The 144,179-nt window shown below is 37.8% G+C and overlaps 6 protein-coding genes across 10 annotated transcripts; 5 read left to right on the top strand and 1 right to left on the bottom strand.

The window, feature by feature from the left end:
* Positions 1–6,305: 6,305 nt before the first annotated feature.
* On the top strand, positions 6,306–7,267 carry LOC110378663 (uncharacterized). 2 transcript variants are annotated; one of them, XM_049837632.2, is made up of 3 exons: positions 6,306–6,578; positions 6,685–6,782; positions 6,979–7,267. In XM_049837632.2, the coding sequence occupies exons 1-3, from the start codon at positions 6,557–6,559 to the stop codon at positions 7,144–7,146; spliced, it is 288 nt and encodes a 95-aa protein (XP_049693589.2). In that variant the 5' UTR covers positions 6,306–6,556; the 3' UTR covers positions 7,147–7,267. The 2 variants fall into 2 exon arrangements, with proteins under 2 accessions (XP_049693589.2, XP_021193699.2); XM_021338024.3 differs by having other exon boundaries at positions 6,324–6,600.
* A 1,425-nt stretch (positions 7,268–8,692) lies between these two features.
* Positions 8,693–18,124, top strand: LOC110378653 (adenosine 3'-phospho 5'-phosphosulfate transporter 1). The gene is made up of 8 exons (XM_021338002.3): positions 8,693–8,903; positions 9,844–9,954; positions 10,834–10,937; positions 11,864–12,276; positions 12,350–12,500; positions 12,928–13,130; positions 13,293–13,418; positions 14,515–18,124. Exons 1-8 carry the CDS (start codon positions 8,881–8,883, stop codon positions 14,659–14,661), a joined length of 1,278 nt encoding a protein of 425 aa, XP_021193677.3. The 5' UTR covers positions 8,693–8,880; the 3' UTR covers positions 14,662–18,124.
* Positions 18,125–18,275: 151 nt separating this feature from the next.
* On the top strand, positions 18,276–23,207 carry LOC110378654 (uncharacterized). The gene is made up of 8 exons (XM_021338003.3): positions 18,276–18,682; positions 20,025–20,199; positions 20,394–20,504; positions 20,973–21,031; positions 21,232–21,466; positions 21,794–21,820; positions 22,163–22,408; positions 22,859–23,207. The coding sequence occupies exons 5-8, from the start codon at positions 21,413–21,415 to the stop codon at positions 23,000–23,002; spliced, it is 471 nt and encodes a 156-aa protein (XP_021193678.1). The 5' UTR covers positions 18,276–18,682; positions 20,025–20,199; positions 20,394–20,504; positions 20,973–21,031; positions 21,232–21,412; the 3' UTR covers positions 23,003–23,207.
* Positions 23,208–25,613: 2,406 nt separating this feature from the next.
* LOC110378670 (uncharacterized) lies at positions 25,614–50,763 on the top strand. Of its 3 annotated transcripts, none has more exons than XM_049837690.2 (3): positions 25,614–25,900; positions 45,917–45,998; positions 47,845–50,763. In XM_049837690.2, the coding sequence occupies exons 1-3, from the start codon at positions 25,843–25,845 to the stop codon at positions 49,910–49,912; spliced, it is 2,208 nt and encodes a 735-aa protein (XP_049693647.2). In that variant the 5' UTR covers positions 25,614–25,842; the 3' UTR covers positions 49,913–50,763. The 3 variants fall into 3 exon arrangements, with proteins under 3 accessions (XP_049693647.2, XP_049693648.2, XP_021193707.3); XM_049837691.2 differs by lacking the exon at positions 25,614–25,900 and adding an exon at positions 38,359–38,915; XM_021338032.3 differs by lacking the exon at positions 25,614–25,900 and adding an exon at positions 38,360–38,866.
* On the bottom strand, positions 50,642–61,205 carry LOC110378664 (transketolase-like protein 2). The gene is made up of 13 exons (XM_064040968.1): positions 60,986–61,205; positions 58,059–58,176; positions 57,337–57,554; positions 56,886–57,036; positions 55,931–56,158; positions 55,186–55,373; positions 54,284–54,355; positions 53,996–54,119; positions 53,395–53,543; positions 53,003–53,120; positions 52,573–52,684; positions 52,136–52,255; positions 50,642–51,793 (listed from the first exon to the last, which is right to left on the bottom strand). The coding sequence occupies exons 1-13, from the start codon at positions 61,081–61,083 to the stop codon at positions 51,621–51,623; spliced, it is 1,869 nt and encodes a 622-aa protein (XP_063897038.1). The 5' UTR covers positions 61,084–61,205; the 3' UTR covers positions 50,642–51,620.
* Positions 61,206–84,929: 23,724 nt separating this feature from the next.
* On the top strand, positions 84,930–126,501 carry LOC110378674 (homeobox protein Nkx-6.2). 2 transcript variants are annotated; one of them, XM_021338038.3, is made up of 3 exons: positions 84,930–85,337; positions 98,690–98,883; positions 124,389–126,501. In XM_021338038.3, the coding sequence occupies exons 1-3, from the start codon at positions 85,037–85,039 to the stop codon at positions 124,587–124,589; spliced, it is 696 nt and encodes a 231-aa protein (XP_021193713.1). In that variant the 5' UTR covers positions 84,930–85,036; the 3' UTR covers positions 124,590–126,501. The 2 variants fall into 2 exon arrangements, with proteins under 2 accessions (XP_021193713.1, XP_021193712.1); XM_021338037.3 differs by having other exon boundaries at positions 98,678–98,883.
* The last annotated feature ends 17,678 nt before the right edge of the window (positions 126,502–144,179 follow it).

Genomic DNA, 144,179 nt, shown 5'->3' with positions numbered 1-144,179 from the left:
GGAAAACGTCTTAAATCCTGCGCTATGTATATACTTCTATATACGTAGGTAACGTATTAACAGGAATACGTAGTGATGTGTGTTATTCGCATCGTTCGCCAAAAGCCTATTGTTTGCCGCAGCAGCGAGTGGCCGGCGGCGGGCCAGCCAACCCTATGCCTCTTTATTTTAGTGTACTTAGCATAAACACAATAGCGGGTCCTTTTGTGGCGCGCGTTCCATTGCTCGCTTCCTTTACGGATAAGGCGCGCGACCCGATACGGCGCGTTATGGACGCTCGCCCGATCTGCACACACTTGTGTTTAACGACATTCTAATCTTTTATGTATGTTACCTTGATCTGTGGGAGCCAATTGCTAGTTTAGTGCCAGCTTGTACCTGTAGTTGGACGGGGATTTTAGAAATGAAGCATCTTCAGAAGCTTTCCGGCTGGTTATACTATAATGTAAAGTCATTATGGTCTGAAAGTGTGTAGGTAAATAGGATAAAATATGTACTTATCAGCACAGACTTAACATCAAAGAGAACCAGTTGCTGGTCATACGCAGTGCATGCGAGCGTGACAGAGGAATGTTTTAAAAAATTAGGGTTTCCCTAGTCGTTATCGGCTGCTCGTACTTACCTTCATATTTAGCTTCATATGTTTCCAAGTACGATTTATATTCATGAGCTGCAACAATGTGAGGCAAATTTGAAACTTACGTGAATCATTCATTAAAACAAACAACTATTGCGCAAGTCCATATCTGAAAGACTAATAATTATAATTAAATACCGCTCATTGAGTAGCTGCGATTAGCGATGTTAATGAAAACCGCAAGTGCACCGCGACTGCGGTGTTGTTCGCGAAATTACACTGAACTGACACCCTGTGCTGTCACCGAGACACTCATTCAGTTTGATATACTAACCTACTCTACTATTAAGTGGTAAAGACAATGTAAATAAGTACCCACATTCCGAGCACCGGCTCCTTTACGCCGACACCCTGTCTCTGTACTCGATCCACTCTCTCTAGCTAGAGTCTCCACATTAAAACGAGTGCCGTTTAAGTGCATTCGAAAGGTAGGACCTATAGTCTTGTCTTAATGTATGCTCATTGACTGCTCGGAGGCGTTTGGACCCATTTCGAAAATTCTCAATTCTCAGAGATGGCACTTTATATCTACCACGATGCATCGTGGTAGATATAAAGTAGGATATTATGATATTGGTAGTTATTGCAAGTAAACGTTGTACATAATAATTGAACTTTGTTAAAACTTATATGGTTTCATGGTCTCTGATTTTAATGTATTTTAGCCCATATTTACTAGAAGATAAAATACTATTGTACTTGGATGACAATAGCTGATTCCAAGAATGAATTCATGAACATTTAGCAGTCAGTCTTTAATGGCAGAGGGAAAATCAATAAATATTGTTTATTGGGGATTTGTTGATTGATTATGATGATGTCTATGGATAGAGTTTTGTAAATCTTGAATGTTTTAATGTAGGTATTTGTAGAGAACAGACAGGATTTAGCAGCGTCTACTGATTTATAATATCCTGTAGTGTTTGGTTCCTTTAGCCTTTTGATAGTCAAAAATACCAATTGGGTAGTTGATAGATAAGTCCACAATATAGTAGGTAATGTTTACATTCAGAGTGAGCTTTCATTTCGCATAATATTCATCGTAAATTCCAGTAGTAAGCTATAAATAACACGTTGTGACGTGACCACAATGCGGCATGGAGCTTCGCCCCGGCACACGTGGCGCCCGCGCCGCGACTAGCATGCTGATAGCTCGCCCGGCACTCGCCCGGCTACTGGCCCGACTACTCGCCCGCCGCCGGCGCCTGCACGATGCAGCGCTCAACAGACATGAGTAATGCGCATGCGACGAATTACACTTGCTTTATTATGATAATTATTTGTTGTACTTGGTATGAATTACTTATCAATAATCATATTCTGAGTGACTAGCCTTACTCGTTGAAACTAGCATGATGGCAGACGCGTTTTACATCGATAATAATCGTTAATGGTAACAAAAAATTAAGCTTATTTAAATTAATAACTTTTGTTTATTTAATATGCCGCAAAAAAAAAACAAATAAAATAAAGTTAGTTAAAGGTTGTTTGCTGAAAGGTTTGACAAGAATCCCTAAACCACTTCCTCTTCTTCAGTTTTCCTGAAGTGAATGTTTGTTATGACGCAGATTAGTTACGCATGTCAGTACAACAACCGCATTTGAAAACGAATTCCTATTATTTTAGATACCTAGTAGGTACTAGGTAGTAGGTAGACACTTCATTAATTAACAAAATAGCTAACTGATTTTATTGTGTATCGGGAAAATGAATGTACCTACATATCCACATAGTTTTATTTTTAGTTAACAATTACCCTTCGGGTTACGTTTACAGCACAACACAGGCTGATTTAAAAAGAAAATACTTAGTTAATGGTTGGCTTTTAGCAAGTGGTGTGTAACGATTCAAAAATTATACGCACGCGATTTACTTAGCGATGCTAAAACTAATGCGTAACTAATAATCTGCGTCATAACAAACATTCACTTCAGGAAAACTGAAGAAGAGGAAGTGGTTTAGGGATCCTTGTCAAACCTTTCAGCGAACAACCTACCTGTACATTTGACTACAATATCCTAATCCTAATACCTACAAGTGACATGCTGACGTTAGTATTGTTCTAACTGTGACAGTTAATTAGTTGTGTTCAGTATGGTGTAACATTTTCCCTGTGACTCACAGCGGGTGGTGACCGCAGCGGCGCGCGCGCAGGCGCGTGCCCTGCGGTCGGGATAATGCCTTCCTCACTGTCCCCTGCATTGTGTAAGCCTTCACTTTGGGACCATTATTGTATTATGCATTATATTTGTGTTTTTGTTTGATACTAATGACGTTGTTTCCCTGAAATAATAATAAATATTCTGTGATTTTATTCATTATTTATTAATTATCGTATTATTGTGGTCGCCTGTTTTCAATTGTAAATAATAAAAATTATTTTTATCAACTTTTTTTAATGACTGAAGTTGAATAAACCCTGAAAGAGAAGCAGTTTTGTATGAATTATAAAGGTACGTTTTGAATTCAAGCTGCCGACTGCAACTGCCGGCCGCGCATGCAGCGACTGCATGAAGTAGGCCGAAGCTGCAGTACTGGTATTTTTTTTTTAACGACGTCAAAAATCATCAAATGACCCCTCCCGCTGTGGGTTAGCAGCGGTGAGAGAGTGTCAGACTCTTACTGGCTAAAAACCGTCGTGTTCCGTCGTAGGCCTTTTATGTACCAGGGCCGCGGTATCTCTTTCGAATTACCCGCAGCCTCGGCAGGCCTTGGCCCTACTGGGCCCCGCTGGGGAGCGCAGCATACCTGACATCGATATTTACAGTGACTACCCATATGTATAGTCAAGTTAATGCAGAACGCGGCGCGTCAAAATGAGCAAAGGCAATAAAATTAAATCCAATGAATGCGCGGAAATGGTTCTGTCCAAAGTCGGCCGGTGGCGCCGCCTGGCGGGAGATTTACTGCTGGCCGACACAGACAGACAGACACGGCGACACGCCACTCGCGATACATGGCTGGTAGCATATGTCTGTTTTGGAGTGCAAGGTTAGAGGCGTTAGAGCATACATATAAGACGTGTAATTATCTCTAATCCCCCTATCTATCCCCATGCACTCCCTTAAGAAGTATATAAGGAGAGTAAGTTAGAACAAGAATACCTAAATAAAAGTACATAAGGTGTAGGTACAACCCTATGTATAAGGGACTACCCAGGGGAGTAAGTAAGTAAGGGCAAGGGATTAGGTCAAGGAGTACACTGTACAAAGAGTAGATATATTTACCAAATAATAAATATACCAAAGTCTAGTATTGCTGACACGCGTATATGGAAATTATACATTTATGCAACGCTCCGTAGTGTTGAGTTCGTGTATATACAATAAAAATAATATACAGGGTGTGTCGTTCACAATCACATTAAATCCTATAGCATATACCTACTTTATGATATTCTATGGTGAATTGTAAAAAAATAACCTAATCCATTCAGTGGTGTAATCACAGGAGTCATTTATAATTTACAACATCATATGTAAAGCAAAGATAAAGTTTGGAGTATCGAATGTTTTGATCAGTTGACAGCTGTTTTTTCAGTTGTTTGTAATGACTGACTTTTATATAGTGTTCTAATTTTCGCACATTTTTATTCTATTTACTTTGTTAGAAAAATGCATTTTTTTATTTTTACGTATTTTTCTTTTTTGTTTGTGTAAATCGACATATATTAACCAGTATATTAACGCATTTCATTTAATGTGATTATGAACGACACACCCGATATAGCCGTATCAATAATTTCAAAGTAGGTAAACCCGACTGCAACATTATTTTGGGGTATACTTTCACGGAAGGCACTTCGTTTAGCTATAGTTTAATCCATACCCGTTTAATTGCCTTTCAAGGAACTCAGAGACAGAAAAAGATATAATTATTTTTATATAAGGAATAAGATAAATAATACAAGAACAATAGAAAAACGTTTATTATACAAGGAAATGAATCTAATAAAGAAATGCAATTAGGAAAAACTGATAAAATGAAAAATATAAAATTAACGGGCGTTATTGACATTGATTTTAATATTCTGTCCTAGATCATGCTTCCGTTTAGTTAGATATGCGTTCTTTGTTTGATGGCCGCCCAGCTTGAACCCTACACTTAGACTTTAATATTCCCCTTTCTTTACGTCTACTAATGAATGTGCTTTGAACTTTAATTTTTCTAGGTACACGCCTAGTCATTATCGGATGTAAAATTAAGTTTTGTGCTTGTTCTGATGTATTTACTTTTTTATCGTAGGTATTTGTGAGTTTTGACAGTGCAATTTCAAATAAACTTGTGAAGCGTTTTATTTCAGTTTTAAACTCAGCAACTGCATTTTCATATTGTTTCGGAAATTCTACAGCAACCTCTTGTGGATAGCTACGTTATGGTCGGGTATATTTCATAATAACTGCTTGGGGATATCCAAACTGAGAACATACCCCAAGTCAACTCGCGCCAGTGACGTCATCAATGTTACGCAAAGGTACGCTTTAATATACATAATTATTTTCAAAGCGTTGTGTAAAGGTATAAATTCCATATACGCTGCTAACACTTTGTATATCCCCACAGCATGAGCTATTTTCAGTAAATGTTGATTAAATACGTGACATACTGCAAATATAGCAGGTTTATGGGAAAACAAATAATTTTCCCTAAGTAAGTGCTAGGGTAACAATTACCCTTATTGATGGTAAGTTTCCTATTAGAGCCTCGAGGCGACCGGCGGCAGAGGGAGCAGAGCGGTGACCTCTGACATTCACCTCTACTACTCTTGTATATGCGTACTAAATGCATAGAGGTAGATTACCATTTAGGAATTACATAGATTTCCTAGGAATAATTTTCCGCGCCTACGCGGTTTTGAATTGCACTCTAGAGGTAGGGCAGACAAGACTACGTGGAGTCGGTTTTGCAGCGATTCGTTTTCGTCATTAACTTCAATTTTTAATACAACGTTTTTTCATTGAAGGTTATAAATGGCAATATGCTAAATAAAATGAATCCATGAAAGTCTACCATCTTCATAGTACCTACGGCTAATTCTGCCAGATAGAAGGAACCCGACAGAAACCCGACAGAAACCATTGTTCTTATACATTTCCTGAAACGATTTTGGAATTTTATAAAATGCATAGGAAATGTATAGATACATTTCCCAGGATATGTTCGTATAAAATAATTATTGAAAGAATATTTTATACATTTCCTACATAGGTTCGGAATTGTATACATTTCCTAGGAGCTGTATACAATTCCTAGACTTCATACACTTCCGGTAACATATACAAAGGATATGCGCTGAACGTGTCTATGTAATTGTGTATGGCTTAAGTGCGTGCACAAAGACAATAAAACACACACTGTATTATATTCACAAACAAAAAATACTCCCAGCCCTATACACGAATATAAGGCTTCGATTGAAAACCATTTCATAAAAACGCGTAAAAAACCAGTGCATCTAAAGTTTTAATTTGATTATAAGAGTTGTTGTAGGCAGCCAGTTGCTTCCAAAACGTATCTTTAGGCTTTCAATAAATAGTTATGTTACGTCTCGTAGCACTGCCTACTGCGGTACGATGGAGTGCAATTTATTTCTCATATTCTGTTCTTTCAGCTATTCACCTAAATATTATTAGCTTTTTTATTCCAAGTAGCATCAAACCTTCATAATAAATGATGTCCAAAAAATACAATGTCAAACTTTTCCACACTTCTGTCAAATACCGAAAAAAATTACAGTACCAAATCCGTCACAGTCATAATACATATTGCTCCGCAACTCAATAAAAAGTACCAGTGAGTGGCGCAGGGCGGTGGTGATGAGCTTCACCTCGAACACGAGACACCTCTGATGACGAGCGCGGTGCTGTTGCAGGCCCTGGTGGCGCTGTGCACCGTGCTGGTGGTGCTCATCCACCAGCAATGGACCTGCGCCGGCCTCCCGGTCAGTACCCTCCGGCTTCTCGGTCAGTACCCTCGCCACCATGCCTCTGTATTGTGCTTGTGCTCTCCCTCCAGCCCACCATGTAACCAATGCTCGCATTCCCCAGGTCTTGCTGCTAAGCGAACGATCTCTGATGACCAGCAAGTGGCAGGACAACCTCCCCACCTACCAGCCAAAATATTCGCGGCAGGTGTCGCTCCTCAGGTCACTGTTTAATTTATTATAACAGCATTGAAGGGTTTATATTAACGTCTGTGTTGTTTCAGCATCTGTAGTTCCTGGAGCCAGCGAGGTCCTGCTATTGCTATGATTGTTTGCTTTTACCGATATCAATTATAGACTGTATTACCTCTGCTGCCATTACAACATACCTAATTGATGTTTGTATTTCGTTTATCAGGCAAAGTATGGGCCTGCGCAGACGAAGACGTGTCCGTGCGGGGGCGACTGGAGGCTGCCGTCGTCCGCGACGCCGTGGAAGCAGTGGGGGCGACAGCCGTCGTACAAGCGCGACCCCGACATCAGCGTCGACAACGAGTGCATCGGCCACTCCCCGCGCATCCACTGACCTTTGCCCGCTGCCGCCATACGTACACTGAACTTAAATCCATTCTACATACATATAATAGTCACTCAACTGTATCATGGTCTTGTGCAAAAATGTCAATAAAAATTGCTACATAGGTAAATATTGTTTTTCAATCACACCTAAATACCTAGGTCCTTTTCATTAACTCCTTATTCCGATTCCAAAGTGATGTGATGAAATAGGTAAGTACCACAGGTACCTAATAGGAGGAATTACACGCATAATGTCAGATTGAACTACAACTTTAGTGGAGCTGATTGGAAAATTGCATAGCAGGCGCGCGCCACACTCCCGAGTTGACCGGTCAAGTACATCTAGAGCATCGCTCCGATCGCTTGTTTATTTATATATTCATTGTTACTACAACAATCATAAATAAATAAATTCTTCTTAATAAATTAATAATTCTTTATAAATTAAGTAGCAGAAAGCTAACATCTTTAATGTTAGCTTTCTGCTACTTAATTTATAAAGAATTATATATAAGAAAAATTAAAGCTTATATTATCTATTGCTGGCCTTTTCTTTTCCTGTTGTCTAGGTATGTAACATGGAACAGTTGTCATGGATCGGATACCTTCTTCTATTGTGTCTTTATCGGATATAACATTCTGCCCCTTGAAGACATCCAGATGAACTTGCCAAGCTGATCCCTCCGAGTAGGTATGTAAAATAAAACTGCCAAGGATATTTAAAACAGAAATGTATTAAACTAAGAAAAATATAAAGCTTGAAAACATTAAGAACACTGTCGGGTAGGGGAGCCGTAGAGGCGCCTCCGCGCGGGTACCATGAGGTACTTGACATTCTTCTTGTAGTAGGGGCAGGCGGGCTCGTCGCAGCCCAGCACGTCGGCCTCGCGCACCACGGTGGGCGTGCGGTGCAGCAGCTCGTCTCCCAGTAGCAGCCGCCGCGCGCACGCCAGCAAGCATGGTCCGCACACAGCCACTGCACACAATGCTGCCAAAAACTCTAGCAAGAACATTACAGCCTCAGACCACATGTCTAGGGCGATAATATTTTTTGTGTTCCATAAGGTCTACAAATATATTTAGATAACATACAGCTCAATAAATTATTAGTTAATCTGAGATCGTTACTGAGTTACAAGCACAAAAACTATTTAAAAATAATTCATTACAAAAATGCAGAGGTTAGTAAACTTTTAACGTCATTATTTATTTATTCTTGTTTTTTAAATGTGCCAGTTTATGGTTTCTATAGTAAAAATGTGGTTCAAACGTCACACAGTCCATAAAAGCCATTATAAAAGCCTTAAAGACATGGATCTACAGATACTTCGTTCGTACAGCTGATAGAAAACATTGCTGCATGAATTTACTGCATTGAAGACTACAATATTTTAATGGCCAAAAATGAGATATTATTAATCACACTTTTATGTCGTTGTTGGTGCAAATTCAAATGTATAATAATAAGCATTCTGTAGCCTTATTTTAATAGTGGCAACATTTATATCCCCTGGTCTTATGATCTGTTGCGTCTCATGTCATTGTCAAAATAAATTTGACATTTTATAAGTATGGGTCGGGTGGGGATGTTGTGGGTTTACCGAAATAATGAAGTTAATTTTAATATTATAGTGAATTAACAATGAATTGTTAGTGTAAAGCATTTAACTACATATCAGTCAGTATTTTTGTATATGTTATTTAATATTTTTGTGATTGTTTTATTATAAAGAACGGTACAATGTCCTCGGGAGTAGCAGTGTGGTAAGTTTTTCAAACATAAAAACATTGGCAAAACCAAATTACAGTAAAAAATATTATTAGGCATAAATCGTTGTTATCAGAGTATACGGCTCAGGGAGAGAGCGCGTATGTTTATACCATGACTATCACAATGTTCTGTAGATATGCATGAATTGCTTTGTTAACATAAAAATTGTTTTTAACTAATTAATTAATTGCCACTTGCATCTACTATAGCAATCTTATAAGAATCTTTGTAATAAAACCACTCTCAATTTTTATTTTTCAAACAGGACAACATTTAAAAAAAACATATACATAATGTTAATGCGATGAGGTTCATATATCCTATTTGACTAATTTGAGAACAAAACACTGGTCAAGGGTCACCGTGTATTTTAAAGTCAAAACAAACATGTGTGTACTTCTCCAATCAGCAGCAAGAATTTATTCTAATCATCATCATCCTCCGAGCCTTTTCCCAATCATGTTGGGGTCGGCTTCCAGTCTAACCGGATTCAGCTGAGTACCAATGCTTTACAAGAAGCGACTGCCTATCTGACCTCCTCAACCCAGTTACCCGGGCAACCCGACACCCCTTGGTTAGACTGGTGTCAGACTTACTGGCTTCTGACTACCCGTAACGACTGCCAAGGATGTTCAATGACAGCCGGGACCTACAGTTTAACGTGCCATCTGAAACACAGCCAATGGTGTCTAAGATATACTTAGAAAGTACATAAAAACTTAGAAAAGTTGCATTGGTACTTGCCTGACCTGGGATCGAACCCGCGCCCTCGTACTTGAGGTTGGTCCTTTACCCACTAGGCCACCACGACTATCATTATTTAATGAATTACGAATTTATTCTAATCATCGTCTTAAAATGATATAAAGAAGAGTGAAGAAAACATCTCACATAATGTATGAATGAATAAAAAAATAAGGATGTCTGGTGCAGGTCCATGGGGCTGATATGCCTGGGGTGCATGTGGCTGATCTCCCACCTCTACCACCTGCTCATCGACGCGTACGAGCAGTCCGCCACACTCAGTGATATTGAGTATTCATGGTGAGATATTGGCTTGTCTATCCTAATGGTATATTTGTTTGTTTTTACCATAGAGTCTCTAAAAATGCTGAAACTATTAAAAAAATTATTTCAATGTTGTGCTACTGCACTATATTTATTTGTTGACTATTCTTATCTGGGTATGAGAAGCAGTTTCAATGGGCCAAGGGTGAGACAGTGGGAAACAGCGGTACTAATAAGAGAAAGAGAAAAGATTTTTTGTTTGTTTGTACCTTAAAGGCTCTGAAACTACTGAGTCAAATTAAAATATTCTTTCCCTGTTGGGAAGCTTTATCCCCAAGTAACATTAAAGTTCCATTCGGATACAGGAGAACCTGTAGTTTTCACACCACTTAGTTTTCAATAAAGTGAATATTAATTTTGATATGTTCACTTAAGTTAGTTGTTGGTTATATATTATTTACTTACTTGAGAATCTAAAGAAATAACTGATTATTGGTGTCACCATACTATACTGATAATAAAACGCTTGTTAAAGTAGCTGTCTGTATGCTGGTGATTAGCATAATGTATTTGCTGATTATTGTTTTCAGTGCCTGTTAAATACCTTTTAAATCTGATACTTTATAGTCCAAAACTATCTTAAATGAGCATGCAGTACAAACAGGCTCTCTTATAGCCGTTAACCCGCACAGACAGATCTCTGCTGCTGGGGTTTGACTTTACCTCTGCTTGTCAGAAAAAAAACACACATTTCCTGTGTGTGCTTTTCGGAGGTAGCCTCTTGAAAACTGACCCTCCTGAAATTGTTTCTTGAAAAGAACAAAAAGTGTTAATGTTTTTTGAATGATTTCGAATTTTTTCTCCAAAGTTATTAATGTTTTTTCAGCTGCTATAACTTGCAGGTGTGATTTGCAGGTTCTTCCGGCTGCTGCTGAACCTGGTGGGGTACTCGACGGTGCTGCTGCCCATGTTCATCCTGTACAAATATCTCGACAGAATCAACTACTTCGATAAGATAAGTGAGTAGTTTGGGCACGGCGAGCGCGTGGTGACGACTGTTAAACCGCGTTCATTAGTTACGCTCTATCTGCTTGTTTTGCGTTAATTAGCCAAAGCCGCGATATGCGAACGTTCTACATTTTTTAATCTGACGGTTATTTAGAAAATATTCTCTCGATCGAGTTAGTTTGTGAGCATTTTATTTACATCAACATGATCTACATATTAGCCGTAGGTGTTGTTAAAATTGATTTAGTAATGATTTGAAATTACAAATTAGCTATAGATGCACAGGAAGTGACTGTAATAAGAAACCGCCGCGTGCGCAAGCGCATGCCCCTCGTCGTATTCTATTACAATCGTAAAAATAGAAGAGATTCTACATCTAAAAATATTAAAAACCAAGACAAAACAGCGTTTAGGCTAAGTCGGTTTATTTTTGTAAATAGTTTTTTTTGCTTTTCAGTGATTATATACTAATATAGCTTAGTGAAAAGTTCTTATCACTTCAAATATAATAATCCCACACACAGATAGTTAATGCATAGGTACTCTTGTAAGGTTCCTTCAACTCTCTTGTCTCCATCATCAGGTCAGCTTTAAAACTTCACAATGTGTTTAGACATACATCTAAGTGTAAAGTTTTTATTCAATGCATGCCTACGACTTTCGATAATTGTCCTCGATTTCGACGATTTCTCAGGGTTTCCGTCACCAGGTCCTGTACTAATGACCATGAGATCACCTGAGAAGTATACCCTATGAAACAGAAAAACCCCGAAAAAATCTACACTCTAGGCTCCGGACAAGTTTTCTCAAATCCGCTTGCCCGCTCGTCGTCGAATTGTAACAAGGAGCAGTCGGTAGCGGTACCTAGTGCACGCAAGATGCTTATCCTTTGGTCATAGCTGTATGTAACATGTCGAGTGTACGGCACGTGCCGCAGGCAACACGGGCTTCACGTACCGCGTGCTGTTCGCGTGCTTCGGCGAGCCGGGCGAGCGCCTGCCCGACGCCGCCAAGCGCAAGGACGAGACGCCGGCGCGCGAGGGCGCCGAGCTGGCCTTCTGCTTCATCGGCCTCATGGCTTCCTACCTGGTGTGGGGGCTGCTGCAGGAGAAGATCATGACGCAGAGCTACGTGATGTCGGACGGCAGCACGCAGCGCTTCAGCGACTCCGCCTTCCTGGTGTTCGTGAACCGGCTGGCGGCGCTGCTGCTGGCGGGCGGGCGGCTGCTGTGCACGCGGGCGGCGCTGGCGCCGGCGCCGCTCTACAAGTTCTCGTACTGCGCGCTCACCAACGTGCTGAGCGCCTGGTGCCAGTACGAGGCGCTCAAGTACGTCAGCTTCCCCACGCAGGTACGCCTCGCTGTGCTGTGTGTGTGCGCGTGTGTGTGTGTGTGTGTGTGACTGACGCGTGTCCCGGCGGCAGGTGCTGTCCAAGTCGTGCAAGGTGATCCCGGTGATGCTGATGGGCAAGCTGGTGTCGCGCAACAAGTACGACGCCTACGAGTACGTCACCGCCGTGCTCATCTCCGTCGGCATGGTGCTCTTCATGTTCGGCAGCCACGACGACAACATGGGTGAGCACACTAAATACTTACCTTCGCCTCATAATGAGAGAAATGCTAAATAAATTATTAAAAACTGATAAAAATTTTTTTTTATTAGTTCAAAGCTCTAATGTCAAGAACTTGTTAGATATGAAATATTATTTCAGTGCCTGATTAACTAAATAGGTAGTGGAGTGAGAAATGTTATCGGTGTTTGAAGTTCACCTATAATCATCCAGAGATGTATTAAGTATGGGTGAATTGTATGAGAGGTAAAAGATATGCAGGGTGAATACTTATAGCACGGTGAGTGAAATGTTATGCCCGATCTCCACTTAGCCCGCGGCGCGCGCACGGCCCGCGGGTTAAGTATCAGGCGGGCTTTACACAGAGTGAATAATGTGATAGTAGATGGATACAGCATGATTACGTGATGGGCACGCTTGTGATTGCGCAGTGTCGAGCGCGATGACGCTGTCGGGCGCGGCGCTGCTGGCGCTGTACATGGTGGCGGACAGCTTCACGTCGTCGTGGCAGGGCGCCGTGTTCGCGCGCTACGGCTGCGGCGCGCTGCACATGCTGTGCGCCGTCAACGCCTTCTCCTGCGCCCTCACCGCCGCCGCGCACGCGCACCACGCGCCGCCGCTCAGCCTGCTGCACGTACGTACGCCACTCACACTTCAGAACATTTCAGACGACTACTCTAAAATTCTGCAGTTACATAAAGCCAGTTGCAAAGGGTTCGCCTGCACAATGGTAAGCTTCTAACGTCCTACTTTGTTAGTTTGATAGTCATGTAATGTAATGTCGTGTATGTTGCAGCACCCGGTGTTCGCGGCGGACGTGATCGTGCTGTCGGTGAGCTCGGCGGTGGGGCAGCTGCTCATCTACCACACCATCTCGCGCTTCGGCGCCGTCGTCTTCACCATCATCATGACGCTGCGCCAGGTCAGTCACATCATCATCTCTTATCGTCCCACTGCTGGGCAAAGGCCTTCTCTCACATGGAGAAGGATTGAGCGTTAATCACCACGCTTGCTCAATGCAGGTTGGTAATTTCAGTTTTTATAGTCCAGGTTTCCTCGAGATGTTTTCCTTCACTTTTTTATCAGCTATTGGTGTCCAAAATATACTTAGAAAGTACTTATTGTGTTGCTACTTGCCTGACCTGGAATCGAACCGATATACTCATACGTGACAGTTTTACCCACTTGGCCATCACTTCTACTATATATATTTTTTTCAATAAATGACTACGGAGTATATTTCGATAGTCGGGGCGGAGTCAACGCCTGTTCTTAATTTAAAACTGTTAAGACCACATTCATATTGAATGATTTTAAATAAAAATTTAATTATTATTTTATATGTGTTGTGTTTCGGAAGGCATGGTACTCTGTAGGTTTCGGCTGTAATTTTTTTAACATTTATGACAGTCGTTACGAGTACTCAGAAGCCTGAAAGTTTAACCTTTTCACCGCCACGCCATATCGGTATTCCTATGCCCTGTACGCCAAGCCCGAAAATCTTAATTAAATATCTACTAAAAAATACATAAAAGTAATGATTTAATAGGTTTATTTTGTATTTTTCTGCGACCTGTTTTTTGTCGAGTATAGCCGTCGTTGGCGCACAGGGCACGCTTGCTCATGTCGGCTATAGCCGACATTGGCGTTCAAAAGGTTAACATCCAGTTAAACTCCAAGGAGGTATAGACTGGCTGACTCCAACTTATGTAGTTGGGCAAAAGGGTAGGTAGAGAATGAGCGTCTGGGAAAAAATTGAATGATCGTTTGGGATCCAACTCCTTCTCCCCTCCGTGTGTGAGGCCCAGCAGTGGAATGATATAAAGGCTGTAACTAAAGTTTAGGGAGGCGGCTGTTATAGTTACCGGCACGGATATTGAGCTCTCGGCGGAAGAGTGGGGATCGCTTTGCGTACTGTACACATAAGGCAATAAACCAATAAACCGCTTCTGCGCTGGTGAAGGTCATGGGTCGATATCCGTGCCGATAACTGTACGTGTGTGTGATGGTGTGTGTAGGCGGTGTCGATCCTGTTGTCGTGCGCGGTGTACGGGCACGCGGTGTCGGCGGGCGGCGCGCTGGGCGTGCTGCTGGTGCTGGGCGCCGTGCTGCTGCGACTGTATGCGCGGGCGCGGCGCCGCGGACGCAGGGCCCTGCCCGCATGAACACACACACCTCACTCCTTCACTTCTACCTAACTCAAACTACAGTTCAATTTCCTAAACCACTTGTAATATTCTACTACCGAAATATATCCACAGGGTGAAATGACATATTTAATTCGAAATGTTTGTCAGCAGTACCTACGCCCGCTCTTATTGAGTAATACACGTGACACTCTCGACACATTTCTATGGACGGTATTATCTCAGTGATAAGATACAGTTTGACAAAACTTCACAAACAATATAAACACAAAAGCAAAAAGGAGACGATGTGATCAGACACATGATACGATCTCACGACCCCAGTGCTCGAAAGCTGTATTCTAATAATATTTATCATGTATTCGTTTCCTAACCTTATATCCGTAGCACTAATGAAAAGTGCTTTAAGTCCAATTCTGTCGAAGGATACACAAGTCAACAGGTGGGTTTTTAACTATGGACTGCTTTCCATTAAAAGGACCATGGGCAAAAATGTATGAAGCCTGGGCTCACCCACCAACAGAGATGAGACCACTTTGAATATACTTGTAAAGCACTAAATATAAAGATTTTAACTAATTTTTGCGAAGAATCCATGGGGTTATTTTGCTATAAATATTTTTCTCCAACCATAAATAAACTAATATTCTGCAAAAAGTAGTGCTGTTACGGCATTGTAGGTTTTGTTATTGAACACCTTTAACTAGTTTTAATTCCAGGTTTAATGTATACATAAAAAATAAAAATAAATAACTGTTAGCAGCTGCAGTTAAAATTATTTTTGTAAACATTTCAATCAATAATAATGTCGTCTAAATATCCTGCCGGTGGATTAAATTGTGTGTGCCTGCCTAACCCTAGATATCATATTATTGAAATGATATGAGCACAACTTTCTACTGTGCGTCTACCTGTTAGACACGAGCAGTAATACTGAGCGATGGCATCTCGACCCATTTCGTTTCTGCTAACCAGAATGTATACGTAATATGTACGTGCACGAACATGTCTTGACTGTATCCTTCTTCTTAATAGCCACACATTTTGGTGATGGATATTGCAATTATCAATCAAAAAGTTCCAATTGTCGTTACCCATCAGAATTTGTTCTTGGCAAACTCTGAAAAGCAAAAAAAAACTATTCTTAGGTGCATCGGCCTAGAAGTCAGTGTCTAATGGATGTTCCTGAGTTTATACGCCACCGACTTCTAAGCCCATGCCGATGCACCTAAGAATAGTTTTTTTTTGCTTTTCAGTGTTTTTGGGAGTCGGTTTTATTTGTTTATAAAAAGTTTTTTTTTTATTTTTGGCTTTTCAGTGACAAGCATAGTTGTCACTATCCGCATTTGTGGAAAGTTCCCATCAATACGAATAATATAAGCCCAAACACGAGGTAGTTTAATATGTAAGTTGTCGAGTTCCCTCGATCTTCTCCGGTCTCCATCATCAGGTCAGCTCCAAACCTTCACTGTAGCATAGTGTTATCAGACGTACAATTCACTGTCAAGTTTTTAACCTATGCACGCCTACAATTTTCGAAAGTTGCCCTCGATTTCTCAGGGGTTCCATCATCAGATCCTGACCTGGTGATTATGAGGTGGTCCCATAATCCTAGCATAATCAAATCCTGCGAATTAGGTTTTATGTCAGGAACAACCAAGCGCACTAGACTCCTAACAATTGTCCTTTTCTACAAAACCTATTTAAGTGCATATCTTTTTTTTGCCATGGAATTGAAGGTAGTGCCCATAGTAACAATTTTAGTACAAACAAAAACCTTCACAACGGCATATGCTACAACTCTGTTGGACAATGAGCCCAACTTGACTCATGGTCCTTTCGTTGTCTGTCAGTCATAAAATGAACGCTCGAATTTATGTAATAAATATTTTCTATACCTACCAAAATTATGAACTGAAGAATTTATTTGCTGAAAAAATATTTTACTTTGCCATCTATTCATCGGAAGGTGCGGTGATTGAAGTAAATCTCTAAAGCCAAAATTCAATACAGCTAGATAATAATGCGATTATATTTCAATCTTTTAGTGGTAAAATTATATACCCAGTGTAACTCGGTTCATTAGTATGTTATTTATATATTATTTATAGTGTATACCGATAGAATCAGTAAATAAGTGGCCATTATGTATTTATTTCAAAAACACAAATCTAATGCCGACCCTAAGGTTGACCCAACCTAAACATTATATTTATTTATGTTTATCCCTAGAATAAATCAAGTGGATAATTTGTAAACCACGTGTGCAGCAAGTTTGTAATCACGGTGTTTTCCATTATACCATATTTCCACAAATTGTGCATTCCTTCAAGTTGTCCGTTAGATTAGTACTCGTTTATTTCATCTTCTGCGTGTTGCTTGCGATACAGTATTGTACCAAGCAAAAACCAACTGGTAATTGTGAAAAACCATTCCTATTGGTTTTATAATCGTCAGCTGACCGAGCGTTGTTATTGTTCTATAAGTTGTGTTCACAGTATGTTTTCTACACAGATTGGTCCTCAGCGCACATGAATAGTATAAATCTCCACTATCCGTAGTTCTCGTGTGTTGTCATTTAATTTGTTTTGTAGACGTGTGCGTTTTGCGGCAATCTTGCATATTTTGTGAAATTAAAATAATTGGTCCTTTATAGTGGTAGGTTGTGACTGCTCAATTTGGATAAAATATAGGTTTTGTGACCTGACAATTAAGTGCTTACTATACAAAAGAATTGTATTTGTCGATTGAGCCAAATCTTTAAATAAAAATTGATTTTGAAATTTGCCACCCTGTATACATTAAAGTAAGACTAGACGACCAGACGACCAGACTTAAGAAAGTAGAGAATTTTACATAAAGGATTTTATAGCATCTCTTGGCTATAGGATGTTAGTGACATCAAGCGTTGGAGAGCAAGGATGGAAGAATAGTTTTGTACGCAAGGCGTATAAGTAGTTGTGTAATATGTGGGAAAAGGACTAGAGGCTAATGTTACCGAGTCAGACTGTTGATGGGCCTTAAGGCAGTAGTGTAAGTGTGTATGTCACACGTTGTACAGACGGACTAATGTATAAATATGTGCAGCCTTTTGGTTGTTACGATGTAATCGACGCGTGAGATGATCGTTCCACGATCAAGTTATAGTGTAATGAGGTATTTATTTGTTCAAATAATTTTATTTGTACAATGGCGGTTAAGAAGTACCCATTCAATACCTACATATCCTCTAAGTACTGTTGTATATTGTATATTTACTTAATTATTGTCTTTTATCAAATGTAAGTATTACGACTTTACTAGATACTGTCTCTAGATAATTAATTCTTCTTGTTAAGATCTAATGTAACATAATACTAGTTTTTGGCCGCCATTGCTTATTTATTGAAATATTGTGGTTGTACTATATTATAGCGCACTCGAATGACCCCAACACGTGCTGTGTCATAGATAAGTTAAATAAAGTTGAAGATGGATCCAACTGTGAATGTTTTATTTATTTTTTGTTTTATTATACCTGACACCAAATATACTACATACAAGATGGTCTTTACTTTCGACCCGCCGTTACTATTGTAATATACTAGGTTCGTAGGAGGCTCGATACCTAGTATCGAAGAGTCAATGGTTATTCAATGCTCAAGTATGTATTTGTCTGGCGGATTGAATAAGAGTAAATCGTGTAGTTAGTTCAATAACGAATAAAGTTGGCCTGTAACAAGTGATGCCATGAAGCCTCATCGAGCTCATCTCGTGCTAACGTCGTCGTCGTGTAACGAATGCTAAATACAAACCTCTTTCATGTATGAATTTCCTTTCGTAACTAAAGAGTATAGTTGTAAGTGTCTGGCAGGCGAGAAAGCTGTTGTAAAACAGAAGGCGCGCGCGCGTCAGTGTCAGATGCTCGTCGGCGGGTCGCGTGTGTCCGCGGTGTGTGTCCCGAAGCGAGCATGTGGTGGCTGGCCAACCCCATCAGCATCAACAACTACTATGAGTTCAAGCAGTTCGAGTCCATCCTGTTCGAAAAATAACCTGCAAAGTAGGTATGACTTATACGTACGTGTGAACAACAACTCGGGGGTTAATGGCAATTAAGCTTCGGTAGCTTTTAGGTGTTACTATTGAATGACAAGCTATGATATAAATGTAGGGGAGATGTTCCCAAAACGGGTAAGCTAAGGGAAGATGTTAAATAAAATAACCAAGAACATTACATGCGACTTGTATTTGTACTCATAGGGTTGTTTATATAATAAACTTTGGAAAACATAAGATAGTCCTAGTAATCTTCTTCAAAATTCAGAAAAAAAAAAACAAAAAAATAAACCCCTTCGAAATACCCGCTTTGCCCTCGGGGGGGTCCTAAAACGGGTAGCGCCTTTGGGCAAAACAGGTAATTAATGAATATATGTGATAAATGCATTAGAAAACGCATCTTAGCCTCCTGTTATCCAGGAAATCTTTATCGTTAATTAGTCTCCTTAATTATGTTAAACAGTTTTCTTATTTTGATCAGTCTAGATCACTTTTTTACTTTATTAAATGTTACATTTGAAATTATAATCCTACTAGCAGATAATTTTGTTAAAAATCAGAGAAAACATATTTTAATTTCTTTTTCACGCTGTTCCTGTACTTCTTCAGCTCTCTGTGGCTTCTTTTGTCTTCGATTAGCTTTCTGTGGGATCAATCGAGGAAGTGGCCCCTTATTTCAAATCGGGTAGTCACCCGTTATGCCCCTACCCGTTTTGCCCAAAAGCACGTTTTAAATTTCAACTACCTTAACCTTAAAATAGTAAACAAGGAGACCACTAAGTATTCACAATTAATAAGCATATAACATGCATAATGATAATACAAAATTGCGAAAATCGTATCTTGCACCATATTTGAGTAGTCAGCACTAGCATAATCCGATTTTTTTTAATAAACTCTGCAAAAAACTTTTTTTACATCTTATCTCGAAAACGCTCGTTCTAGGCGCGCGTGCCAACTGACCGTGATCGGCGGGGTGGTAGTGCACCGCTCTATACTCACAGGTTCACACTAAGACCTATAATATACGAATGGCAAAGCCTACCCGTTTTAGGAAGGGTACCCGTTTTAGGAACATCTCCCCTACTCCGCTCCTAAGACGACCCACTGACCGGAAGGCGAGTTGATCTATGAAGGTACCTAGGTAATAGATTCAAAGTGCCGTGTTGTGGGTGTGTGCATGGTGCATGGCATTCAGAGTTGAACTGATAAAGTTGATGACTTCATATGCAATTTGCGCAAAAATAAATCAGTCAAAAAGTCAGTCAGTCATACGTCTGAAGTTCATTTCGATGCCGGCAATTCCCTACTTAGCGAGTAGTGAGGTAATGTAGTGCACGCGGCAGGGTGGGTGTGAGGCATGCTGATGCAGCTGGTGGCGACGGTGGCGCTGGCGCTGGGGCTGGCGCCGTGCGTGCTGCAGCGCGCCTGCCCCGCGCGGCGCCCGCGCCCGCCCTCCACCGTCTGCATGCACCGCATCCCCTCCGCGCGGAACGATCGCGCTCACAAGTCTGGAACAAGGTTACATTACACATTTCTTCAAACTTTGCTGGCACCTACTCCTGACGTAGGGTAGCCGCGCCCACGTAGTTTACTATAGTATCAACCGGGAAAGACTTGACGGACCCGCAAATCAAAGTTGAATCAGTAGAATGATCCTAATTTCTGGAAATGAGAAAACTGTTCCGTAATAAAATAATTTGATCCGATTTCAGAGTATCAAGAAGTAGCATGAAAAAGAAGAGGATAGCAGTATAAAGTTACTCGAAACTCCAACGCGTTTTTGGTTTAAAAGAAATCTTCTAAATTTTAAAGAAATTATTGCAGTGAGTAAAATGTGTTTCTTTAAATTTTATTTGACTGTTTTCTCGTTACGAGTAGCATTGTTCTTATATTTTGAGAAATAATCACAAGTAGAGGCTACTATGAAATTGGAACTGCGTGTGACACAATACTGTCGCGGCGACGGACAATACGGAGATGTGCCGACTGCCGGGGGCGTGATGATACGAAATGTTCCAGCATAAGTAAGTGAGGCACTCACAACAACATCCCTCGAATGTTTGTTGTACAATGTGCGGCGGCAGATATTTGTCAATGAAAGATATGCGTTAAACAATGGCGTGGAATATTTGGCGAGTGATGTGCCGTGTTGTGATACCGCGTCCGTCCGCTGTTTACTAAACACACGCCGTATTGTTTCATTATTTTCATAATTATTGGTCCCCCTACTAACTGTGGAACCCTTTGCGACTGTAATTCGACAATTTATATATTCCCGTCTTTCCTTTCAGCTTTCACGAAAATAAGAAAATTTGGTTGGCCGTCTGTGTCAAGGTAGATGATAAACACTGTAAGTATACGCCTTTCAATAGATACTACCTGAGTATAAGTACCTACTTGCATACCATCTATTCTTTTTCAGCAAATAGGCATAGCTTGATCTTATCTGAAACTGGATTTAGAGACTTCGTGTTTTATCCGGCATGGCGGCTACACGATTAATTAAGAACGACATAAGCAGTTGTAAGAGTTCTCACTTCTTTCTCACAGAAATTGTCGAGTACACAATCGCAAGTGTCGTTGTCGCGTGGTAGCGGTGGCGAGTGATGCGGCGGCGCATATATCGGTCGCCGGAGAGCTACACGCGCGAGTACTCCTGCAAGCGCTGCGCGGGCTGCCACTGGCTGATGTGCTGCTTCACGTGCCGCTGCGCTTGCCACCGGACCGTCACATGACTTGCTCTCGTGCGCTGGCGCTGCTCGCGCTCGTCGCTCTCACGCAACAGGTGAGCCTCGAACCCAGTGACTGTGATCTCAAGTGCTTGCCATATCCGAGTGGTGACAACCTTGCTAAACTGGAACACAAAAAATCTATGAATATCGTTTTTGGAGAGATTGGAAGACCCTATGTTGTGACAGCTAGGAAGTGGAGGCTAACGTCCACGAATTGACCTTTTGATTACGATCGACAGTGTGCTCTTTATTGCGTAGCTCCTTTTTACAAGATCAGCAGAAAATACTGACGATTAGAGGATAAGAAGTACCTACTTACTTAAGAAGTATACCTACTTACTTACTTTCAGTTAAAATTAATGGGAATATGTTTTTTTCAGGCAACAACAGTATGCAAGAATTGTATAGTGAGTATCGCAATCATTTAGGTAAAAGAACTTGTGCAATTCGCAGACATAGTTTTGGTTGCCCTGAAGATAGTGATTCCAATTAATCGAAGAAATACCTAGTCCAAAATAGAGCTAAGTTCTTAGGCAATGGAGTCCTGTAATAGTTTTATCCCAAGAACCATTCTTTGTAGCCTACTAGTATTTGAACTGTAAGAATACCAGTGCTTGGTAAAGTGGAGTGATACTCTAGCTCCCAAATTTTCCTGAATTGTCCTTCGCCTGATCTGTAATCGGGATCTGCTAGTATTTAACAACCACACAAGGTATTGTCTGGAGCACTAATAACAATTTGCTGGTCAGATGCTGGGTAAGGAGGAGAAGGCGATGTTCCGCGCGCACTCGGCGGCGTGCGCGGAGCAGTCGCGCGTGGCGCCGCGGCAGCTGGACGCGCTGCTGGCGGGCCGCCTGCACGACTCGCCCGCGCTGCGCCGCCACGTCTACTGCGTGCTGCTCAAGTGCAAGCTGGTGGGCAAGGACGGCAAGCTGCACAAGGCCGCCGTGCTCGGCAAGATCGCCGCCAGGCCTGATGCTAAGAACGCTACCAAGGTGAGGGAAATACCATTACTGCGGTGTAACCAATATTCAATAACTTTATTGCATCCCATAATGTATACAAAGCCGATCAGTAAAATTAAATAGAAACAATTATAGACCCTCTCGGGCACAGCAAGTTAGTTTGCGGAGAGTCCACGAGGGGTGTACCTACCACGTGCGTCGTGCGATATTCTCATTAATAGGCTTAGTTATCCTTTCTCTTCGGTCATTTGGATTTCCTCATCTACCTTGCCTTTTTCTCCATTAGGTTATAATCTGGTATTCACTCAGTTGTAGTTGAATACCGATGTTTTTTCGAAGAGCGACTGCATTCTTGACCATCATAATACAGTTACCATTCCCAATTGGATTAAGTTGCCAGACTTTCTGATCATAAAAACAAACGCATCTGGAAGAAGCTAATACTATTTTGAGAGCAAATTAAATGTGAAACTGGTGCAGGTCCTGGAGAGCTGCGCAGACCAGGCGGGCGACTCGCCCGAGGACCTGGCGTGGAACCTGTTCCGCTGCGGCTACGACAAGAAGGCGCTGCTCTTCGACTACATGCCCACCAACGTGGCGGCCGACGTCGACAACACCTCCTAGTGCGCTCGCACACACACAGATGGCGCTGTTCGTCATTTTACTTAGTCATATATTTCATTCAGAGATAGCCCTATAAACATAGTTTTCATCCTAAGAAATTATTCTTGTATTTACCTTCGAACCATGTTTTCAAAACATTTTCGTTATATCTTTTATTATGCCGTTGCTATGTTTCCCATTACATATATATATTTACTAACCCAAAGTAGGTGTTTCATTTATGTAGTTTCAATGTCTAAGACTATATAGTTATGAATTATTGTATCAGTAATTTACGGTGGGCATGGCATAATTGCACATTATTCGTCATAATGATATATCCATGAGAAGAAAACCCTTAAAAACGCTAGCTGTCGACTGACAACTTGCTTATCCTTATACGGTTTGTCAACAAAAACATTGCGGAAATTCTTCACATTCCTGATCAATGTAGTAGTTTACTTACTGCGAAGTCAAACCTCGAATTATTTCGATATCCTCGACATTTCTCGGAAGGTTAACAGGATGATTACGAATTCTTCAAACACTAATAACTTACAGACTAAAAACAGGGTATAAAATTGTTTCAAATATGTAGATAAATCCCTTGAAACGAATTACTTAGTGATTTCAATAAAATGGTGAAGGGCTTACGAAGACACGGCCTTGAAAATCTGAAGAAAAGAATCGAGATAATTTTAATAAAGTACCTAATGTTTCAAGAATTAGGATAGTCACATTTTTTCAAGTGCCTTTACTACTTGGTCTGAATATTGGCTACCAACGAGAATGCTTTTTGGCTAAAGATAATGACTTTCTACCAGAACATTTAACGTAAGTAATAATTATGTACACAAATTCGCGTGGAATACCTGGACGGTGATGTTGACTGCGCTCGCGCAGGTGAAGTCATCGATGTCGATAATGTGCGCTTGCCGCGTAAGGGCGCCTTGATACGGGCCTTACCTACTTTTTGTAATAATGGGTGTTTTAGTAACATATCGAATCATGTATTACTGGGGCCCGATTCTCCTAATTTTACTTAAGCGCCCTTCGATTGACGTTCGACTCGATTCGACTGATATCCAATCCCGACTCGATTACGATTGAAGCGTATGTGGCATTCCGCTATTTTTTCTTTGAAATAAACGTTTTTATCCTTTTCTGTCATTCAATAATGAATCATTTTGTCTGTAAATGATTTACGATTGCAAAATGATTGTACAGCAAACTACCGTATAGATCAAAATCATCAAAATAGCAGACCAATCGCACACCAATCAAATGTCAAACGAATACGATTGGTCTTTTATTAGTAGCAGAATGTCCGATATGGTTAAAACTGCTATTACGATCATATTGCGATTCGATTTCTATTCGATTTTGACATTATTAACTTAGGAGAATCGGGGCCCTGAATATGTCGGATTGCAAATTATTGCAAGTTGCATTGATGACCATTACTGCCAAAATTATTATGAGTGCAGAACAGTCAGCCGAGCTTTAATTCAAACATCTATCAAAAAACTTAATAGAGATACAAAAGAATATATAATAACAGTCGTTACGGGTAGTCAGAAGCCAGTAAGTCTGACACCAGTCTAACCAAGGGGTATCGGGTTGCCCGGGTAACCGGGTTGAGGAGGTCAGATAGGCAGTCGCTTCTTGTAAAGCACTGGTACTCAGCTGAATCCGGTTAGACTGGAAGCCGACCCCAACATGATTGGGAAAAGGCTCGGAGGATGATGAGATACAAAAGAATGACAATTAGTAGCATTAAAACGCTTAAACATCCAATATAAATTGTTTGTGTATAACGCGCAGCGCTGGCGCATGTTAGTTGTGCGCGCGCCCTAACGAGTGCAACATTAGCTGAGCGATGCGACGGATGACAGCAGTAATGAGTGGTCCAAGGCGATCCTTACATAATTTCGCACATCTCCGCACATTGCGCTAGACAGGGCCACGCACGACGCTCAATCAGGTTTAGATAACAATCGTTAATGCTCCGCTGAATTTACTTAGATGCGCTTGTTAGCTCAGCGCGCGGATATAATTGCATAGTTTGTTTCAGTAGGCAAAGTCAAGCACTATGACTTTCCGCTGACTGATAAGTGTTCTAATCCTGGATGAATTAGGATTAGGAAGTATCTACTGCAATTAGGTACTATAATAAATGCATTTTGTTTAAAATTACTGTCAAGGCTTCGACTTCTTGTAGGCTGTATCTCTAACTACCTACCAACGTACATTTGATTTGTGGGGATTTTTAATATCTAGCTTAGCTTGCTAAACAATTACTTGATTGACTTATTGACTTCATATTTTCCAAGACCTACCTACTAAGTGAGTCTTGAGAATTCTAAAACTTATTGGAAATCGTTTGAATTATAATACTTACCTAAGTTACAAGAGCTTTACACCTACCATAGTTTCTCACGGTTAAATCTATAAGTTGTACCTGCCTACTTAGCAAAAAGTAAGTGCCTGAGTATTGGCATAATTATGTAAATACTGGGCGAGGGAGGCGATACGCGTTAGCTGCACCGAGTTAAGTGTAAATGATATTCGAAGCAGCTTTATGATCTCATTGCTTGCGGTGGGCGGTGACCCACTAGCGTACAGCCTCACTGGCAGTATGATGCGTGCCTTTGCCTGCCCTGTGCTTGACTTGCCTCACTCGCGGATATTTCGCGCGCATTTCATTTCAGTTTAGAATGTCGTGTCGTTAGCAGTTAGGATTGTTTTGATTTGGTAATATTATTGTGTTGTGAGGATAATTTTGTGCCCAATAAATAATAGCTAATCGTGAGCAATTAACTGTCAAGTGATTGTGTGAATACTGTGCTGATGGGAGTCGCATGCTGTGTTGGATTCTGATGTGTGGACTGAGGAGTGCTGACGGGAGCTTCGTTAAACGTAAGTGTAGGTACATAAAAAACATTTCATACAGAAATTAAATTAAGCAAGTAGTAAGATTACTCTGCCTTATAAAACGCTGGAAAACGACAAGCCAAGGCTTGGCTTTTCTTGTTGTTTGTTTTTGTCAACATGCTCTGCAGCTGCTATAACTCAAGACAGCATAGATACTTTTGTTGAAAATTGGATATTGGATACGAATAGAAGATACTTAGGTAGATTTAGGTTCTTCTAGATTTGATATACCAACATACCTACGATAGAGATAAGTAACGACCTACCGTACCTAGTAATCAAATATGTAAGCTATTTTATGGCTGTAGGTATTAGGAAATGACTTAGATAAGTGAAAATTAAGTACGAATTTCGTATGCTTATAAGACATAGTTTAAATAACAAAGAATACGCATATATACTTAAATAGGTAAATTGTAAGTATAGGTAAATCCTTACTAATATTATAAATCGGAAAGTGAGTTTGTTTGTTTGTTTGTTTGTTTGTTTGTTCCGCTTTCACGCCGTATCTACTGAACCGATTGCTTTGAAATTTTGCAGACGTAAAGTTAGAAGTCCGGATTAAATAATAGGGTACTTTTTATCCCGAAAAAAATACAGTAGAATCCGGATATAACGACCTTCAAGGGACCGACGATACTATGTCGTACTAACCGGACGACGCACAAAACGGACGGATTATTTCTTAAGTACATAACTTAACTTGTACATACATACATAACTTACGAATACATATTATTATCTTCTTATATATAAAAATGAATTGATGTTCGTTAGTCTCACTAAAACTCGAGAATGGCTGGACCGATTTGGCTTATTTTGGTTTTAAAATGTTCGTAGAGGTCCAGGGAAGGTTTAAACGATACGAAGTTTGTTGGGTCAGCTAGTCTTCTTATATATAAAAATGAATTGCTGTTCGTTAGTCTGACTAAAACTCCGGAATGGCTAGACCGATTTGGCTTATTTTGGTTTTAGAATGTTTGTAGAGGTCCAGGGAAGGTTTAAACGATACGAACGCGGGGCGGGGGTGCGAGTGCGTAGGTAAACAAAACATTGCGCGTGTGTCGTTTTAACCGGACGTATTATAATAAATATTGGTCGCTATAAGCAGTTGGTCGCTTAAACCGGAGTCGCACTAAACGGTTATATTGTCTTAGTACCTATATACGAAACCTAACTTGAGTAAAGATTATCGTCGCTAAAACCGATTAGTTGTTATAAGCGAAGTCGTTATATATGAATTCTACTGTATATATTCCCGAGCGAAAACAAAAATATTGTTTGCTTGATGGATGGATTGTAGATGGCGCTGTGTGTCGTTTAAAACAAGGTAATATATTGCAAACGAATATAAACATGTAAATTTAGAAGCTAAATGATACGATAATTAATCCCTATGCTCTATGTAGCGTGTTCCCGGGTTTCCAGTGCCCAAAATCTGCATGTTTTTGCTCCACAAGGGAAAACGTATAATATAGTGTACCATTCAGTTTTGGTTTAACAACTAATCGTATCCAGCGTTACATCGCGCTTCTTAGATTTTTCCGTGGGAATGAGAAGTTTTCTTATAGTTGTGATTTACACCGCAGTACCTATAACCGAATTCCACGCGGGCGAAGCCGTGGGCGGAAAGCTAGTAATAAATAAGTACAGATTTGTTTGCGTCCTCGTTTACCTGCTCTATGTTTAGACAACTATAGGGATTTACGTAGGTATCATACGTGCGTTTGATCACTAATTATAACATTTTCCTTTTCTCTTTCGTACGCAAGAACACGTTTACCGAGATTTTAGTTAGTTACTTACTAACAAATACAATTAATACGTTTACTCAATACTCAATACTTTTATTGCTTTCCACATGTAGGTATTCTTATTTCGTAGATAATATGTAGGTACCTGCATATAACTCTTGACTCTTCCACCGACAATACCTAAGCATAGATCATAACACATACTTAACACACAAAAATCCACAAAAACGCGATTTTTAACTAATAATAAAAATGTATACGTGTACCAGATGACTTGTTAAGAAAAGATCTTGAAATTCGATTATCTTGAAACGGGTTAACTTTTGCCCAGTGTATCCCATGGTCAAATTTGTCCATATTGGCCTATACTTACTATCACCTCATGAAAGGATGCGCACTCAGCGCACTACTTACAAGTAACCCTGTATTTTCGATAACGACTTACGAAGCGTAGGTCTTACTTAAGATAGTTTAAAACCGTATGCAGAGACTCAAAAGATATACCTCATGTATGTAATATTTGCTGCTTATTGAACATCAAGCACCAATTGGGCACCAATCAGATTTCTATACTCTTTATGCAACTTAGTTATCACCACCAACGGCCATGTAATTTCTAAAAATTGTTCTTAGAAAGTTGTTAAAACTTTGTCGTCTAAGAATATGCACAAACATTACCATACCTAAGATAAGTGGCATACTTGTAGGTACTTGTGTAACGGCATAGTTGCATCCATGTTCACCTCCCACTGCAACACAATTACTGCTGCATTAGGCAGTAGCTCCTTGAGCTGCAGTCATCCCAACTGCAAGGTTATGCACTTCATTTGCATATCTTTACGTCGCCAGCTCTATTTAATAAAGTACTAGGTAGTATCAATCAATAACAGACTAGACAGTTCTCCGGTTTAAACATTAAATTCACCGATCATTAGTCGTGATTTATCAGGTAAGTATTAGCTAAACAATTATGATTATTACTGTTTCTGGATTAAGAATGGACATACTAAGCAGTAAGATGTTAGATATCGACCATAATATGCAAAGTTATAAGGAACCGTTTCTAGCCGAGCTAGTTCTAAATATTTCGCGTCGAGTTCATACATAATTCTTCTGTCCTTATCTCAATGTCTCATACTCACATCTTCCTCTTCCATACTTCTCTGTCTGACGGCATCACATTAGGTAGGTAGTGTCATCCAGACTGCCACATAATCCATGGATCGTTTCTTTGGCCGTCTTCTTCCTCTACAGGTATATCAATCTGTATTTATGCTCTACGCTTTGGAGACAACATGATTCTCATTCCTCCGCATCAGCGTTTTTTTCTTCATTAAATGTAACATGTAACGAACCTATAAAATATTATCCTCTTACTAAATAGGTACCTACTTATGCCATCTAATCATAAGTAAGCCTCTTCTTATGCTATCCATCTAATTAGCAACATGAGCGATATATCAAGCAAAATATCATTTAAATCCAAAATAGGCGTTAGTTCCTAACTCGTAATAGTATGTCAATATTGTCAGGTGGTTGCGTAGCCTTTTGAAGAAATGTCATCAAAATATGCCATATTTATAGTTTTGCACGCGGCTCCGCCTGCGTGGGAGACAGCTAACTATAGCAAATTGGGCAAGTAACATCATCGATTTATCATATTGATGGATAGCCGTAAAACTAGCGATTGTTTTTTAAAAAAAAACTTTAACGTTACCATTTTGGATAGTGTTGTTAGGCCTACAGCATTTACAGTCAGTCTATTTTCAACCTACCTTATGTTTATCCATTTCAATCTCTTTGGGGTCCCAGTGTTGTCACTTCCATTTTTCTGAGTAAGCGGACGCTCGTTATCATTCAAGCTATCTATCCATCACAGCCTTGCTTTACTTTTATCTCACGACAATCCGCATTGACACACAAGACTGAGCTCATCTTGGGTTACTACTTCGCTCCTCAAAACCATTTCACTCAAATTGATTATAATGATCAGCATCGACTCTCAGGTAAGTGGAACCGTAGGGATGTAGCGAGTGTCGGCTGCACCGACGCGACGGACACATAACTCGCAACAGTCCGGTCGCCATTAAGATTGCCGAGATACCGCTGCATAGTTAGATTTGCGTAAAATATTCATAGCTAAATCATGCATAGATGATGAACGAACTAGTATTACTATTTTGTAACGAGCGTTAGGACTTGACAATTTAGATAAGTATTTTACTGAACACAACTTTTATTTTTTTAAATACAGATACCTAAGTAAGTATCTGTTATGCATACGAGAGGTAACTCAAAACTCTGGTATCGGTAGTTATACACATTTGATATTTCTACACATGTCACAAAAGTGAATGTATGGTGTTAAATACTGCTGATAAATAAGTTGACATCCTTACTTACCTACTTAACAATAAGAATAGAAAATACTATCGTGTCATGCACTTGCTAAGTACTAACGCTATTTTACGCTATGTTCCCTTAACTAGCATGCAGCTACTAAAATTATAAAATTATTATACAGATTAACACCGGTCTATTATCTATTAATGATAACAGATGGTAATGCATGTACGTAAATGGAAAGCTAAGGAAAATCCATAGAATAATTAGGTGTAAGCGTGGGCGATGCGCAAGTGACTGTAATGAGACTGCCGCATGGATGTAATGGGTACTTACTTAGTGGGTTTGAGTACTACTTGTACAATGCGAGCTTAACATTAACGCAACAATGCAGTTGGAATTTCAGGTATTTTAATTAAATAATATTTGAGCAGTTATTGTGCGGCTGATGGAGAAAGTGAGTGCATTTTATTTATATTTTATTCATAATGCTCATCATAAAATAAAATTGCGATACAGGCGAGTAAGCTAGAAGACTATAATTTCATGCTTAAGAACGATGTATGTAAACGCAGAATATTTATTTTCTCTTCAACGTGCTTTAGTTATGATTACTGGCAATGTACAGTATGGTTACTTAATTCCGGCTTAAAGACAAACACTTAATGTAACGCGGTCTCAATGATATTGACTCAGCTCTCGTACTGAGTACTGACAGTTCCAAGACTTGTCGGTTTTACAAGACGTTAACCCGCCCGTCGCCCACTGGCGAGTTAATCAAGTGAATACGTTATCTATCGGTGTCACCCGTCAAGCAATATATAGTGCAGACAACAGCTCATTACTAAACATTAACACATTTTACTGAGTCGCATTATCAACTAATCAATCCGTCGTTGTTTTTGCTCAATATTATTTATACCGCGCCATATCTGTGCGCGATGTGATTCATAACGCCGTGGGTGCTTCCCACGTGCGCTCCGCATAATTATTACAATAAACACAATAAAAACACACGTTTGGCTCGGTAATGTCGGTGCACACATTATGGCGAGGCACTTGATCTCCGCCTATAACTGCTGACAAATTGATTTTTTTACTTGGATCAGTGTAATGATAGGGTCTGATTGTTTTACTGACGGACGCCTGGGTGAGGCGATAATTTATGTTCTTTTATATACCTATTCATTATCAAGACCTGACTCTATTATATTATCCGCTAAGTACTTAGATCTTACTAAAGCTAACATGAGCTCCGAGACTTGTTGTCGCCGCTTTGCAAATAGTATCTCGATTGAACAAAAATTTTCACATTTATGCAAGATATAAACAGTGTTTTTTGGTGTTTCCAATGAAACTCGTATGCAATTGCTATTGACTTACCAGGTTGAGTTGGCAATCTCTAACAAAACAAATCCTATTTCTCCAAGTGACGTCACTGTTGTGTAACCGATCTAAAGTATCGTGTAGTTGGGTCTGTACTACATAGGTTTATCTGCAGGCGATGTATTAGCATGGAAATGATTTCCTTTACTTAGTGGTTGAGTTGAGCGCATAATACGCGGCACTCGGCAGGTATGCGCCCACGCACCGCTGCAGAACACTTAACATTAGACACTAGTGACTGGCGTGACATCTGATATCTTGCACTTGTAACATTTTGTTTGAGTAATTTTAATGTCACAGGACAAGTACAGCTTTTCATTTCGAGCAGTCGATGTCAAAAGCTAAGCCCAATACCTATTTTTCAGTTATGATCCATATAACTAAAAGTTTCATTGGCATCTGATCAAATGCTAGAAAATTACACCTTTAATTCACGTCATGACATTCAAGTACAGTACGATTTCATATAGGTAACTATTTACTTACTTAGTTGAACTTCTTTCCTATGTATTTACTCGTTATGTCTTATACTAACACCGTTGTTAAGATGCCTTTGTGTAATTCTCCCTAAAATATAGCGATTACAATAAGCAGTGTTTACAAGTCGGACGGTTTCAGATAATAATAGAATCCGAATTGAGTCACTGTTCCTATAACGCGGGAGATTGTTGATTTTCGTGCCTGCTTGTGTGAAGCGTTGGTTCAGTCAATATCTTATTATGGACTGAGTATACCACAGATTTGTATCTTTACTAGACTCTGCGGTACCTACGCTAAAAAAAATAGTTAATTTATAAAACTGTCTGTTATGCCAATCAAACCATCGAAGTGCAAACATATTACTTATATGCATAACAAATTCTCTCAGTGTCAGTGCATAATTACTTATGACATAAAAAACAGATGGTATTTGGAGATTCTTCATCTTCTACTTCCTCATCTATGTAAGCAGTGTCACAAGCAGGTCGCGCTAATGACCGCCGGAGATGGCGATTAGAAAACTTCTTTCAGTGTTAGATAGCCCATTTATCGAGGAAGGCTATAGGCTATACTTTTTATCCCGGTACGGGAAGTAGTTCCCACGGGATGCGGGTGAAACCGCTGGCAGAAGCTAGTTGAAATATAAAATTCACCACTGAGGGTCAATGTGAGTGTCGCACTAATGAACAACACTCCGAAGATGGTGTCGATGTGAACAATAACCGAGGCGACAATGCCGCCCAGGTGCAGCAGCAGGGCTGTCCTAGCGGTGTGCAACTTATTCCATTGTACATATTACAACTATTTCCACAGTTGCATATTCTTCCTTTTGTAACTTCCTTGATCACCTGTTGAGAGTCGTGATGTTCCTAAGTAATTATTGTGTCTCATTTAAATCTGCTCTAATAATGTGTCTTACGTGTTTACTTTCCTTTAACTTTAACAAGGTTGCCCGAAATCAGCTTTCAATAAAACACACAACGCCATCGAATCCACCATCGAAACAGGTAATTGAGTCTGAAGCGGAATGCTTTCATAAACATTCCATATTGGTTGACAATCGCGCCGCTTATTCGGAACAACGAAAGCGTCAAGATACGATATTCGGTAAATAACACAGCCCTATTCTGTGCTCGGTTTAAGTGCTTTAAGGAAATAACGACGAGGCCGCTGGGCCTTTTGGGGCAACAACTAAAATGTATTTATATTTATTGGTTCCTGGTTTTGGCCGGAGCTGCGTACGCGCAGGCCGGATCGCGCCAATATGGCGTTTTCATCGATCTGCGATGGCGATGGCGGGTTATTTAAATAAATTATAGCGCATTAAGACAAAGTCAGAATGTCTTTATGAAATCGTTGGAAAATTGGAGATGTTTGCCTCGATGCACTCGACTACAAAGACAAATATTAATATTTATAATCAAACAATGCGTTCTGTAATACTAAATACGTCGTTGGTAGCATTGGTCCTTTGTTTCGGGAAAATAGTCGGCGCTTATTCATATTTCCCACATGGAAGATTGAACTGATTATGACACGTCAGTGCGTAGGTAGGTACTTATAAGCATCTGTACTTCGATTGTGTTTACGGGAATTTTGTTGTAATAATGACCATAATAGATGAAAAGGAATGAAATACATGAAAGCTGAAACCCTGGTAAGATGTCGTGTAAATAATGTTTGTAATAAATTCAGTCTGTCGCTGACCTTACTACAATTCTATTTAAATATGTTGAAACAGATGAAAGAATAGGAAATAACTCTTATTTTTAAATGGATGTCGCAGCGACATGATCATTGAGGTATTATTCGCTTCATAAAATATATGAAATGAGTGTATTTGGGGGTCTGCCAGATATTACGCGACAACAGCCCTTGAGCGTGCTGAGGAAGCTCACACAAAACAAACAATACACAAATATGTACAATTGTACAATATTGTACATAGTAAGTACCTGTACATAATATATGTAATGGTTTATGTTAAGATCGAGTATAATGTACCTAAGTAAGTACCTTTTTAAAGTTGAGGAGTTATTTGAGCACTAACTAAGGACGAAATCTTGCAACTCAATTTTGAAGCAGATAAGTATTTTAACTGATTGAGGTCTTTGTACCAAGACCAACCAATATATTATACTTACAACTTAGGTTCACGTTCAGTTTGAATGACAATGCATGATTATATTTGGAAGCTTTTGTCAAGTATCATAAATTGTGTCAATTTTAAAATTACCTTTTTACTTTTCTATTTAGCGTATTTATATGTATAAAAAATGATTTCAGAAGGGCTTCTTTATCTTAGAATTTTTAATTATGGTCATACGCAGCTCTGCTATTGTCAGCGTCTTCTAGACTAGTTAGCAAAGATGTTCGATATTTAACGGCAGCAAGTTAAAGGCACTCCTACAAGAAACAATAACTAACAGCGCATATACTTAGCCGAGCCTACATTATACATTAGCCCACATATCGTTATAATACTACTAATAAGGCATACGTTTTTGCGGTAGTGTGGCGTGGGCCAGGGTTTTGGGCAACGCGTGCCCGCTAATGATGGAGGGGCTACGTCGCAAGTCCATCACGTAGGAAGCCATCAGCCGTCGCTGGCATCTGGTAATCTGATAGCAGCCGCTTTTGGGCAAATATGGCTCTTCATACGATAGTTGGATGTTTTACCTCGTCAGTTGGTTGACGTTTTGATGTGCTGTCTGTCACCTACGCGAGCACTGCCCTAACTCTTGTAACCTACACCAGAGGAGTTTTGTTATTGTGAGACGGTAAGTAGGAGCATATGCCACTTTATTAATTAATGATCTCAATTTACAGTGAGGAAACTCCAGAACTTTAATACATGATACACATATATGGACCTTTTATAATACAAAAGGTTAAAAAACTGAAATCTTTCAGTAGGGAATTTCCCCTGAATCATGATGTGCGAATTACACAAATAATTGTTACGGTTGTGTGCGTAGGCGGACATTAGTGCGTCTGTGTGCGTTTGCGGTGGGAAACAATACCGCACTCAAATTTTCCCGCGTGGGAGTCAGATATTTTTATGTCTAGGAGATTCGCCGAATTGCAGAAAATAAATGACAGGCTAGGCAGTAAATAAATAACACTGAAGTAAAAGTAGAAACTCATAATTATAGGTGTGTAAAAACTAGTGGATGGTTATGATATTAACAGAAAAATATAGTAGAGTTCATTTATATGAATTTTATAAGGAATATAGCGAACTATTATGGCTTATTAACTTTTACTATTATGGTATTAGGGAACTTTATGGTATTTTGACTATTCTATTTTCCAAATATTAAACCAATACATACAAACAATAGGTTTAATCGACAAACCTGCTAAAATGTATAGGTTAACTACGGCATCTCAATGCAACTGAAAATAGTTATATTCAAATTAAAATCAGCACTTTTCGAACGTCAAAAGACAGCCCGTAAAATCCAGTTTGTAGATTTTCAAAAGCGCATACACTTAAGTAGGAGTATAGACTGTAGCTTTCATCTATCTTTACATAAAATTGCCACTCAGACCGTATGTCATACATATAGGCCTTTCCAATTAATTAAATCACAATGAAACCTTTGACAAGAACCAGTAAATCATACCTAATAGAAAACAATAGAATAGAGCCGGCCAATAATATCAATTAATTGAATGGTCGATCATCATCAGTCAGAGAGGTCGCACATTTGTCACGCCGGGTTCGGGGACCGATGGGCCCGCGTGGGCGCCGATCAATAACCAACATCGCTATAATTGGCGACATTCAATGAAGTATTGTTAAATTGTCGTGACGGACTTCATGTGGGATGCAAGTGCCTTTTTTTTCGCAATTGAGAGATTATTCACCAATCATCCTAATTCTATGACAAGCTCGAGTACAAGAGCACTGATCATTCCAACAGATAGGTATTCGGCGCCGTCATCTTAAAATAGGAATAGAATAAGTGAAAATAGTTTCGAATGTGAGTTACCAGTAAGCAGTGAGACGCCAAAATAACTGGCTCGTGACTAAATATATAGCTGTGTTATAATAACATTTTGCAGTAATGGAGGCTCAGAAGCAATGTTTGTCTCAACACGTTTATTATTGTCGCGTTAGATATCAGCCGCAGTGCAAATGTCGCCCGTGTCGGATGCACCGGCGCGATCTCACAGCATTTGATTACACATTATGATATTACAAAAGCTATTTGTGCTTGCGTGGCTGTGCGCGGTGAGACACGCGGGGGTGTGCGCCCGCGCCCGCACAGTGAAAGGCCTGCACTCGCTATTACGTATCTATTTACAATTTTTATAGCGCAATAACGATGCAATGAGATTTATCTCAACGAGATTATTTTTGCAAGGAATACGATTTGTTTGCTTCTAGTGTACATTTTACGGTCTTCTTTATGGCTCTTACGATTGAAATGTTTGTAATATAATGAATTTATTAGTGAGTTGCTCAATATTACAGTACCTACTCGAAATTATATTGATACGATTACACATTAATCTTCACTCGTATAACAAGTCAATTACTAGCGATAGATCAAACTGTCAGCTCGCTGAGATCCTGCAGTATGAATTTCCTCATAAAAGGCTGCAATTATTTATTATTCATGACAGCTCATTAATATGTATGCGCTTAATTAAAATAATTGACACCTAAATGCGAGAGTGGCTCCTAGTGGCGGAATTAGGTCAGTTAGCGAACTGTGGGCGACAGCCGCCTGCGACCACCGGCCACCATTATACCATTCATTTCAGTAAAGATACTATCTAGGTAAGTGTATTAATTAATATCCAGATAAGTTGATCCTAAGGTTTTACTTTTTTATGTTGTGAGCTGAGGATGTTAGGTTGTAGTCGTGACCCCATGATTACGAGCGTCCCCCGTATGCTCGCAATCATGACGCTCGACATGTCGACGTACGGTGTTCAACTTTATTTACATAAATATTTACAATAATCTTACAAACTCGTCATCATTTTCATGTATTATCCTTATCCCAATTTTATTTGGGATTGGCGCAGCAAATGTTCTCCTTCCATACTTTTCTGTCTGCCGTCATCTCAAAAAAATTATCATAAAATTAGAAACTATCTGAGTAAAAAGCCATCACTCAAAACTATGTGAAATCAAGTAATTTCGCCAGCTAACTTACTTTAAAAAGGATGATTTCCAAATCCCCAACTTTATGAGCTTTTGACCCGTGCAATTGCTTTTCAGAAGACCAAGATAATTAAATTAAGTAGGTACATAAGTATTTTTTGAGGAAACTGTCTTCTCAATATGTAATGTTATTTATTTATCCAAAATAAATCGTTCTCTGACGTTATAGCAATGAGCATACGAACTCCGGAGAATATTTCATCGACATAAAACAGTCGGAATAACGTGTAAATGAGCAAAAGCTAGAATCGGTTTTTCTCACGATTAAAATAATATTTATGTTGTATTTCGGCGGAATGTTCGGATTGAACACCGACTGGCGAGCAGCTTGAAGTGATGCCAATCATGGCTCCTCGCTTCCGCTCTTCCAATAAAAACAGTACGTTTCGATTTAAAATAAACATTTACTCCATACTTCTGAAATGCTTACATAATTTATGGCCGTACCACAATCCGTCTGTACCATCGCTGAACTAAAATTATTTTTCAACAAAGATCGATTACTTTGTGTAATTGAGATAACTAATAGAGAGAACAAATTATGTAACCCCAAAATAAAAATAATTACTCCAAAACTTTTTGTTACTACCGATCTTGACAGCCGAAATTCTCCGCCACGCCAAATAATTTTTGTACAAATTGTGCAGCTGACGCGCTGTTACCTACTCATGAAAAAAATACTGAAACGTTGTTTTGTTTTCTCGTTATTAACAATAGCCATTGTAATTATTTCCTTGTGTGACTTCTTCGAATACGGTTTGTCACTCACGGTATGTTTCTTGGTCAATCAATTAAATTCGTGTCACATACCTACATTTTTACAAAACACCGAAAATGTGTTTTTGTTCAAATGCTGAAACCAAATGAGATGCTCGAAATATTTCACAACACCGACGACTAGAGGCTGAATAGTTTCATGATTGTGGCAGTTAAATGATAATTCGGTCGTATTGATAAATAAACCACATCACTCGTACTCTCGAATTGCGAAAAACTGAGTAATGTGTACGCGTGCGCATCCGACGTATGATACAGATTTATTGGAATTGAGGTTGAGGAGATGAAAATAACGAATGTGTGCTAATCACCTCATTTTACATCTGCAATTCAGTCCAACCTAATACATAAACAAGTACAGACTAGCATCCAGAATGTCTATATCGCGAAGCTGTCTGGAGCGGGCTGAGTCATGCGCGTGCGCCGGTCGGGGTGACGTCCCTGTAAGAGAATACCATATATGGCAGGCAGTCGCCGGCAGGTAATGCATCCCCGATCAGTGAGCGATTATAACGCAACGGAAGCGGCTGAAATTAGCAGCGCGCGCGCATCGGGCGGACGGGGCCGCTGCCAGCCGGGCCGCGCCGAAACTAAATACCCAAAAGCGTTTGTGATCGCGCGAGCGGTTGCCAAATATGGCACGAATCTCGGGTTTCGCGAGGCGCGCGCGCCGCCGAGCTGGCACAACACCAGCCACTGCAAAAACGCTCTCTGTTCCCGTCTAAAAACACGTAAAAAACGTTTTTATTTCTGTAGCGAGCGGCCTCTAAATTTAGGCCGTATGGAAACCGAAAGTAATACGAGCGATTTTGGTTGGGGCCGCGTTGTCTGTATTTAGATTAGAGCGGCGCGGGCGCAGCTCGGCGCAGTGCGCGACTCGCGACTCGGGAGCCGCGCGACTCGCGACCTCCGCCGCCCGCGCGAACACGCCGGACATGCGCGCGCGCACGCGTTATCAATTAACAGTTTTGTGATATTAGTGCACAATATAAAGGATTTGGATGTCACAAATGTTGCCCGAGGGCGGAGGTAAATACCTGTGCTTTTATCTTACAAGTTTTCATTCAAGGAAATTAAGGTATTAAAGTGTTTATTGTTGAATCCTGAAAGAAAATAAAATAATCGTCTTTATTAATTAAACGCACTCTAGAATTTACCATTGTATTTTCTAAACAGAAATGTGTTTGAAACAAAAATTATGCCACTGAAACTAATACTGAAAATTAAAATGACAGTCAGTAAATTAAGTCGGATATTGAACATTACCATAGTTTACATTACGTTGTGTTGTAAAATCATGAATAAAAGTAGTCAAACTAATTATGGTGTTGATGTTCTCAATAAACACTTTAGTTGTTATCAGTTAATTAGAAGTGCGTTGTGTCAGTTAAAGTAACCCGGTGGCTTCGTTATCTCTCTGCGAGTGTTATCACGCGCGACGATACGCGCGAGTCTATTGATTCCGAACTTTATCACTCTCTGTTAACTCAGTAAATAGTTAATTTTAACCGCGCAACTAACACTTATTTATTTTTATAAATAATTCATAATGTTACACAGTTTTATTTATTCAGAATCTAGAATGCTGATAAAGGTAATATACATAAATTGCGGACTTCCGAAACTTAAGCTATTATTAAGTGAAAATAATTTGGTTAGGGTTATTTAATTCATCTTCAATGTAAGTTTCATTTTACCTATGTAGTTTAGATGCACTTTACCTACCTCTGTTATCTTCACACCTACCTTTTCCATACAATTAGGATAATATCTTTTTTAACTTATAAATTATCTAGGAAATATCTAATCAAAGAGGAAATAGTACGTCAGAACTTGATTATACAATTAACTTAAAATAACTATCATATGATGAGATGATAGATAAGTGATTAAATCACAGTGTGAGTTGGTACATAGCTGTCGATTTCCGTCATAGGAAGGTTAACAATTAAAGCCGATTGTCATTTGTTACCAATGTGTTAAATAAATGTCAACCTCACTAGACTCATGTGAATGTATTCTATGAAAGAAAGTAAGGTGTAAATTTTATCACTTATGTCATGGAGTCACATCTTTCTCTTCTCCTCGGTCCGCTGATTGCTTCATTACAGTATCTGTGTCATGTGTGCGCAGCCAATCAGTCTGTGTGCGGTGTCACTTACCGCAGGAAGCTCCCTGTGCGCTAGTCCTTATACGGCAAGTGTCAAACAGTGGTGCGTCTGAGCATCTCTCGCACCGTTGTGTCAACAGCGCCGAGGTGCTTTCTGTTATCACTCCGGTTTCGGAGATGTCGAGGTGATCGCATTGTTTGTCAGATTGCGATACCTCTCAGGGTTAACTGTAATGAAAACTTCAAACTGAAAGGTACAGTTTATTGGCTGTTTTTCAGTAGGCGTTATTTCAATAAGTTACTCACACAAAGAATATAGTTGAACAAATGTTGCTAAGGTTACAGTTAATAATATTTTTGGAATTAATATATGTAATTATAGAGCCTATATCTAATAAAGACCCTTGTTATGGACTACACCTAATCGTTTCCACATTAATTATTAACACACCAAAAATGTGCGGCGTGGTCCGTTCAGGTATTTTTATGATCCTTCCTCTAAACTTCTCTTTCTTCATCGAATGCTTAATGCATCAACATATCCTTTTGTAGTGGATTTAATTCATTAGAGATCATGTCATTCTTAACAGCTAAATTCCTAAAAGTCTCAAAAGGCATTTTCTCCTTTTCCGACTACACACATCTACGAACAGTAGATATTCCGATATGCAATAGACATTATTTACATCCGTGCATGACAACATTTCCAGTCGGCATCTCAATCCAGCGAGCCTATCTCCAATAAAATACGCCTAAAAGCTTAATCGTCTAAACTGCTAAGATAGCCAATAATGTTAGCTGACCATAAACTGTCGGATGTCAGATAGTTAATATTATGTAAAGCTACAAGAGCATATCGTTTGTTTTGGTCAACGGTTCGCAATTCGTTTCCAAAACGGTCATAAATAAGTTCGCGTTGGTCCGGAGCGCTCCTACGCGCGATATGATTCACGCCCGCGGCTCCGCCTGCCCTACATGGCAGCTATTAGCATTCCCTTTATGCCGATCTCAAATTAATAGCTAGTTGTTAAACCGACTTCACTCAAATTTTGGAAAGCGAAAATATAAAAACTCCAAGTTTGTAATTATTTATTTATGTCGTTAAAATGTACTGCAGGCTTGTAATTGGTGATGTAATTGATTCTTTGTAAGTACCAGCTGTTTGTAATGATGTTGATGTGTAGAATATTTTTTCAGAATTTCATGATTCAGTGTTTGAACTCATACAAGTCATCGGTCCCAAGTTCAGCGACCAATACACGGTACAATGTACGTAGTAGGTACGATAGTACGAGCATCGCTAGCCCGTGAACAGTCACAATTAAGTGCGACAAAAACAAAACAAAACATAAATCAAGTCAATCGAAAACATGAAAAGGGACAGCAGACATGATAATGAACTGTTGGCAGTCCACCACGCTAGCGCCGGAGCTCATTCACGAGGAGCCAGGTGGCGCCACATACGACACTCGCCTGGAATTGTTTTAAAGAAAAACTTTGCGCCACCTGTTACAGCAATGCCAAGAACCTGTAATCACAAGTAAATGAACTGTTAAGAAGAAGTGCGTGCGCGCACATGGCACAGTTGACTAGCGCGCGTGACGTAGCCTGGCCCCGCGCCAGGGCCCGCGTGACGTCACACGCAGTAAACACCCGCTGCGCCCGCGCCGAATGTAGGTAACGATGACTCAGGGAGACAAGGCGCGATACGCTTCACACTGGCCAATTGGGAAATTAATGTAATGTTACTGTAACTAAACAATAACCAATTACAAATGAACCTTATTGTGAATAATGCGGTTCATTTTGCAGAAACAGATTGAAGATGTGAGTAATAAAATAAATGCGACTTCTTTTAAAATTAAACCAAATTAAAAATCACTCATAAGGAATTTTACTAGATATTATCAGACTAGCGACGCTTGATTAAAGGTTTTTCTCGCGGAACTTAAAACATAAAAGGAAGGATTATTGTAGGTAAATTAAGAGTTTTAAGTAGGTACTTAGATATTTTGAATTACTTATAAAAACATTTTATTTGTCTGATTCTGCGGTGTTTGCGGTTAATAAGAACCGCAACGTGTAGGTGACTATTTCGGCTATCTATCAAACTCTTGTGGCCTGCCGTCGTTTTCGCGGTGCCGATGACTGAGCTGTTGAGGAAACTCAGTGGCTATGAGTAATTATTATATTAGTGCCTTGTTAATAACCTCCTTCATATTTCCGTTCTCATCACTTCTATATTTGTTTCATTGAGTGCGGCTTTTACTGACTTCTGTATTTTAAACTAGACTCCATTTATGGTCAAGTCTTTTGAGATGTCGCGAATCGAACGTGGGATTACCAGTCATTTATTTAAGTAAAGAGTAGGTACCTAATGAGTAAGGTCATGATTTTATTGAACTCATAATTTTCCTCCTTCCTTAGCCTAGCGGGTTTTTCAGCTTTTATTGTTCTTTGTTTCTATATTTTCCTTATAAGGACTGCGATCAGGCGTAATTTGATGAAAAATCACAATTTGCAAACAATGACTTACCTACCATTTTAGGAATGAATCAGAAGTTTCTTAGGTACTGGAGTTAAATTCATCAAGGGTTTGTAAAAATTAAAGGCAAAAAGCGATATTCTTTCGGAAGAAGAGAAGAAGTGAATGACTTCATACTTATTTGGATACTAAAAGCTGATCTAACACGATCTTCAAAGCCCTTACTTCCGCATGCGGGGTCGCAGATTGAACAGGGATACTTACAGGATATATACTAATGCGAACGACTAACTCTCTCTACCTACTGACCATAAGAAAGTAGGAAGCAGAGTTTTGTAATGTTACCTTATGACGTTTAATAGGATGTTGGATAGTGTTGTAAATACTCTATTTGGGACTAAGAATTTCAAAGTCGTCTCTCTTGGATAGGTTCTTCATGATTAACGTCTTCCCAATTAAGTCGAAGACAAAACAAATCATTCTCAGAGCCGCTGAAAAGGAAGCCAATAACAATAAACAAATATATAGATATTATGGCAATCACAATAATCTTGCTAAATGTAGCATCTGCCTTAAAAGTGAAGGGTTCGGTATCAGCAGTTTATAGCCGCCAGTCGGCAGTTCTTATGACTCACTCCGTATTGTTGTGATTCGTATCTCATAAATCTTACTCGCATCTTCGCGTTGTGTATCGTAACGTGCGTTATTTATAGCAGTTTTGTACTAAACTCTCGCCAATTTTTATGCAAGATTTCTTCCTTATGTTTGACTGGCAGACTGCCACCGCGACACAACTACGCGATGCACTGTTGTGAGCTGCGATTCTTACACAGATATTTTGCTACTCAATGTACAGTGAATATGTATTAGGTAAGTAAATACCTTCTCGGTAGATACACAGATTCAGTATATTAAATCTGTTTGGTAATGAGTTTGCTGATTAGCTGAATGGATTCGCTTCCTTGAACAGAATGTGCACGAACGCGGCGAGTTAACAGCGAAAGTGTTGAGCCGTCATTATCCGTCACGCAGAGTAAATTATTGTGAGAACGACGCCAACGCGCGCTCACTCGGGATCGCTGTGTAAACATGCTCAGAATGTTCACTCAATATCATCTAGACCAAATTAAAATATTTGTTTGACAAGTCCATATGTCTCGCGGGCAGTTTATTATACTTACTTAAGAAAGTGGTCTTGCTTATGTTAGGTAACTAATCAGAAGAAACCCATAGAGTGGACGCAGTAACCTATAGGTACCTACACTATACATAAGACACCAGCGTCATTTCAGCATGAGTTTGGATTGGATTGAGAGCTCTTTGAATTGGACAAAGGCCTTTACCACAGATAACCTCAGTTAATTAACTGAAACAATAATCCAATGTGAGTCCTTAACCATACCTATGTGCTTAATTTTCGCGTCATGCTGCCGAAAACGCACATCAATTGGGTGTCCTCCGCCTTTTCCAAGAATGTTAAATATGTAGCTAATTCTCCTCCCACGCGAACCGCGGGTCGCATCGATGACAACATTACATTCTTGTTGAACACCGCTCGAATTAACGAGATTTGTTCTGTTTTTATTGGCTCCGTAGTTGAGGTATATCTTCTCACTTACTATGCAGTGCAGTCTCGCTGTTGCGTAAGCGTGAACCTGAAGTGTTCCTGAATTATGTCATACTGTGAGTGTCATCACGTTTGAATGCGGTGCGCGTGATTCACGACGGCCATGGATTTTGTGGAAAAAATATTTTTTTCTGGCCATCGGTTAATTTTAAGGACAATTGAGTTAACACAACAACACACTGCTTTGTAAGAGATCTTTTTTGAATGCAAGGTATAAAACCTGTCAATTATTTGAAAATCCTATTTTCCCAAACTTTCGTAGTCTACCTCATAATATATAACTGACCCGCATTCATTACGACCAGAGCGTTGAGATTACTCAAGCCTGTCACAATATGACAGATGTAGTCTAACATCTATTTCTGAAATAAAAGAAAACGTCCACATTGGAGAACAAGTGCGTGTTGTTGCGATTACTCGGTGGCATCAGCTGAAAGCTTGTTGCGAAACCGGCGCGTGCGCACAGCGGCGCGGCCATTCCCGGTGCGAGTATTTCGGGCCGCACTCGAGCCGCGTCGGGTTTCACGCCTTTCTGCCGAGCCGCCGTACCCACTGACACACAAACATACTGTATTTTCAGCCTGAGGCTATGATAACCACGGCTGCGATAGTTTAGATGCCCTAATTCCTACGGACTAACTACACGCTTCGCGCAAAACCGGTAATATTTCGCCGACAGTTTCACACATTTTTTGGAAGCTCCTACTGCGAGGTATCATACCAACAGAGAGACATTTATTACTTCACTAGCTACGGGTAAAAATATTAAATATCTGATGCATTTTCACGAGATAAAGTTTATCTGAGGGAGTTGACTGTTATGTTGATATTAATTTTCTAATGCTAAAGTGAGTAGTTTTAATAAGTTCTGCGATAATTGTTATAAACTGCATTTTCCGGCTACAGAAGAGGTCCGCCGGTTCAATACACGATATATTGCATTAGGGTGTAATCTACAATGAGATGATGATGATCTGGTACGCATGCGTAGTAAACATAAATGATTTACGAGTAGACAGCGCACCTCTCGCTTTTACCTGACGTCGGCTTTACAAGCTAAACACGTTAAACGTGTGTTTACATTAACTGTAGATGCTTCATGAATTTATTCATGATATTGAAGAGTTTGTTGTTTCTGATATGTAACATTGTAACTACGTAGGTTTTGTGTGATAGGTTTATTAAAGGTTAGTGAGCCATTATATCAGGTCAGTAGGCGCTTTAGATTCAGATAAGAAAACTTATGTAACGCTGTTAAAGTTATGTAGGTGCGGTTTAAAGTAGATGACTAGATGTAATAAGGCACATAATAATTGTCATCATTAAGAAATTCTAAAGGGTATTTTCAAGTTTGAGTTTTATTCTAATTTGTATAAGCACTGTCTGTTATAGAAATAGTGCGCTCTAACATAGTGCATTATTGAATTGCGGTGCGAGATAAACCTGTGTGTCGTACTCACGCGGCCGCTGTCGGCCGATGTGGGCAGTAGCATTCAGACAACCATTACAGTGCAACTATGAATAGCACTTAATACCTGTGTCATTAAATTGTAATGAAATACATTACCTATTCATGCCTAGAAACAATTTAAACTTCGCTATAATTGCTCAATTAAGGATTTATGTTAATGTGCAACAAAGGACACCAAATGCCGCTCGATCCTTAGATATATTGAAGTCGGATATTGTTGAAATTTCAATTTATAAGTAACGTGTAATATGACAAAATAGCTTTTAAGGTACTGATAATATTCCCTGCGTCCCCAATTTTGACACAAATGTTGTACCTATGGCTTCCCGAGCCCATTTCTATCTAACGTAGATAAGATTAGTAAGCTGTTGTGTTGGTTGTTTCAGAAGTGATGCGGCGCGTGGCGTGCGGCGACGTGTGTCCTACGCCGCCGCCCGCGCACCCGCCCGCGCCGCAAGCGCAACAAAGGTAAATAACTACTAGATATCCGCTCACATTCAACTCTTACTAGAGTGCCTATAATTATAACAATAGGACCAAGTCCATGTTAGTGTGAGAGTGAAGGGAACGGCAATAAATATCAACAACAGTTTCAGTTAATTATATGATATTTTGTCAATGACTCGTAAGCACGCAGAACATATTGGGTGTTCTGGACACGATTGTGTTGTTTCAAGTCATGACAGCAATGGCAGGAATGTTATGGCTCACATGCTCCAAATACAGTCGTGGTCACATAATTAAAGACACCCCGTGACTCGTAGTGAAATAAATAGTTATGGTACTGACATGAGCTTAACCACGGTATAAAATGTAATGTAATTATTATTAAAACAAACATTACATTGTGTTCTTTAAATTAAGGACAAAAATATTTACTTTGACGATTTAACGCTCTATGGGAAGTGAACACTAACTTTTGTAGCGGATACTTGGCTGGTCAGCTAATTAAAGACAGTAAAAGCCGAGTTAAGAAAAAAAGAAAGATTGAAGTAGTCGCCATACTAAATTTTTTAAGTGAGTAAAATATTTACGAGAACACAAATTAGATAATAATTGAAAACCGACGCCAAGGAAAACTTGTCCGCAATGAGACTTTAACAGTGGTGTTATAAGGATATACATACACATTATACCGTACTGTTTTTTTTAGAGTCATCTGATGCTAAAAGGACGAAAATTGTGTCTGCAGAACTTTAAGATGACAGCCGGGTCAGGAAAACCTGTAGTGCATGTGTATCGGGAGATGTTACTTTGGGAAAAGCACCGCATGTCCATACTGTAGTTGGTGTTTTCTATCAAAGGTGAAAGTTGCTCTGAACAAGTATTGGAAAATGTCAATTTTATCAGAAAAAACAAAGGGATTTGATGAATTCTAAAAAAAATAATTGATTTTAGTCACCTCCAAAACATGTTATGGAACAAAAGTAGGTACACCAAGAAAGTTCTCAAACGTAGGAGGCGAAAATGTTATAGTGTGGGGCTGCTCGCCACTGTTTAGTATCAGAAAGGTACTATTAAAAATAGGCGAATTCAAGTACTATAATATCAGAAACAAGCACATTGTTATAAATTACCGGTCATTAGGACTTTCCAAATTAGAAAAGTTCAGAAAAACACTGCAAGAGTAGTAAAACAAATAAACGATGATTATGATTATGATTAAAAATAACTCTTTGATCGGGCAACTTATGACGGTTTTGGCTTATTATTATTATTATAATATCGATCAATTTCACACAGATTTTAATTAAACATGAAAGAAAATTCCCTTAACGACTTCTACTGACCTAAAACTGACCGCTTGCTCGTTCAGGGATGTCATACTGTTATTGCGGTAAAAGGAAATAAACCAAATAGTAATACTTATTGGAATGTTAATTATAGTGTAGGGAATATTGTTGTAGAAAGGTAACTCCAATAATATTAATAATTTGTATTTCTTCCTCTGAGCAAATGTAGTGTCTTTTATTAGATGTCCAGGCCTCGTTATGGATCATACTGCCCGAGATTCGGATAAAGCGAAAAAAACTAGGTACGGGGGATTATTGAATATAGTCATTAGTTTTAACATTTCACAATTCCTTCTTAAATATTTTAAAATAGTAAAGAAAATTCCTATGGCAATCTGAAAAAAGAAATACAGATGAAATGCCCCGGTAAGTTAAGATTCCAACAATGTCTTTATAATTAGTTGTCCACGACTGTATATTCCTTGTTTGTGGTAAACAATGTTCACTATCAACCATATTGTATCTTAGAACTATCTACTTTATACATTCTTTAAATTTCACGTTTTTTTTTCTGTTTTCAGGACATCGGAGAACAAAGAGCTGTTACGTCAGCAGCTCCTGTCGGCCAGCAAAGAGCGCCTTGAGAAACAGGAGTCTCCCAAACCGAAGCACGCGCGCAACAGACAGAAGAACCGATGGAAGCTGAAGTTCCACCACCAGGCGCTGCCTCAGGAGTACCTCGACCACTACGAGCAGAGCCTGCAGAAAGCCAACGCCGCTAAACAGGCGCAGCAGAAGCACAAACCTGCGGACAAACCCAAAGCTGAACCAAACTTTGACATCAACAACTTCACTAACGAAACGTTCAAGATCTGGGCGCAGAGGCTGGCGGGCATACAGAATGAGACTGGAACACTGACCGTGCCACAAGTGTCCTCCATGATCAACATGGCGCCCAAACCGCCCACCAAGGACGAGAAGAAAAAGAAGAACCCCGCCATAGCTCCCAGCAAAATTGTCACGTACGACGACTTGCCGTATATGGGAGAGATGACACTGAACAACTCCAAGCCGAGGAGAGGACGGAAGCCCAAGAAAGCAGACATCTGCCACCTAATATATGAGAACTACGGGACTGTGGTGCCGGGACAACCGCCGCCCACGCAGGACCGACTAAACCAGCTCAACATGTGCCCGCCATTCAAGGGAACTGACAATCCACCAATGAGCAGCCCCAAAACTGACTTACAGAACAAAATTATCTCTAGTTTATTGGAGAGGAAGTTGTCACAAGAAAACAAAAAGCGACTGGAATCAATGACGCCACCTAAGTTTTCCAGCCCGGACGAGCCGATGCCCGAGGCGCCCGTCACCATCGCAGGGCCCCTTCACAGTGACGACGAGCCTCTGAATCTGTGCATCAGAGATTTACACGATCTTAAGATCCAAATACAGAAAAAGTTCGGGAACATTTACTCGTCCCTACCTGAAGTTAAGACTGAAGTAGAAACTGAGAGTTCGGAGCAGGACGGCGTGAAGGCTGAGCAGCCTCCGAACGCGATCTCTGTCATACAGCGGAACACGAACCTGTCGCCGGTGACGGCCAGCAGCTCGCCCGAGCTGTCGCGGCCGCGCAACGTGTCGCCCACGCTGTCGGAGCCGGCGCAGTCCTCCGCCAGCCCCGACAGCGACGGCAAGTTCCCCGGCTACGTGTACTGGCCCAACGCCGGCATCTACATGCACCCGCTGGCGCTGCAGACGCAGCTGCTGTACTACCGCCGGCTGGCGGCGGCCGGCCACCTGCCCTTCCCCGGCGACGCCGACAACCGGGGCTCTGCCTCCACCCCGAACAGTGTTAGTGAAGTGTCAGAAAACTCTTCCGTAGACGATAACAAAAATAAATTAGTGCTCAAACAAATTTCAGAACTGTTAGACCCTAAAGTGATAAAACAAGTGGAGGAAGCGAAACGGAGTCCAGATCAAACCAAAATGAAGCGAGTGTCTCCGAACCCTGTGCAAGGCCCAGTGAAGAGAAAACGCTCGGCGATATTCATCCCGCCGATGCCGAGCAAGACCAGCTCCACCACGCCTACCACGGAGGTCAGCATTTGTAAGTTCAAGTTCACCGGAGGCTCCAAGCCTTCGTTGCAAGAGAAGAAAATGCTGTCAGTTGACTCCGGCGGCAACTTCAGATATTACAGCGGCACAGGGAACAAGGGGAATAAAGGTTACGAATATTTACAACGGGACTCAAATCAAGGCAAGAATGCCAACGCTGCAGCGGAAACGTCGACGTCACAGCCGAAAGTAGAAGAGCAGAGTACGGCTCTGAGCAAAGAAGACTTGAATAAAAAGAAGAGGAAATCGAGGAAAAGTTTACAGCGAGAGAAGCTAGAGCAGACGTTCAAGGAAAAGGGGTTTTTGATACAGACGCAGCAGTTGCAGTCGGCGGAGGGGGCGACGTACTGCAAGTTCCGGCAGCTGAGGAAGTTCACGCGCTACTTGTTCCGCAGCTGGAAGGACTACCTGCCCGGCGAGCTCGAGGACGCCACACACGCCTCCGCCGAGCACCCCGCGCCGCCCGCCCCCGCCACCCCCGCCTCCCCCGCGCCGCCCCCCGCCGGCGAGGCGCGCGGGGAGTGGGGGTGACGTCACTCGCTCACACATGATGACGTCACACTCGCCGCTCTGGCTCTGCACGGAAGGCTGCCGTGCTCACTGTACGAGGAGTTGAACCCCTTGTGCTTGTACATAACGTGAAGGTATTCGGACGCTGGAGAATTAACCCGGCCGCTGCTGACGGTCGAATAATGCATTTAATAATCGTGTTTAGTGAGATTTTAAAACTATTAATTTGTGTTGTTTTGTTCTTGATCGCCACTCCGTCCATATTGAATGGTTATTATCTTACTATCTTCGCTTTGGTTTAAATTATTTGTTGTTTATTATTATAATGTAAGTAAATGTATAATTGTGTAATGGTGTTTTATATAAATATGTACGAATTTATAATCCTATAACGGCTCGGCTCGTTGAAAGTACTGAACTTGTGTATAATACTGTATGTACTTATTTACAAATGCCTAATATTTATTATTGTATAGTCAAGTTTTATAACAAAACTGTTGTAAAGACTAGATAAGACTACGTTGGGCGCTATTAATGTTGTTATAGTTAAACACTGGAGTACTAACATAACTAGTCACGTGACACACCTCTAACTTAGCTGTACTTAGCGTTAGGCGATCGGCAACCTGTACATATTGCCAACCAGAGGCATTCTAGTCATTAATGTTAAGTTTTATACATCGTTGTTATTAACTGCTGCTCTATTGTCATTTTATTTAAAATGTTTTCGTAATTTTATAATAAAATATATTGTTTTGTATACAATAAACTTTATTGCAAAAAAAAAACCACTTGATCCAGTGATTAAAATATAAAGCAAAATAATGAAAACAGGAATGTAATATACCAATTAAAACATTTAACCGAATCAATATTTTGTTTGATTTTGATAAAGGATCCCAAAAATATACTCGTCATGATTGTGCGACTGTGACACAACACCGTCGTACAACTATGCGAGTAACAACAATGTGAGTGAACAAAATGCACTTTATAAAGCCTTTGTTGCCGAAAATGGAACTCAATGTACTTCTGTGATGACAAGACCAATAGTGATTAATGTAAAATATATAAACTTAAACAAGTCCACTGTAGGCAACAAAGTAACCACATACCGATTAACAACGGCTCGCTGTACCGGCGAGCCTACACGCTGATACAAAAATAACTATAAAATATCTCTTACACGCTAACCTTCAAAAATCCATCAAAAACTCGACCGGAGTCGCAACTTGTGCGGAAACATCACAATAAACAAAGGCACGGATATATACTTCAATATTTTATATAAAGTATAGAAAAAAGATCTATATTATGTTTCTTCACTTAACTTTAGATAATGTTCTTAGGAACTACATAATTTTCTCAAGCTGTCTGCTCAAAATATTGGACTTTGTATAAACATAGACAATCGGAATGCCTGCAGGAATGTTAATTTTGATTCTGATCGTAGAGCAAACATGTATGATTGCAAATCTTTGATATAACAATTGATTAATAACAAGTTCTGTGCGCAAAACCATCAATAAGATAACAAGTCGTAAGAATGTAACAATCGGGTATCAAAACGATATAAAAATTCGACATGAGAACAACTAATAGACGTCAGAACTGAACTTCATTACATATCACACAAAAAGAAACATCAAAAAGCGAATTAAATTTTTTTGTTGAATGGAAGTTATGTTGGCATGATGTAATAAAGTTCAGCTCAGCGTGTCTAAGGTGTTTACGCCTTGAGCAGCGCGAGCGCGGCGGCGCGTACATGCGGCGCGGAGATGCCGTAGTGGTCGAGCAGCACGGCGGGCGGCCCGGAGCGCGGCACGGCGCGCACGCACACGTGCTTCACCAGCGTGTCGCGCTGCAGCGCCAGCGCTGACAGCACCGCCTCGCCCAGTCCACCTGCGAGCGTGATAATCATTTGTAAATGCCATAACCTCAACTTGAAGGAATACTAAACAAAATGCATTTAGCTGTATCTCCAAAAAAAAAAAATAGACAATAATTAATATTCCAAAAGTAGACCGGCATTGACAGTACGGTGCGAGTCCACTTTTTTAGACAATGCACAAAAATTTAAGTACATGATAATAAGCCTTTATAAAGATATGTATGACCAAAATTAGCATTCACTTTGTAACTAAAAATAACCCAGAAACAAGTACTCGCAAACCCAACACTAATAAAATATTATTATGCCAAAACTCACACAAAATATGAAAAAAAAAGTTGTTGAATACTAACCGGCTTGGTAGTGGTCCTCGACAACGACGACCCTGCCGCCGACAGCCTTGGCGTGCTGCTGCACCGCCGCCTCGTCCAGAGGCTTGATTGTGAACGGGTCCAGCACGCGGGCCTCCACGCCTATTGGGAAGTTACAGTAAATACAGTGGTCCTTTATTTACTTCCAAAGGTATTAATAGCAATTAAGAATTTGGAACCTAAAAATTGTTGTACACAGCTATAAACTATGGTTACAGTACATAAATAAGTCACATTTTAAGCAAGGTAAAGTGATTAATGTTAACATCTACTATTAATGAAAAAATACCCACGTCCGCAATTCGAACAGTATAAAAGTCGATGACAAAATTAAAAATATCTTAAACATGTTTCTGCTATAATAACTGTGTTTATGTGCATTACCTTAGTTGTAAAGAAACAAGGTGTAATGTAGTTACCTTCAGCCTTGAGCTTGTCGGCAGCGAGCAGACACTCGTGCAGCGTGACGCCGGCGCCGATGAGCAGCACGCGGTCCTTGGGAGACTGACGCACTATCTTGGACGAGCCCACCTGTGCAGACAATGTAGTGTTTGTTATATATGATGTTTAACTTGAAATAGCCATATTAGGTGGCTGTTTTATGTAAAATTTAGTTGGGCGTTGGGAATATGCTACGCAAAAGTAAATGTCTCTTGTATAGTAGATGCTGATTGTAAGGCTCCCCTTATCAACCGACCTTGATTAAACTGCAAGGGTTTTCACAATTTTGTATTAAACCCGTGTTTGAGTCAGCGGTCGTATGATATAATACAGTGCATAACTATAAGGTGCTTGTCAACATTCAATGTTAATTTACAATAAATAAGAAATAATAGTAATGCTGCTTACCTTGAAGACCTCGTCGTTGGCGTAGAGGATGGCGGTGTTGGGCCGCGAGGTGCGGATGTAGCAGATGCCCTTCGTGTTGGCCGCCAGCTCCACCGCTCGCTCCGTCGACACCGCGTCACTGTGTACATGGCATTACTTGTTATATTGTGAGGAAGAGTATATAAAATTACCACGCCATCCGTACAATATTGCACCCATATTTAGTGCCGTTCGTGTTTGTATTTCGGAGATTATACAGAACATTTTTTATGGACGGACATAAGTTTCCATGAATCGTGCTCCGCGGTGACTCGCTCAGCGGCCGGGAGTTAAGAGTGAGGCTATAGCTAGAGCGGTAAGGGCCGCGCTATAATACTGTTAATGATGGAAATATAAGCTTATAATGTACTGACGAGGGGTAGAAGACGGTGGCGGTGGGCACGGCGCGGAAGAGGGCGAGGTCCTCGAGGCCCATCTGACTGGGTCCGTCCTCGCCGATGCTGACGCCGCAGTGCGAGCCCGCCAGGTTGATGTTCGACTGGCTGATGGCGCCCATGCGGATCTACAACAAATATTATTTATTAGAATAATATTTAAAAGATTTTAAACATGTCCTTAGGTGACAGTTTTATAATAAACATACGAATGTTATTTGATGTTAAGTGTGTTTATGACGTACTAAGAATAATCTAATGGACCTACTAAACCAAACAATATAACTTTTACGAATAGGCTGAATTTTTTGCGAGACCAGAAAGTTGTCTCAAAATGTGTCAATAAAAATTGATGTTAATGCAGCGTTTAAGAAATGTGAACTTATATGCATCAGTTTGTATTGTAATAGAAGAAACATACTATACATATAACATAGAAGTTACTAAAAACATAAGAAAATAAAATTTTTTCGTCACATTATGCATACATATAAATATTTTCTACATACATTTGTTGTCGAAAATTGACGTATTCTGAACTATCAATATTGAACAACAAGTATCAAGCACCACAGCTGACCTGATCGAATGTCCTGGTGAAGAATGCGGCGAAGGTGGAGGCGAACACCACCGCCCTGTCCCTGCACGCGGCGCCCGTCGCCACGCCCACCAGGTTCTGCTCCGCGATGAAGCACTCGATGTATCTGAGGTACATCATACATGAACGTTATTTAATATGTTAAACAGCAAAAAGGCTAATCCAAATTATTGGAATCAAGAAATAAAAAAAAATAGATTAAAACAATTAATTCACGATTTGAAATAGTCAAACGAATGGAAACATTGAAAAAAACGTCCAAAGCGGTACCTTTCAGGGTAAGCGTTGCGCAGTTTGTCACTGAACGTAGAGTTCTTTGTGTCGCCGTCCAACGCGATCACACTGCAGAAAAAAAAATACATTTAAAGAAAATTTATTGCAGTATATGACCACAGAACTACTCAGGAAAAGATTAAGAGATGATGTTCAGAGAATTCTGATAATACCTTTCCAGGCTTAGAAATAAACTATTTTTGTATCCAAAACAAAAGCAAGAAAAATGCTAAGTTAGTTTTAATTTCATTCTACAAATGACATTAACTTTCACTAGGAAACATTCCAGATCCAGGTTTGTAAACCTCTTTCATCTTGTCTAGTACAAATGTCTGAATGCTACTGCCCACATCGGCCGACATCGGTCGCGTGAGTACGACACACATATAATATTGCACAGACTAATTGTAATGCACCAGATAAGTGCACTATTGCATTATGTAGCTGGTGCATGCCTTGAGGTAGGTTAATGAAACTATAGTAAATGTTCCGAGACAAATGGACTGATAACAGTGACGTGATAAGCCTTGCAATATTGTTGCGAGTATAGGTTCGGGATTACTGAGGCAGTTATTAGACTACATAGTAAATAAGATAAAATATTATTAGGAAGCAATAATATCGATATAGCACTTTGTTGTGTCTGTCTGATTATGCTGATAAACCAATACTCAAACACATATACAAAACATTACTATTCAAGTTTCATCTCATTACCATGAAGCTACTGTTACTTCATCAAAACATTATAATTATAAAATCTTTCACACATCTCATCCAAAACACAACAAAAATAAAATGATGCCTCAAAGCTATGATAATAGTGTAAGTCATTCTGTGTCCAGCAGTCGGACCACAAAAAGGCCTGCTTATAATGATATTATTATCAGTCCACATACCGCATGTTGGTGTCGGCGATCTTCTTCAAGGCAGTTCCATACGCGAGTCTCGTGGCGACGAGCTCCCCCGCCTTGTACGCGGGCGGCGCCGACAGCGTGATGTCGCCGATGTGAACCTTGGGGGCCTCGGCCAGCGGGGCCTTGGGCTTCAGCGTGATGCTGTTGTTCTTGATCAGGGATTGCAGGTGCTGCGGGGGAGTTTAGACTTTATTTGTGTGACCCTATGGTTGAATTTTTGTAGATTATGTTACATTTAAAGGTTCGATAGTTATGTTCCAAATTTTAGTCTGTGTTCTAGAGTCAAAATAACTTTTTTTCATAATGGTGAGGAATGTTGAATAAGAGCCCCGAAAATGTACATATAAACAATGCCATAACTTAATAAAAGAGTGAAGAATAAATAAAGGTGAAGTAAATGTATGAATGCTACTGCCCACATCGGCCGACAGCGACCGCGTGAGTACGACACACTGTTAATGTTGCACTAACTATTTATAATGCACAATACATTATGCATTAACGTATATTCAGATAGTGCACACATCGAAATAAATAGTAATAAACATGAATATTGACTTGACAAGACATCCCAAGTCACGCTTCGAACATTTTTACTAACAAGAAATTACCAACTAACCACCACCCAGCTTCCTCACTCAATGTTGTTAGTGTTACATTTACTCCCCGTTTTCATAGACTTAAAGGTCTAAATATATAAGAAATAAATAAAAGAATATAAGATTACCTTGATGATCTTATCACCATCAGCGCCCAAGGCCTTGCCGTGCCAGTTCTCCAAGTCCTCGATGCCGGGGAAGTTCTTCCCCTTGAAGGTCTTGGCGATGATGGCGGTGGGCTTGCCGGGGGCGGCGGCGGCCTCGTCGAAGGCCTTAACTAGCTCCGACACGTCGTGACCGTCCACCACGATGGAGTGTAGGCCGAACGCCTTCATGCGAGCGTCGTACACGTCCAACTGACGAACAAAGGTCGTGGTCAGATATGTATGGGGATATATCAGTATTTTTGAAAAGGATGTCCGAGTTCTGATGCTGGCATCACCATACGACAAATTGACAATTGTGATTGTACGAATAAGGGATTAAATTAGGACTTTTTAAGATATTACAATGGGTGTTCTTTCTGGGTGTTTAATTTTAGGGCATTGTTCAGTACTAAAAACAATTTTTCTTTTATAGTAACAGTTTAACTAGAATAAAAAGCCATATAGGTATTTTCTCATCCCACGCAAGCACTTGTTTTAGAGATCGATTCGATATTAGTATTATAATGTGCGACCAAGTGATTGTAAAAGTGCGTTGTCATCATTCAAGGCCAAATTTTCGCACTAACGTAACCGATTAAATCATATCTATTTGATTGCATGTTATGAAAACCAAATATTCAGTATTTATACGTTATCTTATCTGTATCGTACGCGATATGTGGCACACTGCATAGTGCCGGTAAAAGCGGTGTTACTATGAACAACATACTCAAGGCATATAAGAGGTGCCTACAAACAAATTAATAGTTTATGCCCTCTCATCTGGTATCCTACATATTTATTGTTATATGATCATATACAGATGAGATACCTATACATATACGCAAATTTCCTACGTTGTTCTTTTGTGTTATTATTTTTCCATATTTTTTGTGTTTTTGTATGTACATTTGCTTGTCTGTTTTGGTTGATATACCTGGTGCTGCAGCGAGGTGGGCTCGGACTGGCCGAGGCGGTTGACGTCGAAGATGACCACCAGGTTGTCTAGCTTGTAGTGGCTGGCGAAGTGCAGCGACTCCCACACGCTGCCCTCGGCCGCCTCGCCGTCTCCCACCAGGCAGTATACCCTGGAACACGAGGATATGATTGTCAAATGTTACTTGAAGGACCGATAAGCTACGAGTATGTGTGTTGTGAATGGAAAGTTTGGCATGTATTGGAGAATCTGATATACAACCTTGGCTAGCTGTTTTTGAAATTACAGGGTAGTAATTCAGTTTCCAACATTGCTGAATAAAGCTCCGCAGATCATAAGTTGCGATAAACCAATACACGCCGCGGGTGTCTGGGATCTAGTAGTGTTTAGGGGATCCCTCGGCCGGTGGGTTTCCTAATATCAATACTCTTTAAATCTTATAAACACGTACCTGTAAGGAGCCTGGTCGAAGTACTTGCCAACGTAGGCCATACCGGCGGCCACAGCCAGCCCCTGTCCGAGCGAGCCAGTGCCCACATCTACGAAGTTAAGGCGAGGGGTGGGGTGGCCCTCCAGGTCGGAGTCCAGCTTGCGGAGGTTCTTCAGCTCCTCCACGGGGAACAGACCTGCCTCAGCCCAGGCTGCGTATAGGATGGGGGCTGCGTGACCCTGGATATAGGCATCATTTTGGTTATTTAAAATACTTCCCACTATCAATAATTCCCACGGGAAGTTCCGTAACTGTAAATGACTATACTTGTTATTTTGTCTGTCGATATGTATACCTTTATTTATGTTTAAGTTTCGTGTTACTAACTGCAGTGCGACAGCAAGTTTTTGCAATAAGACACGACGGGACATCTTAGCATGCGATGTTAAAATTTCTGCAGTGAATTATAGCGTCGTATTGCGCTTGTCAATACTGCATACTTGGACCTTAACCTTGTCACTGGTTTATTGCAGACACTAAAACCTTCAATAACGTTTTTTTTTTTAATAGAAAATTACAATATAATGTGAGTGGAATGGATGGGAAGTTTCATTAGATTTCTAACTAAAACGCATTACTTTCTGGAATCTTTAGTTACATAAAGTGTAGGGAAGTGTTTTGAGGAGTCCCATAGTCCGGGTATATTAGAATTTGCTGCTTACATAGCTAGTTATTGTGCTTACCTTGGACAGAATGAACCGGTCGGCGGAGGCGTCCCTGGGCGCGGAGATCTTGTAGCGCATGGTGTGGAAGAACAGCACCGACATGATCTCGGCCATGGAGGCGCATGATGTTGGGTGACTGCAGACAACATTGAAAATTAATCTTAACTTCTTTACATAGGGCTCAAATTCGTATGAAGAGCGACACTACCACAGACATGTAGAAAATTGAACTTTACTGCAGTAAGTATAAGGCTCAAATTGGTTTGATTTTACAACATGAGACAATTTCGATTGAGAATATGATATGTTGAGTAGGAAGGAATGTTATTGATATCTTTTAGCTCTGGTGTTGGTATTTGGTTTGCCATTTTTATGTAGTTACAGAATTTTGTGCCTCAATTTCATTGTTGTGCAAAAGTTTAGACCATGACCATGTTATGTAGACCGAAACTATTGGAATACTAGAATGAAATAAAAAGGCTAAGTAATGCAAGAAATAAGTTTTTATAAAATTAAAAACAGAATAGTGATCAACGTATTTTCGGTCCTTCACCTTTTATTGGGGACCTTGAATAGACAAGTACTTACTTTTATGTTGATGTAAAAAACGGTTGATCATTACTAATTCATTACAAAAAACGTAAGGACTCCTACTAAGCTACATATGTCATAGAGCAGATGTTCAATTATAATTAATTATAAGTTATGTATAATTATTAATGATCTACAGTTAATTATGTATAGTGTATGAATGCTACTGCCCGCGGTCGACAACTGGTCGGCGCGAGTACGACAGACAGTTTGCTTTTGCACTCAACTGTACACTCATCTATTGAAGATTTTGTGTAGAAATTAGTTTTCGTGCTGTGGAAACTATATACCAACAGACATAGAGTATATCAAGCTACTACAAACAATTTTCAACTGTATTTTCAAAGCGCAAGGTTCAATGTTGATTGGGAATTGTACAGATTTTTAAGTAGCTTGGTGTGTTAGCATTTGTACTTAGTTACGTTAGTTACTCGGTACGTTGTAAATTGCGTCACTCTCTCGTAATTTATTGACGAGTTAAAGACAAGGACAAGTACTATGACATAAGTAAATTTGTTTCAATAAATTAATAGGTAATCAGGCTAGCAGTAGCAAGCTTGAAATTTAAATGCCTATTTATAGATTCTGATAAAATTTCATTCTGTAGTTTTTTAAACTTATTTAGACTTTCAGCGAGTTAAGATTAATTAACTAAAAAAGTACATAAATATATTTTAAGTTCATGGCCATACTACGAACCTTAGATTTTATTGCAATAAATAAAAATCTATACACATACAATTACTTTAGCTATCGTTCATATCACAGTAAAGATTTGTATTATACTATAATAAGATAAGGTGCATTGATAAACTTGTTTGGTATGTAATTTGTAGGCTTTTATATGCTGTTTATTATATAGTATGTATTGAGGCTTTGGGTTGCTATGCACAACCCATTTTGTAATTATAATAGGTGATATGCTATTGTAAGGCAAATGTTTATATGCCCATGAAATAACATGACAGTTTATTTATTCAATTGACATATTATTGAAGTTACATCTACATTCAAAAAATCTACTTTCCTTAAGTCAAACAAACCACATTTTTGCATGTCATCACATACAATATACATAATTACATAAATAGGATGTAAAGTGACATTATATAATTAAGTTTCATGTTGCATTTACATAGTTTAATCGAAATTAACCAGCAGGTGAAGCTGATAACAGCTATTTCAATTGAACGAAAACTGACAAATTAATAGATATTGTCAATAACCTTTACTTGACTTTACTGAGCACCTTGACGTCTCATATCAGTTGACCCTAAGATTGCCGTGGCTACAGAACCATTGGTTATGTAACTGATTATCTAAGACAGTTATTCTTAACTGTAGTTAACCAATCAAACCGTAACTCTAGTTAATTATAGAATAAGTAAATACTGTGAATTAAAAATTAATTAATAATGTAAATTATTGCATTTAATTGGGCAAGAAATATCTTGGAAATTAGCCACCGTTTAATATTTATTAGTCACTATGACTTGTATGGATAAGTCATGATTTGGCAAGTTTACATAAACACATTAGAAATAGGATCAGCATGACAAATTATGTACAAATAGACTTCTTTAGAAATATGATTTTATGTAAAGAATACCTACCTACTTAATTATTAATATCAACTATCAGCTTGTAACTTGTTTGTTCAGTAAAGGCTAACTTAGTTATTGTTCTCTATGATAATGATAAGATTTCAATCCCAGATTGCACTAAAGAATATTTTGCATACACATTGATAGTGAAAATAATTGTTAATCTAGTAAGCATTTTCAGTTACTAGTAACTAAATAGTTAAGTTACCTACCATGCACATTCAACTTACTCATGTCTACCTACATTAAAAAAATACCTACATAATATAGGCCAACCTTCATGTACTTAATGGAAAATTCTTATTAGCATTATTACTTAATAAGCATGTCAGATTCACAATAAACAATCGATTTCCTATGGTGCGTGAGCTTTGAGGGCGATGACCTTGGAGCCATGGCGTGATAGCAACCAGTCACATGGTTCTCATAACCTCCAAGGGAGGATCGCGCGACCACCGGCGACAGACGCTACCAAAGTACACCAGAATTGTTAAGTAAGCGACCTATGTGCCGCACAGACTTGTTGCCGGCCGGCGACCGCCGATAAGCCCTACAATAACTCTAATTTATGACAAAAATAATAAAAAAGGATAATGTCAACAAACAATGTTGCAACAACTTATTTTGATGTTCAGAACTACGAAACTACTAAGAATCTGTTCTATAGGATTCTAATAAGCAAGAAATCGGCACAATAACCTTCATAGGACCTTCAATAAAGCGGCGAATGCATTAAGGTTATCCACTTACCCGGACTTGGAGGCATTAGTAGCGACGATACTGTCGATCCTCAGCTTGTTGGCGATGTCTTTCAAAGCCTGGATGTCTACGTTCTTGTCGCCTTTCATCTTGGATGTGTTTTTTTGTGTATTTTTCAAACGAAAACTATAACCACGTTGTTTGCGACCGGTCGCTTGCCCGCCGCCGGATTCAATGAATTGACAAACGCCAAACGGACTGACAATCGCTGTCAGAGATTATTCATCAGTTTTTTATCGGCCAACGAACCTCTCTGTGCAACAGGTTATTTCTCTATACTTTTTTATTAAATTCAATTGGAATCAGTTTTAACTGATTGATCTTAGTTCATAAAAACAATTGTGTATTCATATATTATAATGGAAAATATTTCAAGTTAGTAAACAATCTGACGGTGCTGCCATCTCTGGTGCATCTTTAAGAATATTTTGTGACCAAGTTCTACAGTTTACCAACAGATGGCGTTATATGTATAAGTTCAAGTGTATTGGGAAAATTGAGCATGACCGGGACTGGTAATTCGTGAAACAGTCTATAACGAGATAGCCGGCTAAAAGTAAACAAATTGTCCAATGTAAATAAATGACTGTGTAAATTATTAAAAACAAAAAAACAATCTTGATCATGTGGGTCTTAAGCAACTGGAATATTTATTCTACCTTCCTATTTGAATTTTATTTACTCCTATTTTGAGTAACGGATTTACAGAAACTAACCAGATTTCCCTATATTTTCCGCTTCACCCCGTTAAACAGGAAGCCGATAACAACATAGTTGAGCAAAGGCCAGGCAGATGATCTACTATCATAATGTGAGAGTATACATGCATGCAATAATGTATGTCCCGGAAACCAGGAGTGAGCCAAGAACCAACTTTACCTGTGAATAGAAACCCAGGGTCCCGTGCGTGACAATGGAGTCCCCAAATCAAGTTGATAATGGCAGGGTTTAATTTCGGAATGTTGTTATTATCCCACAGCCATTTACAGCGTTTTTAAACCAAACGTATACTAAGTGAGCATCGAAGTTCAGTTGACGACTTTCCTCGACTCGAGTCGGATAGGTACAGGTCGAGGTGTAGGTTGTAAGGTTTTTCTTTGTAAACCAACCAGAAATATTAAATTTTTCCTCAACTTCGCTTTGGTAACTTTGATTGGCCATTTTCAGGCGAACTATTGTCTCGGGCTTCTTTTTGATCAAATCAACATTATTTGTACAAGATAGAAATCGTATACTTACTAGTCCTGAGTTCCTTCAAGTCCTTTGCACACTATTCATTTGTAATTTTATTCAATCTGACCAGTACTTAGGTACATAGTTGTGTAGGTGATTAGAGATTAATTACAAAGTTATATTAAAACCCAGAGTAAACTGATAAGTATAGGAACCTACCTAAACCGAAACATAGATACGTAGATAAGAGTGACAAAACGTCACGAAGAATAGGCACAGGTTACATACCAAGCAGTTTCTTAAGGACCTACAAACAATAAAATATACAAAGCGTCAAATGTGTTGGACATTACAAACATCGATAGCGCTTGTATTAAAAGCACTTGAACATTGTTTGAGTAATATCCGCCAAACGACGCGATCAAACGCCTGTCATATTGAATTGAATCCGAACTACCGATGCGGGGACATCACTAGAACAACCTTACAATTACACCCATTATCGCTTCTATTGCAATGGAATAGAGTTACAAATTGAATGTACATGTTGATAAAAACGTCATAATATGACAAAGTTCAACGTGCAGTCGTCTTAGCCCTTATTGCAGGGTAGTAAGGCTGGTTTCGCTGCGGCGATGGATGATGATTAATGTGGTTGAGTTTACGATAAAACGAGGGTGGCTATTCTAAATCGCGCTGACGTATCAAGCCGGACCTTTGTTCACCTGACTCCGTTGGCGTAGCGAGGATGTGACCATACCGTCAGGGCTCGTGTAGCGATTGATTTTTGATGTAGGACTCAATGTCTATTAAGTACAAGTTATTTTTATGGAATTTAAGATTTAGTTTAATTTTCGAATGCGTTCCAGTCTCTTTTTTTTGCATTTATAAGAAGGTTTACACAGATCTACTTTCTCACAGATTAACTTACAATTATTATTGGATAAGTAAAAACATTATTTTAAATAAAAAAACAAATCTGTGTCTTGTATGTAGCAAATATTTTAAACAGTGATACGCCAAAAATCAGCTACGCTACTACGACACTACGCTGCTACGAGGCTACGCTGCTACGCGCCTACGCAACGCCGAATAACGCAAAAATGCCGTCTGATAAATAAATATAAAAACAATAAAACTGTTGTCTATCGGCAGGGAAATGGCCGCGCTGGGCACACGGCGGCTAGGGTGACCATGATGTGAATCATCATAGGACATGTGGGATATTGAAGTAACTAGGTAAGTAAGTTAATTCTAGTTTAAATAAGACTAAAAATGTATTGTAAGAGGACACTAGGCAATAAATATAATCATTTAATTTTAAAAATATGGTATTCTTTTATTCATCATGTATAGATAGTGAAGAGAAGTACTTAAGTAAATACACTTTTAATGAAATCTAGTTTTAGTAGCTTCAACATAGCTTTTTTTTAAGACATAATTTTCTATGTCCATTCCTTTATCCCAGAAACATCCTCAAACATGGTGCATCCACAAGGGGCATCGCGGGCGAGTGGAGCCGGGGCGCGTGGGGGGCGGAGGGGGCGCGTTCGATGTTCTGTTTTCAAATTCAATTGGCCGGTGTCCCGGGGCGATCTTTCTCGGCGCGATTCCGAATTGAATATCAATAGAACGATACGACGAACGATTCTGTGGACATGACCGCTATTTTTCCGTTCGGATATTGTATTGATTGATCGTATCTACATGGCAGATTATGTTTGTTAGTTCTGCTGTTTGTAGGATTGGAGGTTCTTTATAGTTATTGATACCTGGTTATTTTCTTTCCTTACGTAGTTTGTAAGTAGGTATATTTTTCAATTGCTCGCTATAGTGTTGTGCACTTCGATTGTAAAATGATTAAACAGTATAAGTTACCCATTAGTCTCACAAATCCTAGATTTTAGAGAAAGATTTTTCAGCGAATTTTATCACGTAATGTCTTTATTATTCTTTTCTCAGTCACATCCACATTGAGAATGCATAAAACTAACGGTCAGCGCAAATATACGTTCGGATTTGTAAAATAGTAAAAAGGGCGAAGTTGTTCGAGTGTCGCCATGTTCGGTGCGCGTATCCGAACGTCCTCGCTGTCAGTGCCCCGGGGCTCACGTTTGAGACCGATGCTTTGATTCCTGTGCTAATGTTATGGGAAAACTAAACAGTTTCGCTTTGGGGGTTGGAGCCAGCTTACTTGGTGTATTTGTGATGTTTTTAAATCACCAGCTTTGAGTTAATCATGAGTCAGTTGACTTGGACTAAGTTATTTTTCAGGACGAATGTTGTCTTTACTATGAGAATGGACTTAGGTGTATTATAACATAAATGTTAAGAAGTTAGGTTAAGGGAAAAAGTTTGGGACAGTTTAATAACAAACTAAATCTAAAAACGTAATACTATCGGTTAAAGAAATTACCTGTTCATAATCCTGTATAATCTATGAGCACTAAGCACGGCAGCTTTTAAGCCTCAGCTCCCGGAACCGAAAGCGGGTTAATGTTCTGTAATGCGCATATCAACAGAGTTATTCGATAACAACTAATAAATTCGTTAACACGCCAACATCAATCATGCGTGTAATCCGCTAACATAATTACTTGTATTAGTTGTTCACGGCGGCGACGCGTGGCGGACGCGTGGCGGGCGCGTGGCGGGCGCGTGGCCGCGGTGACGTCACTAAAGGGTTACATGTTTGCAAACAGCACCAACCGTGTCAACCGAACAATGTTTACAGTGTCGGCGATATTAAAGGCTATTTGATTAGGATAATAGGATATCGGCCGATGTTAGATAAATGGGGATTACATTTGTAGCATATTTGATTATGTTTTGTGTTGTCGCGTCAGTTAGCCATGGGAATGGTCTTTAACTTTATTATCTGTGCACTTCGTTTAAGTTTATTTATTAAGTTAGGGGAAGGATAAACAAAATTAAAATGGGAGAACGTGTGACTGTTATAAACCATTACATGATTAAACAGTTGCAAGGATATTCCATATAGGTACAAAGCTAAAAAACAATAGTTTGGTCAGGATTTTTTTTTTGGTTTTGGGTATTTTTTTTATTCACAAAACACAGCTATCATTACAGGAATATCTCAAGGTGGTAGCGTGGTAACATAACTCCTCTATAATTTATTAATATAACACAGTACATATTACTTAGATACTCATTTTAAAGTAGTCACTAAATTACCAACAATGTCAACTGTTCTGGTAACTTTTCAGGTAGCTTTTGTACCAGAAGTTGATATTCACTTTGCAAGAAGGAAAATGCCAAGAACCAATATAAGTAATTGTAATTACATTCATACAAGTTTAGTAGCTACATGATGCTCTCCAAATTATTCCCACCACCCCTAGTAGTAGCTAGTAGATTATTTATTATATTTTTAACCTAATTTTAAGTAAAATTTCAAGAATGTTCTTTATTTTAAATTTTGCTAGTAGCTTATTTATTATATTTTTAACCTAATTGTAAGTAAAATTTTAAGAATGTTCCTTATTTTAAATTTTATTTTTTTGAAAATTTGTACGCCTAAGAGGCCAAACATGAATGGTAACTTTATTTTCTTGTGTAACAACCTGCATAACTATATGTACACCCATGTTTTTACAAATAAAGTATCTTGTATCTTGTATCTTGTATCTTGTACCCCTCACAAATAACACTTACTTAAGTACATGAAAGTTGTTAGCATCGAGAACTTTCCAGTTTGGTAGTAATAAGTCCGTCACAAACGTACACATAGTTCCAATGACTGGGCTTACAAACAAGTGTCTCCCTATCTGGCCACCCCCGGCGGTGACATCCTCGCGAATATTAATAAACTATCAATAATATTCGGCTTTGGTTACCCTTGTACAAACTACTAAGGGTACCGTATTTATAGATTGTTGTTTTTTTGGAGGGAAAACTGCTGAGATTGTTCTGAGCTTACGATAACAAGAAAAGTCGAAAAATCTCTCCCAATTTTAAAGCACCACTGAAAAATACTTCAAATAATGTCATTTTTATAGTATGTAAGTAAAAGTGACATAAAATATAAAAGTTGTGTATTGAATGATCAAAATCTGTCATATAGATCTGAATTTGTCTCCTAAAATATACAGAAGCTACACTATCAAGCATTGTTCTGGTAAATTAGCAATTGTGCTGCGATTGCTTTCAGTATAATTATTCAGAGACAGCACCAACCCTACAAGTACAACTCCTTACACTGAAGTACAAAAACTTACAAGTTCCTTACTTAGTTGCGCGGCATTAACTAGCATTACTTAAGTATCACTTAATTTATTGCCAAGTCATTGTTTGTCTATTTCGCTACACTTACTTAACGTGTAAGCACTTACCTATTAGTTGAAGGCCTACAAACTTTAAGTGTAACTAATATGTGCTTTGCTATGTAATTGTTATTATGTATTCCATCGAATGTTTAAGTTTCTATGGAAGAAAGGATAAGGTGGATGAGAAATACTTAATGAGCATAGCCTAGTGCACCTTGATTTACCTTGATGACAACGGTTAATGGTTGTGACAAGTGAAGGGAAACTTAATACGAGTTCTCGCGTACCGTTTACTTATTTCTATTTTCCACTATTCTATCATCTTCTGTAAAAAACACTCCCAAGACCAATTATTTCTTCCACATTATTCAATTAAAGTATTACTATTACAATAATTCATGAATAAATATAATGACTAAACGAGCCTTTTAAAAGGAAATTGAAAGGAGCAAATATGTTCTTCTGTAGAAGATTTTCCACGACTTTTTGGATTCAATAAATTATGACCTACCTCGCTTTCTCTCAATTTTGTTGGAGTCGGCTTCCGGCCTCACTGGACGGAGCTACTGCCAATCTGACATCCACAACCCAGTTACCTGAGTAACCTGATACCACTCGGTAAGAAGTAAATAAATATTCAATGAACTTATTTTCTTTGACAAAAAAACAGAGAATAGGCTTCATCATTTCCACATAGTGTGGAATCCGAGAAAAATATTATTGAAAGGTAAGTTTTTCAAGAAAGTAGGTAAATGTAATATTACAATTTCACTAGTTTTCATTTCAGATTAACGAAAAACGTATTTGACTTCAGACACATAGACGTATTACATAATGCGTGTGTGATAAACAAGTAAACAGCCTTAGGTAGGTATATAGTACGTATAGGAGGCAAATAAGTGCAGGTGTGGAATTAACCTCGGTCCGGTTGTTTCGCCGGTTACGACCTCAACCATAACCCCGCGTTATGGCTTGTATTATTATAACTTTTACCTTCCACATTACTCGCTAGATGTGCCTCACTTTCTAAATCTTTATGTAATTTATGTTATAATAGAGGAATTAAATTGTAATATTAAAAAATCTAATCATTAATTGGTGTATTGGAAGTATTTAAAGCCGGAGTACCGGGCTACCTATATTCCAACCAATGATTGCAATTTTATTGTGGACTAAAACTGTTGTAACTATTAAGTAATCTGTGCTAAAAACAACACATTCTGTAATTACTGCGACTGCATAACTGAAAAAGGATTTTACAGTATGCAACTAAAGTAAATAATTCGGTAGATACAGAAATGTTCTTATAAAGTTTTCACGGCAATCGAATTTTAGTTTTGCCGCTTCATTCAATTGTGATCGGACTTGTGGTCAAAGCATTTAATTACAATGGATAGAACTTTATTCCAGTGTTAAACACGATAAACCAGTAATTACTAACTTCCTAATAAGCCGGCAGCTATTACGACTATTTCCTAATTCATTGATCGAGTCTCTTCCAGTATTGCGCTAGTACATCATGGTCCCTGAGGTTATAAGTTACAGAGGTCTGATATTTATTCGTACGGTTCGATTGTAGTTTTATGTTCGGCCGTAAATGGTCTTATTGGTGCGCATTTGAATAATACGAGCAACGCCGACTGTTACTTGTAACGCGCAAAAATATTTACTTGTTACGCCGCTCTCATTGTGTGGGTGACCACTGTTTGCTATCTAATATATATGCTTATATAATTCTCAATTTGTAATTTTATTTCTGGTCATAGAATGCTGTTGATTAGCTAAAACAGAGACTCAGCTGCAATCGGTTAGATTGGAAGCTAATCAACATACTCAAGAAAAGGCTAGGCAGATGACGATAGCTAAGATATAATCAACTATTATTTATTTATATAAAATAATAAAAAATATCTAGTCCATTATTAATACTGCTGAGAAAAATAACTTATAAAAGTAAGTAGCTGTACTTACGCTTATTGTAACAGTTATATTTTCAGTTAATATACACTTCTGGACACATATATTGGCCCACCTTAGAGTTTAGGTTTTGATGGCCCCTACCGAAATATGATTGTTAGATTGAACAAAAACTGTTGATGCAGTTTTAAACCTGATACATTTTACCTTCTTTTTCGATCGTATTGTTTTAAATTTGAATTCAGAATACCATACGACATGGAGCTACGCCTAACAAGTCGGATATGTGCCTCGTTAAAGGCAATTGATTTTTGAATAAAAAACATGTTTTATCAAATAAAGGTTTAATTTAATAACGTGTGTGGCCTCCATAGGCATCTACCACAGCTCTCATACGATTAGGCATAGACTTTATCAACCGCTCTATGAAGTTTTGAGGGATCATTTCCCATTCCTCTTCTATGGCAGTTTTCAACTCCTGCATCGTCTGGGCAACTGGCTGACGAGCCCTAACACGTCTTTTTAGCTCGTCCCACATGTGCTCAATGGGGTTCATGTCTGGGCTTCTGGCTGGCCAGTCCATAACTGTGATATTCACATCCCGAAGATATTCCCTGACGATGCCGGCCGCATGGACTCTTGCATTATCATGCATAAAAAGAAAATTTGGGCCCACATAGTCCGCGTATGGTATCACGTGAGGTCCTAAGCACTCACGAATGTACCTTTCAGCATTTAATGTTGGCAGCCGTGGTCCTGTAACAAACTCAAGTTGAGTTTTGCCGCTCGCGGACATACCGCCCCAGACAGTCCTTGAGCCACCGCCACAAGCAACCCTCTCTTCAAAGCAGCATTGTGCGAAACGCTCTCCCTTACGTCGGTAGACCTTCTTCCTTCCATCATTGCCATGTAACACAATTTTGGACTCATCAGAAAAGAGTACACGGCTCCAATCTTGCTGTGTCCAATTTAAATGACTGCGTGCGAAATGAAGGCGCGCTGTTCGGTGGGCTCTCGTTAGTTTGGGCCCATTAGCTGGCTTGTGTGGTACCATATCGCGTTCTTTTAACCTTCTGCGAACAGTTCGAGCGCTCGCACATACTCCATGGAAGTCGCGAAGTTGATTTTGTATCTCAATGGAGGCAAGGTGACGATTTCTCAAGCTGGTCGTCACGATGAATCGATCCTGCCTTTCAGTTGTGACCCGAGATCGAGGCCTTCCTTGGCGACGAACAAAGCCGCCAGTCTCTAGGTACCTCCGATAAACATTTCGAAACGCAGATCGACTTAAATTAAGTTGAGCAATCACATTTCTTTGGCTGTGTCCGGCCTGAATAAGTGCCACAGCTTGGGCGGCGCCTTCAGGTGAAGTATCCATAGATTATTGAGAGAACCTCACCTTAATGTTAAGAATAAGTAATGTTTGTTGCAAAACCAAAGATATCAATCACTTTTTTCAAGAATTAAATCCAAGTAAACCAATAAAACCAAGTTTTCTTAGTAATCGATTGTTTGATATCAACAAGCAGGCTCCAAATTGTCTCTTGTTTCTTTGAATTCTGTATTCGCAATTCAAAAAAAGAATATTGAATGAAATTGTGAATGTGCAAGGTTCAAAACTGCATAAAAACCTTTTGCTCGACCTAATATAAAAATTTAGCTAGGACCAAACGAAACTGAAAATACAAGGTGGGCCAATAGATGTGTCCAGAAGTGTACTTTCGTAATTATGACATTGTCACTTAAATGACTTGTGACTACAATTTTTCTATTGTTTAAACCGTTATAAACAATTTGCTAAGTTTTCCGATTAAAAAAAAATCTTTGTCTATTCAGCATATAACAGATAGATTTGCTAGAAAAATATTCGTAAACTGAGTGACAAGTTGCACGCGAGGGTCACACAAGTATGGTGTAGCCCTTTACAGATTGCATCGTCCTCATGCAAAGAGATACATGATCAGAATGATAAGCAGATCGGGTAAAGAGGGCTTACTGCTAACCTTATCACGTGTTAAAATGAGGTATTTAAGGACGCACAAATAAACAAAGCTACAGTGGTCGTACAAAAAATTAGGATTAGGTATGTATTTGGTTCATGAAGTAATTAAAGACTTCAACGCAGTCTACGGTTTTTAACGTATTGTAGCACTGATATTCGAAGATGTGATAATACAAGTAAGTAAACATGAAACCAGTACCTCAGCAAGAAAGAAGTGTCGCAAATTCATAGCCAGTCAGCTACCTATGAATCTGCGACACTTCTTTCTCAGAAACTGCCTCGGTGACAGGACAGACGATAGGAAACAGTGAAGATAAACTAAAGATCTCAATTAACTTTAGTTGAGATTTTGTGTCTTGAATTTAGTTTATGATATGGCCATTTTCAGGTGAATAACGGCCGAGGATACCTTGCAAAGTATAAAAAATAGGTATAAAATCCATGAATAGTGATTTGCGCTACATCATACCGTAATATGAGATACAGCGTCATGTAACAATATAGTTTGATATTAAAACAAGCGGAGCACCGCGCCAGGTGAACGGAACACCTAAACCATTCCTATATAAATATATTTTTATACCTCTTTATGTTATTTTGTTTCTTTTATAGCGCGCGCGAGTGTTGCCATATTTAAATTTTATTCGCCTTAATGTTGCCACACACACGACTCCTTGCAATCTCATACCTATAACATGGCAACATTAACTTTGCTCCAACAGAATAAGATATTAAACTTTATTGCACTAAACATAAGGTTGAATGTAGTTTTGTGAGCGGTAAATATAAGGTGGTTTCAGATACAGATGCTGGGGAAATAGAAGCGATTTGGGAGCAATGTTTTTATTTAGAACGAGGCCGTTTGAATGTGGGGGGGTAGGGTGACCAGCTTACTCATATTTACGAATTAATCTCTATTGTTATGGACATTTCCTAAATAAACACTTAGGTAATTAATTGTGCATGACATGGAACATGACTGAAAATAATTTTTCAAATACTTATGTACGTACTTATTCATCAAACAGGTGATGGACTTCCGTAAAGCATTTCCCTTACCTATTTACACAGGAAAAAATAACCAATTTATCCAGTAGCTCTAGAGTTAGAAGGTATCAGTAATCTAACTGGCTAAGTTCCGAGTTGTTTTATTCCATAAACTGGACTTTATTTCCTGTAACATATATTATTCTTGATTATCTTTAAAAATGTGTTTATTTACTACCGTGTACTAGTTGAAAAATCAACCTTATCAATAATACATGGGCACCCTAGCACAGGGGATGTTTGATATATTCCTACCTGTATGTTTTGATTTGATCGCGAGTGGGCAGGCGGCGCCGCGGGCCGAGCTAGTCCACGCTGTTATCGTTTCACAAGAGACAACCCCGCGGCTGTTGTCTATGGAAGCTTGTTACCACGTCAATGGAATCAGGGATGTAGTGTTTTCTTAGAATTGATCTTCAAACATCACAAAGATACGATAACTGTATCTACTTAAATGTCGTTTTATTTGATTTAGAAATTGTACAGACTAGTCCTCTTCTTTGAGGATTTTAAATCTTTACATAGTAATTACTTAAATCTTTAAGTAGGAGTAAGTATTTGCCTCCTTAAGTAAGAGTAACTACTTGAATATTACTTTTCAAAGGCATAAAATCGTAATAAAGTTTGTCATCAAGAGAACTGTTTAATCTCTTATTACTACCATTTCAATTACGTCGCTCAATGTTCAATAATCTACATTCATTTCAGCGCCTATCGACATAAAAATTTATTACGCTGGCAACGAAAAAAAATAATTTTCAAATTATTCCAACCGCCCTAAAAATAAGTCATAAATTCCGCCATTCAATATTTAATACACAGAAAATCATTCGCAGTCGCGACCTTAGCTTTTATATTAAAAAGCATTACTTTTCCGATAGCAAATCTTATACAGGAACATACGCGATGATTGCCTGGCAACACCGGCGCGCTAATGTCACTCTTAACTGTCACATTTTAAAGTGTATTTTCCGTTGTGTTTGGAGGAAGGAGGTTGGAATCTTAAAGAGGTTCGATTCGTAGAGAATTCTTTTAATAAGTCGGGATGATTTACGCGACGCCAGGCGCACTCGGCGCGACTCCCCCTTAATTAGAAGAGGAAAAAATTCTCGAACACCTTCGTACGACGTGATGTCACACGATAATTACAGCTGCAACATTTGAATGCACAGATTTTGTGAACACTGCACAGTTGTCTCGGAGCTTGCTGCTCTGCGTTGTAAGGGATGATACAGACAGAGGTGTATTTGATTAATGAACGCTAATTCTTAGAAATAATGTTTTCGGACTTTCAGATGGTCATTACGAACACTTCAAATAATAATTTTGCCAGACGACTATTCAGTTACAGAAATTAAGTAAAATATAATATCTAACTGAATTTTTAGCTATCAGGAATCAGCAACATTAACCCTGAACGTATTGTTTTTAATGAATCCCCACTTGAAAGGACAATATACCGGATGCTCGTCTTTTTAAGCAATCGACCTCTAATGCTAATAATATTCATATAACTTAATACAATAAAGTATTAGGTACAGGTTTGAACAATGTAATGTCACAATTGGACCGTGTGGCGCCCTCCTCCATCCGAGCATATTTTCATAAATGCAAACATTCACGAAGAATTTCCTTCCAAAGCTCATAAATATTGCCCACTTTTACTACCTCCACTCTAACTGCACCGACTTAAACACAACCTTATAGCTTGACTACTAAAGCTTAATTTTGAATGGCAGATAAACTCATAAGCGCGTTTTAAAACGGATCACAAGAGGGCAGATTAAAGATTAATCCGAATATCCAATAAATATCAGAATGGATTCATTCTGGAATTGGAATCGAAGAATTGGAACTTATTCCAATTCCATTTTGTAGATGAGCTGTTTTTTTCGAGTTTGAGTTATGTTTGACCTGTTAGATTTAGTGCGCTCTTGGTGGACGCACTTTTTTTGCATGTTTTCGTACTAATGGAAAAGGATTAGGTGTTTGTCGTTTTTATTAATTTTCTTAATTGACTTTCTTGATTGGTGAAGGGCTCGAGTTTTATGTCCCTTTAGTAAAAGAAATTGGAAAACATTGTTTTACTAATTTGATGATGTTTTTTGTACCCTTGCCTTGTGGTGATTTACTTTGTTAGTCTTTCTCTCACTGCACTACGGCATGTCATATAATGGCTAGTACACATAAACAAGATGAAGTGAATGAACACGGGCTGATTAACAAGTAATAGCGCCGCGTGTCGCTATGGAGTGGCCGAGCGCGAAACTTTGGGGCCGGCTAATGAGCGGCGAGTGGCGCTAACTGCCTGTTTTGCGCTAATCTCCGCATAAACCTGCGCTATTGCCAAGACTACTCGCTCGAGGGATGGGACATGATAACTGAATATTTTGTATAGACTATTGACTGACATTAACAATATAATCGTTTCGTTAATGTTTATGGGTACAAAGTGTGTACTAAGAAAATTTTTGATTTAATGCTGTACAACTTAGTGCTAAAAACAAGAGTATTTATTCAATGTTTTATATCCATTCTTATCAGATACTTATAACATTTAAATAAATATTCTAAAAGTATAATGTCTGAAATCTTTTGGTACATAAGTGAGTTCTGAGTACCTATAACCATCAGACTATGTTTACGTACAGTGTTTTCCACATAATGATGAAATGTTCTCGATGTTTTGACACAACATTTTTCTCTTTAGATATAGAAAATATTCTGAATACTTCATCATGAAATTCATCATTAAATTGCTTTGCCTTGTATGTGCTCCTCGATAGAAATACTGAATAGTAGACACAATTCCCATCACTAAACTGGACAATAAACCTCAGCGTGACCGCGGTCAACTTCAGACATTACGTTTATTTCTCTCTTATAATATACAATCACTGTGACCCCCCGACACCCCCCGGCACCTCCTCACACCCCCCAGCATCCGAAGAGGTCATCATTAGCCAGTTAGGCAGCATTGTCTTCATTCTGAGAATAGTTTAACTGTACAACTTGATGGTACTTGGATTAGGTTTTAACTGGTCTGTGATTGATTGGGAGAACTGTTAAACAGTATTCAAGTTAGTCATTAGTGCTGTCAATTAGTCATTGTAATGCGGTTGTGGACTGTCAGATGTTCATGTACTTTGGTTTTAATTTGTATATTGATACTATTTGTATCTACTAATTAGTTGAGCAATTAGCTTTGTGCTGAGTCGCAAGGTCGATATTCTTAATGGAAAAATCATAAAAATTATCTTCACTATGTATTTATCTCAAGATCTAATCACTAATTAGGCTACAATATCTATAATATAAAAATGAATTGCATAATGTGTTGGTAAGCGCATAACTCAACAACGCCTGGACCAATTTGGCTAATTCTTTTTTTTGTTGTGTTTGTTATTGTCAGGAGAAGGTTCTTATGAAAAAATAGGGTAAAGTAGAGAAGTCAGTTGACGGGAGCGAAGCCGCGGGCAAAAGCTTGTTTCGTATAAAAACAAAATTAATATAAAGCAAATTCACAAGATCCCCCTTATATACTTCGTCAAGAGACCAAAAACACTATCATATTAAAAAACAAATAAAAGAAAAAAACGGAAAAGCATACGACATCACCCGAAAATAGTGTATCCCCACATATTTTTTCTTTGCTAAAGTGTCAGTACATTAGTGTCGAGTGTCGGGCGGCGACCGCGACACTAAATCTGCCATTAGTGACACTTAGCCGCGGGGTGCGGGGGGAGGGGTGCTAATAAATTTAATTTGCAACCCCTTACGATGTTTGTTCAGTCTAATTAACCTTACTGCTGTTTGGTTGGGGAATCATAGAGGTTTCTACTTAAAAGGATTTTATTTGGGCTTGGTGTCTGTGAAGGTTTTTCATTCTTTGATTGTGGCTTTAATTTTTCACAAGGATCTAATAAATAATCCGATTTACGGTTATATGTAGTCACGTCTAAGTACTCGTATCGAGAGGAATTGTTGACAACACAACGACAGTGACAATACTTACGTTATTTAATGTAGTTTCTTCTATTAAGCACTTTTTAACATAAAAATAATGGTCATACCAGAACTAGGAAATGGGAACTATAAATAAACTAGCTATCGGAACTCCATCGCCGTATGTTGAGTGTTTTCGTGCCAAAAATCCACTTATGGTGTTATATTGGTGTCCTACATGGTGCTCATGTGTGTCTGTGTGCGTGAGTGAGGGGAGGAGGGGGTGAAATTAGCGAATATTGTAACGTTCGGAGACAACGGTAGTATGCTCAGTTAAAAGCCAATCTTACAGAGTTGGGAACGCATAGAGGTGACAAGTTAATTAATGACCAACTATTTTATGTTGCAATGATGTCTTGGTTTCATGAAATGCTGAAGATAGAATATTAACAAAATACTTTTTGATACAATTATTAACTCATTCAAAGCAATCAAACTAAAGTACATATGTTTTAGCTGTGACTATGCACTACTGCATACTTACAGCATATTGCACAATACTTACAAACAATACAAATATATCTTGCAGTATGGCCTTTCTGTGATTATACAAGAACCTTGCATTACATGTACCGAAGCCCCTTCTTCAACATTATCAAGTCTACACAAATGTAACCACGTCGATCTGAAATCGCGATAAGTTACAATTTACGATGCTCGCGCTTAGTCGCGCGTCTGCTCGGCGCCTGTGGTCACATCGCGCGACTTGCCGCGGTTGGACCGCTTCCACGCTAAGTGTGCGCCCCGCATTACCATAAGTTAGCGAATAATTGGCTGATTGATGCTCAGGTTTTACAAAAAGACGGGGATATGGGATTGGAGACTCGTTATCTGTTGCCAAAAATGTGGTTGAATTTGCTAAGTAGCTTTATTTGATATGCCAAAATGGCAATTGAGTTTAACGTAATTTTCTGATTGTTTGTTAAGCTGAAGAAAAACCATCTCTCTACAAAATTACAGGTGCATTCTAATGCCTAAACAAACAAAATACTATTCCGTTTTAAAACATTAACAAAAACAAAACAACTACATTGAAACAGGGAAATGTAGCCATTATTAAAACATACCCTAATTTATAGTCAAAACCAAATTAGACGGCAATAATTTCGATATCGATAAATATAAACATTATTTTTTGTAACTTTTTTAATAGAAAACTTGGGAGTCTTAAGTTTCATTTGGTCGGGGGTGTGCGGGGGTGAGCGGGACGCGCGGGGGGTGTGTTGTCGACAATTTATTGTTTTTAATTCAGGTGGCAGCAATACGGAGGCGCGCAATCACTCGATACGCCATCAAATAAATGTTTAGCTATTGCACCGGGGCTAGGGATGTCCGCATTCTGCAGTTGATATCGATACTTTCGAAGTTTTGATGTTCCTTTTTTGGGTGTTTTACGCTTGCAATGTAAAAATTTTGCCAAATGAAATCTATTGTTTCTAGTTAAGAGCGTGTACGTCAACCGCGCGCCATTTGGCCTAAAATGGTACTTTTCAAACCACTGTTTCTCAGTAACTACTTATCCTATAACTATGTTATTTTTTAATAACGCAAGGTAATTTCACTGTCTATATAGTTAATTAAACATAAATTTCAATTTGTGTAGTTTAAATACTTAAAACCCCTATAACGTAACAGATGTTTTATAAAATTCCCGTTCAGCGTCTATTTCGAAGCTTAAATTCATGTGAAAACAGTGGCAAATCTAATCATATTTCTTTTTTTACTCATAGACGAAATCCCCATGCCTATAGTTAGTTGAAAACATTTTTTGATTTAGGTCTCTATCTTTCAGAAAAAAATATTTTAACAATGTGAAAAATTGTGAATTTCAAATGCTTTTTTTACCCATCTATCTTACTTAATTTAATATAACAATTATTTACTATAGTAATATAACTCTTTCTTTAAAACATAAACTTTATATTATAATTTAATCTCTCGTTTTTATATTTTTTATAAATTATTTAAAAACTACTATAAAACGCTGCACGCGAGTCAACTCAAACCAGACCGCCGCAAGGCTTCACAGAGAGGGGACGTGTCGCTCCGTCACATCGCGTAGGGTGAATAACCTCTGCCGTGGATACCGAGAATAGAGTACATTTCAAGCGCGACCAACAAATCTTGATACATTACTATTTTATTTAAAGCTCAATTTTGAAGCATATTTTTTTTATCGATTGAGTTGAAATTTTGTTTGAATGTTCAGTTTTAATGACAATGTATGATTATATCCAATATGGCGGTATACCCATGATGGAGGAAAAAATGTTTTTAATGCATTCCTACGATATGGGTATCAAATGAAAGGGCTTGCTATGAATAACTCGAAAAAAAATGTGTCGCGAGTCTAAATCCAATATGGCGGACTCCTTAGGCTAGAAATCACTTATTGCAGATGTCTGTTACCAATCGAGCTATAATTTTTTTTTTTCATTTTGGATGTACCCAAATTTTGACTTTTGATCTCGAATAACTTTTGAAGCATATAGGATAGATAACTTAAAACTTTATTTGCAATGGTAAACCCAAGCTCTTCACCAATATTTGGCTTTCCGGCAATTGTTGTTATTTGACCACAATTTTTCGGTCTGGATGGACTGGACCATTCATATAAACAATCAATTTTTCGAATCGGTCCAGGCGTCTTTGAGAAATCGAGAACAATCAAATTGAGAACAATCACAAAACAATCTAATTGAAACCTCCTCCTTTCTTTTTTTGAAATCGGTTAAAATACAGAAACTCTTAACATTGTCATTAATCATCAGTCGACTATTTAGTACTGTTGAAAATTGTATGTAATATACAGAAAGTCCTCAAAACCAAGGTTTTCATAGGTGCCCGATTTTTTTGCAGAAGAGTGTAAGTATTAACGACTTATTTTCATGCTTTTATATCTTAGTCATCCATAGACTTACACTATTTTCCCGCTATTAACTATTTACTAAATAATATATTTTTTGTTCTACCAATTTCACTCGAAAGGATCAAAATGGTTTGTGTGACTATACGTGAAGTATGATAGGCACTCACACAGCCGCGATGCTAGTCTGCGCGGTTTTTTGCGTTGAATTGCCTAAAGTCGACATCGCGCGCCGAGCGTACACGCTCGCTTTTATTTGTATTGAATTTAGAATATTTTTCAGCCGATACTACACAGGTGAATTGCTTATTAGTGCTTTTTTTCATATTGGCCTGAATTTGGAGTTACTGGGTCTACTCATCAGGTATACAATCTGGTACCAAAATAAGTTCAGATAGTCAGTTATTCTATGTAAAACGGGGCTCAACTCCATCCAATTAGGCTGGAAGCCGACATAGTTAAAAGTTCGGAAGAAGAAGAAGTGCAGGCCATGTAAATAAGGTAAATTGCTTCGTTGTCATCATTACAGCTAAAAAAGTTGCTGGTCAAAGGCCTATTCCAAGCCGGGGATGGAGTTGATGATGCAGTTTGCCCAAAGTTAATAGAATTACTTGCAATACAAAACAAGAATTTAAAACTAGGTATATCGATACTTTGTGACCATGAACAGATAGTATCGACAATCGTCATTTCCCCGCTGTTTGCAGTGTTGGTGAAGTGAGCAAGTTTTCCAATAGATGGCAGCACGTGCGCCTTGTTTATCGCGCGCTGGATTACGATTCATTAACAACGACTAATTGTGTGCCGCGGTGCGCTCAGGGTTTAGTGGCATTCTTTTGAGAACTGCGGTGAACTGGCGATTTTTATTTACAAAAAGAAAAAAAGATTAATCTGATTACCTAATAGTAAATTCTTGAAAGTCACTTAGGTAGGTATCGAAGTACGGAAGATTTTTTTTTCCTCGCGAATAGTTTGGTAGAACGTATTATGTAGGCAAACATTTATCAGAGTTTAAAATAATTAATTAGCTGTTTTGTAATATTTTATTATGTCAATTTTAATTTGTAACTGCAGTAGGTACTATTAGTCATATTACCCATGTTTAAGTTGTACTGAATAAGGTATGAAATGAATCATACGGAAAACAAGGCCGTCGGATTACAACTTGAAGTCTATGCTTAAGTGTATGAAGACAATGAAAACTTAGATAATATCAATGAATGTGGTTGCTACAGTGAAGCAATATAATGGTTAGAAGGGAAACAATGGTGCCATAATGCTCGTATTACAGAATTAGAATTGTTAACACGCCACAAGTCCAACAAGTCCACAGTATTAATTCGTAATGCGATGTTAGAGATTTCAACACACTGATTATTAAAATTGAGTAGACAATGCCTAAGTCTACTAGGTATCATGAATACCGGTTTTTGGACAAATTATTACCACTTTACTTTTACGGCGACGTGCAACAAATAGGTACGAACTAAAAAACAAAAGTTTCCTTGTGTAGTCCTGTACTGTGTAGTAATACATTAGTTTGAGTTAAGAAAAAGTACACTTAGGTACTGTTAGAACAACTGCATTGTCATTAATCATTTTGCATGAATGAATAACAAAGTTTCGTTTTCTACTTCCTTGCATATTATCTAGCAGATACAACCGCCTCATGCAAAAAACGCTTTTAATTATGAAAACTCATATCACCCACTCATATCAGCCTAAAAGCAATATTAATCTAAACAAAATTAAATTCCAACATATTAACAACACGAAAACGGCTTCAAATAATTGAATATCATTGAAACATAATTGAATTATCCATTTCATTAATCTGTTTACAAAACTATGAGTAAATGGTGCGTTATAATTGCATTTGACGACAATAGATATATCCAGCGAGGGTGCGGAACCCTAACTAATGGTATTACGGAACCCCAGGGTTCGGACGATTTAAATTTAGTTTGTTTAGTTTGGCTCCGATTGATTCTGTTTCGTTCTGTGAGATTAAATATTAAATGGTATTGAGGGAGTCAGTTGTGCGGAAGTTATTGTTAAATATCAAGTAGTTTATGGAATGGAGCATCGCTTATCTAATAAGTGAGTATGTATGTGTAAAAAAGTGTTGAGAAAAAATTAATTTAACTAAGTAGAATGAAAAGTTGCTCAAACGAACGTATGAAGGCAATTTACTTGACTAAAGGGCAACTGGTAAAATAAAAATAGCCTAACCAAAGTTTATGTCCTAGCAAAACTCATACATACAAGATGTTGCTTATTAATAGTGGTTATTAATATTGTTGCAAGCTGAAGATCACTGATTCGATATTTCAAAGCTAAAACTTGAAACAGTTGTGTCCAGATTTTGACCACAGTCCCAATCAATCTGTGCATCAGATTAAGAAAACCGCGTAGAACTTATGATAAAAAACTGCTTACTCCTAAACAAGGGCTAGATAAGCAGATCTCCCGAGGGTGCAGGGTGCAGGGTGCAGGGTGCACAGGGGGCTGCGGTCCGAGGCAACATGTGTGGCGTATTACTTGCCAATAACTACTCGTATTGGTAAAAAAACTACATCAGGTGATGTGGTGAGATGTGTGTTTTCGTGTTTGTGACTGTATTAAAGAAGCAAGTAAGTATGTTTGATTGCTAACTTTTAAAGAAATTTTATTATGAATCAGTGAAGAGGTGTTTTATAGAAATGTCAGTTGTCAATGTTGTGCTTACATAAAATTATTTTTACTGTTACAGTACGAGTCAAGGTGACAGTGAGAAGCTAAATTGACATGACTTTGGGAAAAAGATTGATAAGAAGATGTTTTCAGTCATTTGGTGATTTCTTGCGTAATTGGCAATATTTAAAACTACGTAACAATTACAATAAATGAAAATAAAACAAACAGTGTTAGTACACTGCATACAGAAGTAGGTCTTTGTTCTAAACAACATAGCAAAACAGTTTTCCCAAATATACGATAAACTACACCTGTGCATAAAATACTTTATATGGACGTAAACTCCTGAAAGTTTTACGGAGCATCGTCACGTCCGCTCTCGATCGCAGCCAAACATCGTCTGAGCGCAACAAAAACACGTGGGGTACTCCACAACGCGGGGCGGGGCTTAGCTCTGCAATCGACCAATCAGGAGACAGGGATGATTTCTTCTCTCGGTCTGTGCTGTGGCTGTCTCCCTCCAATTCGTAGATTACCGTAGTCGATCCTTCATACTGAAGTATGATTTTTTTATTATGATTTTAAAGTTGGCAAATATGGTGGAGTCCGCAGTTCACGTTTAAATGTTGCCAAATTGTATGTAAGTGTGTTTGTGTTAGTGCTCTCGGGAGATAAACTTTTATTAAATGCTTTTGTTTTATAGATACACTCATTGTTTGGCTTGCCTTCCTTATTGTTTGTGATCGAATTCCAACTATTGTTTCAATCGTCTACTGATTGCTTAGTGTATGCATTATGGAACTTCTAATTAAGCAACTTTGAATATTAATAAATAAATTTTTCGTAGTTTACAGTTAAACACATATTTTCAGCTGCTTATTTTTGACTGAAAACCTAACAGCTGGTTAAAAATCTAACAATGTATAATGAGAAATTGAGATAAACAGTGAAACTGAAGACCTGATTATTTTATTACAATATTAATCATTCGATAGAGCTATAAATTAAACTATGTAGTTACCTGTCAACAGTTATGACATCAATCTCCGCCTATTAAAATTGCAATAAATCATATATTAAGTACCTGCTTGTTATTACTAGTATAATATAACATGGCTGACTAAATCATAGACTGCAACAGGTTTTTTTCGGCAAAAAAGAACTGAGTTTATCTGAACACGTAATTTTCCTAACAGAAAAATGCATTTGCAGCCTCATTGACTGCAATACTTTTATGAAGTAAAAAGTTTTGGTGTAATAAGTAAATCTTTTGTAATTTTATTTTTTTTGTAAATACTTAGCTCTGTAGATATTTTTGTCGTAAGTACATAAATTATACTACAAAAAAAAAACTGTTTATGATTTTCTAAATTGGGTTTTAGTTCGTTCTGATTATATTGAAATAAATCTATGTATTTAGACACGTAGACTCCAGTGAATAAAAAAAACTACCAACTTGCAAAACAACACATTTCCATCACTGTAACAGTACTTAATTTTCGTGAATATAAAGCTCCATTCACCAAGCTGTGAGGAAATAACACATTACTGAACAAAAGTGTTTATACAACCAACTTCCCACTCATTAACATAACATCTAATTACTGAAATATATTCACCAATTGACCACATCAAAATTAACCTTAATCTTAATTGAACATTAGTAACGGTTCCACAAATATTTCTATAATAAATATCGGACCAATTTATAATTTACGTCTATAAATACCCTTATCCCAGCCCTCACAGGGTATTCTCAACTCTGTTAATAAGACTATAAGGTTTAAATTGGCTCGTTGTGAAAGTATAATATGAGGAGTATAACAGGCAGATGATAAAAGGCCGACAAAGCAAAGGTGTCGGCTAATTGATGCGGTGAGAAGGAAACCGGCCGCGGCGGGGCGAGGTACCACTGACAGCGAGTAGCGGGGCGGAGAGCGGAGTGGCTTGAGGCAAATGAAATAGATATTTCATTAAACGATTCAGACTATTGAGAACATGATAGAATTATTATTAAAATTATAAAGAAGAAGCAGTTTTTTTGTTGTCTTTGGCAATTTCTTTATTAGGCTGTTCTCAGTTACTGAGGATACTTTGATACTGAGGATAAACCACCGCAAAATAACTTAACACAGAAATTAGAATTTAATTAACCGTAGACACAAGATCACATCTACCTATTGAATTTCTACATCTGATGAACCGCTTATAGCGTTTATTACTCGCTCACAGTAAGACCTATTCCCAATCCGTGTACCGACATCCGGTGCAGACAATACCGGCGACTCGTCATTGTGACCGAGAGGAACCGGCTCCGAGCGGCCGAGTGGACGAGTGGCCGAGCCGGGCATTGTGTGGCCACTTCCAGATATTTATCTCGTGTTGTGATACCCGCTTGATAAGTTGCTGTTTTATTACTGGGTTGTGTTGTGATCGAGGCGATTAAGTTTTGGTTGTACTGGTATGTTTTGGGTAGAGGGAAGCTTTTTTTTGTCACAATCAGGTATGAATGCAAGAAAAATGAAAATATTGAAACTCTGCGTATCGAAGTCATTATGCTTAATAAGAAAATACATGATTATAAAGACAGGTGATAAAACATATGAGATAAGAAAAGGAAAAGTCACAATGCTCAATTAGGTAAGCTTAATTAAGCAGCGAAATAAAATTATAATTAAGTCTGTAAATTACAGGGCAAGACCTATGAAAATAAAAAAATAAAATCCTAATTTTTAAATTCAATTATTATATTTGGTAGGTAAGTACTTTAATAAAAACCTGTGTCATATACACAGCCACGATTCCAAAAAAATAAAAAACAAATCCACATCCTGCGCCTGCGTCGGTCAGACAGGATGCGCAAGCGATTCCGTTTTATTAATAGTTTAAAAACCGTTTACAGTTCCGCCATCTTTATTGGGGGACCTTACAATCGGGGGACGGTACTATTGGGGGATTTCAAAATAAAATGATAAAAGTTAAAGTGTGGCTTTGTGATGAGTTTTTGATTGTGATATGTAATTGTGACTGATACGATCAGTTATTTTTTAAACGTTATTGTTAATATTTTTTTGTAACCCATTTTTGCAATTGTTGTGGAAATTAATTTTGAATTTGTAAAGATTGATTCTAAAAAATATAACGTTTTAAGAGTACTTAACTTGTGTTAAATGTGCGGTTAGCTTTTGTAACGGCGAATAATTTTCATTATTAAACTTTAATGCACAACTATCGTCTCATTAATATATGCCTAGGTATAAAGTATATTCATGCAAAGAGCCATTTAATCTGTGAAGTAAGTAATTCTTGCTGATATTGTATGACTATATCTTTATGAATTTAGTATAATAGACTGCGACTCCCTATTATTTTGCAACAAGTCTTAAAATGGCAAAAAAATCTTATAGTATTTTCCTTAGCTCCATTCAAATAACTATATGAAGTGCATAATATCTGAGACGACAAGCAATTAATCAAGTTGCAGTTCAAACATCGCGGGGCACCCTCAGCAGATGTCCCTGTATGACTGTATGGGTGTTTTATTTCTCAACAGATCGAGTGCCGCTCAATTAATGTTATATTTGTCACATAAATAACCGGAGATCCTTCCGCTATTATCCGAACGCGTAAACTCTGCCATTCCAGCTTATTATTCGTGGCACAATAGTTTTTAGCGGGCGCGGGGTGCGGGGCGAGCGCGGCGCGGGAGGGAGGGGGGCGGCAAAAACTGCACCCGACTTAATTATAAAGAGACAAGAAGCGCCATTAAATAGCGATTCGTTAAATCTACGCTCTCGTGTTAACACCACACGTGCTCCGTCCCGCTCGCGCGTATAGCGGAGCGAGCGGGACGCACGTAGGTTTGGGGCGACAGCTCGGTTTAGGGGCGGCGTCCGCGATATAAGGTTTAGATTGACTGGGCGGCGTTCTCTATTGAGGTTTTTTTCTTTGTGTCGGTGGCAGTCGTCGGCGAGAGCTTTTCATTTGGTGTCGGGTCGCGGTCGGGCGCACACGTATCGCAGCGTGCGATGAGCGAGTGACGCGTCGGTGCAGCAAGTGAACTAGCGAACATGTCGGAGCTGCGAGGGTCTCCGCCGCGCGGGCTGGAGGGAGGGTTCGGGGCTCCGCTGGCGGCGCTGAGCTCGCTGGCGGAGGCTCCGCCGCCGGCGCCGAACCCGCACGGCATCGACCACATCCTGTCGCGGCCGGCGGTGGGCGGCGGCGTGGGCGCGGGGCTGCTGGCGCCGCGGCTGTCGCTGGCGGCGGCGGCGGCCGGCATGGCGCACTACCTGCAGCACAAGCCGCTCTACTGGCCCGGCTTCCAGGGGCTCGTCTCCAACCCCATGGCCTGGCGGGAGCGCCTGCAGTCCAGTGAGTACACACACATTTTGCAAACACCATTTTATAGGACCCCAAAATGACGTTCTAACTGACTTGTAGAGCAGTTCTGATTTTCAGCCACGTGAAATAGCTCCAAAACTATGTATGTAATTGTTTGAAATAGGATATATAGTTCGCTATTGTTTTTTAAGAGTTTGAAGTTTTTGGGGTTTATAGGTTTCCAGTTTCTATCTTTATAATGTCAAGGGATCTAAAAATTCATTAAGGACGAAGATGGAAAACTTTAAATTGGGTGTATTAATTGCTAATAGTACTTTTAAGGTTTTGTTGTTGAAACAAATAACGCTACAGGTGTAATCTTTGTTCATACGGATTTCTTTCTCATAACTGCCATAAAATTATTGTTAAGTGTCTACATACGTACCGGGTTACTGGATGGATGATTGAAGGGATGATTGAAGTTATTAAAGTCTTTGCGAAATCATTTGAATATCAAAAGGTTTAATGACCAATAAAGTTTGATGCCTCATTAAACAGTTTTTATCTAATCTGTATGTAAATATCTCGAGAAATGAGATGTCGTATAAAAGACATCAACGCGTCGCGGTGCGTTATCATTTGAAATGGCAATAAAATGTGAATTTCTCGTTTTTAATGTAATTTGCTATTAATTAATGATCTAATAACTGTGTATTTATAAACAGAGTGATACTGATGATCCGAAAAATTTAATTGAACAGTGAATTATATAAAAAAAGAATGTCATCATGTCATTACAGGTAGACATATCGCTTTTTATATAATTAGTTATTACATCTTCGGAACAGGGCATTGAAGTAGAATATATCATTATCAAGTTAACAATAACCTCCATAACTCTAAGACACTAGAGGCTTTAAAACAAAATACTGAGTAAATCACAAAACATTATCCAAAATAATTTGAAGTCATAAACCACTATAGGGACTCCTTAACGTAACCAAGCCTGAAATCTTAACATCGTGTAACTGCCCGCAACATGCGGGCGGTCGTCACGGCACGGGCTCCCGTCGGCGCAGTCCCGTCGGGCCGGAGCCCGTTAGTGGCCACTCCGCAGGCATTAAGGCTTGGAACACGTACCCGACATGCCGGAATGTGCTCTGTAATTTACTGGGAAATCTACAAGATCTTGGGTCTGGTGTGAGGTTGTTTTCTTGGTGGGAAAATGTGTTTGAAAGATTTGGTTTTATAAACAATTGAACAGGTACATATAGGTATAAAGTGTAAAAGTATTTGAAAAGTCAATCTGGTTTATGTTTATGGCGTCTTTTTGTGTATTATTAAGAGAAATCGCAATCTCTTATTAAAAAAAAATATCACATTATCGTGACAGTAATTTAAGTGGCAATAGTCTGGTCTATTATTTCCATTAGGTACAGCATATTTTGTTATTGAAAAAATACTCTTTTTTGTGTACATTATGGAGTGGTTTAAATTAACATTTCTGGTCAGTATTAACACTCACATTCTGGTGCTAAGTATTTACATTTACACATTAAAACTGGAAATGTCAGAATACAGCAAAGGTTTTTGATGATTACTTAAGTAATCTTCCTGTATAAAATTTATGAAATCTATTTTACTAAAAAGTAAAATAAAACATAATGTGCGACTATTCTTTAGATATTTGAAGTCGGCGCTTGTGTGCCGAAAACAAATCGATTATAATAATCACACAAAAGTAGAGCTTATAACATCTTAATATTCAAATTTTCAATAATAGCTTAAAAATAAATTTGGCATAAAAGTTGACATTTATCGATTGAAAACTGATAAATATTCAGACAAGTCATTTGTTCTGAGAATTAATAAATTCGGCCACCGCGCGCCGCGCGCCGTGCAATGTATTGCGATGACCAATTTGTGCCTAATACTTACAGATGTAGACATTTGCTGTCATTTATATACTTATATTGAATATTATACAGTATATAATTTGATTATATCTTTCTTTATATTTGATTACCTATTATTTCAAAGTTTCAATCTTTTTGTAGTTTAGTTCGCTATATAGCGTTTTTTGAGGTTTTATTTAATTTCTTATAGACTAATTTAATACAACCTCATATGGACACTTGCATAAAAATGTATGAAAACTATTTATCAATATAAAGATTATCAATCATGAAGTGAGCTAAGTAACATATTTCCAAAACGCATCTCAATTTAGTTCGGCTAGGATAAAAAACTTAAAATACAATTGTTTCCAAATAAATGGCACAAATTAAGCCCATTAATCTACACATTTTTTTTCCAAAAACATGAATGATTTACCAATAGAAAAATGAAACATGGATTAATTTCAATTTGTGATACCTATTAATTTATTTTTCCTTCCTAACTCAGATTGTGGTAGGCTGTTGACAAATATTTCAATCAGCTGCCGACTTAAGTTTCAGATTATTAACAAAATAACCAATAGATAAGCTTTGAGAAATAACTATGAATATTAATTTGCGAAATATGTCCATTTGTCAAACATTATGTCGTTGTTATGGGTCTCTGTAGCAATGAACACAGCAGTTTATGAGTTATGGCACAACGGGGCGTGGCTGCCATTCATTCGCTGACTTATGCGACTTATAACTAAAATATTAGGTAATTATGTCAACTTATTTTACTTTAAAAGTGTGGTTTTATTCTTGGTTGTGATGAACTGTCGACAAGATACCGATTTTCATTAATTTTACAGAAACATTATAATAAGTAACTCTATTGAGTAAACATTTTAGATGTTGTTAATTTTGATGTTTTAAATTCTTGGTGTAGCGATTTTCTTGGGTGAAAACTTACATATTGTCTTATAGTTAAAACGAAAAGATTGGTCTCATCATACAAGACAATTACACGAAACTATTCTCCATGTAAAAACACAGTTCAACATAAAAAAATCTGTTACAATGAATAGCAAAGTTCACTCAAATAAACCAATAGAATGTCTCGTGAACATCGGCAAGTTGTCTCGATTCGCCTCACGCCTCCTTAACGACGGGTACAAGTGTTGTTACACGAAAACAGGCTGTTTCATTAATTATAAGTCGTACGCGGTTGATTCGCGGCGCGATGCCTACAATCGATATAATGCCGAGCGCGAAACGATGTGATACCAACATAATCTCGGCACTCGAGATAACCGCGTCGATATGTTCTATTGTGAAATTAATGTTGTTGTAAAATCATATTATACCTAGTGGTAATCATCATGAAGGATATTGAAAGGTTCTTTTTGTTATGACTTCAATGTGGCAGAGTTTTTTTGCATTTTCGGCATTAATGTGTGCCAAAAAGTAGGTATATTTTCCTTGTAGTCATTGTATTGCAACAGGCGTGAAATATTAATAAAGAAACTTATTATTTAACCAATTCATCATTATGAAGTATATTGGTTACATTAAATTATATTGTCACGGAAAAGTACAGTCACACCCAAAAGTTATCACTAGAATTTGACACGCTGATTACATTTGCGACACATGACAAATATGTTCTCGACTATAACCTCAATCAATTATATTATTATTGATAAACTCACAAACCTTCCCTATCTCATGGTATCAGTTTTATTAAAAACACACAAAATATAATATCATTTGATGTCGCTGCGTCACGGATCGCTACAGATTTTAATAAAAAGGAAACATATCGAGTTAGATAGTCACGGCGGAGAGCTTATTAAATGACACGCGATAACATATTAATGCTGATATCAGTTGATAAGTGATCAGGTAATAATGTGTACCGTCAAGTGTGTGACGTGTGACAGCGCTATTACCTCCTATCGTTACAGGCCTATATTGACAACGTATAAAGTGCAATCATAAATGTACAATATAATTAAATTGTACGTCAAAATGTTTATCTAGTTGTGATATTAGATGTGTCAAATAACATGTTATTAAAAATGAATGGAATTTTTGGGGGCGACTGTACTTATTGCTACTGTCTGCGATGGCTAATCTATATAGGATTTTCGATAACGTTAACCTTATTAGAATTGTTTAACGATTATTTACAGGCTGAATATTACTTTTTCAACCTCTTCAGGTTAAGCATGACTTTAATACCAGGGGAGAAAGACATTTTTAATGCGAAGGACAGACCAAAGTAATATTTGTGAAACCATTAGAGGCTTAGCAGCAAATAAAAATTTCATATAACATACCAGCGTAACATATAGTACAAACTCATAACCTAACTAGATACCTAATAGACAAAAAAAAAATATCCTTTGATTTTAATAGATAACACAGAAAATATTGACAAAACTCAGCACAGAGCGATAGAGCTTTGTATTAGACTTTAATTAAATCTGTGACCTAAAATGATAAGTTAAAAGCATTAAAACAAACAGTAAAGTATTTTAAATTAAAGCAGTTCGGCCATTACGTACATAAACATAGGCACTACACAAAACATTAAGAGATTATTATTAAAATCCCAAAAACATTCGGGAAATTATTAATTAGTTAGGGCGTGCGCGCGTTAGGCTGCGGTCACACTGGCGCGCACGAATGAAGTGCCACACATTTTTTTAATTACAGTGTGTCCCCACACCCACCCCGGGCCGCCCCCCAGGGGCCCGGGCCCCGCGCGGGCCCCAGCATATGTCGCCCGGAATTAAAATTCACGTTTCGTGATGCAACATTCAATTGTGTCCAGTTATTCGATAGTGGGACAGTTAAATGAAGTGTTTTTTGGCAAAAAGTATGTTTTTGTTAGTTGGTCGGTGAAGTATGGTAATTGGAGAGCTGGCGACTGCTCGCTAGGTTGCCGAATGGGTTGCCGGCGCTGGTCGCCAGATGACCGCAAATTGGTTCGTTTTATTAGGTTTTGTTTTGACGGTTTTATGTGCTGGTGCATATTCCGAACTGAAAGTTAGTCTGTCGGTAGATAACACCTGAAACTATATGTTACAAAGTTAACCGGATGCCTTTCATTTCATTCAGCATAGCTGAACCACGAGATGAAGTTACCATTATAACTCTACATTTAGTAAATTATAGATACTATGTTTCTATAATGAAAGAATCAGGCGGTTGTAAAGTCGCATTCTGCATGGTCTCTTGCATTTACTAAAATAATGAAAATCATACCATTACAAAAAAAAACGTTATCTTGTCGTTTATAACACAACTACATTTATTACCTAGTACCTTCTACTACTGACTTGCAAAGTCTTACGTCCATGTCAAGCAATTCAGCAATGCATTCCAAACTATTTTGCAATGCATCCTATAAATAAACAATTACAATGAACAGTCAAATAATTAGTGTATGTTTTCCCAGCAAGTGGTCAGCATAGCACACGGGGCTATTACAAATCGTACTCAGCGGCACAATCTCAGCCCCCCCCGGCACGACGCGCCCCGCAGTCCGCCCCCCTTGCCCCGCACGCCCGGCCTAATGAAATTAAATTAAGAAATAACATAATTCCGGCCGCGCCGCCCGCTCACCGCACATTTTCGCGTACAACCCTAGTAGCAGGGCTGGCATTCATATTTGAAAAGGTTTTGAAATTGTTTTATATTATATGATAAGAGCTCGACTTGCTTCAAAAAGTAAATTTTAGCGACATTTTAATTGCACGAAAGAGTAGCAATTTTTGGGCTTGGATTCTATTTGTATTATCTTTTCCATAATATGGAAATATAATAAAATTGATAGACCAATAACACACCTAGAAGCACATACCCCACCATCTAATTAGCGCAATTAACTTCAAATTTTTTCTTCATAGTTGACACTCCAACACAGATTGGGAAAAAGGCTCGGAGGAAGAAGAAGTTGACACTGCAAACCCAAATCAAATAATTATCATCGTGAACTGTTTATTTTTATTAAGCATTCTTCTGAGCTGATGACCCAAAGCACAGAGAAAGCGTGACCAAAAACCACTACACAAAGAACATTATTATCTTCAGACTTAAATTCAAAATCAAACTCTCCAAGCGCTATAATATTACTTTTAAATACCTCATTACATCACAAATAACAGTCATAATATTTTGTCCTGTCAGCCCTGGCTGCGGGGCGTGGTGGGGCGAGGAGTGGGGGGGGCGGTCTCCATCTTTGTTTTTCGCGATGAGGTGACGGTTATTATAGCTCTGTCGATGTGTTCTGTTGTTCTACAATAGTGGTGTATAATGGACGGCGTACATTTCATGTGGAGGCTATTGTTTTATGGATTTTTAGCAGTTTTGAATTGATTTTTTAATAATAATGTCCACCACATATGGAGAAGTATGAAGTTTTGCAGTCAGACAAAGGTTTTGTTTACTGTGTCTGAATTAAAACGTCGTTGGTTTCAGTTTTCTAGACCATAGATTTTTCTGCCGATCGCTCATAGATATTTTACTGAAATGTACATGGTTTGCACATCTGTCTATTTATGAGTACAAAGGATATTTACTTATATTTGTTTGTAAATGTTTACCTGAAATAAAATTACAATAATGCTACAATTTTAAACTTTACTCAGTCAATTGGCAATCATCCAAGTCCCAAATAATTTAAGGGCTAAAATACCAACAGTGTGTAGTGTAGAAGAAGTGTTCAGAGAAACATTGCCGTGATTAGCTTTACATGGCTATATACCTAATTCATAACAAGCTATGTAATCAAAAAAACTTCATGTCTATATATGTAGTTAAATACTTCCTCAACACATGTTCTTAAACCCAGCAATACACAGCCGAGAAATAAAAATAAGGCCATATGTACACGAAGATAAAACGGCTCTTAATACACCCATATCGTTATATGAGATGGTCGCAGCCCGCAAGTTGTCCGGACCGGACGGCGCCGGACGGGGCCGGACAAAAACCGGACAGTTATCAAACTGATATCAGAGAGGATGGCGGGTGTGACGCAAAAACTGCGCTTATGAGCGGATAACGATCCTTGTAAACACATAGTTTTGAGAATTATAGTAGTTTGCTTTTGAGGACGTTTTAAACGAGGAATTTGTAAGAAATGAAGCACTCATTTTACGTTTTTGAACATTAAAATATTTTCATTATCTTTACGATAAAGTAATAATCTTATTTTTATTAAAGTTTGTAAAGTATGCCATATTATCAATTTTCATCGCAGTAAAAAACGCAACATATTTGAAAGCAATATTGTACACGATAGGAACTTGTTCGAGATAATACAATCAACTCGGGCGCGATACCGAACATTTAGGAACAACCCGTAGCATTGTAATAATGTGCTACGAAGCTTTGATGCGCCGCTACGAGATACGCTACGAACAAATGTCGCTACGACGTAGCGATAAGGCCGGGTACACGCTCACCACATGTTTATTGGTTGTCGACATTTTATTTGGTTGGGATTGTTTGTTGTTGAAGTTAATTATATTGTTATTGTAAATAAAATGAAATTATTCTTCGTTGCATAAAAAAGAAATAAGATGGAAAATATGTTATCCAATTAGATACTTAAATTGCTAAGACGTTTAAAAGTAAAAACAGAACGTTGGAAGCTATTATTATTTACCAAATATTTTGAACTTTATTAAAGATTTTTACTATGAGTCTCACTATTTGCTCCAATTTCTGCTGCTTGTAAAAATTAAAAACCATTCGGACTTTCATTTAGGTCGAAACTAAAAAACTTTTACCACATTATTTCAACTATCAATACCCCAAATTCACTATCTCAAAACAACTCAAATCACCGAATGACTCACTCATACACACCCCGCCTAACGTTATCTATGACACAGGTGTGCTGCATGTTAGCACATCGCGACACATCGCTATATTGGTCGCATCGTCTGTCGCGTCGCGTGTCGCGCGACTGTAGCCCGCCTTATGAGCCGTGCCATGAATGCCAGATACACGAATAAGGAAGTGATGACGCCGCTACGATTTTATTATCATTGTACGGCAAATGAAAGTCTTTTGACTTTTTCCGTCTTACCACAAAAACTTTTAAACGTCAGTTTATGCCTTGTCTAAAAAAATGTCAAATTATGACGTTGACATATGGTTCATTTTGCAGCCAAAATTTTATTAGACAAGTGTAAAACAGGGTTTAAAGTTTTTGTAGTAAGGCCCTTTATGTTTTTACATGGTTTGAACGGTAGGATTCTTGGGTTATAGGGAATGTTGTATTATGGTAGGGTTTTATATGTTACTTCGGTATTGTGTCGAATATTTCGGCAGGTAGGAGTTCTTTCAGTATGTCAATGATTTTAAATGGTGATCTAGTGTATTAAACGCCACAATAATATTTCCCGTTTCCTACTAAAATATTTGTATTCTTATTACTTTAAACTTGATAAGCATCATGAACTTCTAAAGTAAAATTTATGATTACCTCAAAACAAAGCGCAAATAAACAGCCACCATTTTGAAGTTAGTTCGTTTGAAGTCGCGCCGCTACTCTCTGAAGAGTTGTAAAGCCTCCGCCTGAAGCGGCGCAATCAAAGCCTGCGGTTAACTTATAAACAGGGACAACTGAGCGACGGTAACTGTGACAAACATTAAGTTCAAACTACCCTCGAGAAAGTCCCCGACAACGTTATAATTAAAACCTTTAGAGAACACCCTGTATCTCCCCCGTAGCTACAGGGTGTGTTTAGATGATACAGCACAGATTTTGTGTGTTTGTCTGTTGTTGGAATTAATTTTGTGTGTTTAAGGCGCGTGGCGGTTGTTACGTGTCGTGTTCTTGTTTGTATGTTGCTAATATATTAAGAGAATATTGTAGGAAGTGGAAATTGTTTTCTTAACATAGTACGTTTTAAGAAATATAAAGAGATTACTCAGATAGACTGGACAGGGATGGTTTGAAACGGTGGTTGGAAATGTAAAAAACAGTTTTAATATTTTATTAGTTTTCGAAGTTATGTTCTGATCCTTATTTTTATATGCTATATTTAGATAAAGGGAACATAAGTTACAGCGCACCCACTTGCCAAACCCTGAATAGAAAACACCCCATTCACTTAAACTAAAACGTCACACTTTAACAAAGTACCTAACGATCACACACACACATGCACACTGCCTACATGTAACCACGGGGCACCACAAAAGCTTGCCCTAAAGAAGGCTGGTGATCCGGGCACGTTAACAGGGCCCCGGGCTCCTCGTTAGGGGCCCAATTGAGACGCCCCCGCGAGGGCTGAAGGGATACCGACATGGGCAGCGTGTGGGCCGGGTTTTTGTATTGTTTTAATTCCCATATCAATAGAGGTTGTAATGTCAGCAAAAAGTTCCATATTGTTTTGTGTTTAGGGGGATTCGTTGATGTAAGTGAGAAGAATGTTATATTTTGGCATTGAAATGTTTTTTGTATTGAAGTTTTTAGATATCAGTTGAATCACCGTAGTTAGCATTATGTCTATTTTCAAAAGAAGTCACAAAGTCACGCTTTGAAGTTATTCTACCACACAATATTTTCAAGTCACATGTAAAAAATAGGTACAAATGTTTACACCATCAAAACATCGCGAAAGATGTACCTACTTTAAAAGCCTTCGCACAGCCCTGTCTGTGGGTGAAGGGGTAACATCCCCCGTACCGTGGTCCCCGCCCCCCTCTCCCCGCCGGTCGGATTTGTAGGTAATTGTGTATTTGATATAATTGTTTCACATCGCTTCACGGCTCGTGAAGAAGATGTTCAAGCACTTTGTATGTAAATCCCAGTAGTGATGGGACGAGTGCGGGATTTCACGGGGATTTCATCATGTTTTTATGTGGTTGGGGTTTTATATGTCTTATTTTTGCAAAAATATTTGAGTTTTTAACCATTTGTAAAAAAGTAGGTTTATGAATGAAGTAGGTTGTAAAGTTCTGTATACGATATGGATTTTCTTCAGGTATAAAAATAAATCATATTTAACATATCTGCAACTTGACAAAACTGTAAACGAAAACTAAAGTATGTGCAATAATATACTTAGCAAAGACTCAAAATCAAATATCAACAAAACCCAAACATTGCAATATCAAAAATATATCTGGAGCATATTTGAAATTCGTCGCAAGTTATTCAAAAAGCTCGGCGAGCGCACAATATTAACAAAGTGGGGCTGCATAATGCATGCTACCGCGGCTGCATGGTTGCATAGAAGCATGGTAGCATGGTGGCATGGCAACATGGCGGCCGATATTGGCGGGAAAGCAACTTTGCTGCACTTTGTTCCGAGTTCCGTGGACGAATGTTTTAGGAATTAGTTTCAGTTTTAACAGCATGCACTTATTTGGGTAAAGAAGTTTAATACGTATATTGAAATCAACATAATGTCTCTTGGGAACTTGAATCGATTTATCTACATGCAAAAGATGGCTTCGCGAGGTTTAAAATGTTTGATTTAAAGGTCATCACTCATCAGTACAGTTTTTCATTCGTTATGGTCAAAAAGTAGATGTTGTAATTCCGTGAAATTATCCTGAATTTATAAACAACGTAATTGTCATTTACCTCGTATTTACTATAACTATATAAGTATAATGAACAGGGGAAAGCCTCAACATGCTGTAACGTTAACATAAGCGAATCAATTAACTACAAATACACGCGCTTCTACACCAAACACCCAATTCAATGAAGGCTGTACTCACAAAATGATACACACTTAACACCCCAATATACACCTTAATCACTTGCAATAAAGTTCATATTTGTTTGTAGAGTGAAACAATTTAGAGTTAAGTTACTTTAGTCTGTATGTCGTGGGTGGTAGGGTTGATTTTGGTTTGTTTGGGTAAGTTTTCGGTCAGCTATGGGTGTGATGTGTTATTTGTCGGCTGTCCATTGTTCTGGCGGGCAGCGCTGTCCGTATTATTGTAGTAATGTTTGGACACAGCGCTTTTAACGAGCTTTTCTTTCTGTACGTACCTACTTATTTACTGGGCTATTGGATTCTATTATGATTGTACATTTGTCTGTTTTATTATCATTGATCCATTTATTTAGTGATTGAGTTAAATGATACTTTTCGTATTGACACCACCATTTAGGCTTATGTAGCAAGTGCAATTATAAAGCAGAATGTTATTCATTACCATGAAATAACATTATCATGAAAAATGTTCATTAGTATGCAAGAAAGAGATGTTGTTCCTGAGATATTTAGAATAATATGTATGAAATATAGTTTCTTCAGAAGCCGCATGAAATTCCCCATGTTACCTACATAAAGCATTATTTATCCTCCTGTAGAGGTTCGTTTGTAGCCCAAATAATATTGTAAATAATTCACGAGATGCACATAATAAGCGGTGATAGGTCACGTTTGTACAGAACTACAATAAATACGAACAAACTGAACAAATACATATTTATATGTTATTACAATATGTCTTGTGGTTCAGATGAGTTATGTCGTAGGTGACTCTCTGTTTCAAAAAAATAATGTTCATACAAAACCTTTGGATATTTTTGGGTTTAAATTTCAGAATTGCTTAAATTAATGTAGATTAAGTAAAATGTGTTTGAATAAATTGTGTCATTCGTCTAGTTATAGTAGGTTGTATTTGTAGGCATGTAATGAATTCTCAAAGACACATATTTTTATAAAATGTGTGATAACAGATTTCATTCAAAACAATACATAACGATAAAACAATATATTGTTTACTGTACCTCTATATATGTATGTAGTACCAAAATTAGAATACCTAAAATTCGTATTCAATATAGGTTTCATGAATAGAATTTGTCAATAAATTGAATCTGTCAGCAGAGTCGATTTAATTCCATTAGGCTGGCGTTCAAAAACTAAGCGGTACATAACAGTACATCAATATAAACGGCACATAAAGCATAACCTCCCGACACACACCACACACATCATACAAATACATACAAAAGTTCAAGGGCTGTTAAAAAAGGCCACTTTTTGAAAGTAGTCTTTATTATATTTGTCTTTAGTACATTATTTATTTTCAAATATGATATGAAAAGTCGATGTTTTGACGTAAGGAAGTTACTGAGACTAAAATGGTTACTTATTTATGAAAAGCTATCAACTAGGAGAATGTATTTCCAAATACCGTGTAACTTTGGTATCCAGAAAGATCAGAAACATTTCTTTTTTACCACTAACTGATCTGAGATTAAATCAAATAGTGAAAAATTTGTAAACAATGTAAACTTAGTAAGAAAATATCATTATTTTGTCAAATAAAACGTCATTAAACTCGTAGCAAATACCGTAGCCGTAGCACCGTAGCGTCGTAGCAAACACACTCGTTCAAAGTGAGACTACTTCATCTTTCTGCACACTGGCAGAGTATCATCGCGAATAAAATTGTTTTGATGAAGAGACGCCTGTCGTCCCGCCCCCCGGGACCCGCGGGACAGAGGGCGAGGGGGGGAGCCACGCGCGGGGGGAGGGAGACGAGTGGAAAAATGAAATGAAAATAATGATAAAAACGTCGACACGATGTCAAGGGACCGCCAGCCCTTCGAATAGGTAGATTGATTTTTGTTAAGGTTGCTCTTTTTTTGTGTTTTTTAGATTTTTTTGTTTAGTATTTTTGGTTACAGGTTTAGTTAGATTGTTTAATTGTACAGCGTCTGGTGTGGTTTTGAAAAACTCAGTTGAAATCATAAAATAGACTTCCATTTCGGACAGGACTTGTTCTAATTAGGCATATATGTAAAAATCATTCCCGTAACACTAGCTAGCACATAGCTACATTAACTTCAATGCTGTAAAATATCCATTTGAAACATGCACTCTCATATTACAATGATCATATCAATAGCGCTTGTTAATGATTCTCTAACAATGTACCTACACTCTCATGCTATGCGCGCGTGAAACGTCATTAATTCATGACTCATTATAGCATTGTTTTGCTAATTAATAGCTATAGTTAGCATGTGGGAAATATTAACTGAATTGTGTGCTAAATTCTAGATAGTTTCAGAGATCGTTTAGTGCTTTTTGTAATCTGATCTGAATCATAGAGATACTTTTGGATTTTAAATTGTAGACATCGGCGTGTGACTTGCAAAATACTGTAATTTTTTCTTTACACGCTATGAATAGCAGCAAAGTGAATACCTACTCGACGTACCTGTTTTTACTTTCATTAGAAGAAATTAAGCTGCATTATTTCATGTATAGAAAGCACGTTATGTATATTAAAGCTCGGACAAAGCGAGCTATCGATCATCAATCTATCCAATCATCCAAACAGAGAAAGCATATTATGTCTTGTAAAACAATACAATAAACTCACATCTCTTGATTAGGTACATAAATTAACCTCAATATAACATAAGCCAATATTCCCTCCACAATTTTTTAAACTAACATGTAGTACCAAGAACAAATCTTATCCTATTTCTTTCTTCAACTACAGATTTTGTTGCAGTGAGCAACGGCGCGCTCAGCGCCTGCTCCCAGGGCGGCATGGACAAGGACGGCAAGAAGAAGCATACGCGACCCACCTTCAGTGGCCAGCAGATCTTCGCGCTGGAGAAGACCTTCGAGCAGACCAAGTACCTGGCCGGCCCCGAGAGAGCCAAGCTCGCGTACGCGCTCGGCATGACGGAGTCACAAGTTAAGGTTCGTGTTAAATATTGTTTGTTTCTAACTTGATAAGGCGTTTGCCTGATAAATAGTTTACAGCTGCATTACTTTCTTCACCATACAAAATGAACAATGAATTGAGTATTTAGTACCTACCCAGAAATTAAACTCTGAATTACCACTATCAGTATAATTAAATTAATGAAAGCAGCATAAGAGTTTAATGTATTAATAATACCTAGTAACATTTCAATCTCGCAGAAAAGTGAATTTTCCTATAGGTACTTTATGATGTGTGGGAATTTGACCTTCTAGACACGAACACAAAAGTTATATTATCATTAGCAGTGTGAAATCTATCGCGCTACAAGTAGCAACGACATTGAACATTGAAACAAAATAAATGAGCATCGAACTTAACACAATTACCGCGCGACGAGTAGGGTAAGCGCACCAATACGCGGCACTCTGTAATCCGATTACACAGATTGAAAAGTCAATCACTTAGCCGGCGGCACAATCAAACGGCTCTATTGCCGGGATTAAACTACGACATGTGGACGAAAGACTTTGTTTTATTGTAACATGCGACGCTATTTAATATCGTGATTCACAGTTTTACCAATCACTGGCGCAGTTCTGATTAAAGAGATTTGACTGACGCAGGTATGAGGAAGATAATTTGGTAGGTTATTTGTGCTACTTGATCTGAAATAATATTGCTACCTGTGAATCACTAAAAATGTAATTACATTTAGGCGATTTTATTCAAAAGTACATAGTGTGCTCATAGAAATAAGAAAATATTAATACTCATACTAATTTAAAAATGAATTTCTAATTTACAATTTAACATAACAACAGTTCGAATTACCATACACGTCATAAAAATTATCTGATAAAAGTCGTAAAATGCAATGATAACGAGCGGATCATGATCAAACACATTTTACGAGATATAAACTCCCATCTTACGCGCCTACTGTACGGGAACTAAACACATCATGCAAAAGGATCTTTCAATTAATCCAAACACATAAAACAGGCGTAAAAAGGCGCAGTTATATGGAACTAATTGGGGTGCGTCGCGGGGCCCGGGCCCCTGCGAGGGGCGACAACTGCGGCGCCCACCCGCCGCATGCGGTCACGGGTGCGATTCCAAGTGAAACTTTATTGAATGCTCGGCTTTTGTTGTTTTACATTATGGAGACGTTACCTCGCGGGTTTTGAGTTGGAATTCTGATATTATGTTTAGATTTTCTGTCTAAACTCTTCGGTTTATTAGTTCTAAAAGTGATATTGGAATATATACATTGCTTATTAATTTTACGACGACACTGTATTAAAGTAGTAGGTAGATATTTGTCCTACGTCTACTTTCTTAAGCTTTTCTATAACAAAATAAAGGATCTGGAAAGAAACAGTTGTCAATGCAATACATGAAATAACACGCTATACCTAATCATAAGAGCTACTCAACTGTTAAAAGTCTAAGATCAATATCATCCTCTACGAATGATCACGATGCACCATCGAGCCCACTGCGTACATCGGAACAGCCCCAGCAGACAACAGGGGGAACAATCATATTATACTAAGTGATGCGCGCCATTAGGGGACCCGTAGGACAAGCGCATACCACGCGACGCGACGCAGCGCGACTTCAAAGTTGCTGCAGATGTTACTGTTGCTTAGGTTCTTGTAATCGTGTGAAGTGGTACCTCATCTAGAAAAGAACTATTGAAGCGATCCTTAAAATTGCTTACAAAAACATGAACAATATTTCACTTGAAACTTGTTGATAGGTTATTTTATAAAACACTGCTTTTAGAGGTAGGTAACTATATAATATACTCAGAATAATATAGCAGGTAATTACATAACAGTCCACGATAGTTAACAATTTAATTTTCGAAAGAAAGTCCTTTTGTTGCCAAATATGCAATTACGCAGACGTATTTCTTACATTTTATTGGCTACAAAACACTGTCTTAGTGTGCAGCGGGCCTATGGTTGCATTCGGCAAGAGAGCGGAGTGAAATGAAGCGCACACGATGAGATTAATGGCGGCACATCGCGCGGAAACTGTTGCCTCGCCTGTCACAGTTGCGATGTGCGCAATAATCATACGACTGTCGCGATACTCTGTGACGGATGGAAATTGAGCATACATCTGTCGTTATAAGGATATGAACTTTTAATATTAATATTTTTGTACTTTTAGAGCAAAATGTCGGTCAATGTACACCAGTACACACAACTGAAAATGGAAGAGATTATACAAAACTTTTTCAAAAATCAGTGCTTAAGTAGTAAAAGTAACATCTGGGTAATAATCAAAATAAAAGTTCCGATATTGACACAAAAACTAGGTGAAAGTTAACCACCCTAATAGTGAATCTCTTAAGCTCCATAAGCGAACTAATGGCGTCAATACACAAAGACCAACAATCCTTTACAATACTAAATACGTATCACACAATACGCATTCACAAATTGGACTCAAAAGCCAATGTGTGAAGGGATAATCTACCACCTTAACTTCGGACTCGACAAGCGATTCTCAATTTTATCCCCTTGTGTTAGGAGTAGAGTGAAGTGTATAGATAAGTTGGTAGGGTCTTTCAATTCCCCTACATGGGTGTCATAGCTCATTTGGCATTCGATAAAATTAATCCTTAGGGAAGATTAACAGAGAGGGTAGTGTGTTTACACATGTGCGATGCAGCCCGATGCAACTCGAATACGTAATGCAATTAATTCTCGACGGCTGTTTATTCAATAACTATATTTCATACTTTCGTAGATTTCATGTCGTTTAATTGATGCCTTTATTGAGATTGGCTTTTTATTTATTTCTCTTTTAATTTGCGAAGTGAAAGTGAGTTGCTGGTGAAGATTTTCATGGAAGTTCATAAGAACAATAATATTTTTAACTGTCATGAGCGGTTCAAACTGCGGGATTTAACTAGTTTGCAATAAAACATGCTATGAACTAAGATCACCGCTGAATCACACTGGTATCTATTCACCGCCAAACTCGCTATCATTATTTTAGTATCTTGACTCAACTGTGGCGATCTATAAATGATTCACTTCCATAGAATTCCGAAGCCATATAAACGAGCCACATTAAAATTGATTGATCCGCGCTTCCCATAACTCAAGTTGGACTGCATCGGACGCTCTTTTTATTCGTCTGAAACTATACAGCACCAATAATAAAAATAATAAAATATAATCTTATAATCCGCACCTCGGTGGAGCGTTCGTTGAATTTTACAACTATGATATACAACGGTCGTAATAAGTCGCCCTTTAGGCAATAACTCGTGTCGCGTTCAAAATGCAAATCACTGTGTGTCGCTATCATTCCTTTTATTGTGGCTGTAAAACATCGCTGAATTAGTTGTGACCCAGCGATGGATGGTTCCCACCGCGATACATGCGCTTAGATCATTTTATTGCGCGTTATCTCGATCGTATTTTTTGTTTTGCAAACGTTCGGTTGTATGGTTATTGTGGAGTTTCGCGAATTTTATACGATGCAGTTAATAATTTCAGATTCAAATTAATAATTATTTTGTGGCAGTCATAATAATTTTAATGTGGCTTGTAAATGATTATTTTACTGGCATCTCAGTAACAGGTATTTAATCGTACCAAATGAAGTTATAAACGACTGCTAAATGTGAACTAAAAACTTCTTCGCTGCGGATTCCTTTCTTACAATTATGCGACAACAAAAGACACAAACGAAAGACGTACACAAACCCACACATAATAAAAACAATGTAGTTTGTGATGATCTCGTAATGACGTCACAGATGAGATAGAATGCAGTTTAAAGCGATGCAGATGAGCTGCGAGGGGACCGCGGCAGCATATTAAATTATTTTGATAGATGACACTATAATTTAATTTTAATGTGTTTTGATAAAACGACCCTTACACCCTCTTTAGTTTAGAATCAAGTTTTTGCTTATTGTAAAGTGATTGAGTATGAATTAAAATGGGTGACTCGTGCATTGTTGAGCGATACTCGCGCTAAATGATTGTGATGCACATTTGCATGCAAGTCATTAACTAGATGAGCCGGCTAATGTGCTCCGAACTGCTTTTAGTTTATTTACGCTTGATTTAGCTTTTGGGGTGAGCTTTATTTTGCAGATTATTCTAACAATAACAATTTAAATGAGAGATTTTAATGTTTCTATTTGATCGAACTAAGATTAATTCTCAAATAGGATTTGCCATGAAGTTTGAAGTAGTAAGTGGAACCTTGTTAGTTGACAATGAAGTTACTGAATTCAAGGTAATATGTTTAGAAATTATCCCATAAGAACTAGTAGCAAAGGACTAAGGATATAACTGACTTATAGTTGATATTTACAAGGTACATTTCTCAAACTGTAGTATTATATCATGTTATTCAGTAAACAATGCACCTACATGAGATGCACTGCAGTATGTAATGCCACTATCAACAGCTATTACTGTCGCGCGGTGCAACAACTCAATCAGATACAACATATTATTACATAGTGTTATGGCTCGGTTTACGATGTGCATTACCATATGTGGGCAAGATAGGACGACATACAAGTGTAGGTTGGTGACCAAAGTGTGTGTCATTTATTAGCGATGGTACTACTCCGTGCACAAGGATAAAAAGCCTAGAGCTTTCCACGATAAGTTAGGCTATTAAACACTGAAAGAATTTATCAAATCGCTCCATTAGTTCCTGAGATGAGCGCTTTCGAGCAAACAAGCTCTTCAACTTTAATCTTAATATACCTACAGATTATTGCGTATTTTGTGTCATGCTGCTAATTTACTAGATTCGGGCACAAAGTGTGGAAAACTATTTATAATTTATTTTGCTCTTTAAAGTTAAGTCAGAATTTTATTATGGAAATTCTGCATTTTAAACCTTTGTTTTCTTGTTTCTTCAACATCCAATGATCCATTTAAAGAGGCTGATGAAGTATATCGGTCGAGCCTCATTAACAACAGCAATTAACTATTGGAAACAGACAGACCGACAGGCCGCGTCATTAGAAACTGCATTATAATACACGTCATTATTAACTATACATATTCAATGTTTGCATTAGGTAAATGTGTTTCGAGCACATTTCAATTGATGAGGCAAATAGTCACTGATTTTGACTAATTGAATAAAGATTTATCTACCTACAACTGAACTGATTCGTAAAATGGCTTTTATACCTTCAGAGTGTATTTTGGGTTTCTCAATATATGTAGTTAGGAACATGAATCATACTTCAGTTACAATCATAGTTGGAACACAAACTCGGCAAAATAACTTTAGCATTTCCAATATATCATTTCCGGTGACTCGTGTCCAAAGTTAACTAGTATCCAATTCAAATATTGTGCCAATCGAAAAACAACTGTCGCTCCCAATCCCAGTGTTATTTGTCGAAACAACTGTCAGCCATGTTTTGTTTCCAATCGATTTGTTTAAACGCGACACCGATGACGTATATCTGCCTAAATTCCCAGCTAAATCTATCCGACAGACATCCATGATTCCATTCGGCCTGTATACACAACACAACACAAATCAAAACTCAACTTTATATTGACGGGATTAGAGTTGAATATTGTTTGCGGGGCGGGAGGTTAGTGAAGTGATCAATCGATTGATTCGATGACAGGCGGGAGCGGACGATAATCGCCGCTCATTAGTCGAATGCGAGCACCAGTGAATCGATTCCGAGTGACATCTGCGTTTTGGAATATAATCCGCGAGCGAGATATTTTTAGTGCAGTGCCTGATTGCGTTTCCATTTAGTTGTTGTTGATTGAACAACTTTCAGACATAGATTGATTTAAATGTGTTTTATATGAGCCTTAATTATATTTCTAATACAAATTTATTCTTCATCGTTTTTTCACACAAAAACTTGAAGTTCGGAAGTCCCATTGACTTCTGGAGTAAGCTTATCTTTTCTTTAATTAAATCAAATACCAGGTTAACAGAAACCACAGAGGATCAATAAAATAATACCACAAACACATAGTGGACTTATATACTTGTCAATGAGGTCGTTACAAGGGGCCACGTGTGCGGAACCCCAATTGATTGGCGCGCTAACGACGAGTTTTTAGGGTTCCGCACTCGTCTAGCGCCTTATTTACTGACTATAAATTATGTTGATGGCTGCCAGGGCTTCATGTGTACTTACCGTGAGGATAGAGTGGGTGCTTCAATAGTTATTGTTTAATTTGCTTTGTTTCACCAATTATTGTGTATGTTTGAAGAACCAGCAACTAAATAACGCATTGCGAGTAAAACATATTTTAAAACAAAAAAATCTCATCAATGTGTGTAGGTACCTACTATTTAAAGCTTTTCGTTTATTAGGTAATAGATCACTTCAATATTTACAAATCAAGTCTATGCCTTCCCAACCCTGTAAGGATCTTTCAAAATTAATCCAGATAATTTTTTGTAAAACCGAATTAACCCACTGCTTAATAAAATGTGTGGACATAAAAATAAACCCTTGTTCACAAAAAAAGCGTTGAAAGCGCATGACATATCTCTGACGTCACAAACCGTGTCATCAGGAGTAATACCTGTATTTTGGTCCATCACGAGGCCGGTGAGGGCTCGCGAGGCCTCGTGAGTGCTGAGGGCTAGACTGATGGGGATCACGCACCTGTGCTCACGTGATTAGCGGGTTGAATTAGCGAGGTTCGGGAGGTGAGAGGGAAATATTGCGGATGGCGGAAAGAAATATAAAATTGAGTGAAAAGTAGGGGTCTCGTCAATTCTGGCTGTTCAGCGAAAATCTTGAAATATGACACTTTAAAATGTATGTAGATATATCCCAAATTTTGACACCTGACTTGAAGTAGTGATTGGGCCCAGTAAACAATGAGAGTAAGCTGTCTGACTATGTGTGGTTACTCAGATCTTAGATACTCTTGTGTCTGAGCATAGAATAGGTTACTTCTTATATAGAGGCACCCAGGTGCGGGAAGTAGTAAGGATATCAACTCGTAAGACCTATCTTTGATAACTTTTGCGCTTTTAGAATAACCAACAAATCAATAGCCCACTTTCTCCAAGATTATAAAACCCGTGAGCAAAAGGCACAGAGTATAAAACCCGTGAGCTCCGTAAAGCCCACAGCTGGACAAAAAGCAGTGTACCAACAGCTTGCTTGTGATGGAATCAATTACGTTAGTCTGTGCACAGCTGAGCCGCAATGATTAGCGGCTTCGGAGAAATAAAACATTATACGCATTCTTCTTAAATATTGGTGCCATTTACAAATTATTATGTTTTGTAGATATAAATATAGATAATGGTTGTATTAAAAAGGCGAATATAGCAGTGAGATTTATATCTTCAATGGTTTTCTCCTATTATGTTCGGAATAGATGATTCTTACTGACATAACACAAGCTTGTTTAGAAAACTAAGTCATATAAAAATAAACGATTAGGTACTATAGAATATTTCATGTTCATTTGGCTATTGTTGTGCAAATTATTAAATATATTTCAGTTGCATTTAAAAAACAAACATCATCGAAGCAGTAAACCCACTAATGTTTTTTTCTACGCCAAAAAGAAATCTACCCCGTTTTCAAAAATCCCACAACACAAGGGTAGGCTTACTCCAACGACTTTCAAATCCTCCCCCAGTGTCGTAGGCGTGTCGCAAGTCGCAGTTGTGCGGCCAAACGATTAGCGACAACAACTGTTGTCCGCAACATTAGCATGACAATGACAGTGCGCGCGCCTGCGACAAATAAGTCGCAATGTCGCATGATGAATGGGATAGTAACGCGATCGGTCGCGGTCTGACTGGCCAAATATTGTATTTGATTTTAATTGTGTGTCGAGCTTCTCTTTATTTAGTGATCGATAGAACAAATTGGGGTTTTTGGATATTTTGTAATGGGTAAATAATAGTTTTGTAGCTGCCAACTGCGTCCTAATGCGCGCTGCTCATATGTATACTGAGCACTAATCGAGGAGAAAAAAAATGACTATATATGAAATGAATTACACTGGCTGCACCTTATGTGTAAAGTGCGGAAAATTGTATCGTAGATTTTGGTTAAAACATTTACCTTTTTCTTTAGTAGGTATTCCGTTTCGCCGAATTGGAACTCTGTATACAAAACAGTACCTAGCAATATACCTCTATAATCTTGTCTTTAGAATTGAATCAACAGTTACAATACACTATCAGACAAGTCTTAGAATTTGTAAACTACTAGGCACATAACACAGAATGATTATCACATAGACAGCAGAGGCTCGTAGGGCGGGCGGCGGTAGGGCGGCGCCCATAAAAATGCAAATGGCGTGTCGACAGCGAGCCGAGTATCAATCACTGCACACTTATTATTGCAGGATTTGGGAAATACGTGCGATTATTGTTTTTCAAGACAAGTGTTGGTGGTGGTTGTTGGGTAATGTATGGTCTGACCGTTTTTTTGGTGCAGTTGTATGTCAGAACAAACATTGCCATTTTTGTGCAGAAAAGATTCGGTATACCCGTAGATTGTTGTTGGTTACTGAACTTGCATGGTTTGTAAATGCTAAAGATGTCAACTATTTTGTTTTTTTTTTTTCAGTAACCTTTTTAGAGTTACCATCGCAAATGCATTTTTCCTATATACATACTTACAGGTTGATCGGTCAAGACCAGTTTTTTTTTATTAAAATATGTATGACAGCTAATGTGTATCTTATTCATTGAAATAGAATTCGGTTAATAATTGACAGACTATTAAAATCTAAAACTAAGATCTGCCCACATTCCTCACCCACAATCACTGTTTGCTACCTAATAAAGATAAAATTAATTAAAAAGCGAACATGTCAATAAAATATCTAATTATTGATGTCCAATCAAACGGACGTGACCATCGATTATTATAATTTTTAATTAACATTTGTCAGCGAGAAGCCGCTTCCGGCTTACTCGATTGTATCGAGTCGGTGTGACGCTCACGGGTATAAGTAATCGACTTTGCATCCGATTACTATTCGATTGGAATATTTTTATTGAGCCGATTAAGAAGGTGTGAAGTCGATATCTGGTGTTTTAAAGCGTATTTGTACAGGATTAAGCTGTTGTGTAATATGTGTATTAACTTTGGCATAATTTGGTGATTATTCGCGGTTCTGTTATAATTTGGAGCCTATATCTATGAGCCGGTATTTTTAATTAATGAATTCTAAAAATAAAGGACTTTTATTACTTTAGATTTTTGTGACTTTGATGTTCGTTGACTTATTTCAATAATTCGTAGTTGATTGAATGAGTACCTGTTACTATAGTAACCGTTGAATTTTATTATGGTTCATTGATAGTAAAAATAAAATCGCTGAGCAAATAGTCTCATAAAAAATAAGCCTTGAATGTTTCAATCAGCACGCGTAAAACAGAAGCCATTTTTGGCATAATATCGCACTTAATCACGCTTAACGATATAAATGGTGTTCAGCTTACGATTCCCGGCCGGAGCACTTAGAGCGCAGAACAGACAAACAGACAATCAGTCAGTTTTGACAACGTGTTTACGAGCAGCTCCGTCGCAGTCGCGGGCGCCTCGTTATCCCAGATTACCTTAAACGTCGCCAAATAAAACGATCCCGCTACGTACAAACGGCACTACAGTTTTACGCGAACAAACAATTATTTATTGCTCCGAACACCCTATATAGCGCACCAAACTAACCAATATCAACTCTAACGCAACTAAATAGAGCACAGAATAGCTCGGCGCGGCGCCGATCCACAGTCGAGCAAGATTAATAGGGCATAAAACGTAAGATAATACAATATACAAGAAGACACGTTGTTAACCGTTCCGTTTTGAGACGGTGTTGAGTGGCTTCATCTGTCTCGCTCGCTCGTATGTGGGGCGGCGTGTCTGTCTCGGTCGCGCACTTTCAATTATCTGCCTAATCCTTCAATTACGTCGACAGATGTCGCGCGCGTCTTCGAGCTTATGTGCCAGTTTAAAGTACCGTCCGCAGCCAATTACTGACATCGGACCAGATTCCGTAGGCTTTTATTGCTCGAATATAATTAAATTTTCATTGATTTTCTAATGTAATTTATTTGTTATTGGTTACTTAAGTCTGAGCGAGCGATGTTCCATTTCTCAGCTCAAATTAATATTCTAAATAGATGATGGCTTAGAAACAGAAATTATTTCAATTGAACATTTTTGTACTGTTTTATAATCTGTTTGAATCGCACAAGTTTTATTGTGACTCTACCACAGCATAAACTTACGTGTATCACTGATATACAAAAAAAATCCCATATCAATGCGTGGAATTGTTAAATATCATGTTTCGGGTCGGAGCAGACAGAAAAGATTTTTTTGGGAAAACACGTCGGCACCGGGGAACCAAGTACCTATGTACCAACTTACAGTATATAAAAAAAATACTACAAAATAATTTTCACCAAAGCAAACAAACAACCGTCCTTTTTAACCCAATTAGTGTTTTAACAAATATAGATTAATGGACAAAGTTTGTGCTGTCGCTACTGCGGTCCCTTAAGGGTACACGATTTAGCTAATAATTAATATTATAATTAATGTTGCAATAACTGGAACCGCGGCACGCTATTAATCCGCCCCGCCCGCCCCACCCCGCCCCGTCGCCTCGCCCCCCCGCGCCCCACCGGCGGTTCATTACGATGTTTTTACAATGTCGCACTTAATTTAATTGTGACATTTGTTAGAATTGCCGGTGAATTGTAAGTCAACGGGTGTCTTAATGTTCTGCGGAGATTTCATTTCAGTATTATTCGGGAGTTTAATTTTTATGGGTTCTTTACTCAAATTGTTATGCTAACTGCGTTTTGCGATTGTGTGCTTTTTAAAAGCCTCGTTATTGTGACATCGGGCATTTAGATAAGTTTGAACACAGTTAAATATTTCAAAATCACAAATACCGTTAAATGTAACTCAAACTGTATTAACCAGTTAATAGATATGGCCGTATAATCACACGCAACAATTTTAATTTGAATATGACATTCCAGCGGCCACTAGATCATATCTCCTGAGACCTGATTATCACAAAAAAACGCAACAAACACAAATCAATTAAACCTAATCTCGAACAAGATGTCTAAACGAACGAAATTAACTCTCTGCTAATAATGGTAGCCGGCTATCTGACCATCGGTTTAATATATCACTGGCTAAACACGGACAATCTGTCCGTCCGTCCGTCCGATCGACAGGCCTGACAAATGAAAGCAGCCGACTGCCTCATCGGAATAACGCCGATAATTATCTACACACGCCTGCAATCTAAATTAAACCTTAAACTGTAGTTTGGACAGATTAAAATAAATCACCGTATCGAATTTTAAAATGTTTTCAACGTCTTATAAAATTGACAACACCATACACTCAATTTCCAACTCTACTTCCTACAACATAAGGTTTGAATCGCTTCGGTGGTGTTGTGTAGTTAAGCTTGGTGTAGAACATCGCGGCTATGGTCGATTGTGGTGTCAGAATGGTAATGATGGCGGGCGACAAGGCGGAATGGCGTTCGGTAGCGGCCGACGATTTCATTAATGACATTAGACACAGTAATGAGAATTTAAGTCGGCTCCCGGCTAAACGCGTGATTGAGATAAGAAGCTAGTGCCTTAATACTTGTACAACATGCCTTAGTGGCTCGCTTTGGGCTTACAGAGGATCATTACACTTAAATGGAGCTTTGATTTTAAGGATTTTTAAGTTTAATTTATTGGCCATTGTGAACTTAGGACTTGACTTTATCCTATCATTTTATGAACTAAACAGTTTATTACGATTATATAGTAGCTACAGCATTTCTCTACAGGTTCAAAACATTATCAGATAGCAACTACACTCACAATCAATCTAACATGTTTAATCACCGCTACTTTTTCTCAAACATCACCATTAATATGTGTAACAGTTCAGTAGCTCGGAACAGCTCGTCTCATCAATAAGGGTTTGTACTTACGACAGCGTGAGACTCGACACGGTCGTCCGTGTCCACTCACGCGCCGATGACGTCACACGGGCGTGTCTTGTGATTGTCTAGTACCTTCGTCTTATCAATTTCACAAAACATACTGAAAACAACGTGATTTAATCAAATATTAATGTCATTAAATTAAAATTTCCGCAAGCAATGTATCGTGGTTTCAAAGAATATTTTTTTAAAGACCGATATATTTTATATTAAAAAAAACCTTTGTTAATAAATAATAATTAAAGTCAAAAACAAAACTGAACCAAATATATTGAATAAGTGTATTAAGACATCAAGAAGTCTCTCGCTTGATCTGATCGCGACAGATCTAATGTTGAGGATTTCTTATCTCGAGTAAGATCTTATATGTGTGGGAATAGCTGGCTGAATAGAATTTAATCATTATTTTTTTGTTTAAATTGAAAATAAAATATAAATGTTCTATAGAATGTCAACAATATTTAGTATTTTTTGTGAGGAAAAAATACACTGTTTTTAATCTAATAGATCACAGTATTATTTCGGGTAGATTCAAACAATAATTTAGAGCAATTTGCAATAGTTAAAATTTCATAGATGGAATTTTCCTATAAAACTAGAACAGACAATAGTGAGGTACACTGGTCTACAATCGATATCCCATCTCCTCCGCAGACGTCTACATACGTTATCTCAGGAAACCATGGCAACTGACTTGTTTACATCCAGTTACCATTCGTATTCTACGGAAAACATGGAGTTCTAGTGTGATCTATTGAAGGAAAGATTGTGTGTAGATACTATGTTCAAGTAAATAAGAGATTATAACACCAACAATAAAATGGGAAATAAACATTATAAAAATAAATAAATAGAGCATGGCATGTTCCATGTGTCCAAGACAAAACATCCGAATTGCGAACGTCCTCCTCTTAAGGGAGTCGCTTGAAAATGGGTTTCAATAGATTTGTTACGGATGTTTACCACATTCTGTTCTGCATAAATTCTTCAAAATATGGTCGCCAGTATCCTACACTAGTGAGTAAGACTAAGTATGCATTTGTGTAATACTGAAGACGCGACTAGCGCGGGTAGCGGCGAGTGCGCGGTCACACAATCGATAGCACATTATTCATACGCGACGCCACGCACGCTGGCTCACCGCACAGCGAATACTGTGGAGATAATGTTACGGTGATATTTGTCTTTATAAAGTCTAGTAAAAGATTTTCCTAATAAATTCATGTTAATATATGTTCTTCATTTCACAATGAAAATATCTAGTTTGTTGTGAGCTGTGCACAGCACTTATGACTTGCATTTACATTCAGGATGAGTGATTAATGGGTAATATGCCACTGATGCCTGTAGTATTTCTGAACCGATACAATTGTCTAATGCTGGCAATCCAACTCGTAAAATTCAATTTTAACCACTAAACATCAAGTGAAGCGCCTGCTCATTTTCCGCCCATAAAAAAAATAAACTGAAACAAAAGCCGACATTTAAAATCAATTTAAACTACTTAGTACACAGTAGTTTGTCTCATGTTTCGACTCCATTCGCCTCGATGTGCGGCGCTGAAGTTAGGAGGATGTCGGACGCTCGCGTCTGCCCGCGACAAATGTTACCGCCTTATGTACTCGGCTTTATATCATTCGCATTGTCTATACTATTGGGATATGGATAGATACTAAGTATGTCTTGTTAGTCTATCATGAGAGTTGCTCTGTCTTCAATTATTTGTGGTAGCACATTTGGAATATGTTTTATCCAATTACGTATATTTTACATATATTGTAATAGCTTATGGCATAATTAAACAGCGAAAAATATTAACATCGGAAAGAGATGTCTACGAGTAGGGTTTATGTATAACCACACAATGTCACAGAATAAGATTGAGAATGATCGTCCTTTTATACATGCTACCTACATAATATGCTTTCTACGATTTCCTAAAAACACTTAAAAGAAAATAAAAACCCACATCATAGTCTAACAATATGAAAACACAACACTTACTACAACTGGCATTACCCTTACATTGACAAGGGCGGGCGCACACTGCGCATCTTCTTCGCATTAGCCATCGATTCGTCCAGTGCACGTGCCGCTTACACAGCGATATGTCGGAATAATCGTAAAGGCGCGGGATCGCATACATATCGACACATTATCGATATATTAGCAAAGTATCGAGACTTTAACTTAGTGCTGTAGGTCTGTCAAGTTGTATGGGGAATTATGAGAGATAAGTTTTTATTCTCTGATATATTTGTACGTTTTTTATCAACTAAGTACTTATAATGAAATGATTCTCTTTTGGGCACAGGCTTCTCATGATACGATTAGCAGTTTTAAGTTGCTTACAATAAATGTAATTAAGATATCTTTGGCACCTTTTTATGCAACACTTTTCTACTTGCTTTATTTTTGATGAAGAAAAGTAAAGCATTAATATATATTTATATCAATAACCAAAACCATCTTGTCCAAAAATCCATCTTTCTACTAATAAAATCTCCATTTATTACCTACAAAACAAAACAATCTTTTGCCAATTCCATCAGAATTCAGGAGAAATCTATACGACATCATGTAGGTACATCAACATGGAAAGAACATGAAAATCGGATGAGGCATCATATCGATATTAGGTCGGGACTCGATGCTCGATGCTCGCAATCGGTTCATGAATACATATCGACACTTGGCCCGTGCTCACGCCATAATGAATACTTGCCACTGATTACCTCGCTCACTATGAGCCGGACGAGATTTAAAAGGGGAATATCTTATGATATTAGATCTGAGGATATTTATTGGAGGTTCATTATCTTTGATATCGTTTGTTTTTGCTGGATTCATTTATTCATGCGATGCTCTATTTTGAAACGCTAACACAACTGTATAATAATTTTATTAATCTCAATTTTCTTGCAAGTAAATTGCGATTGATTATGACTTTTTTACACTACACAAAGGGCCACTACCCTTTTCTATTCCAATTTAAAGGTGCTAATTGTCATTTTAATGTACAATCGCAATAACTGCTTTACAAAATTTCTAACATAATTTTAGTACCCGAAAACCCGTAGCACTGCTACGGCGTAGCACTCGTAGCGGCCTACGAAACGCAATAACAGTGAGCTCAATATACAGTGACGTTACAATGTGGCTGTATATCGGATACACTGCGCTTCACTAAAAGTGCTGCGCTATAACTTGTAAACTGCGCACGTGTGCGCTACACTGCCGGACAAGATTGTGGGAACAGCATTAAATATAATTCTTTTAGCTTCTGCTGTACTTAAGTAACAAGTTTCAGAGAGAGAAAGATTGCTTGTAAAAAATGTAAAAATGATTATGTAGTTACAAAAGATAGCGAAAAAGGGCTCTTACTTAAGATCCCGTATAAAAAGATTACAAGTAACCCCAAGCAAGAATAATGTACAAGAATCCTAACAAACTAGATTTTATCACACCCCCAACTTTCCTAAGTAAAAATAAATAAAGCGGTATGGTGTAGTTCTCGTGGCCCGAAGTGTAATACGTGTGTTAGTGATGTTATTGGAAAACTTGGAGCTGAGCGCTATACAATGTAGCCGGGATCGCTCGAATCGCTCGGTTCGCTTGGAGCGCTCAGGTCGCTCACATCGCTCGCTTAGCTCATCGCGGTCACTCGCTTCTTTAATAACGCTGTTTGTTTGCTAATGTTTGCATTTTTAGTTGATTTTGGATATTGGGTGCGCTGTTTTATTGAGAGTTTTAAAATGTAACGGTTAAAGATTTTCGTAGATATTTTCAGGTGTCTCATTTACCTAAGCTGGTTTTATAGATTCAAATGGGTATTTGAACAAAACCTTAATTTTACCCAAAAGTCTAGATATTTACGTCAAATGAAATATTTTTTTATGTCAACTTCTTAGAGATATATTATTTAAGAGGCAGGTAACAAAAGAATCCTATTGTCCTTCATATAATCATAACATGTAATAAAGTACAGAACACGCAGCAGTAAGGCAATCGTAAATCCCTCGTAAAATTCATGCTGAGTGTACGATATGTTGGGCAGACTTGATCTACTGATGTTCGCTTACACTGTGGCTCGAATCAACGGTATTACTTTGTTTATACTTATCAAACTGGAAATTATCAAGTCCCTAATGAATGTGACCTGTATATTTCTGAAACCAGCATTTTAATAATACTGAAATAAACTCTACAAGATGCACTTATTTCAACGTTATTCATATTTTTTCATTCATGTAATTTGTGTTAAATAACTACCTGAAAACAATACTTTATTCTAAAAATCCAAACAAATCAGAAATGGTTTGTTATTTTCCCAATATATCGGCACACTCATACGCTATCGGGCAACTGTCACGTTTAACAAATTTGTTAGGCAAAAAAACTCGGGCCACATCCATTTATTATCCATTTTGTCGTGTGTATCGCGGGTCCATTAATAACGGGGACTTATCCCGCTCTAATCTGCCTCTCATTGCTTTCCGCGGCTGATTCTTTTTCGCGCCAAAAACGCCGCCATATTGCTATCCGAACAGATTTATGGCGCGGATTAAGCGTTTGATAAATAATAAAACAAAAAATCTGCGTGTGTTTTGTTTATTGCCGCGGTTGCGTTTAGTGTTAGAGTTCAAAGCAAAAACTCGTAAATATTAATCTGATTCTTTTTTTTGATAGCAGTACATATGTAAAACAATAATGTGTAACAAACAACTATATCTATAAAACCAACGTCTTTCAAAATCCAATTAAACCCAAACAAACTAAACGGAAACCACGAAAGTGATTCACAAAAGAATAAAATACCTAGTCACGTGGGGATCCGCAAACAAGCACACAACACTTTACATACATATGTGTAAGATTTTCAATTTGTACCGGCTTGATCCCATTTTATCGGGGATTCCTCTGAGGGATCGAGGGATAAGGGATGGAGGGAGGATATTTTCCCGACACGCGAGGACGTTATGCGATGCCAAATGAGTGATCGAAGTGTTTGTTCTATAGTTAAGATAGGGTTCCGATGTTTTCGCGAAAACTATTTATGTTGCCTATCGGTTTTATTATGTTATGGTGGTTAGTGGTGTGGTGGATGGGGGCTATTACGCTTTGGATTGCTGTTTTTTTGCTAGGCAGTTATGAGAGTTTTATCGAGTTTTTTTTGTGAAGATTAGTAACAATATTAAGATGTCTCTAAACCAACCCTTATAACATAAATTAAAAGCTTCATCAGCATCCCCAAAATAAAACTTCAACTGACTAATCAAAAGCCACCCCTAACTAAACCTTAAACCGAATGTTTAAACAACAAAATCTCCCATTAAACGTTTGTACACAAGCAAAGCACTTAAACCGTCATAAGGCTGGTTTCACACAGTTTAAAATTCCCGCAATAGCCGCCGGCCGATAAGACAAACGAATGCGCATTAGCAAGCCGGCGACGCCTCATAACAACGCACTAATACCTTAATTTAAATTTAAATGACGTCTAAGCCCCGGCCGATAGTATCGCGTGCTGGGGCTGATCATCATCGGAATTGGTTTGTCTGTTTTGTGTGGAATATTGATGTTCCATATTTTTTGGGGGCCGGCTTTTGGTGTTCCGATGAATTACTTTTACGAATTTTTTTTCAGTTCATAAAATGACATGAAATCATTAAATGACCAACTTCATGAGAATTTTAAAGTAATAGGTATGTAGTTATTTGTGTAGAAATAAGTTTATAAAAGATTCAACCTTTAGATAAAAATATCATCATAAAACCGATAAAACGCGTTTCAATTGCATTTTTTACAAAAAATTCAATAAAATATCGCAACACAAAATCACTTTATTTCCACCAAATTATATTCGGTTATGCTCAATTTATTCCCCCATGCTAGGCCAGTGCTACACGCGAGCGGCGGCTGATGAGAGGCTTACACGGCCGATAAGCGGGATTACCGCCGTGTGCGCCCACCCTAACTTTAAACTTTCCAGATATGTTCGCCGATAAGGAAATAAAGTGAGACCGTGACGTATGTGTTTATCTGAGTTGGGGCATAAAATAGCTGAAGATATTTTTTGCGATAAAAATGTAAGCTGAGGCTTTGAAATGTAACTCCTAGTGTTTTCATTTGTAGTAATTATAATAAAAAAGCATTTCTAGAAGTTTTCCCGGTAGGCCCTATTTTAGGTACCACCCTCTCCAACAAAAATCAAATTACACACCAATTTTAAACTCAAAAAAACTGATAGCAAACTTTTACAATTACAGAAAAAGTAATCACAAAAGAAAGTCCCAAATTAATAACAAAGGTAGGCAGAATTCATTAGACGCCTCCTATCAAAAATCTCTGCCGTTTCATTAACTTGAACAAAAAAAAAACACGAAAAAAAGAAGTGTCACCGAAAGAGCACAGATTAAATTTTAAAGGCACTTTTTCTAAATTAATTAATAAGGGTGAGGTGACCGAGGGAAAAAATTAAATGTCAAAATTACAACAAGATTCGCCTTAATTATGTCGCCGGGGCTGCGCGCACTAATTACATTTTCTTAATTTGCAAACTTTCTGGCTCTTTGTGTTTTACGCTGTTATGATTTTTTCGTGTAGTGCGCTGATTTCAGGTAATTATTGTAACGTTTAGGTAAAGAGCTTGTAGTTTTTTTAAACTATTTATTTGTAGCATGTAATAAGATTATGAAGTAGTAGGTAGGTAGTGTTGGATCGCTCTTACTTATCATTTTACAAATTGTCCAAAAAATGGAAGACAAAAACTACTCAATCAAGTTTGATAGGTCCTTCTTGCCTAAAAACCTTTCCGTTTTCAATACAGCAAGATCATCACCATGACGGGTATTATATCCACAACACGTAGAATATAAAATGGTGCAACAGCAATATCTTATTACGAGTACAATATCTTGGAACGATCACTTAAGCGTGCCGTCAGTGATTCCGTGCGCCTCAGTACCGCGCGCTCCGGAACATTATCTGTATGGAGCGGATGACACCCCCGCGACTTTACGGCCGCCGGCCTCGCTAAACGCGCCACATTAAAATTTTTATTTTCACTTCAAGTTTGCACAAAAAAGGGGTGTATTTTTTCTCATTGCCCACCGGGGACGGCCAAATTGAAGATAATTCAGTTTATCGCTTTAATATCTCTTTGTCTTTCAAAATTTGCAAATGAGTTTTTTTAATAACGCCGAATTTGTAGCGGCCGTGCCTTCCTCTAATCCTTTTATGATTTATAGCCGTCATGCGGATACAGACTTGCTTAATGAAGTTTCGCCTTTCATTTTTTTGTTTTGTTTATTAGATTCAACCCCTTATTTTTTTATCGTAATCAGCTGTTTTTACAGAACCAGTTTTTTTGGTCACATTGTATAACATTTGTTTAGTTAAGTGTTCAAATAAGTAATAACAGTTTAAAACTATAACTTCAAAAGTCCATTTCTGCGGCGTTGTTGGCAAATACTGCAAAAAAATCGCCCGCAAACAGAATAAAAAATAAAACACAAACAGAGCCAATAACAATTCAAAAAAACAATGTTTGCATATGAATAGGTTGCATCGGATGCGTTTGCCTTTTCCCTCGTCCATTAGTGGCGAGCCATCGATCAAACACACAATTCCAATTTACCCGAAGCCACAAATTCTTCAAAACGACTGTCCGATCTCGCGCAAATAAAGATAAAAAATAAATTGGCGCGCCGCGGTGGTTTTTGTTGCTCTATGTTGTATTCGTGTGTAGATACGTATTGCAATGTATGGGCGGGGCGATTGGCTTTTTATGGGCTGTCCTTTTTGGCGATAGCGCCATGTATATTACTTAGTACATTCCGAAATACCCAGTAGGGGTACAAGGCATCCATATTGACTACGAAAGTGCAGTTTGTCTGAATAATACCTGACAATATTACCTATTACGATCAATCTACTCTAACCGGTAGTTACTAATTGACAACTTATATCGTTTCAGATGTAATTCTGAAGCTAATAATTTTGATATTTTTACGTTGTCTATTTAAAAGCCTTTGTTTTAAACATTTTAATTCCGCTAAAGTTACTTTTAATCAACAAGTACGTACGTAAGCTTAATAGCGCATATTTCCCGGCGATATTAAGCAATCGTTTAACTCAAATAACGCCAGTTTAGTTATAAAACGCGTTGTTAAAGTGATTGCGGCTACAATTAACATTCGACCGCGGTTCAATTAAACTAACTGTTGGTAGTTAAATGCACATTTATTGAGCTACGTGATTTATTTTTGACTTTCTTTAAATCTTTTTAAAGTTTTCTGCCTATGGGAAAGGCTACATGGACTATGTTCTGTATAAGTTAGTGTATTTACCTACTTTGTTTCGTGAATTATTATCTTTAAGATCTTGGATAATATTGAGTAAACTTATAGTCTTGGTTAATGTTGGGAGAGTGCTTTTTTTAAAAATATTTTTTGGAAAGTAAATTCACAAACTTTAATATAAGTACTTAGGTAATTTGTCTGCTTTTAACTTCCAATGGTAAAGAAACTCTCTAGCTTTTTGTTCAGTGTAGATCCCAATTCTAAATAATCAATAATTACTAATCGCCTTTCAACCACGTTCCAATTCGCACAGTAGCCGCTACTGACAGACATGACACGCTGTATACTCTGTGCTCAAGCTGCGCGGGCGCATAGATGATCTGTTAGATGTGTAGCAATCACGATCACTTGGTGTTACCGTTAGCTTTGTAAGTTATAAGCGGCAGCGGGTGACTTTAGTATAGGATTGAAAAAAAAACCTAAAATAGGTAATTGTTGAATGATAACTGATCTGTTTATTAGGTTAGTACTTCTTTGGGAAATGAAATAATATTACAGCAATATTTGGTGAAAACTGACAGTTCTATTTCCTGACAGAAAAAACTAAAAAAACTATTGAAGATCCCCTGTAAAGTCAACGTGAATTTTGCTTGCAGGTGATGCTTCCGATGTACTTATTTACTGTTTCTTATCACAACTATGAACTATAAGTTATGAACAGAACATGTTTGAACATATTTCGTTCCTCATTTCTCTTAGATTTCAGACCACACAACAAATTACCCACAACATTATAACGACTGCAAGTGAAGCGTGAACCTTATTAATAATTATGATTTCGCTATTAGCCGCCGACTGATCTCTTATTGATTGATACAATGTTCTGTAAAAACTTACTCTTAATAACTGCGAGACAAATGATGGAATACAAGCTGAGGTGTTGCTCCCACGCAGATTATGAGATTAAAGATCAGAGAGTATAGACTATATTGTCTTTATTATTCTTATTTTCTAAGATTATTTGGCGCCTTTGCGAAAGGCATATACTTGGTGTATGTTATCTTTTGTGTAAAATCTGGTTGTGGCATCAAAAACCCGGTTAAAATGTGGATTATGTGGTTATTAGTCTTACACACACTTTATTAAACGACTTGAAAAGAATTGTAATACTTAGTCGTTTAAAATTGTATTGAATTCAAAGCAAGTGATCATATTAAACAGTAAGTTAGTCAGCTTAACTGTTCCTGAGTAAAACTTGTTTATGAAAAAAATATGAGCCCAAACATATATTAAGATACAAAGTAGTGTCTACAAAAACTACATACATACTTAGTATCTACTTTTAATCTTTTTTATCCAAAGTCTAAGCAATTAGCTTACAAGATGACACGCGAAAAAGTTCCGGTGATTAAGGCTGGGCACACATTAGGCGACGCGACAAATCGCCGCGACTATTAAGTGGAGCAAAGGGTGCGATAAGTCGCGGTGACAAATGACGCTGCGACGCCTAATGATGTCGGCTTTAGTCGCAGTAACGTTTGATTACATCTGTTTTACGCGACTGCGGGAATGTGCGCCGTTGGGAACGTGTGTGATTTTACGCATTTGTGTATCTGTGTGAATGTGATAATAATTAAATGTATTGCGTTTTAACATGGTAGAATGTGGCGTGGAATTTGCATTTACTGCTTGAGACATGGATTGAAGTTCATAAAATAACATATTTTTAACTTATTTTTACACAGTAATACAAGCGAATATAGTATTCATAAGCTGTCAATTCGTATCTATAAATCACACATCTCATCTTATGAGAAAAATTTAAACATGACGTGACCAGCGTTCTTATGTAAAACGGATTGGGTTATTCTAGTTCTTGCCTTTTTTAAAAACACTGTTTTAAACTTACTTGAACTCGCTACCAGGTATTTACCATCATGAAGAAAAATTTTAAATCTTTTGTAATTCTACTAAAATTGTTCACTCTTTCTATAACGATCCATCAAAATCGATTCAAATACTCTTCCACATAAAGCTTACTCCACTACGTTATGTACACACGAAACGAGTACATCGACTTAAAAGCAACAAACATAATTCCACACGCACAAAAACATGAATTCATTGTAATTAATTACCTGTATAACAACATGGCGGCTGTTTATTCGCCATGGCTACTGAAACACCATTATCCCTATCAAGCCATTACCGAGCTCTCTTGTGAAAAATAATAGTTGTTCACATAATTACCCGACCCTACCCTACCGAGCGAGACAGGGAGTTTCCATTCATAGGGTGAACAGAGACGGGTGTATTCTCAGCGGCCCGTCTTCGAACACTTAAGTAATTGAATGGTACGGAGGGTAAGACGGGTATAAAAGTATGAACGAAAAATGGAAAATAATATTACAAGTAAGAAGTAAGAGTATTGTGAAGGGGGCAGTTCTCATATAGCTCGTAAACTGCTTTGATGAGCGTATGCTGGGCCGAGGTGTTTACTCGTAGGCACTAAATATACACTTACGTAAATGACACATTCTCAAGTTGTGAACAATCTCGTATATGTTGTCAGTGAGTATGTAATGTAATATTGTTGTGGAAACAATGTTTTGGGAGACTCGGTGTCTTTCTTTCTGAATTTGGTCTTACACAAAAGATTGAAGGGAATGTATAGAGTTATTTTATTTTGAGGCAATGTTTTTTACATTAACCATAGCGATTAAGAATTTATTTCAATTTACTGCCTTTGAATTTACTTTCATCATGCATACTGAAGAAACAAAATTAACAATAATATTAAACACATCTACCCAATTCCAACAACATTTTCCCGCATCAGCATCTTGTAATTCCAACACAACATGAGCTACATCTCCACTGCTCGCAAGTTCCAGCGCCGTCCGTCAAGACGAGCGGAGTCGCGTCATAAACTAAGTCGGCCATCAACTCCGCGAATATAAAACCAAATGGTCCAATGATAATACGTATATATTACTATTGTGTTGTTTTCCCGTCGCATATTTTTTATTGCGCCTGTGTATCGAGTCGGCCGATTTATTTTTATAACTTTATGTAATGTCGCAGTGTCGTAAATGTGTAGCGGGACTTATTTATAGTGTTACTTACAGGAGCAGGTTTCGCGTAGTAGTTTCATGTTGGCGGATTATTTGGATGTACTCGGTTCATGATTCTTGTCTATTTACTTGTATTATTTTGCAATAACATTAAGTATATTGTTTTAAATACTAGCATTATACGGTGTTAGTTATTAATTTTTTGGCATGAAAAACCATTTTCAATAAGTCACAAGGACTACTTAGGGAAATATTTTTCTTTCATTCAGCACACTTCTACGAAAATAGATTATCCATTTGTGCCTTAAATCGCCATTTTATGCCAAACTATATTTCACGCAAACTTGATATAAATCAAGACACGATAATAATGTTCTAGTTGAGGTATTTACGACTAGTAGCAGCCCCCGGCGTCGCCTGCTAATGAACAAGTCAAATCAAAGCGTCGTTATTGCGCTATTAGATATTATAGCTCATGGTGGGGCACTGGCTTTATGAACAGTTTGTTTGTTATTAAAACATTGGGTGATAAATACAACTACAATAAAATTATTGCTAATAGGTACCTACAGACAGATTTCCTGAAAACTTTTGAAACTTAATAAACACTCAAAAGATAGCTATCTAACAAAACAACGTTTTTGAAGACAGCTTCTCAATAATTATCAAACTTAAAACTTCTTTTTTAAATTTAATTGAGCTTGCAACATGAGATGGTTTTTGACAAAGTTTCCTTAAAAACACCATTTCTTTCGCAATCATAAAAAAACAATTATTACAACGAAGAGGTGTATATTAACATTTTAATGTCTGATATATTTACAGTTGCCATTAAACTTTGCCTACAATATTATAGTCTATATTTTATGTGTTACAGTAGACAAATATATTAGCAGGATCATGTGAAGCAAGTCAGTAGGAAGATACTAAAAGTGCTGTAAATTGTAGTACGCAGATAAATCTTAAATCGTTGTCCGCCGAGATTAATGAGGTGCACTTATGTATCTAAGAGTTTTCGCCTTTCTAAAACACACTAGAATGAAGTCATAACAGGCAATTTTGAGTCTTGAGTAAATTGCTAGACTTTCAGAACATGAAATAATAATGAGAATTGAGACGGTGTGGTCTCTGGTTATTGTTAAAAACATTAATTGTATAATCATGTGAGAAGACCAGCTCACATCTTTCAGTTTTATAAACCGAAAACACAGGCCCTGCAAACAAAGCATTTTCATACCTATAAGAAAAATATGTACTACGGGGTATTTCAGCAGTTTGACCAAACGCTACACGCTAACACAGAATATCATCGATGTACTAAAATGTGCTCCAATTAAGTGTCGTTGTTAACATAACGAGGAGAGCTAATTCCGCACGGCCATGATACCCTTATAATGACATCGACATCTGTTCAGCGCTCATCGACAGCGCCCCGAGCCTAATCATGAAAACCTATTTATGACCTAATTAAACTGTACCGGCCGCCGCGACAGAGACGCAACGTGTCACCTCACACGCGAGCGAGCGAGACAACACACTCCCCGGGCCAGTGATTAATGATTGTTATATGGCTGGTTAAGTACCGTGTAATTTGCAAAACGACCCTTAATTACCGTAGAACACGGCTACTATCGCCGTCTTTGTCGTGAGCGAAGATGTGTCGCGCGCGCGAGCGGGACGGCGGGCGGTTCGTGCTGCGACTTTAAAGGCGGTATTTAATGAGGCATTATGATGTCGACCGCGCAGATTAGGTCCTCATAGAGACGCGAGTTGTTTGGTCGCGCTTTATATTCCGCGGCGAGCGAGCAAACACACTGTGTGCACAGCCAGGCAACGTCTGTGTTTACCTTGCAGTCTACTAAATAACCGGCTTTTATATTTGCGCTAAGTTTAACGCTCCATAGATGAAACTTATATTTTCAAAAGTTAATTTCCAGAATTTTCATTCTTGCGTTCTTCTTCTTCTGAAAATACTAAGCCCCAATGAGACTCTTATAATTAGAAACCATTCAATAGAACAGCATCAATATGGATATTTCTTTGTCTTCTGTCAAGCCACCCATTTTCACCAACCACAAGCTTCGCAACTGTTAAATATTTTCCTAAGCCTCTATTTCTTCCACAGGTCTGGTTCCAAAACAGAAGAACAAAATGGCGGAAAAAGCACGCGGCCGAGATGGCGACCGCGAAACGTAAGCAGGAGGAGCTCGGCGAGGAGTGTGACGACCAGGAGCAGCATGACAACGAGTGCAGCGACGAGGAGGAGGCGAAGAGGCCGCGTCTCGACCTGCACCACATGCACCACCAGCTGCCGCACCGGCAGTGACCCCCGGGCCCGGCCCCCGACACCGTCGAGCTGGTCCCGCAGCCTCGCGAGTACCCCGCGTACAAGGAGGACGACGCCCCGTGCGACCTCTCCAACTGGCAGGTGCGACGCTATGACGCGCCGCGTGATGACCACCTCCCCGGCGACGCCGTCAGCGGCGACGACGACCAGCCCATCAACTTCGCCTACTACCACTTCTAGTGACGAGCGCGGCTCCAGGACTTGTGTGCACTCTGTGTCGGTGATAGACTCTCTGAACTTACCTATAATTACGAATATTTAATTGATATCTTTTTACAGTCACATTGTTTCTTAAAACTTTCAAACGTGTGTCAACGGATACTGTAAGCGCTATGTAAAAACAATTATATTTAACTAGCTTTATATAACTGTAAATATTTATTGTATAAGTAGTCATGTGATAAATTATAAGTAATTTATTGATAATTTTAGATTTTACATGTATTTTGTGAGCATAAAGTTGTAAATTGTATGAATCTTGATACCGGTGCCAATTTCCTACATGTAGTTATACATACTTCGAGTTAAATGAAGTAGACGTTACGTTAAAGTTATAGAATTTTCCTAATTTTCGCTCAGTGCCAGGATAAACTGTAGTAATTGAGAATATAGTGCCATAAATATTAAGTTGCGCTTGTTCAGACGTACTTAAATAATTACCTAACTTTGTTCTTAATCTGAAATTAAATGACGCCAGAGTTCAACAACCTTGTTCAAACTGTATAATTTTATAGAAGGCCATTAGCATACTGCAAAAACAATGACTGACACTTAATTTAACGGTGTTTTTTGTCAGCAGTCATTATTTAAAAATATAAGAACATGAAAAATATGAACATACCTACTGAAAGATCGGACGGCCGCCATCTTTAAAATGCAGCCGCGCGACGGCCGACGGGAAAACTCACTAATGTTCTCTAACGTTAAAAGACATTGTAGATTTTATTTAAATTATTTAAACAATGTTTACACATTTTTGTAACGTTGTTTTGGCATTTTAAATCTCAAAAAAGTTTTCGAAAAGCCACAGTATTAGAACTAGATACCTTTTCAGAGAACACATGCTTTCAAACAATTTTATTTTTAGGTTTATCCTACGGTCATACCTCTAGGGTAAGACAAGAATTTGTACAGATTTCCTTCTTATTAAGTAAGTGTAAATATAACGATATTTGTAACAACCATGTCGCTGGAGGCATCGCAATATGTATATTGTACATTTTAACTATAAAGTTGTAAATAGATATTTAAACGAATTTAACTATTGTAACTAAACTACGAGTAGTGAACACCACGCGACAGTATTACTATTTAAAAGCTAAATGTGCATTATTTGTAAAGAACCGTTTTAACTAAAAGTATCTTCTTTTTTGTGAACTCATTCACATGGTTAGGTTTTACACACTAAAAGGATGGTTTTGTATGCTACACTATGCTTTTAATCACTGATTATTCCATTGTTATAATTTTAATTTCTGGACTGCGAATTTTAATACAGTATCTGTGTATTTTTAACTTTTTGGCCTTTAAAAAAAGCTCTGGCCTATGTGATCAATAAGTGCTTTGTAAATTGTTTTCAGTCATGTGCACGTAACCATTCTTTCATTTTATGCAACTTTAATTAAAACAAAAACCTCAAATGCTGCACATTTATCTCTCAAACATCTATTAACACTAAAAATAAGTTTAAATAGAAAATGAGCTTCAAAAGTATCGAGATTAATTCGCTTATAAATGCACAGAATATTAAATAAAATACTATAAGTGTGTGTACCATATTGTCACAACCCACCAGTTGACCTTGACCTCTCAAGGTCGAAGGTCATCTCAAAATAATCATGTTTAGATCATAATGAGCGTGGACATACTACGTAATGTGGTTGAAATAAAAAGTTAGTAAAAATATTATTATGTTTGATTTTATTTTTTACGTCATCATTTGTTCCTTCCTTTTCTGTCACAAAATAGTAGGGATGCTGTTATGTATTGTTAGTATTACTAATATAACTTTAACAAATACAAACATCTAGCCACGCTACAGTGCAACTATCTGTGTTATGCACACAAACACATAATAGAAAGGCAATGAAAACTGTTCTAGGTACTTACTTAGTTTCGTTTTACGAATGACTGAAGTCAACTGTCTATAAAAGAATTTGTAGATCTATGAATGGGCCAAGCATTGGTGGACTAAATAGTTTTAATAAGACTATTTTCGTTTGTAAGACATAAAAACATAATCATCATTGCCATCTTTGACCAAAGACCTAAATTAAAATGTGATTTTATTTAATAACCACACACATTACCGAGAATATACCACAATCATAATATTTCTCAGAAAATCAAATGATTCACCCACAAGACTAAAACACAAATACAAATCATAAAATCCTACGTTACATGTGTTCATGTTCATTCTCGCTGAAAACCCGAGCACCGAGCCGTTCAGATGAACCCATTACATGAATATATAGTAGGCATAATGTTGGCGCGAGCCACCCAATATTCTATGAGGAACACCTTGTATAATAAGCTAAGAGCGTTCAATCTACAGCCTTTATTTCGTCAGTTTCCAAATATAACTGTATCAAGAAATCTTTTTACAACAAAATGTAGAGTTAACCCGACGAAATATCTTTTTTCATTCAAAAACCAGAGACAATCAGATTACCTCACTGAACAACATTCTCAAGAAAATCCATTTCCAACACAATTCGTGTAAGACAACCAGCATCCCGGCAAACAAAGAGAATTCGCGCAATCCTCAATTTTGAACCGTTTCAAATCTGTCAATAAAACATAGCACGCACCGCGGCGCCGCGCTTATCGAACCGATCGTATGTACCATCCTTACATCGGAAAACCTTTAGGTAATCGAAGGAGGCGCGAGCGGGCAAAAATCGCGACGCCACCCGTTGCCATGGCGACCGACCAAGACGGTAAACAACCACTTACACAACATTAAACTTTACCACCAGAAAAATAGAGCTGGCTTTTGAATGTTGGGGCTCGAGTTGTACTAATTGTACAGCCGTGAAGCGGCTTGTAGTTATAAATGTAAAACAGCGTTTACTGGCTGTTAGAGAGAGAGATCGGAGGGAGAGTGGAGTGGGGTGGGTTGTGGGGGGTGTTCTTTCATCTGTTGTGGCCGAGCGATAAGGTGCCGCGTCTACCTTTTATTTATGAGTGTATTTTAAAGCGGGGGTGAGTATGTTACGCAATTGGGCGCGTGATTTGACGCCGGAGGGGTTGTTCACAATGCTGCTGATGCCACTGATAGCACTTCTAGCTGGATGTACTTCGTGAGGGAGGGACTCCCGGCTCGCGGTAAACAGGAAGACTATGTACATATACTATGTAATATGTATGTTACAGAATAAACACTTGGTTAGTATATTTTCGGGAGACTGTGGAGTAAGTATGAGTTCGGTCACAACATGAGCTTCATTGCAAATATATGTTAGAGTAATCAGTGGCGTGCTGAACTGGATTATCCTATATTAAAAGATCTATTTAGGTAAAACGGAGCTTACACTAAGTGTCTTGAAGTCTCCTCTTTTAAATCCGGGAGCAAGAACGATCTAGGTAACTTTAGACCCATCTCAATTCTACCCGCGTTGAGCAAAATTTTTGAAAAGCTAATTTTAAATCAACTCCTCCGGCATTTTAATTCATACAATATTTTACATGCGGAACAATACGGTTTTACAAAGGGTCGCTCCACAACGGATGCTGGAGTTGCTCTACTGAAACATATATTCAGTGCGTGGGAGAAGTCACAGAATGCTATCGGGGTGTTCTGTGATCTTTCCAAGGCGTTCGACTGCGTCCAACATGAAACGCTTACCCAGAAGCTAAAGTACTATGGTATTAGAGACAGCGCACTTAGTGTTATTAGCTCATATTTAAGCGGTAGAATGCAATGTGTTGACGTTAACGGTGTCAAATCTTCCAATCTACCCGTTCGTTTGGGCGTACCGCAAGGGTCGATTTTAGGTCCATTTTTGTTTCTTGTATATATTAATGACTTGCCATATTATTTAAAATCATTGTGTGATGTGGTATTGTTTGCTGATGACACGTCTCTAATTTTTAAAGTTGATAGGAATAGAGTAGATTTTGATGACGTGAATTCTTGTCTTTCACTAGTAACGCAATGGTTTACAGCCAATAATTTAGTTTTGAATACGAAGAAAACAAAATGTATTAAATTTGCTTTGCCCAATGTAAAAAATCTCGGTCCCGGTGTAATTTTGAACAATGAGGAACTTGAAACGGTACATGCTACGACTTTTCTAGGGATAACAGTAGACTCCAAAATTCAATGGGGTGAGCATATAACTGGCATCACGGGTAAATTAAGCTCTGCTGCGTACGCTGTCAGGAAAGTAAGAGCTCTCACCGATGTAGCCACGGCGCGTTTAGTGTACTTTAGCTATTTTCACTGCATCATGTCCTACGGAATTCTGATGTGGGGCAATGCTGCCGATATCGAGAATGTTTTCGTACTACAGAAGCGCGCTGTCCGTGCTATATACAAACTTGGTGCTAGAGTCTCCCTTAGGGAAAGGTTTAAGGATATTGTTATTCTGACTGTGGCGTCTCAATACATTTATGCCAATATAATATACGTAAGGCAAAACCTAGATTCATATAGTAAAAACAGCGACGTACATCATTTTAATACTAGAAATAAACATAAGTTGACCGCACCTAATTATCGCCTACATAAGGTGCACGGTTCATTTGTGGGGCTTTGTGTACGCATTTATAACAGAATTCCGGTTCATCTGTTGGAATTAACGGACAGTTCTTTTAAAAACAAAATCAAAGAAATTCTTGTTAAAAAGGCATATTATAATGTTAATGATTATTTCACAGATAAACGCAGATGGCAGCTCTGAAGTGGAATAAAAGTGCTTTATTTTATTTTGTATTTTTCGGTGTTTTAAATTAATAATTGATGAAATTGAAATTGAATTGTATAATTGTAAAATAAATTAATAATAATTAAATTGTAATAGACAGCTGTGTTGCTGGGAAGTTTGTTCTTCACCGCTTCTTCTTTCCAGCCATAACACTAGGAAGTGGTGAAAGGGGGGCGTTTTGGGGGTGCTGTCATTCATGTAAAAGTTTGACGTTAAAAAGTGCTAATCGTATTAGCCTATTTTAATAAATGATTTTGACTTTGACTTTGACTTTGACTTTGACTTCGTTTTCTTAGTCTATGAATGCAAGAGCAGCATAGCAAGGAGGTCGTGGATATGATTCTGAAAGATGAAGCGTAATGATGTCACATAAAATATTGGATATTCATCAGATATTAAATGCCGAAGTGTGATCACCTGCTTACATCTTTACATTATATAATTCTATAATTTTGTGATTCGTGTCAAAAGAGGGCATCAAATAAATCGCATAAATCACAATAGCAATCAAAACATACAACATGACAACCAAAATAAAGAATTTATCATCAAGTAAAAACAATAAAATATCTTACAAGGCAATACTTAATATAGACCTTAATAACTTGCTTCACACCTACAATGTTTGTTTATTGAAACAAAGGAATATAATGTCGATGAACAATATATCAATATTGATGACTTAGTCAATATTACAACGTGTTGTCTCTTGTTATGGGAATAGTGAAATATAATAGTAAGAATAGAAGATGTTACAAAGATGAAAGGGTTCTTATAGTATGTTGTTTAAAATCCATCTTTGTAGGTTTTTATGAAGAGAAAGAACTATAAACTACTCAAAATAATGCAAGTGCCCTTAATTCCTCTTAATATCAGAGTTATTATAATAAAAGAGTGTTGTGAAGTGATTTTCTACATAATATATTGTACGAGAAGTTTGTCAACCCACAACACCCTGTATATGTTTTTATGCCACTTCTGAGATTGACCGAATTATAAAGAAGTAATTTCTTTGTCCGTGGGCAAATCTTAAAGTTTTATAGAATATCAAAATCCTACACAAAACACTTTCAAGTTTGCCGAATGCAACTAAAACAAAGAGCTCATATATCTACCTCCTACACGGCTAAATAAAAACGTTCTAATATGGGTTAACGCGGAACCAAACCCGTGATACAGACGTACGACACCCGCGGGCAATAAACCTACGTAGGCATAAAACTTGTGTTTAGTGCCGCGGACGTCGTGGCCACACACCGACAGTGCTATTCTGGATAGAGAACGCGGTAACGAGATGGAATGGTGTGACAGTCCCGATTAGAAATGTGTTATTAGAGGAGGATACATTATTCCCTAATACCACAAATGCAACAGTAACTCTGTCCGTCTTTCTATCTTATGTATGCCCGTGCTGACATTTTCTCCAAAAATGCTGTAACGATTTAAAGTTTGGTGCACAGATAGTCTTTAGCTCGAAAACGACATGACTATTAAGTTCTTTCGGGACTTTCGGGCTAGTGAGATGGCACTGGGGGGGTAGGGCTCCTAAAATACTAAAAATCATCACAACCATCCTGCAATAATATGATTTTTGCGTAGGTAAGTAGGTATAGTTACTCAGCTTTCGCGCTTATGGACTAAGCAATAGATATCTCATCACAAAATCTCCAGAATAACCCTTCAAAAATAGTGAAATACCTCAAATCGTCTCAAGTCGCTGTAGAGTGATTGACGCGCGTATTTAATACATGTCGCGCGAGATTTACGCGCGCTGTCCCACGCACCAATTACTTCAGCCTCAGAGCACAACCGTCGATTTATTGTATGACAATCATCGTCAAATTAGAAGCCTGGTTGCGGTTTTTTTACGCTGCGGTAGACGTATTGGGAGGTCTGTGTCGATAGATGGGTTAGGGTTAGATAAAAGTAAAATATTATAAGAATTTTATAATAATGTCATAAAGAAACAATAATGGAGGTTTCGCACAGATAGATAAAATAAAATTTTAACCAAATTGAATATTGCCACGTATTATTACGTATTTGTTGGCAAGTAATATAAAACCACTTAGGTATAGGTTTTTTAACTTTCGTGACTTGGACACATATTTACACACAATCTTGACTTGATTGAACCGCGGTTAAGTGATTTAAATAAAACCCAGGAGGTAGAAGGTCAGATATTCAGTGGTTCTGCAAAACACTGGTGAAGAAGCCGATCCTAGCTTAGCTGGAAAAAGGCTAGGTAGATGATGAACAATGAAGCTAATAGTAATTGATGTCTTGATAAATAACTTTTCAAGTTGAAACTAATTTTTAGCTTTAGCTTGAAATACTACCTTCGTTATAACTATTCTTTGAGAGTTATTCAAAAGAAACAATGGTAGTGTCAACGTTGATTTAAGCCAGTATCATAAAAGAGGTATTCAATTCGATCAAAATCAATGAATGTTAATCACGAACCGACATAAAAGTTTAGAAGTAAATAATGAGGCTTCACTTGAACAAGACGGAGCCACAAATAAGACATCAAATAAAATCAGTTTGAGTGACTCGCGTCACGCCATAGCGTCGTAAACGCAAATCATTTCTAACTAATGTGAGTATTGAATTTCCGACTTGTTATAGAATAAAAAAAAACTAGAAATATAAAATGCTTAAAATTATTGACATTAAGAGATGTTGGGTGTCCTTCAAACTATCTGGTATTTAGATAACAATATAAGCCTATACAAAAGATTAAACTGCTAACTCTAAAGGTAATTCCCTGTTTATGATAACAGTGAGCCAAAGTCTCAATCTATGCTTGTGTTTAATTTCAGAAGGGCTTCAATCAAATGTACATACTAAAATTCCAAATGTACATTTAAAATGGACGCCATTACTAAAATTCAAATTATTTTGAAACAATGAGTTAAATGCAATTACTTTATTTACTAATAAAATATTAATCGAAAAAGTTTGTAAGATAGGATGTAAGTATGTTACTTTTTACGCAAAGACAACGGAAAGGATTTTGAGGAAACTAAAGAATTTTGTGTAGATTTATATATCAACATTTCAAAGACTAAAAACACAAGGTTAAAAACCCGATACCACAATAAAACTAACAATTAATTTAAGTCTCATCAGAGGCCAAATAATTAAGATGTAAATAATGAATCACCACTAAGGTTAATTAAGATTCACCTCACAATATGACGAGTAATTAAGTACTATAATGTACTTATGACTTCTGTTTAGTGTTCGCTTATATGACGGTAGTAAATGATGTGGCAAGTGGTACATCGGTAAAGGATTTTGGGTATCAAAGTGTATCGTTACCCATAATTCTCTTCTGATTTCTGCCTTACTAGTATTGTTAACTTCAGATCTTTTACATACTAAAGCACACTCCAATATAAGTTTTGGTTTTGAGGTTCAAAGAATTCTGGGTTAAATTACTTTAACTAGGACCTGTTCGTAGATGCAAATTATGAAACTGAACTCGTTGCATACCGTGGTAACGATAGCAAACTACACAGTCAATGAAGTGGCTATAATACATTGGAGTTATTAAACAATTATAAGTGACGCTTTTCTCCAAATATCTTACAACTCATCATAATTAAAGGCCCCACACAACATAATGAGCAGTCTTATAACATGTTATATTACCAATCAATTAAACAAGCCAAGACCAATTCAACAAATTAATGTCAAAATTGATAAACACTCGCAAACATGCCTGGGGTCAATTTAACCCGTCACATTAAACTTTATGGCCATCAGAAACATGCAAAATTGATTTTTTCCCCACTTAAACGTCGTGTTGTGAGACGAGAGATAATTTTGGTCGTCAATCGGCACTAGGGTCACAAAAGTGTTTGACACTAAACGGTTTATGGTCACAATAAACTGTCCGCAGTTCATTCACTCCCACTGACATCCAGGAATTTGTTTAATTATTAATTAGCTTTGGGTTTATGCTAGTGCCAGGATGCACCTGCTTTTGGATAAGTTTTATTACAGAAAATTTAATGAAATATCATAGCAACTAATTTCCTTCTATTAATAAAAATTCTTCAAAAAATAAAAGGTAGGTATGATGTGATACCTTGAAAGTTATGTAGGTTTTTATTGTTGTCACAGTGCACAAAATTCATGTCTATTGGTTAATATTAGACATTATAACAGACTATTTTTTATGAAATAGTTGTCATGACAACTTGGCCACTTTTCACTCAGTCTTGGTAAATAAGATATCCTGAAATAAGATAATCTTAACAAATATATCAATCCAATTACACATAATCATTAAGCCTATCTATCACCAGCGATCACCAGAATCACCACTATACTTAGTCATAATCCCCCACGGCACATGCGGCGTTATACAGCCCCGGCGATTGGCGATTTTATTCAAATTAATAACTTGGGCCGTGCCTGTAAATGAGTACAGTATAATTCTTTCAGACTTATATGAAAGAATGTTTGATTGTCCGTAGTTCTTGGGACTACATAGTTAGAATTATCTTTAGTCCTCAAGGCTAATAACTATTACAAGTCGTATTGAAGAACTTACTTGTCTTGTCTTACTCTCACAACAAGAAGGATTGAGCGTTAATATTGTTAATAAGAAACTCCTTTTATTTGGGAACTTGGTTAAAAAATGTGAAGCAAAACCTGGAGTATTCGCTAATAAAGTTATACAGCCTGTGAGGTGCCCGAGGCGTCAGGATTTAACTGCAGTAATACGATCGCATCGGAATTAACAATTTGCGGCCTCTATAGAGTCCTAACGAGCACACTTTATACACCTATATGACGCCATTATTTTCATTAAAACAATCCACTATTATTGCCTTTTATTGACCATTGTTTTGATTTTCTTTTATCTGTTCGCAACTGTAGAGGACTGCGCTGTAAGATCAGTAATTTTAATATCAACTATTTTATAGTACCTACAACTAGCTTCTTCTTGCGGTTTCACCCGCATCCCGCGGGCTCAACTTCTTGTACCCAGATATAAAAAGTGTCCTAGAACCTTTCTCGATAAATAGACTGTCTAACACCGAAATAATTCTTCAAATCGGTCTTGTAGTTCCCAAGATTAGCGCGTTCAAATAAACAAACGAACTCTTCAGCCTTATATAATATTAGTTGAGATTGGATTAAATCTCTTACTAATATTTTACAAGTTAATCTAAGAGACTTCCTTTCACATCGATTAAAGTAATTATTTATTGAAACATAATTATGTTATGATATGAAATGGCAGATCTCTTGTACCTGATGATATAATTGTACTAAGCTGTTGTTATTGGTTAACTGAACACAACTGTTATCTTCAGTAAATAGTGCTTATTGCTGTACTTCCACGAATTAATTTTAAAGATGATAGCTAAGCTTATTCAATTCAGGTATATTCACTTCCTACTAATATGATAAAATCTAAAGTTTCTAAGGATGGACGATGTAGGTAATGTTTATTACTCTTTCACGTTTTAACCACTGAATGGATTTTGATGAAACTCGTTAACATCACCAAATACATCCTGATAGAAGGATTATTGTCTCCAGTCCTGTATCACTATTACGAGTTACACTACAATGCATTAAATCATTAAACAGTAAAGATACCTTTTTCGTGTACCTTCGTCGTGTCATACAATCTATTATTTCAGGCGGTTATATCAGTGTGTTGTTTTTATATTAATATTAAATTTACAAGAACAGTTAACCTGTGAAATATGTTTAATTAGCTCCACTTCAGGAATTGAAACAATATTTCTAGCTCAATAGCTATAGGAAATTTTGACACGCGCTTTACCAATCAATATTCAGCATTTACTCACTTCTAATCACATCACGTTTACACTCGACAGCATACAAACCGACTCATCTCCAAAGTGTCCAGTTTCCGTGTCCCTCAGTGTACACATCGATCAAGGCCCAAGATCTGGTACCACCGATAAAGCCTGACGGGACATTAAAACATTTTAAAATGCAATAAATAAATCCCTTAACGACGGAGAGTGGTCGGCCATTAATCAAGTGCTCACTTCAAGCTACTTTTTATTACATGTAAATGAGTACCTCGTAATGCTGGGTTTATGCAGCTGGGTATAGGTACCTGAGGGGAGGGGTGAGGGGGGAATGTGGCTAATCAGCTCGCATGTGTGAGCAATAAATACCTATTGGATAGCTCTTTATTGCTAGGTTTCATTTGTTTTATTGTGAGCAGTATAAGCTTTTTAGTGCTAGCTCTGTATGAATTTTCTTTTTGCTATTTTTTATACAATGTGTCCCGGGGATAAGTGACCGCCCGAAATTTTTTGAATATTTGTACAAAATTAAGGATAATTTCTTTTATATTTTTGAAAAAAATCATTAAAAATTTTTTATTGTCAGGCCTCTTAATAACAGGCTTTGCTCTTTTTTTTTCAAATTTCAACTGACTGTATTTTTGCATTTGTTTGAAATAGCAGCAAACATTGTTGTGAGCTATTGTAGGAAATATCATGTAGTTTATTAATAAATTAAAAGAAAGTGATATTAAGGGGGCATTATTTGGACTTATTTTGAAAAAACTGAAAAAAAGGCGTTATTTTCTTTGAATTTTTATTTTCTTTTTTTTTCTAATTAATGTTTTATTACATTTTTGTTATGTTTGATAATTTTAATTGATAAACTATGATGTCGGCTAGTCAATAAAGAAAAAAGAATTTAAAAAGATGTAAAAACTTAGGAAATACCTTAAAAAAACTGCAGCACGTCACAGTATTTACTAAAAATCATTTAAAAAAAACCAAAGGCGGTAAGTCCCAAATATAAAGGAAATTATCCTTAATTTTGTACAAATATTCAAAAAATTTCGGGCGGTCACTTATCCCCGGGACACATTGTATAAGATTAATTGGGGCTGAAAATATTTTTTCAAAATTAAAAAAGTCAACCACTACCATCTTTTACTTTCAGGGGCATTCGCTGTTATTGAAATTAATTCAGGTTAATTAGAGTTTCCTAAACAAAACGCGATACTTTAAGGATCATGTGTAACTGACCTTACGCGTGAAGATGTAAAGCTGTGTGCACACTCACGCACGTTTATTACAAATATCAGTAAGAATCCGTCGAGCGGCGTCATTAAACCTCCATCCAGTCACAATGGTATAAATAACGACGGATTTATTTCTATATTTATTTATTTATATGTGTTATTTATTTATTGCCCGTCCGGTCTGCACTTGGCTTTATAGATGTTTTTATACTTGGTCTCGTGATCGAGATGTATTCAAATGTTTATTGTCTAACGTATTTGGGTATTAAACTAAGTTTTAATTTGAGTAAACATTCTTATTTGATTTCGATAAAGATAAGTATTTCGAAGGATGTTTTATTATGGTTTAGTGTGGAATGATAAGCCTGGAAGATTAATAGACGTTTTTAGTTTTTTTTATTTAAGTTTCATTTTGAGTGCCAGAAAATAGTATAACTGAGCAACACAAATGCTGTTATGATTAAATTAGTCATAAACGTACTGATAGCGAATATTATTTCCATTCATAACTTTTCGTCAAAATTAAAACCCACTAAATGTCAAGCTAATACAAAAACTTGCACGCAAAACAAACACACACATGCAACTTAATATTTTTTGCTACACCACATATCCTTAGAAAATGCTTATTCACTAAACAAAGTTTGTCATCTCGTCAAGGAAGCAAAGCCATGGAATAACATTGGTATTGTTTATACAAATCTTTTTAGCCTATCAAGCGATCATCGGTTCAATAAAATTATTTGACGCAGCTTCCTATTACTTAATGCATTTTATAAAGCGCTAAAACACATTATTTTTAAAGTACAGAAACATATTCTTACAACTGTGTTTTTTTCATCAATCTATGCCCTATATTAGCCGTAATGAGAGGCAGCCTTAACCAGTCCTAAAATACTAATATTTTATGTAGTTTGCTTGTTCGCATTAACGTGCTCGTTGCAAGATCTACTAGACCTATTTGTTTTTTTTAGCCTGTATACCGAGGAAGGCTACAAGCTAGCTTTTGATTATTATGAAAAGCTCAAAGTCATTCCTATGGGATACAAGTAAAACCGCTTTCAGAAGCTACTGCTATAATAATGAAGAATGAAGATATTTATAGTTATCTTTTGTGACAAATTAAGACGGTCCCCCTGTAACATCTTTTTTAAATACACCATTAATTTGCTCACAACTGATTGAACCCGTGTCAGTTTCACGGTGATTTGGCAAGAAGGTGAAATCTGAATTACCTTAGTTAATTGACTGTGACCTATTACTGAATTATGACTTATGGGCTAATAATTCATGTATTATGAGAATTTTGAATTTTGTAAAGGAATTGTTTTACTGAATCATTTTTGATGAAATTGATATGATGACGTGTTTTAAGGGGAGGAAAATGTTGACGTTCAAAAAGTGCTATTTTGTGAGCAAGTTTTTTTTATCAAGAGTTCAAGATGAGTCTTCGTAGAGCCTACCAACAAATGTTAACCGTGGCAATATCACCAGCCTCCAATAACCTCAACAATAAAGTATAAAGTGAGTTGATTCGAACCGTGTCTGCTCATTAAGTCCAGTCCAACATCCGGTCGCACAATACACAACTCATAATAATTTAACCGACATCAAAGATCCAATAAATCTAACATTAATAACTCTATTCGTTTGTTGTGGTAGATCTACACTTGTAAACTGAACCATACGACCTACGAATTAAGGTTGGTATTTGTTTGTGCAGTGGGGGGTATTTTAATCCCTGCAATAAAAAGGTGTGGTATAAAACGGTAGCCAACAGGATTACCTATAGGTTTTGTATCAAAGTAGCGCTGACGGTTTGATTTTAGTGATGTGCTCGGATTTGTCGACTGTAGTCGGTTTGATTAATGTTCTGATATTTTGGGGACACAGAAATTATAGCTTTTCTGGCCGAAGGTGTAATTTTGATCAATTTAATGTCATTTTGTCTCAATATTTTTCGATCACTTAGGCTTACCTTATTAAACAATTCTTTCTTATGAAACTATATGTACATATCTACTTGTTAAATGAGGCGTAAATGGATTTAACATGTTGAGGTAGTGTTTTTAACAAAATCTAAGCTACCATGTCAATAAAAAATTTAACCCGAAATCTCCACCACATTTAATCGATAGTACCCACAAATCGAGACCACCCCATCACTAGTGACTAATATTAATTATAAATGATTCAGGCGTCATTAGCGGTGGCAAAGATCTCTGCGATACAAAGGCTGTTGCCGTCTCGCTCGCACTCACGGCACTAATCATGGTGTTTATCGTAACGTGAGAACTGACGAGTGTCATTTGTCGATGGTGATACAGGCTGCCTGGAAATGAGGAAGAGAAAGGAGAAAGTTAAGGAGATATGATCCTTTTAGCTTGTCGCTATGTCAGTAGCTATCCTGGTTACTTCAAACAGGCTTTAACTGAGGCTAATTTCAGCTAGAGGCCGTCAGGTGGATTTGATAAAACTCTGACACTAGGGCTTGCTAGGTAATGAACTTGCAGCTTACTCGATGAGAAGAAGCAAGAAGCTCAAGCCTACATTCACAAATTTTAAAAAATAGCAACATTACACCATTTTATTGATCTTGAATCAGCGAAACCTCACTGGTTGACAAAAAAGACAGACAGAATTGCCTTTCTGTGTCAGCATTAAACCACTTATTAAACCCTGTATGATACAAAGTCAATTAAATTATCAACTATTGAGACCTAGCCAACCAGTTACAGACTCAATTAGCAAAGCAGTAGATACCTTTCACTGCGCAGATCTTGACATCTATGATTTTACAAGCTACAAGATGAATAATTATAGATTTTATAAATTGCATGTTGCAATTAGGTATCTAATTTCATAATTATACTATGAAAGCACGATAGATTCTTACTAGTTTAATAATAGAAAATACGACTTGCTTTATCACTTAATTTTATCTAGATATACACCTTCTCATCCCCATCCCCCGAGCTTTTTCCCAATCATGTTGGGGTCGGCTTCCAGTCTAACCGGATTCAGCTGAGTACCAGTGCTTTACAAGAAGCGATTGCCTATCTAACCTCCTCAACCCAGTTACCCGGGCAACCCGATACCCCTTGGTTAGACTGGTGTCAGACTTACTGGCTTCTGACTACCCGTAACGACTGCCAAGGATGTTCAATGACAGCCGGGACCTACAGTTTAACGTGCCATCCGAAACACAGCCAATGGTGTCTAAGATATACTTAGAAAGTACATACAAACTTAGAAAAGTTGCATTGGTACTTGCCTGACCTGGGATCGAACCCGCGCCCTCATACTTGAGAGGTTTGTCCTTTACCCACTAGGCCACCACGACTTTCCCTTCCTAGATATACACCTTCTAAATAAGTATAAAAGACCAATATACCAAGTATTATAAAACCCCATGATCACACCGTACTCACAAGACTTCACACCGTTCGTTTCACCCTTAAAGCAATTATTTTTTTCACCATCCTAATAACATAAACTTATTAACTGCAATACCAATAAAACCGATGAATGGGCTATAGAAATCGTTTGTATCCCACAAAATCCACCCCCTATACAGGGCTGCGCGCGCGCAACCATTCATGTTGTTTTTTCTGCGCGTTTACCTGCAACTTCCTTCCTACAACGATCCATTACTATGAATGACATTCCACGCTTTGACAGTTAAATGGATACCCTGACACTTATGTGGTGATACAATATGAGATGTCCAAAATTAAACCTTATTTGTAGAGGGCTAAAGTTGAAATTAGATTCAGGGATTGATTTCGGAATGATGGTGTAACAACTTTACATTTGCAGTCCACCAAATCACATGTACTTCTTAACACCATCAAATAAGGTTGGATATCGTACGTGTTTGACTTGTTCAACGATACTATGTGTCGACTATTTTTCCTAGCACGTAAACGATACGTATAGGGTCGACGTAAACTCCTGCGCATTGTTGATCGGTGCCACACTGTCTGGCGAGGCGAGTTTTTGTTCAAATTTGGAACGCGTTTTTTTGACAGTTTAAGTTGAAGCTAATGATACTTGAGGACGAGGTGTCAAGTTATTCAGTAATTATGAACAAAGTGAATGTCACAGGACTCTTATTAATAACTTAGTTAATGATACAGATGAGATATCTCTCATCTAAAGGTTTTCTTTTGTTTATTTATTTTTATTTGAGCCTTACTCAAGCGGTAGACATTCTCGTAATGATTTTAAGGATCCACAATAAAAAAATTAAGAGGTGGTAAAGTGTAACTAGTTAACATGCTAATTCTAAATAAAGATACTAATACTAATTTTGTCATTGGCTACCTGTAAACTAAACTTGTGTTATTCCTAGTATTTATTCTAGCAGTAAGTCTTCCATGCTACATAAATAAATTAAATAAATAAATAAAAGTCTGTAAATTAACAAGTAAAATAAATAGGATATTATTTTTCAGTTTGCTCAATTATAAATGTTTATAAGTAGATCGTATACATTTTTTTCAAAAACAAATTTTACCAGCCATCTACTAAATTAAATTCCGTTCCACCGCTTTTAAAAGATACTTTTAATGGAATATATCACTACAGATTCTATTAGACACACAATAGATAAATCGTTTGTGATCAGCCCCAACAATTAGCTGTCACATTACATGCGACATGCAATAAATTAATCCGGACAAATCCAATAATTCCTAAGAAGTACAAGTAACTGTCGAAGTGCCGAATGCAGTCGTCTATACAATGATGGCTGTCAATTGTTGCAAATACGTTATGTTTTCTTTGCTTTTTGCAGCTGTTACCTACGTGACGTTAGACTTTTGAAATAAGCTTGTTTTAATTGGGTCCTAGATTAGTATTTTTTGACAATTTGTTTTAAATTCCTCAGAGAAGTTAGTTGACAGCAATTTAGCAATCAACTGAAACTGTATTAAATTATTAAATGCTCAAGCTATTTGTGCAACCTTCTTCAAAGGGTTACATATAATAATAAATAGGTACGTACTACAAATCTAGGTACATAAAGGTTTAGTTTTAGTAATAATAAAATAACTTCTTGTTATTTTTGTCAAAAAGACCACCATACTCCTAGTTAGCCGCATAGTATCTCATAGTCACATTTTCAATCAAAAAGTTTTGCAAAAAACCGGAATCGCATTACCGTGAGGAGTATCGGTAACAACGCCACTCGGACACAAAGCAACCGGAGCGGAAATACGTCACACAAAGCAATATCATATCAAAGAGTCACGTTTTTTCTGCCCACCCCCCGTCAGTCAATAGCTTTGAGAGTCCATTCTTACTACTTAAATGTCGCGTAAAATTATTGTTCCGATTTTTTGTCGAAAGTGGGATTTTGGATCAATTCAGGAACAGGTTTGATTGCAACATAGCTTATATCGAAACGGTATTGTGTTCAAGAGATTAATTTGGGTAAACATATCCTGCGAATCTTACCCCAAAAAGGTAGAATATTTAAATAGATAAACTATCCCAGTTTAATTGGAGTTAGTTAAAACATTTTACTCTGTACTAAAGTTTTTGTATTTTGGAACTTGGCATTCACATACTTAGATTTCAATATTTTTGGCTCATGTGCCATTTCTGTGTTTGACAGTGCAGGTAATAATTATCTACCTTCTGGAAATAAAATCATCATCTACAGTATCACACAGTAAAGTAATAATTTCATCCCTAGCACTTACACTTCTCAGTTTTATTACAGTCCACATTGTCAAATTAGCAAATAAGGTCTCTTTTCGCTTGAGACACAGGTTTAATCCTAGTTCAAGCAATTATAATGTTAGCACGTCATGTGTCTAGATTTTAAATAATAATGTTGTATTTTAGTGTGAACTTTGATAAAAATAAATAAATAGATTTGACATTAGTGAATGCAGTGCACAGGTTGCAACGGATGCTAAAGGTCACAGCACACATGTCACACACATCTCGATACAGAGTGACAGACAGACAGACAGCTCGCTGACGTGTCACATCCTAACATAACAAGGATGCACTGACATCACGCTAATGTTGTCTGTGTTTTTGTTATAAACATACTTATACTGTTCTTAAGTAGACTTGAGTTTGGGACGAGATTCAAAGTTAGGAGATTCAATCAGCGCTTATTTTTAGGAATGATTTCTTATCTGGGGGCACGGCAGTGCCCCAGCCAAGTCTCGAGCAAAACGGGCACGGCCGTACCATCTTTTCTCGAAGCGATTCGCGGCTGTTTTGCCCCCCCTATATCTTCGACGTGGACAAAGCTAGGAGTTTAGGTTTTCGGTGAATAATAGTAGGCATTAGAACAAGCTTAATTTCGAAATTGCATGCCAATTGAATTAATAGTTTAGGAGTTACGGTCGATCAAAGTTACACCATTTTGTCACTCACTGACTCACTGATTCACTGACAGATCATCAAAAATCTAAGGTACTTCTAGCAGACTTAGAAACTTCAAATTTTGCACCAAGATAGGTCATTAGCCACATATAAAGGAAAAATTATAAAAACATTAAAAAATAATATGCCATAGAAAACAATTTTATATTTGCGGTTTGGCAAAAACATTATGTATGGATTTTGACTGCATTGTTAACTTTGTTCGCTGTTTAAGTACCTATTCAATTGGATGAATACATACATAGAATAGAAAAGAATAATATAAATGTAATACATAGACTATCATTAATACAAATTAATACATAAAGTTCATAATTCATTAAATTAATAAAGCTAAAACTCCATTGTATTACGATAAATATTGTATGCGCGCTCGATAGATGGCGTTGTACCTGTCTGAATCGCGCTATGGTTTCGTTACAAAGCGCAGTCTAAGGGTGGGTTCATATCTGACGGAAAATGCGTCGAGCGTATCGTAAATGTATGATCGACGCACTAACGCATCATCGGTTAGGTGTGAATGATTGAATGTTTTACCGTATATTTGTCGCGTATTACGCGACCGGTAATACGCGACGCATATTCCGTTAGATATGAACCGACCCTTAGTAGTACTTCAAAATAATTCGATTTTCATTTGATAGCGCCATTTGTCTATGAAAAATTATTTCGAAACTAAAAATATTGTAGTGATAATTGATATTCGGAGAACTTTACGTGTTATTTAGTTTAGTTTAGCTTGTTATAGTTTGTAAGTTAGTAGATATATATTTATTTAGTTAGTTATTTGTTAGTTAGTTTAGTTCTATTTAGTTTGTTAGTTATTTATTATACATATATATATGCATATATATATATATATAAGTTTAAGCCCTATTAATATATTGTTATAGTAGTAATTGTAAATATAGTGTAATGGAACGTGAAAAAAAGAAAGAAATATACTTACAAAAAATAAATGAGATCCCACCAAAAACATTAAATGTAAAAAAATTCCAAGTCTCTCGACGCAGTCTTTCCATCGTAAAAAATTTTGAGATCTCATAGAAGCCAAGTCCTATTCAAAATATTTTGTAGTTATAAATCAACATTTAGTAATTGTATCAATAGTTTTCTTTATATTATAATTATAGTGACTTGGCAATGAGCACAAGAAGAAACAAATAGAACGGCATATTTGGAGGAGTT

Source organism: Helicoverpa armigera, chromosome 23, assembly GCF_030705265.1.
Source record: "Helicoverpa armigera isolate CAAS_96S chromosome 23, ASM3070526v1, whole genome shotgun sequence".
Taxonomy (NCBI): domain Eukaryota; kingdom Metazoa; phylum Arthropoda; class Insecta; order Lepidoptera; family Noctuidae; genus Helicoverpa; species Helicoverpa armigera.
The sequence above is the reverse complement of the archived record's forward strand: the minus strand, read 5'-3'. Positions and strand labels throughout refer to the sequence as shown.

What these genes read in the sequence shown, in the direction of transcription:
- LOC110378664 (XM_064040968.1), bottom strand. Translation starts at nt 61,083, where the DNA reads ATGAAAGGCGACAAGAACGTAGACATCCAGGCTTTGAAAGACATCGCC. An exon ending in CGCAACGCTTACCCTGAAAG is followed by an intron (nt 54,120 to 54,283) that starts GTACCGCTTTGG and finishes GATGTACCTCAG; the next exon opens with ATACATCGAGTGCTTCATCG. An exon ending in CGAGGACCACTACCAAGCCG is followed by an intron (nt 51,794 to 52,135) that starts GTTAGTATTCAA and finishes TCACGCTCGCAG; the next exon opens with GTGGACTGGGCGAGGCGGTG.
- LOC110378674 (XM_021338037.3), top strand. Translation starts at nt 85,037, where the DNA reads ATGTCGGAGCTGCGAGGGTCTCCGCCGCGCGGGCTGGAGGGAGGGTTC. An exon ending in GCGGGAGCGCCTGCAGTCCA is followed by an intron (nt 85,338 to 98,677) that starts GTGAGTACACAC and finishes CTTCAACTACAG; the next exon opens with ATTTTGTTGCAGTGAGCAAC. An exon ending in TGACGGAGTCACAAGTTAAG is followed by an intron (nt 98,884 to 124,388) that starts GTTCGTGTTAAA and finishes TTTCTTCCACAG; the next exon opens with GTCTGGTTCCAAAACAGAAG.
- LOC110378670 (XM_049837690.2), top strand. Translation starts at nt 25,843, where the DNA reads ATGCTGTGTTGGATTCTGATGTGTGGACTGAGGAGTGCTGACGGGAGC. An exon ending in TGACGGGAGCTTCGTTAAAC is followed by an intron (nt 25,901 to 45,916) that starts GTAAGTGTAGGT and finishes TGGTTGTTTCAG; the next exon opens with AAGTGATGCGGCGCGTGGCG. An exon ending in GCGCCGCAAGCGCAACAAAG is followed by an intron (nt 45,999 to 47,844) that starts GTAAATAACTAC and finishes TTCTGTTTTCAG; the next exon opens with GACATCGGAGAACAAAGAGC.
- LOC110378653 (XM_021338002.3), top strand. Translation starts at nt 8,881, where the DNA reads ATGTCCTCGGGAGTAGCAGTGTG. An exon ending in TCCTCGGGAGTAGCAGTGTG is followed by an intron (nt 8,904 to 9,843) that starts GTAAGTTTTTCA and finishes TGTCTGGTGCAG; the next exon opens with GTCCATGGGGCTGATATGCC. An exon ending in CAACTACTTCGATAAGATAA is followed by an intron (nt 10,938 to 11,863) that starts GTGAGTAGTTTG and finishes CACGTGCCGCAG; the next exon opens with GCAACACGGGCTTCACGTAC.
- LOC110378654 (XM_021338003.3), top strand. Translation starts at nt 21,413, where the DNA reads ATGACTTGCTCTCGTGCGCTGGCGCTGCTCGCGCTCGTCGCTCTCACG. An exon ending in TCGTCGCTCTCACGCAACAG is followed by an intron (nt 21,467 to 21,793) that starts GTGAGCCTCGAA and finishes TGTTTTTTTCAG; the next exon opens with GCAACAACAGTATGCAAGAA. An exon ending in ATGCTAAGAACGCTACCAAG is followed by an intron (nt 22,409 to 22,858) that starts GTGAGGGAAATA and finishes AAACTGGTGCAG; the next exon opens with GTCCTGGAGAGCTGCGCAGA.
- LOC110378663 (XM_021338024.3), top strand. Translation starts at nt 6,486, where the DNA reads ATGACGAGCGCGGTGCTGTTGCAGGCCCTGGTGGCGCTGTGCACCGTG. An exon ending in CAGTACCCTCCGGCTTCTCG is followed by an intron (nt 6,601 to 6,684) that starts GTCAGTACCCTC and finishes CGCATTCCCCAG; the next exon opens with GTCTTGCTGCTAAGCGAACG. An exon ending in CGGCAGGTGTCGCTCCTCAG is followed by an intron (nt 6,783 to 6,978) that starts GTCACTGTTTAA and finishes TTCGTTTATCAG; the next exon opens with GCAAAGTATGGGCCTGCGCA.